Source organism: Choloepus didactylus, chromosome 2 (genome assembly GCF_015220235.1).
Source record: "Choloepus didactylus isolate mChoDid1 chromosome 2, mChoDid1.pri, whole genome shotgun sequence".
In the NCBI taxonomy this organism is placed as follows: domain Eukaryota; kingdom Metazoa; phylum Chordata; class Mammalia; order Pilosa; family Megalonychidae; genus Choloepus; species Choloepus didactylus.
The window spans coordinates 173,977,113-174,121,291 of NC_051308.1; the positions used below are offsets into that span (position 1 = coordinate 173,977,113).

Below are 144,179 nucleotides of genomic sequence, written 5' to 3' on the forward strand. Positions count from 1 at the left end.
TGAGACACAATAACAAATGGTGCTTGGAGAACTGAATATTCATATCCAGAAGAATGAAAGAGGACCCCATCTTACACCTTACATAAAAATTAAATTCAAAATGGATCAAAGACCTAAACATTAGAAGTAAGACCATAAAATATTTAGAAGAAAATGTAAGGAAATATCTTAAAGATCTTGTAGTAGGAGGTGGTTTCCAAGACCTCACATCAAAGGGAAAGCAATGAAAGAAGAAATAGATAAAGGAATCTCCTCAAAATTGAACACTTTTGTGAATCAAAGGATATTGTCAGGAAAATCAAAAGGCAGCCTACTCAATGGGAGACAATATTTGGAAACCACATATTGGATAAGGGTTTAATATCCAGAATTTATAAAGAGATTCAACAACTTATCAACAAAAAAACAAACAACCCAATTAAAAAATGGGCAAAAGACAAGGACAGACACTTTTCCAAAGAGGAAATACAAATGGCTAAAAAATATATGAAAAGATGCTCAACTTCACTAGCTATTAGGGAAATGCAAAACAAAACCACACTGAGATATCATCTCACACCTACAAGAATGACCATTATCAAAAAACCCCAGAAAACTACAAGTGTTGAAGAGGATGCGGAGAAAGAGGTTCACTTATTCATTGTTGGTGGGAAGGTAGAATGGTGCAGCCACTCTGGAAGGCTGTTTTACAGTTCCTCAGGAAACTAAGTATAGAATTGCCATAGCCAGTCATCCCATTACTAGGTATATATTTGGAAGAACTGAAAGCAGGGTCACAAACAGACATTTGCACACTGATGTTTATAGCGGCATTATTCACAAATGCCAACAGATGGAAACAGCCCAAATATCCATCAACTGACAAGTGGATAAACAAATTGTATATACATACAATGGACCATTATTCAGCTGTAAGATGAAATAAAGTCATGGCACATGCAACAATGTGGATAAACCTTGAGGAAATTATGTTGAGCAAAATAAGCCAGAAACAAAAGGACAAGTACTGTGTTGTCTCACCAATGTGAACTAACTGTAATGAGCAGACTCTGAGAATTAAATTTGAGAATACAGGTTATCAGGTGTTAAAAAGAGGTATAGATTAGGCATTTGATGTTGAAGGAGTACAGAATGTTCAACAGGATTGATTGTAAAGAACCAGAAATGAATAGCACAACACTATCTGATGGAAGCACAATATTGTAAGTATAATGAGCAAAGCTGAGCGTGTGTTTGAAAAAGGAAGGCAAGGGGCATGTATGACACCAGAAGGAATGATAGAGGATAAAAACTGGAACTGTATAACTTAGCAAACACTATATTTAACAATGATGGTGACTAATTGTACAAATATAAGAAAGTTTTTACATACGTGAGAAAAATGTATGTCACTATTGCAAGATGTTAAAATGGGATGGTATATGGAAAAAATACAATAAATACTAACTAGGGTCTGTAATTAACAGTAACATTGTAATATTCTTTCATTAATTGTAACAAAGGCAATATACCAAAGCTAAATGTCACCAGAGGGGGATATAAGGGAGGGATATGGGGTACTTCTTTTTTCTTTTCTTTCATTTTCTTTTTTCTTTTTGCTCTTTTCTTCTTTTTTTTTTGCAGAAGAAATGGAAATGTTCTCAAATAGATTGTGGTAGTGAATGCATAACTATGTAATTATTCTGGGAGCTATTGATTATTCACTTAGGATGGATTGTATGGTGTGTGAATAAAACTGTTTAAAAAACAGAAAGTTACAAGTGCAGGAGAAAACGTGGAGAAATAGATATGCCTATTCCCTGTTGGCTGGGAAGTATAACCATGTAGGTCCTCTGGAGAGGACTGTGATTGTTCCACAGGAGGCTAAGTATAGGCTTGCTGTATGATCCTGCATTCTGTTACTAGGTATATACTAGAAGAACTGAAAGCAGGGACACAAATAGATATTTGTACACTGATGTTTATGGTGACATTATTCACGATTCCCAATGGATGGAGGTGACCCAAGGGCCCACTGACTATAGAGCGGAAGGGCGAACTGTGGTGTATAAATACAATGGAATATTGTGTGGATGCAGAAAGGAATGGAATCGTGAGGTGTGCAACAAGGTGTATGAACCTTGAGGACATTATGTTGAGTGAAATAAGCCAGAAACAAAAGGACAAATATTGTATGGGTCTCACTAATACAAACTAATATAATGAACAAACTCTGAGAATTAAATACAAGAGCATAGGTTATCAGGAGATAGAAAGAGGGCAGAGTTCGGTCAATTGGTGATTGAGGAGTGCAGAATGTTTAATAAGACTCATTGTAAAGATTCAGAAATGAATAGCACAACACTGTAAGTGTAATTAACAAAGAGGAGTGTGAATATGGTTGAAAGAGGAAGGCTAGAGTCATGCATATCACCAGAAGAAAAATTAGAGGATAAAAACTGGGACTGTATAACTTAGAGAAACCCAGAGTGGACAATGGTAGTGGTTGATTGTATAAATATAGGAGAGTTCTTACATGAACTATAACAAATGTACATCACTTTCACTGGGTTTTAGTAACAGGTTGTTATATGGAAATAATACAATTAATGTAAACTAAGATCTATAGTTAACAGTAATACCGTAATACTCTTTCATTAATGGTAACAAAGGCACTATACCAAAGCTAAATATCAAAAATAGGGGGATAAAAAAGGTATGGGATTTTTTTTCTTTGGAAGAAATGAGAATGTTCTCATATTGACTGTAGTGGTGAATGCAAAACTATATGGTTATACCAAGAGCCATTGATTGTATACTTAGGATAGATTGTATGGCATGAGAATAAAACTATGCATACTAACCAAAAGAGAAACTTACATATTGTTAAATGCAAAAAGATAAATTGAAAGAGCCCTATATATATATATATATATATATTTTTTTTTTTCCCATGATCTATATGCCTATCTTTATGCTAATACAGTCTGCCCTCTCTCCTTCAGATAAGAATTAAAAAGTCAGGTTAAAAAATGTAAACCACAACTATTTAAGTTCATTGGAAAGCATCCAAAAGCATACAAAAATCAGAAAAGGAATTAATCTCAAATAAGTGCAACTGAAAGGGATAAGAATTAAGTGTAGCCTTTTGAACTGAGGGTGCTGACCAACCCTTATAACTATGGCTTCAGGAAACACTGATGGAAAAAACAGACTTACAGGCTAAAAGTGCCGGAGACTGGAGCTTGAGGCTGGAAAAGCCAATGCAAATTTAAGGAGGAAATCCTGGCAGTGAGAGAATCACAGAAGGCATGAGACAGAATTTCTGCCCAAGTCCAGGTCTGACAGCTAAACTATGCATGATTGTGTGAGGGAGACCCCGTGAAGTCTGGCGAAAAAGCAGGCAGAGTCCAGAGAGGAATCTTGTCTAAAAAGGTAGAATTATGCAAGACTAGATTTATTTGATGAGTTTCTTAACCCAGTGCATTCTCCAACTATGTGCACCTTGGATGGGAGAAAGGTGAAACTTTATAATCTTGAAATATCTCAGCACAGCTCAAAACTGGCAGAGTAGCTAGAAATTAGAGGGGAAACTTTAGAAGCAAGGAAACCACAGAATGAGCCCTATCACTTACTGGTCACTCCATTATGCAGGCATAGGGGAAACTGATCCATAGAGAACTAGGCTAAAAAAAAAAAAATATGTGAGTAGAAACCATGAGAATAGGACAGAGATTAAGAGATATCAGCAGCTCCATAACACAGGAGAGGTAATGCTGGCAATGTGAACCCAGGCAAGTTAACAGCCTAAAAGAACAACAATAAAAAAAATCAATAGTCCTCAGAAGAATGCAATGGAACCGAGAGTCACTGCAATATATTAACTATAATGTCCAGTTTTTAGCCAAAAAGTTATTATGTATGTAAATAACAGGGAGAAAAGGCAGGAAAAAAGGCAGTCAACAGAAAGACTCTGAGTGTACCCAAAGACTTCAAAGCAGCTCCTTTATTTTGTTTATATGGTGATTATATCGATGGATGTTTGAATGTTAAATCTCTCTTGCATTCATGAGATAAATACTGCTTAACCATAAAACTGTACATAATTTTTTCCAGTTTTCACAAAAAATAAACATGATTTTCTTGCTGGGAGTCTATATAAGTTTCCACCTACATGGCACATCATTCTGAGAAGAAAAGAATGGGTACAGATAGTTCTTTGTTGTAGAAGCCACTAAGATCAGTGTTATTTCTTCTGTTGTTTGGGATTAAAAATCAGGAGTTCTGAATAAAGTATAAACTTCATAAATGTAGAGACATTTATGTTTTGGTTTTGTATACCTAATGACTAGAACACCATTTGACATAGCATAGGTGTTCAATAATTATTGAATGAATGAATGAAAAATGTACTGAAAGTAGCACTTGATTCCATAGAGAAATAATTGCAGATGTCTTCCATTCAGAATGAGGTAATCAGGGGCCTGATTATGTGCAGCTAGTTATTAATCTTGTTTTTATATCTATGCTTACTTTAAGACCTCTTAATAGAAGCTCAGTAGAAGGAAATAGCAAAATCCATTTATCACCACTAGCTTAACATTGATTTATGTTATGAATCAAAAAATATAAAATACAGAGGGGTACAATTAAATCAGTTGTTGAATAAAATCATTTCTAGGGCAGAATTTCAGTTTAAAAATGCAAATGAGTGAATATGTGCTTTTAAATTTTAAAAAGCATATGTGAACATGGTCATGTGTGGTCTTTTCAGTTATCTGACTTTATAATTTTAATCTTCCAGTGGTTTATTGATTAAGCAGAGATGTAGTTTATACACTTGAAGGAAAACAAAATGACAATTATGCAGACATTTAGAAAATAAAGATTCCCTAATCAACGCATAGATTGGTCATTAAAAATTCTCTTTAATAGAGCACACAGCATGTTATTAGACTGTAGGTCACTGGAGGGTGCTGTTGTTTCAGACCAACACAATTCAGGCTATTTCTGTATTAACTCTCTTACCAAAAAGTAGCAGTCAGAATTCAAACACTAGCTCAATATTGTTTGACTCCTCAGATCCCGAAAATCACTTGTTTATAAGGTGAACAGTAACGAAGCAGACAATTTAGAATAGAACAATGCAACAGGCTGAAAGGAGGGATGCTTCACGAAGTGTCTGAAATGAACATATTTAGTGCACATATTTAGGTGAGTAAAAGAGCTTCCCTAATACGTATCCTTATGCTTTTCACTCTTATGAAGTCAAATTGGCTACACTGCACTGCAATGGGGGAAGAAAAAGTTTTAAGAATGTCAAATATTGTAAATAAAAATGAGGATAATTTTTTGCTGTAACTAGAGATCAGTTCTGCTTTCTTTGCTCCGTGAATGATGAAATTGTCTTAAATTTTTCAAAAAAAAGATGTAATTGCACTCTAATTCCATCAATTGCTGAAAATTACATTTAATATGTAACTTCAGTCCAAATGCTTTGGATAAAACTTATATTTGAGAATAACGTCAAATATACTTTTCAACTCACAGTATCCTAGAAAAAACACTCCCCCAAATATGGATTTGAGATAAATTCAAGCAAATAAGACATAAGCTTGGAAAAGAGTAAACAAAACAAAACAAAACACTTCACTATTTCTTCCTAGTTGTCGTTCTCATTTTAAACATCACATTTTAATAAAGAAATTAAATTTAAAAATACAAAGATTTTTTTAACATGACAGCAAAACAAACTAAAATGAAATTAGTGTTGCAATTAATGTATGTTGTTAAATGGAGTTTAAATTACATTTTGAAGTCATTTCCACCTTCAAAACGGATATATAACCCTATAATATAATATTTTCCAAGCTCTGATATAAAATCAAAACACACAGAAAATGAATGCAGGGGGACATATTCCATTCTCATTTCCTACCACTCATTTACATCCATATAGGATACCATCTAAAGTAGGAAAGGCAAAGAAACTGACAGGACTCGCTCTGAAAGTCAATCTGAGGTCTGAATAATGGTCAGAACACTACTATTTGATTAAGTTTAATTTCTTAAAAATGAGGAAAAATGAAGCTTGTAAATAATTTTTAAAACCATTCATTTCCTGAATAAAGTGAAGAGACTGAAAAAGCAAGCCCTCCCAAGAGCTGATAACAACAGGCATCAGCATTAATTTTCACATGCCAAGAGTAGTTAATAGGATTCATTCCTGTGCTTCAAATAAGATGGCAAACACTAGAAAGTTGCTGAGAGACCCTGAGGACATCCCTTAATTTCATGGAGCCTCAGTTACCTCAGCTTGAAAGAGTGATAATAATAGCAGTAATACTACCTTGCAAGGAGTCTGTAATAATTTGAAAAAAAAAAAAAAAATGCTTGTGAAATCACGTATAAAATATTGACTTGCTAAAAAAAGTCACTAGGTAATTACGTCCTTTTTCACTAGATGTGTATTATTTCAAAGGCAGTTTCCATATGTCTAAGTCCTTCAGACTACCTAAAAGCAGTTTCTAGTCCTAATTGTACAAGGATGAACAAGTGTGAAAGACGGTTGGAGGATTTGTGAGAGAATGTCAGATTTGCAAGTGACGCCCTGCGACTTGCCTCCAGCCACTTTTGCCCTAGATCGCTGTTTAATGGGGGAGGGAGGGGAACTGGGGCAATGGTAGTTGAGAATTCTTTGTCTTCGAATTTTGTTTTGTTTTCCTGTGTCTGTTTCCTCAAACTGCGAGGGATCATGTCATGTTTTACAGATTCGGTGTATCGCCAGGGCGGGGCTGTTTAGCCTGCTCACAATCATTTCATTTTCTACCGAAGTAGAAAAGAAGTCGAGTGCACACTCCGCTGTGCAAAGGGGTATGGCTTGCATAGACTGTTCAAGGACAGGTGATTACACTTTGCAGAGTTTCAAGGGCTTCAGGAAGAGGATGGTTCCTGCATAAATGTCTGGGATGAAGTAAGAGGTAGGCGGACGGTCCTCCTCGGCAGTTCGACCGGAGTGGGAAAGCCCAGTGAAACTTTTCAGGCGCTCGCGGTCCACTGATGCTCCTCTGGCTGAGATCAGGAGCGAAACCCGGGACTGGAGGAGGCGCCGAGCTGCGCGGAGCTGCAAGAGGGCGTTGCGATCCGCCAGAAGCGGGGATTCACTAGGCGTCCTCCCGGGGGCTTTCCCAACATAGGCGGCTGGTGGAGCCAGCGCGCAGCAGCCAAGCGGGCGATCACTTGCTTCTCCACCCTCCTCCCGCCGCACTCCTTCCCACACCCACAGGCGTCCCGCCCCCCTCGCCCTTATAGACCTGGCAGTGCACCTCGGCGCCGCTCGGCGGTAGAGGCTGCCTGGAGCAGACGGCACGGCCGAGGCCCGGGTAACTGAGCGCGGCGGCGGCTGCGCCCAGCACCATGGAGGGCAGGCCAGCTCCAGCCCCTGCCCGGGTCGCCGCCGACCTCCGCCTCCAACCGCGCCGCGTCTGCCGGCTTCCGCTGCTACTCTCCGGGCATCTTCCTCTCCTCACCTCGAAACCAACTTGAAGGAGACGCTGGGCGACGGCGGAGGCGCCCCTTTCTGTACCTGCCGCAACTACTCCTACCCCGGCATGTGGGCGCGGGAGACGTCCGCCGACGCGCGCGGCAACCTCACCAGCGCCCCAGGGTCGGGCCAGTATCGCGGCTCGGTGTCCGTGGCCTTCCCGATTACCATGTTCATCACTGGCTTCGTGGGCAACTCGCTGGCCATGCTGCTGGTGTCGCGGAGCTACCGGTGTCGGGAGAGCAGGCGCAAGAAGTCTTTCCTACTGTGCATCGGCTGTCTGGCGCTCAGCGACCTGGTCGGACAGGTGCTCACCTCCCCGGTGGTCATCGTTGTGTATCTCTCCAAGCAGCACTGGGAGTACATCGACCCGTCGGGGCGGCTGTGCAAGTTCTTCGGTCTGACCATGACTGTTTCTGGGCTGTCCTCGCTCTTCATCGCCAGCGTCATGGCCGTAGAGAGGGCTCTGGCCATCCGGGCGCCGCACTGGTACGCGAGCCACATGAAGACACGCGCCACCCGGGCAGTGCTGTTCGGAGTATGGCTGGCTGCACTCGGCTTCAGCCTGCTGCCTTTGGTGGGCGTGGGCCAATATACCACCCAGTGGCCCGGGACATGGTGCTTCCTTAGCACCGGGGGAGGGGGCAACAGGACTAGCTCTCGGCACAACTGGGGCAACCTTTTCTTTGCCTCCACTTTCGCCTTCCTGGGGCTGTTGGCGCTGGCCGTCATCTTCACCTGTAACTTGGCCACCATTAAAGCTCTGGTGTCCCGATGCCGGGCCAAGGCCTCTGCGTCGCAGTCCAGTGCCCAGTGGGGCCGGATCACGACAGAGACAGCCATCCAACTCTTGGGGATCATGTGCGTGCTGTCAGTCTGCTGGTCGCCGCTACTGGTAGGTAGTTACTTGGTCCCCGGGTAATGCCCCGGGAAGGGGACAACAGGATGGGCGTGCGCGACGGAGGGAAATGAAAACTTTTGAAAGTGCTTGCACCCGCAGGGTTGTGTTTGCTGAGGCTTGGAAAGGCCTCTCCGCCCTAGCTAGCTGTCCTGACTGTGACTTCAGAGTTGATCTCTACACTTACTTCCTGAGGGTCTTTTATGTGCTAGGAATATCATTAGGCGCCAGCTATTCACACTTGGAAACAACAGGCTGCTGCCTGGGAGGTGCTCGCGTTCTCATCCCGGAGGGCAGGAGATTCCCAGGTATCATTTTAGTACAAGTGCAGAGAGGGACATTTACCCTGGGTGCTCTGGGAGCAGAATAGCGATGGCAACTGTAGCTTGGCGCTAGAGATTGTCTCTTTGTTTTGAATGGCTTTTGCTCACTGAGGCGATTGAAGTAGAATTACCCTATCTGCGACGGGCACAGCCCTCGTGCAGCTTCTGAGCCTCTGCGTGCTCAGGGCTCACTCTGGGCCTCTGCGTGCTCAGGCTCTGGACTGCAAGGCAGCGGAGAACGCTTCCCGATGTTGCCACCAGTTCCAGCCCTCTTGAATGGTACTTTACTAACTAGAAAGTGCTTGAACCCATAGTCAGTGCATGGGACCCCTGCGGCCCGGTAAGTGCTTGCTTGCCCTCGTTGTAATCAAGGAGCATGGCTGGGTCACGGCCAATCCTGGGATAGGTTGTACAGGTTTCTTCACTTCCCAGTTCCCCAAGCCAGTGGCATCGCCTAGGAGCAAGTGCTGTTTTCAGTGCTCCATGTCCACTCTTACCTGGCATTTTCAAGGTTCTCCTCTGTGGTGTTTTAGCTAGAAATTTCTGTGGGTAAGTGTTGTTTACTAATTCCTGAAGAATGGATGCTTATTGAGGCCCCGGGCAGCCTGCCTTAATAAGTGTTGCTGAAAGAAGAGGAAGTAGCTGTCACAGAATTATAACTGCTCATTTATCAGGCTTTTTAATGTGTTAGACTGTTGTGGAAAACCTCTGAAACCCATGGGCACAGTTCTCAGGACAGACCCCATGAAGAGTTTAATTTCCTTGTATTTTAATATAGAAATGTAGTCCCTACTCCCACCCCTTCCTTTCATTTGATAAAGCAGGTTAAGTCAGGATCCCTGTATGTAACAGGTGTTGTACACTTAGAGCACAAGTCTTGGCTCCTAGTCAGTGATGTGTGGTGACACAGAGAGCTATGTTGGGACCCAGTGGCCCAGTGAGTGGCTGTATCATCACAGTTTTATGTTCCAGGAGCTGGACTGTGCTTGAGGAATGTGATGTGTAGGGGCCAAACAGAAGGGAAAAAGAGTTCTAAATAATAAACACTTTACTTAAATGTGGTAATTAACATAACTTTTAAAGGGAAACAGAATATCTGAATTTTTCACAACTGTCATTTTGAGTTTGCTATACCTTGTGATTTGTGTCCTAGAAGAAAAAAGACAATTAAATTATGTCATTAAAATGCTTATCCATGCAGTTAGTTAGATTTAGAGTTAAAAAAAATTTTAGAAAAGAAACTGTCATGTGTTTTTTATTTGGAAATTTTGATTCTAATACCATGAGCATGATGGCCTTAGGAACAATTTAGATTCTGAAAATTGTACCTCAGTTTGGCCAAACTGACTTAGTCTATGTTTGGAACTAGTTATTTAATTTCAAGTAATATATGTATCCAAATAATACTTATTGGTTTATAGCATTTATCAGCCACTTTATTAATTCAGTTCTTATAAAAATATTCAACTTAAAGTAAGTTCAATATGTGGTCATATTTCAGAGAAGAAATTCGTGGTTTCTACACAAATACTTTCAAACTAAAAAAAAATGGTTTTATCTTCTGGTTTGTGTACCACTGAAATCAGATCTCCAAATATCTTCAGAAGGATCTACAGTGCAAAGTTGCAATTATTTCAGAGGAAAGAAACTGGCAATACTACTTTCTTAATAGTTTAGGGAATTATAGGAATGAAAATGCTAGTTAGTACTTAGTGAATTTAATTTTCAGTATATTGGTATTAAAGTGAGAGATTATTTTTACACTTTTTTCTTAACTATGGGTAAAATATATGTTTCCTTTTAGCTTTGTTGAGTTGGGTATAGTATACTAACCTAATTATCCAAACTCCTTACTTTAAAAACCCTGATGTCTTCTCTTACAAGGCAATCACAGCTATAATTTTCAATTGTTACTGCTGGGAAACTTAAAGCAGAAATACTATATAAAGAAAATGCACCTAACTGCTACAAGTTCCCACCATATAAATACTTTGAACAGAGGTTTATCTATGGTGAAAACAAAAGCTTTTTTTTCCCATCTTTTCCCCAGAAACTTTGTAAAATACAAGATGAGATGTCAAATTAAGGGAGAATACAGTGGGAAATGATGTCACCATGATAGATCATCTACACTTCTCAGATACTATTTATTTGAAGCATCAAATTGCAATTTTATTGGAACTGGCCGGTTGACTCAACAAGACAATGTATTTGACTTTTTATTAAGATTATTATTTTACTTCTTATGAACCAAGCTCACCAAAAAGTCCAATTATTTTGCAATGATATACATGTTTCCAGAAGCAGAAATAGCCTTAGCTTATTGTTCAGAAAAAGCCATGAGTATATTTTGTACTTATGTAAATCTGGCATTTCCAAAACAGGTAGACCGTGGCTAATATTGTAGCTATCTTAAAAATAGTAAATGCAAAGCTATCAACATTGTGAAAAGTGAGGAATGAGGAACAAACGGTGTTTGTCATCTATAACCTTGGAACAGAATGAAAGCAGCCTTAAAAGTTCTTACCTATTATCTTGAGACAGCAAATTCCTGACTCAGTATCCACAAATGCAAACAGGAATGCTTCAATTAAAGAAAATTCTTCAAAATTTAGTTGTGATTTTTTTCCTTAATTTAAGGAAACATTAAAATATTTTGAACAATGAAATTTCCCTTGAATATGCCACAGGTGATAGATTATTTTACCAGAGCAGTGCTATTTTACAGTATTAAAAAAAAAGTGTTAATTCAATTTCTGGTCTTCTCCGCTAATAAATTCCTGCTATATTCAGAATTTTGCTTCAGTGAAAATGATTAGATATGTGAATCCACATTATAGGAAAATCTTCTATGATTTTTTTTTTTATCAAACTTGAGATTTTCAGAATTCTTAACAATTTTGAGTTTACTATAATACAGTTTAGGCACTGTGGGAGGGGCATTAAATAGGCTTATTAAAAACTGGTCAAGGGTTATAATCTATTTAGGGAAACAGGCTTTCCTCATTTATGAGTGAAACAATTAGAGAACACCACAAAATAGCACATAATTAATGCCTTTATTATTGGCTCTAAGAAATAAAGGATCTATCTGAATTTGCCATAGTTGGCCTCCAGGAAGAGAGGGGATGACAGAGATAGCTTTCATGGATGAGAAAGAGGGTTTCAGAAACCAGCCTGTGTAGAGCAGAGGGTGCACAGTGGAATCATGGGAAGAATGGTTTGAAAAGGTTAATGGGGCCCGAGGGAGGTAGTTAGTACAGGATGAGGACTGCAAACTTTTGCTAACAGGCAAAATTTTGGGTTTTTGAGTAGGGAGGGAATTTTAAAAAGATTGGCATGACTGTAGTATATGGATGGATTTGGGCTGGAAAATGAGAAAGTGAGAACAGTTAAGACTTGCTTTTTCAGGACAATTAGGGCCTTAGGGCAGACACAGTGGGAAGAGATGAGTGTGAGGAGGAAAGATAAGAGAGAACTGATGGTATTAGAAATGGGCAGTTTAAGAAGTGATTGAAAAAACAAACTTTCATTAGTCATCTGCTATGTCCTACACAGTGGTAAATATTTTTTACTACATTAGCCCATTTAACTGAATCCTATAACATTGCCACTATTACCTACATCATTTAGATGAAGAACTTGAGTATAAAGGATATTGGAATGAGAATTCTAACTTAGGATAGCTGAGTCTGAGTTTATTTTAAGAGTTTTATGTTTGTTTGTTTCTTTAACTTAGATACAGGCCAGGAATTCTAGTTCTAACTTTGCAGCCTGGGCAAGTTGTACATCCTGTTTGTAAAGCACAGAGGTAGGACTAATAGCTGTCTAAGATCTTTTTCCATTTGTATTCTTTTCAGGTTCTCTTATGTGGAAATATCCTGGTTTGATGAAACAAAACGGGCAATTTGGAAACGGGACTTTCTGGTTGGTGTTGTGTAAGGATGGGGGCTCCCTGAGTGACTGGTTTTTGGACACGGTAGATTATCTAAATGAGATATCCAGAAACCAATGTAACTTGAAGATAAATGAAATAAATCAGAGCAAAAAACGCAGATTTGGGAATTTTTCTATTTTGAGTTTATCACAGAGAGCCAAGAATTAAACACTTCTTAAGCCATCATATTTGAAGAAATTCAGATGGTCTAGAGTTGTAATGTAATTGCAACTCATTGGCCTTTCTCTTTTGAAAAATCTGTAAAGGTCAACTGCTCAAGTATAAAAAGTTTCCATAGGTTCAGTTTTCTGGGAAAAACTTAGAAATATGTGCTACAAGCATTTGCAACAGACTGTGATTCAACAGGGGGTTCTGAGGGTGATGGATGAGGGATGTTGGGTGCCATGTTTCAGTTTTCAGTTCTGGCCTTGCACTGCTGGGGTGGAACTTCTCCCTCCAACTCCTTGCATTTCTGTAGCATTTTTGTAATCCACCAGCATGCCTCATTTATCTCATTTATGCCTCACAACTCTGATTAAGATCTACAACTGTAACATGTCAAGTTTGAATGGCCCCATTTCCCTCAATTCCTTATCACAGAAGCAAGCAAGAAGTTTTTATTTCAATTCCTGTCACACTTCTTCAGGGTTATTAGAAGGTCTTTCAAATTCCCCTTTCTCTAGAAGATTCCAACATTCATAGATTAAAGAGGGTAACCAAAAAAGGAACCTAATTTTTTGGGGGAAGGGGCACTCCTTTTATATCTTGTGCCCTAAGTGTATATCAACATTTTACAGAAAGCATAGTAATTCATTCTGTTATATAAATATGCAGAATATATATGTGTGTGCATATATGTCTGTATACATATATATGCATATATACATGTATGTGTGTGTGTGTGTATTCCTGTAGTTAAAGAAGTCATGAGCTGTCCATTATAGCCACACACACAACATGTAGAGGGAAGTAGCACTGTGGAATGGAAGTTCTCTGGGACTTCTCACAGACTGTTCTCTTTACTTATAATAATTATCCCTCCCTTTTTCTACTCACTACTCTACTCCTGAGTCAACCAACAATATCTGCCAAACAATCACTCCTTTTGGATTGGCTAAGTTAGATGTCACTTCTTAGAAAAGTCTTCTTTAATCCTCCCCGAGTTAGTTGCATGGTCCTACAATTTGCTCCCACAGCACCCTGCATTTCCCTGGCACAGTCTGAGTCACACTTCATTGGACATATTGGCTCATTATCTTTCTAGTCTCTTAGACCTCTTTAGGCAGGTACAGTGTCTGTCTTATGCATTATTCTCTGTTTAGGAACTGTTAAAGTTGCTCATGCATCATGTGCTCAATGCGTACATGTTTACTGAATACCTGAGCACATGAATCAGAAGGCGGGTTCTGGTCCCAGTTACTTAAGCAATTAGTTATGTGACCTTGGGCAATTGACTTCATATCTTTGTGAATTATTTCTTTTTCTGTATAATAGGAATAAAACACTTACCTAATCCATTTCACAGAATTGTCATAAAAATCAACAAGATAAATAGATGTAAGAACAATTGGGAGGTGTAAAGTGCTGTGAAAATGGATTGTTACCAAGTCCTTTACAAAGTTGGAAATATTTCTTCTATATTAGGAATACTGTTATGATGTCTTACTGGATAATAATGTTGACTTCTTGTTAGTGAGATAGATCTTTCCACCCAGGAAACTTGAGAAAAAAGGCAAGTGAAATTTCACAGCTTGATTAATTATGGGTCACTGGAAAAAATGTGACGGAGAATGTAACTTCTCAAAAAGTAAAATAAAAGGAAAGGTAAACCACATATGTATAAATTTTTACGTGGTAATTCATCCCACCCATTCCTCTTCTACATTCTCTCAGCACTTGGATCCTCACAGATGCCAGTTAGCTCTCTAAACCCAAATTATATTGGATCCCATATCTGCTTTCCACTAAACCCGGAGGTATAGCTTATTGTCTCCAGAACAAACTCTCGGCCTTCTAGCAAGGAGTGTAAGGTCCTTTATGATCAATTCCCAAACTCCTTTTTGACTTCCTTCTTTCTCCCATCTTGTATCCATACTGCTTCAGTTGTAAGACTGTGTACTATGCACTGGTCTTATAACCAGTGCTCTTTGAATGAGGCACATGCTTTGAAGACTTATGTCACACACTTTGAAGATTTCTGTCACTGTTCTACAATGCCCTTCTCCTCCATGGCTGTTGGAGTGGGAAGACTTACCTTCTGCAGTGAGCTGTGCCCCTTCCCACCTGAACAGCCAGTTGTCTCTTTTATAGTTGTACTTGTGCCCAGACTGCCTTCACATCCGCTCTTCTAACTCTCTCCAGGCAGGGTCTTCGTCCTGATGTTCTTTGGTGCGTACACCTGTCGTCAAGTGAATGCTTCAGTTGAATTAATTGTGCCTCTAGTTATTGGCCTAGGGAGGTCATTCTGCAAGCTCCATAAGGGCAAAGCCTGTGTATCAGTTGTCTTTATCCTTTACAGGTGATGAGAAATGTTGGCACTGAACTAAATCTCTGCCACTGACTCACAGGCCAGAATTGAGTTTACACAAGTTATAAATCAGGCCCAAACTTGATAATCATAGAATTGTAAACTGCCTCACACATTTTGACAAGGCATTAATATTATTTGCAGCCCACAAGAGCAAAAAGTATTATTTTCCCCATCTCGTGGTGTTGCCAGACATTTGCTAGAGCAACACTCATAAGGAGGATATTTTAGTGGCTGGTGCTTGTTAAAAATCTACACGTTATTTTACCAGTACTGATTTTATGGTAGGTATTTGAAGGGCCATAGATCTAAAAAGAAAAATGGTGGTGGAGGTAGAAGAAGAGGCTTGATTATTCACAACTGAATTTGAGACAAATTTTGGTGGAAGTCATGTAATATAAATACAAGGTAAATCCTGTACAGGTAGCACTACTATTTGAAGAGAGCTTAGTAATACAAAAACAGAAGATTGAGTTGGAGTCGGGAGTCTATTTGTTTTAAGAAATTACTGATCCAAAAGAAAATCAAGTTTAATTTTAAAAATATACTTTCCTCTGATCCTTTGATGTTTCTTGAAAGTAGATTTGATCTGCATATCTTTTGTCCCTCTTCCAGAATATTTAATAATTGTCATTTGCTATGGTTGAGAACATGGTTCCTGTTGGCAGGATTCATGAAAATGTGAACAAAAAAAGTATAGTGTTAATGTTGAAAGCAGTGGGAGAGAAATTGTGAAAGATAAGATGCAGTTTTGGGAATTCACAAAGGTGGAGGTTTAACTTTTGTCCCCATGTATGAATTCCCCCTAATAATTTCCTACTATGAACCACCTTTTTGGGTTGGGGCTCCTGGCAGATCATTCTCATGTGCCTTGACATCCACCAAGGGGCAGTTAATGGTTAAGCGACCCTTGAATTGTGAGCACTGCTTTCTATTTCATGAGAATAACAAAAGAAAGTTAATGAAGAAGGCAGGTGAGGGCCACGGAGAGAATAAGGCACTGGATGGAATGAGACCTCAGTTCTGGTCTTGGCTTTGCCATCACGTGATGAAAGTCTTTATCTTACTGTTCTTCCCTTTCCTCATCAGTAAGATAATCGAATATCAACTCTAACCTTCCTTTCAGTTCTGACTTCCTGTCATTCTAAAGAGATAAAATGGTCTCTGTTGGATACTCTGGAATAAATGTCTGGGGGTAAATACCCAAAGACTTCTTAGGAAGAAGCATAGAAATGTATATATACAAAGTGTGCTTGTTTGAATCTGCTATATACCCCACAAAAGCCATGTTCTTTTTTTTTGTTTTAATTAAATTCATTTTTATTGAGATATATTTACATACCATACAATCATCCATGGTGTACAATCAACTGTTCACCATACCATCATTTAGTTATACATTCATCACCCCAATCTATTTTTTCCTTACACCAGAAAGAATCAGAATAAGAATAAAAAATAAAAGTAAAAAAGAACACCCAAATCATCCCCCCCATCCCACCCTATTTTTAATCTAACTTTTGTCCCATTTTTCTGCTCATCCATCCATACACTGGATAAAGGGAGTGCGATCCACAAGGTTTTCACAATCACACTGTCACCCCTTGTAACCTACATTGTTATACAATCGTCTTCAAGAGTCAAGGCTATTGGGTTGGAGTTTGATAGTTTCAGGTATTTGCTTCTAGCTATTCCAATACATTAAAACCTAAAGAGGGTTATCTATATAGTGTGTAAGAATGTCCACCAGAGTGACCTCTTGACTCCATTTGAAATCTCTCAGTCACTGAAGCTTCACTTTGTTTCATTTTGCATCCCCCTTTTGGTCAAGAAGGTGTTCTCAATCCCATGATGCCGAGTTCAGATTCATCCCCGGGAGTCATATCCTGTGTTGCCAGGGAGATTTACACCCCTGGGAGTCAGGTCCCACGTAGGGGGGAGGGCAGTGAGTTCATCTGCCGAGTTAAGCCATGTTCTTTTAATCCAATCTTGTGGGTACAGACCTATTGTGGGTGAGAACTTTTTGATTAGGCTGTTTCCATGGATCTGTGACCCACCTTTGATTATATTATTTCCATGGAGATGGGACGCTGCCCATTCAAAGTGGGACTTAATTAGTTCACTGGAGTCCTTAAGCTGAGAGAGAGCTCAGAGCCAACACAGACCCAGATGCTTGGAGATGCAGACAGAAAGAAGTTTGGAGATGCTAGGCTAAGAGATGAAGCCCAGAGTTTGCTCCAGAGAAGCTAAATGAGAACCTACAGATGCTTGAGGAGAAAGTCACTGGAATCAGAAGCGGAAAGCAAAGCAACCCAAAGCAAAGGACCAGCAGACACCAGTCACGTGCCTTCCCAGCTGACAGAGGTGTCCCAGACGTCATTGGCCTTTTCCTCAGAGATGGTATCTACTTCTTGATGCCTTAATTTGGACATCTTCATGGCCTTACAACTGTAAATTTGTAACCTAATAAAACCCCATTGTAAAAGGGAATCAGTTCAGGGTATATTGCATTTCTGGCATCTTTAACAAACCAGAACACAAATTAAATCACCCCTTCTTTTATCCAATCATTTTATAAATATTTGTTGAGTGTGTTCTATGTACCTACTGCTCTGCTCACCCTGGTAGTATGGTGGTGATCACAGCTGACTCATGTTGTTGTGTGATTGACTGTGGTTGTATGGTTGAGCACAGTTCTACAGTTATATAACTGTAGGGACACTATTCACATTATAGTCTACATGAATGACACTTCTTGGGGTTGAGCAATGTGCATCCTGTGAAGCTATACTTGGTAGCTTTGATGGTAAGCAGAACAGACATGTCACTTTCCTTCATGAATATTTCATTCTACTAAGGTAGATGGACAGTAAATAATCATTCCAGTAAATAAATGTAGCCAGTCTGTAGGGCTATTACTGTGTTGTTCTTTCTCACTGCTGTGATGCCCTGTTTGAACATGTGCCTGCCCAGGCTGTAGTGGGTTGGTGCTTGGGCTCTATCCTCATTGGAGAGTATATTAGTTCACATGGATAATTCATGCCATAATTTTCAGTCATAATTCCAAAGAGCACAACCCCTATGCTGGAGTGTATGGAGCCAGAGGGCTACTGGCCTCAGGCCACATACTGTTTCAGAACCAGCTGCCTGTCTTGGGCCCTTAGAATCTGGGATGTACTTAGATCATCCACTGTCAAGTTTGCCTTTCCCTTCCAATGAATTTTCTTTTAAGACGTTCCATGGCATTTCCCTCTAGTGAATGGGGCCAAAGTCACTCTGCTCCAAATTTCTTGGCTTCAAATCTTGGGGAAAAGAGACTAGATTCTTGGCTTCTTCTTTCCCAGAAGACTCTGGGCCCTGTAAGCACAATGGTCTACCTCTTCCCTAGTGACCAACAGTAGGTACTAGGAGTGTTCTATGGGTCATCCTTTGTCATATCACACAAATTTCCACTATGTAAATACCTACTCACTCTAAATTTACCAGGGCAAGTGATTTTTACTTCTATAACATCTGCTATACCGTGACTTAATCTGTCCCACCTGAACAGAGAAGCAGGGGCTACTTCTGGCATCCTCTTACAAACATCACTAAAACAATGGGCATGTTATGAAGGCAAGAGAAAGGTGCTTTGGGAGAACATCAGAGAGGACTACTCTTGATGCATTGGTGGGGGTTGGGGTTGTAGGGAGAGCTTCTCAGAGAAAACTTCCTCTATGATGAGTCTTGAAAGATGAGGCTTCAAGGAAGAAAGAACAGTGTGTGAATGTATCAAGGTAGGAAAGAGGTGGAGGTACTGGATGGATTGAAAGAAGGGCAGATGCATGGATTAGAAGAAGTAAAAGGGAAAGTGACTTCAAGGTGAGGCTAGGGAGGTAGACAGAGGCCAGAACTTTATCATTTTTGTTTGGGGGTTTAGATTTCTAACAATGTAAAACAACTAAAAGCTTTGAAAGAGGGAGTGATTTGATCCATTTTATATTTTAAGAGGATCACTCAGATTACTTAATGGATTAGAGGGGCAGGGCATCAGAGCCCTTGAGTGTTGAGGACAGATAATGCAGAGAAGTCAATGAGGAAAACCTTCATGGAGTCATGATTTAAATGTTGCCATAAAGTAGGGGAGGGTCTTAGCTTGGCATAGAATTGGGAGAGTGAGTTCCATTTGAGGTACAGAGTTAAAAATGGAGCCAGGTGTTTTGGGAATGATAATGTATATTTGAGAGTGTTGAAAAATATTATGACTCTTCATGGAGATTGGAGAGTTAGGGAGAGAGGAGCACTTTGGTCTATTGCCTTGAAGATTAGGAATAGAAATTTGTGTTTCATATTGAGTAAGTTGTATTGTTTTTCTATATTTCTGTTCCATACCTGTAAAATAAGAGAGTTCACATTGTAAAATCTCTGGGAATTTAGTAAAACAACTCATCTAATGTTTGATCTCTTTCTGGAATATCCTTGGCCAAGCTGTCAAGCTTTGCTTGAACACCTTTACTTACAGGTTGTTTTTTTTTTTTCTTTTCAAGGGGCGCAAAGAATTTTCTTAGAGCCAAGCACTGTTCTGGGCTCTTTATAACACATAATTTTATTTAATTCTTACAACAACCCTATGAAGGAGGTATTATTATGCCCAATTTACAGATAATGAAGAAACCAAAAAGGCTGACTGATATGTTGGAGGTAGTAGAACTTGTAAATGGTAGAGTAGGATTCTAAGGCCAAGCTCTTTCATCAGAGTAGCTGAAGAATTCATCTTGGATTTTTCTTTCTATTAAAAAATTCCTTATATTGATTGACTTGGGGTCTGTCTTTCCTTTTGCTTCCACTCATTGGTGTTAATTCTAGTCCTTGGGTTTTATGGAAATACTAAATTTAATTAGAGACATCTTCTATTTTTAAAATTATAGGATTCTATGCTTCTATATTAACTATGAAGGAGTTCAAGTAAATTTATGAGCAGTTAAACAACATGAAATTATCTTGACTGTGTCAGGGGCAGGAGCTGTGATTTATTATTTCATTTAATTGAAGTCTTTTGAATGTCAATTGTATGCCAGGTACATGGCCCTTGTTCTCAAGGAATGTATTGTCTACCCAATGATTTCCTGGAGAAACTTAGTACTGTCACTCAAAAAAAACAATGTTATTTTCCATTGTCAATTCCACTGGGAACTGTTTAGTATTCATTTATCCATTTGTGCATTCAATGAATGCATTGAGCAAATACTATTTATCAGGTTCCATTCTAAGTGCTGGAGGTAGGGCAGTGAATCAGACAGACTAATTTTATGTGCTCAGGGAACTTGCATTCTAGTGGAAGGATAAAGTCAATACACAAACAAATAAACTGGAGTCAGGTTGTGATAAATGCTGTTAAGAAACAGCAGAGTGATGTGATAGAGGGAGGCTGGGGAGTTTTTGTATATTGGGTTGTCAGAGAAGATGCCTCTGAGAAGTACATTTAAGCTGGGAACTAAATGAAAGGAAAGGACCATACATGAATGATCCAGGGCAGAACATTCCAGCCCAAGGGAACAGCAAAAACCCTCACTTGGTGTGTTCAAGGGTTGGAAAAAGGCCAGGATGGCTAAAGTGAAATGAGAATGGGGATGGCGGGGGCGGGGGGGAATAGGGTTGTAAAATGAGGTGAAAGAGGATGGTGGGGCTGAATCATGCAGGGCCATACCAAGGACTTTTGATATTATTTTGATAGAACCCCTGGAAGGTTTGAAGCAGGGAAGTGAGATTATTGGATTTATGTTTTTAAAAGATCCTCTGGCACCTGTATGGAGACTGGATTGCAGGAAGGCAAGAGTGGGGGCAAAGAGAACAGTTAGAAGGCTAGTGCAGTCATCTAGGTGAGAGATGATTACAGCTGAGATTGGAGTGGAGAATTCACAAAAGGGTTTTGGAGAAAGAATTTACAAAACATTCTGAAATATTTCTCATCACTATTCTGTGATTCTGATGAGATCTCTTCTGGGGGCTCTGGCAGGGAGGCTAACAGCTGCTTTTATTTTTCCTGAGACATGAATCAAAGCAGTCAGGCAAAAGCACAGAAGTTGGCAAAGTTTGCTTATGAAATAACAGGATGTCATAAGAATCATGATCCCTAGAAGATCTGTACCAAGCTAATTTCCAGGCCATGTCTTAGAAGGAATTTAGTTCATTGTGGTTGTTCCTGTTAAACCAGCTCCTGGTATTGTTTGTCTCCTCTTCTCCTAAACTGGGGAAGCAATTCTGAAATTATATTGCCTACATTTAAAATCAAGACTGTTTGGTTGCAAACAACAGAAACCTAATACAAACTAGCTTAAAAGAAGGTGGTGAGGCAGGGAGGGGGAACTGATTGCTTTACATAAGTTGCATGAATTGCCGAAGTGTTCTGGAGGTGGTCTTATGGAAGACTGAAGCCAGGATTCTCTGTCTTTCCCTTTGACTTCTTGCCATGTGTCAGAATCCCCAATTCAGGCTCTGCTTCTATGGCTCTGTATTCTTTTTTCAAAGCTACAAATAAATAAGTTTATATTTACAGTCTGCATGAAGCATTTTAATTTTGCTTCCATAGCAATCAAATATTTCAGTGAATGTATCATTTTTAAACACTGTTTCAACATCATAGCCCTTCCTCCCTCCCTTTCTCCCTCCCTCCCTCCCTCCCTTTTTTTATTCATTTCTTTAAATTTTTTCTGTTTTGTTTTTGTTTTGTTTTGAGAATACAAGAAAAAGTTTTAAATAATGTAGAATGTAAAGACACTACTTTATCTTCAAAGGCTAAGGTGAGTTTTGCTAAACCATGAAAAAGATTTGGACTCAGGGGTTGTCCAGAAGTGAGTAAAGCAATTCAATGTGAGGTTTACAGCATAACAGAGGTGGCTGTATGAGGCTCTGAAAGTCCATAAATACTACATTAGAACTTAGTAGGGAGGAGAGAGAAGGAAAAATTTCTTTCTTGATTTTTCCATAAATGGTGAATTGCAGCCTAGGTTTGATGTTAATATGGCAACTGACTTACTCTTTGTAAATCAATACCTATGATAATGATCAATATGCTGGGTGGCAAATTTTTTAATTTATTTAATGGTAGTTATGTCCTCTATGAATAGATTTAGGATTTGCCTGGATTATGAAAGTAAATTTCTTAATATTAGCATTTTTGTTTTATAAAAGACATTAGGGAACATTTTGAAAATTTATTCTTTAGCATCTATTTCTAATTAAATTATGCTGTGTATCAATTCCAGGGAGCATGGAACCCTTTCAAAATACCTCTGACTTCAGAGCTCTAGTCTTCTATCTAAACATTGTTCTTGGTCATAAATAATAGAATCTAATTCCAAGCACAAAGGATATATATTGGAAGGATACTGGGGGTTTTCAGAGTCCATAGAAACCTGACACACCACAACTGGGAGACAAGCAGGACCCAGACTGTTCTGAATGCTAATCTTCTGTCCACTGCCAAGGTCCTGCTGCAAAAGTTGCTACATGCTGCTGTGGTGAATCCAGTGTCTAAAAGCTCACTCTCTCAGGTTTCAAAGTTCTGGGAGCAGGTATCTGACTGCTCTAGCTTGGGATATTGACCCCTGTCGATAACAAGGGGTCAATAAAGAAGGACCAGGTACCTCTGGAATCTGATTTTGAAGTGGGGAGTGATAGTGGGAAGTAAGTGCAGGGGTTTCTCTCCCACCCAGAGTACAGAGAAAAAGCTTTTCCAAACTGGGGTATTAATAATAAAAGTTGGGGATTAATTCTTACCATTTAACTCATTCTTGGAAACATCATGGCAGTAATATAGTATCTTTCAAGGGTGTGTGTGCCTGTGTGCATGAGCTTACACATATATAGCTGTTAGGGAGATGGAGTGGCAGTGAGACTGGTGGAGAGGAAGCTGAAGAGACCCACAAAGCAAAGAAGGAAGAGAAATGCCCACTATGTCCAGGTGCTTGAGAATTACCGCCGGTAGTAAGTCCTTTACATATATTATCTAATTTAATCTTCACAATAATGTATGAGCCCAGTATTTTTCACCCTCATTTTTCTATTGCATATTCTGAGGTTCAAAAGATTATACAACTTTCCCCAGTCATACGCCTACCAATTGGTAGAGCCTGGGATTTTTACACTGTAATGCTCTGTTCATATAGGCTGTATCTTCTTTATTAGCTTTTTACAATATTTTCAAATTATTCCATTGAAAATATTTTGCAGAAAAGAGCCATTTGAGAATAATCAAGAATTACAGAAACTGGCCAGCTCAGATAATCACTGTGATTAAGATTACCTACAGAATCTCCATTGACTTATTAACTGATTGCCATTCTTAAGGAATTTTGGTTTCTGTGGAACATATTCTGGCATTCCCTGGGGAAGGTGGCAAGAATTTTCACTTCCCTATAATAATGTGTTAGAGTATTCCAGTCATCACAGGGCTGACAGTTTAGGAAGTGTTTTGCAAAGGTGCAATACTAATTTCATGCAGTTCTGTGTGTTCAGGCTCAGGACACTCACATGCAGTGATCAAGTTTTACTAGTCAAACATATTTTAGCTATTGTGACTCACCAATATTATTTTTTTCACTAAAGTGTTTATAAAACAAATAAAACTGTTTATTGAATACTCTTTTCTTAGGGGGAAAGTGTTTGACTACAGTCAAATTTTTGAAAATTTGTTTTGACAGTTTTAAAACTTCCGGCATGATACAGTGCAATTGGGATTCTTGCAAACCTGCTTTCATCTTTCTTGCTTATAATTACGGAGAAAAGAAAAGAGCCTTTGAGAACCCCAGTGTGACCACAGTGACTTTCTAATCTGAAATTCAGGAATGTGATTATCAAGCCTCTTCTCCCCCCAATTGAAAAGCCTTCAGGTTCTTTAGTTTAACACTCAAGATCTTCTTGGATGTGGCCACACACAAAATCCTTCCCCCAGCACTCTTTTCTTCACTCATAAATATCAATTTGCAGTTCCGAGAATGATTCACACAATTTCATACTTAGTGTGAACTCTGTGTCTTTCAGAACTCTTCATGAGCTTCAGTTGATTTGGGAGCTCTTCTATGATCCTGGAGACTGAATAAGATGCCCCTTGCTTTAGCTTGCCAGGATTGCTGTGATAAATACCACAAACTGTTAAACAACAGGAATTTATTGGCTCAAAGTTTGGAAACTACAAGTTCAACATCAGGGTATCACCAGGCCATTCTTTCTCCCAGAGTTTGTAGTGCTCTTGTGCTGGCTTGCTGCAATCCATGGGGTTCCTTGGCTTTTTGGCCCATCTCTGCCTCCAATACATGGTGATCTTTGCATCTCTGGTCTCTACTGACTGATGGCATCCAAATTTCCTTTGCTCATAACAACTCCAGTCATATAGATTAAGGTGCATGCTGATTCAATTTGGCCTCATCTAAATAGGATCTTTGAAGATCCTATTCATAAATGAGTCCACACCCACAGGACTGGGGGGCTGGGACTTGAACATGCCTTCTCTCTACTCCATAGCACCTCTGCATACCTTTATCTTAACACTTAATTATGCACAGTTCAATTTATAATAATAGCAGTGGGGATGATTGCCCAGAGTAGGCAAATGCTTACTTTACAAAGGCTCTGTGCTAAGCATTTTACATAATCTTATTTTGTCCTTTCAGCACTCTTAGGGGATACTATATCTCCATTTTCAGATGAGGAAACTGGTTTTGAGATGTTAAGTAAATTTCCCGTGGTCACAAAACTAACAAGAAGTAGAACCAGCATTCAAATCCAGATTTGTCTAATTCTAGATCCTATGCTACTAACCACAGCTATAATATGGCCTCTCTTTTGTTAATGCCCATTTATTTATCTAAGCCACCGGTAAACTGTGAACTGCTTAAGAGCAGAAACTTTGCCTTATTTGCCTACAAATCTTCCTGGCCCATAGCAGCCAGGAAGATTGTAAATAAATGATTGTAGAATGAATTAAGAAAGAATGTTGAGATAAAGTGACAAGGACAGAGGATTTGGAATCAGAAGATAGAAGTATAAATTCTGACCTTCAGAGTTTTACATATATTAGATAGCTTTTAATCTTCACACAAATCCTGCAAAGTAGGTGATTATTTGTCCCCCATGTTTTCTATTTTAAAAAATGAAGCTTAGCTGGATAAGCAACTTGCTTTGTGGCCCTCAAATGGCAAATGTTTTTAATTTGAAAGCCACTACTCTAAATTGTATCTAATGAATAATGGGAACTAATTATACAGTAAAACTTGTGAGTATTTTTTAACAATTATGCCTTTCTCTTTATTTTTACTCAGTTTCAACATTGTTGTTAGTAATAAAAATTCTGGAAAAATAAAATACCTTTAGGATAGACAAGGTTGAGAGACACTATGAACTTACATATTTATTTAGTAGTGGAAGAGAGAGGTTAATTAGAGGCAGTGAGCGGAAGCATTATAAAACAACTGTCTGGTGTCAAAAGAAGAAGAAAACAAAGAGGATGTTTGGGAAGGTACCCAGGAAATATCAATTAAACAAGTAGGAGTTTTCGCAACAATGAGGAAACAGATGAAAACAACAAAGGAAGAGAAAAGCATAATGTTTCAGAAGATGCTCTTAAGTTTCACTGTACTTAAATTGTTCTTTGTGTTTATTAGAGATAGTGTAATGTAGTGCCTTTGGAATAAAAACATAACCTCAGTCCAAAAAGAGGGCAGTCTTCACAGTTGGCTAATCTAGAGGCTCAGCATTGTCTTCAAGGCTTGTCTCATCTCTCTTTTGCAGTCTACTGTGTTGGCCTCATCCTATTGCTTGTTCCCCTCAGGTGGTAGGATGGTTGGAAGAGAAAAGCTATATTCTCTATGACTTACTCTGAGAAACGAGGAAACTTTCCCCAGATGTCCTCAGCAGATGTCCTCTTGGATCTCACTGGCTAGAATTGGGTTACGTGACCATCCCTGACTCAGGTCCTTCCTAGAACTAGGAATGGGGTCTGCCCTGATGCACTTAGGCCCCAAAGAACTTAGATGTGCCATTGAGAAGGGGTGATAGGAGAATGGATGCTGGGTAGACAACCAATAGTGGATGCTACGAGATGACTAATATGCAGTTTAAGTGGGAGAATATATGTGGGAGACTCTTGGAAAGCATAAAGCACTAGACCTATGCTATCCACTATATTAGTCATGAAGTTACACAACGTTTTTGGGCACTTGAAATGTGATAAGTCCAAACTGATATGTGCTGTAAGTGTAAAATACATACTAGATTTTGAAGATTGAATAAAAAAACAGAATTTAAAATATATCATTAATAATGTTCATATTGATTGCCTGTTAGTATTTTGTATGTAGGGATTTGGTAAAACCTAGCTCCTCACTCCCCTTTAACCAGAACAGCTGGTATTAGTATTTAATACTAATACTATTAATAATAGTATTTTGGATGTATTGGGTAAATTAAAATATATTATTAAAATCAATTTCATGTGTTTCTTTTTACTATTTAAAAAAATATGGCCACTGGAAAATTTAAAAGCATAAATGTGGCTCATATTTGTAGCTCACATTATATTTCTATTGTGGACAGCACTGCATTAGACCAATGATTTTCTAATATGTTTTAGCTGGAGAAACTTTCAAGAAATGTTCTTAGAGAAACAAATAAAAGCAGCTGTTCTGTTTAAAGGGGAGTGGGGAGCTGGATTTTAACAAGTCCCTATAGAATCTATTCACCAATTCCTGCAGAACCATCCTTGAAAATACCTACATCAAGTATAGGCTTTAAAATCAAATCTCCAAAAGCATTTATTCTAAGATAATAGGAATAATTTTATAATTACTTGTCTCAGATCTGCCCTAATAGCACAAGTAGTGCAGTATAAACTGGCTTCATCAAGCTTCCACATTAAGGGGAAGGGAGCTAATGGCTTTAGGAGTTAGGGTCTATTTATCTTTTCACTGGAGCCTATAATCTTCAGAGGAGTTAGGCGTTTAAGTCATGGGAAAAATAGGCTTCTTCCTCACTTTCCTTCTTTCTGGTTCTGTTCAGTTTGCTAATGCTGTCATTTGCAGAATACCAGAAAATGGGTTGGCTTTTATAAAGGGGGTTTATTTGGTTACAAATTTATAGTCTTAAGACCATAAAATGGCCAAGGTAAGGCATTAACAACAGAGTACCTTCACTGAAGGATGACCTTTGTTATCCAGAAAACCTCTGTTAGCTGGGAAGGCACATGGCTAGTGTCTGCTTGCTCCCAGATTGTGTTTCAAAATGGCATTCTCCAAAATGTCTGCATCAGCTTCCAACAGCCGTCTTCAAAATGTCTGTCTCAGCTGCAGCTTCTCTGCAGAGTGTCACTCACAGTTGCTCCAAGTTCCTTCTGTTTGTCAGCTTTTTATATGGCTCCAGTGATTTAATTTAGACACACCCCGAATGGGTGGGGTAACATCTCCATGGAAATTATCCAATCAGAGGTCTTGCCCTCAGCTGATTGAGTCACATCCCCATGGAAACACTGATCCAATAGGTTCCAGCCTAATCAACACTAATACATCTGCCTCCACAAAATTGTATCAAAGATAATGGCATTTTGGGGGACATAATACATCCAAACTGGCACAGATTCCTATTATTTATTTTGCTGTCAGATCAAATGATAGTAATCCAGATAAATCAGCAGTTGAGACAAATACAGCCTAAGGAGGGAAAACACAGAAAATGAACAGGTTACAATTTCCAGTTTTCCTGCGTTACATATAATGTTAGCTACATCTTTTTCAGACTTCCTTCAAACCTTGTATAAAATTGTAAGGCTAACCATAATCTAAATGATGTTTTAAAATCTGATTTCCTGAGAAAGAAAAGCAGGATCTATTCTTCAGAAGAGCATCTGGAAAATAAAGTTTATGATTTGTAATGTAAATATCACATACATTTGATGGTTTCTGTCTGCCACTCACATATTGAGTGGAAAAAAAAAAAGTGAATGTGACAGTGTGTTGCAATGCTGCTGCATAAACCTTAATGGATAAAATGGATAAAAGGGACCTGTGCCACTCTTGGACCCAGCAAGTTCTTATTCTGTGGCAGGCCATAACCACACTCTTCCTAATTGATCTCATATATCTAGGAGAAAGTGGGGGATCTCTGATGCTTTTAAAATTTTACTAAACATATCAATAACAATAATAACAAAACAACAACCAATACTTACATAGTACTTACTATGAGTCAGGAACTATGAGTATTCTACAGTTTTGATGTATCCTTATATCTGTTATTACAGTGAACTGGTAAGGTGAGTGGGTTGTCTCTAATGCTGCTACTTTGTGTACCCAAAAGGAAAGAGTCATCAGCAATGTGTGAGCACAGAATTTCCTCTTCACAAAGCAAAACAGCAAAGATACAGGCTAAACCCCATTAACACAGCTCTTTTTAGAAAGGTTGAGGCTTCAGAAGCTGAGCTTCCTGACATGATCAGGAAATCACAAAATGTTCTTCTTGATGTAAAAGAAAAAGTGATGCCATTGTATGACACTTTAAGTCCCTTCCAACTGTGGATATGACAATAATTCAGTACCTATTTACAGGCAATAGAACAAGAGTTAACTATAAAGAAAGCTGGTAAATTTCACAAAGGGGGTGTGTTTGTTATTGGGAAAGAGAAAAGGAACTCATATGTTGTTAGAAAGTTCCTGAGGCCAGTACTGACTAGAAGCCTAACATTGGCACAGAATTTTGCAAGTGAAGTAAACTCTTATAGATGCATTATCTGTTAGACTCTGAGAGGCATTTTAAATATTTATTATTATATATGTTCTCAGATTTGCAAGCAAGAATTCAACTAGCAAGGAGTCCTAGAATCATATGTAAGACTGTTGTAGCAATAAAAGGACTCTTGACTTTCTATGTATAATAAGTCTGATAGCATGCATCCTTATTAAAGATGCTGTTGATATGCATAATATCTTCTTTTGCTTTTTCCCTGACCTCTATTTTTTCAGAAATATTATTAAATAAACAGTCAGTAGGAATTATCCCTGTCTTATAGATTCAAGATGATTTATAGGATTACTGCTGTTAACTAGATCCGAACACCAGAACATTTTACTTAAAATCAAGGATACTAAGGAGAAGTGCTTAAAGTCCATTAACAACAAGATTGAAGCTGTCGTCCAGACTAATTATAATAAGAGGGGTGGGGGGATTGAGGGAGAGGGAGGCCAAAGTCAGGAACAGGGATGAATATTGGTAGATTTGTCCATTAGATAAAAACTCCAGAATCTATTACTGCTTAATCAGTAGAATACACCATACCCTTTTTTCATTTGTTAATTCAAGAATATTTATTAGCCTACTATCTATCATATTCTAGGCTGTGCCCTAGCAATATACCTAAAAATATAGAAATATTCCCTGCCCTTGTAACAGTTTCTGTCTACTGGAAGAGACTAACAATTAAAAACAAGCTGTAACACAAAATATTATGGGTGGGATAAAGGAAGTAGAAATTTATGGGAGTCCATAGTAAGATTGAGTTTAAAGACTTTAGCCAGGGGAAACACCAGAAAAATTGATGTTTCAATTCCACACAAAAAAACAGATAGGAATTAGTCAAGTACAAAAGAGGGGAAAGAGAGTTACAAGACCTAGGGTCTACATTTCTGAAAGTCCAGAAGCAAGAAAGAATTGTCACTTTCAAAGAACTGAAAGAAGTTCAATATGGTTGAAGTAAGGGTGATAAATGGTGAGATATTAGGCTGAACATCTCAACAGGGGCCAAGTAATGTTGAATCTTGAAGGTCCATTTAGAGAGTTTGGGCTTTATACTCAGGGCAATGAGAAGCTACTGAAGAACTTTTCGAAGTGAAATAATCCACTCAGATTTGCATTTTAGGAGAATCCTTTCTAAGCAGCATGGACTGGCCCGAAACGGAGGCTGGTAGTTATGTAATAGACTATTGTGGTAGTTCAGACAAGAGATTGATGGTTGCATGGTTTTAGGGTCAATAGGAGTGGACAGGAGGGAAGTGATAGATTAAAAATATGTTAGGAGGTTAATTGGAGGCTTCATTGTTGATCAGATATGAGGAATATGGCAGATGGGGTGGAAGGGGGTGATATAGAAAGAAACAGAGAAATGAATAAAAAATGAATCAAGAATGACTCTTAGGTTTCTGTTTTTGGGAACTGCATGAACATTTACTCAGATAGGAAAGATTAGTGGAGAAGCAGCTTTGAGGAAGAAACAGTTTGGAACTTGTTGAATCTAATGTGAGACATCTAAGTGCAGCAGTTTTATAGGCAGCTAAACTGACCAGTCTGGAGCTCAGAGAAGAGGCCTAGCTTATAGCACATGGAGGATTTTTGAAGCCATTGGGGTGGAAGAGGTCATCCTTTGAAGTTCCAAACTGTTTCTTCCTCAAAGCTGCTTCTCCACTAATCTTTCCTATCTGAGTAAATGTTCATGCAGTTCCCAAAAACAGAAACCTAAGAGTCATTCTTGATTCATTTTTTATTCATTTCTCTGTTTCTTTCTATATCACCCCCTTCCACCCCATCTGCCATATTCCTCATATCTGATCAACAATGAAGCCTCCAATTAACCTCCTAATATATTTTTATATTACATATATATATATTATATATATTATTATATATATATTTGCATAGTGTTATAAGTTGAACTGTGCCCCCCTAAAAGATATATCCAAGTGCTACTCCCCACCACAATTCTGTTATTGTGACCATATTGGAAGTAGAGTCCCTGAAGATGAGATGAAAGATGAGGCCAAACTGGATTAAGGTGGCCCCTAATCCAATATGATTGGTGTCCTTATAAAAAGAGGGAAATTTGGACACAGAGACAGACAGACACAGGACGGAAAGCCAGGTGACAATGGAGGCAGATGCAAGCCAAGGAATACCAAGGAGTCCTGGCAAACCACCAAAATCTAGGAAGAGACCAAGAGAATTCTTCCCTACAGGGCTCAAAGATAGAACTTTGAGCAATACTAGCATTTTGGGGGATGGATAGAGAAACAGGAGCCCATACAGGAGGCTGCAAAGCAGCATCCAGAGAGGTAGCCAGAAAGCTAGTAAGAACATCAGATCCAAGTATTAGGGAAGCGTGTTTGAGGAAAGAGCTACAGTCAACTAGGTCTGATGTTACAGAGAAGTCAAGTGAAGTAAGGACTGATAAATGTCCAGTGGATTTAGCGACCTTGTTGGTGGCCTGGGGAACAGCCCTTTCTGAGGATTTGTTGGTGCTGAGGCCATGCTGTTGTGGGTTGAGGAATAAATGACAACTCTTTTGAAAAAGAGTAGGGGAAATGCATAGGGCAGTATCTGGGGTGGGGTGAGAATTCCATGGATGGTTTTAGTTTTTTAAAATGGGAGAAATTTAAACACACTAAAATAATAATGGGAAAGAGCCAAAAGAGAGAGAAGTTAAAGATGAAAGAAGGAGAGAATAATTGAGAAAATCAGGTATTCCAGTTTGCTAATGCTACCATTATGCAAAATACAGGAAATGGATTGGCTTTTATAAAATGGGATTATTTGGTTACAAAGTTACAGTCTTATGGCCATGCAAATGTCCAAACAAAGGCATCCACAGTAGGCTACCTTCACTGAAGAACACTGATGACATCTGGAAAACCTCTGTTAGCTGAGAGGGCACGTGGCTGTGTCTTCGTGTTCTGAGGTTGCGTTTCAAAATGGCATTCTCCAAAATGTTTCTAAGCTTCAGCTGCTCTGAGGTCCTTCTGTTTGTGAGCTTTTATAGGGCTCCAGTAAACTAATCAAGACCCATGCTGAATAGGCAGGGCCACACCTCCATGGAAATAATCTAATCAAAGGTGTTACCCACAGTTGGGTGGGTCACATCTCCATGGAAACAGCCTAATCAAAGATTCATATTTAATCATCACTAATACATTGGCCCCTACAAGAATGCATTAAAGAACATGGCTTTTTCTGGGGGACATAATGTTTCTAAACTGGCACATCAGGTTCCTAAATTTCACGATGAATAGGATCCAGGGCACAGAGAGAGTGTAGGCCATACACAGGAAATGGGTTACCACTTCCATTCAAACAAAAGGAAAGGAGGAATGGGTGACTGCAGAGGCTGAAGTTTGTGCTAAGAAGGTGAGTGGTTCTCCTTAAACAGCCTCTTCTTCCTTCCTGAGGTGGATTAGGAGAGTGGAGACTATGTGAAATCCCTTCTGTGGAGAATGGGAGAGAGAGCTGACTAGAGAACAAGATAAGGTTGGAGACCATGAATTCAAAGAGACCCCAATATGTCCAGATTCACTCAGTATTCATCCCAAGTCTAAGATATCTATTTGGTAAAGTCCTAGGAGGTAAATCCTCCCACAGCACAGATCCAAAAGAGCATGTCATTTTGACATTCTACAAAGTTAAATAAGAATTTATTATAGCAGGTTAGAACTGTAATCATTAGCCTACATTCTGTACTGACTGTGGCACAGGTAGGGATTTTTTTTTTTTTTTTTTTTTTTTTTTTTTTGGTCTGTCAATCACAGGGGCCAGGAATTTACCAACAAACATCACATTCCCTTTATTTGGCCATTATGTTTTTGTTAATTAAATTTGTTTTTAAATTGATTTAAGAGTGTCAGACTGTTTACCTATTTGTTGTTAACTTACACATAAACATTAACTACCCAAGAACTCAAGTTCAAATGACCCATTTATGGCTCTAGGGTGAATTGTGACACTAACATTTTATCCAATAAATTATTTAACAGGTTATAGTTTATAGCTAATATTCCAATTACTCTAAATTTGAAATGTTTTTCTGAGTGAAAATTAACATGTTTATTGTAGAGAATTTGGAAAATAAAGAGAACGTAAAGGGAACTCAAAAATCACTCTAAATCCTACCCAGAGATAATTGCTTGTAATATTTTTTCTGTATATGTATATATAGAGAGAGACTTGGTTTTTAAAATTAGATTATACTATGTAATAAACATGTTTTCACTTTTATCATCCTGAGCATTTCTTCAGGTAATTAAATATTCTTTAAAAACATGATTTTAAATTGTAGCATTGGAATTGCATATCTATTATGCATATCAGTGGATCCTCCCTAATTTAAGCAGTGTCCTATTGTTGGCTATTTAGGTTTTCTAATTCTCTACTTTTATATTGAGGTGAATGTCCCTGCACACAAAGCTTACTCCATATCTGATTCTTTTCTTGCTAATTTAGCTGCTTTTAACTGTCGCTGGTGCTATGGCTCCCTGGGTGAATGATAAGTGGGATTGCGAATTTAGGTTTTAAATGAAACTGTTTTGGGGGAGGGAAAAAAAACCGTTTTATATCTAAATATTTTCAGGAATAAGTGATCCTTAAATCTTGACAGTCATGTATTCTATACATGTCTATTTGTATTGACACCGAGAAAAAGGGTTTGAAATATAATGAAGATACTTCTCCTAAAGTGTATTTCAAGGCTAATCTATCATCTATAATCCAAGGGATGGATACTTTCATAGAGTAGACTTTGTCCTCTCCCTTTCAGTAAGAATTTGAACATTTACTTAGTTACTGATGTTCTGTGGCTGGTCTAACAAAAAGAAACGTTTATATACTAAGCTATACAGAGCCAAATCACAGAGAATTTACAATTCATACTAATCGAGTGGGAGCTTCTCAAGGAGCAAATAATGTGCTGGAAGGCTGTGGGCTTCCTTGCAATTTTAAGCTTCACTTTGTAGTGACTAGATAATGATTCTGCATTTACAGTAACCAAACATTTTTATAGTGCAAATTTGAGGGTTTTTTTTTTTTTAAATTACTTTTACTATTAGGTAACAATTTAAGAAAAGTAGAAATACAGACAATAAATTTATTTCTTTGTTATATTTCCCAAAACTCTGGTTGTTCTCCTGTTTCTCATGCCAAAGCATTATGTTTTGGAATAGTGCAATAGTGCCTGGGGTTTGGGAGGAGGCCTGCTATGTACATGGAAGGTGGTAATTATTCCTATATTGTTTTAAGTTTTGTGTTTTTTTTTTTTTTTTTTTTTTTGCAACTGCACTCTTAGATGAGAAGATACATATTAAGCAGTTATTAATCATATTTAAGAGAATGGAGAAATTAAGATCCAAGTTAGGTAACTGGTCTTGAAACTAGAAATAGAGCTGAAGCAGATTTTTGGAAAGTCTTTAACTCTTGGTTAGTGTGTTGGTCTAAAGACTGTTGTTTCTATTCCCTCCCCATTTCTCCCCCCACCCTCCCGCAAAAACCCACCCTCCAAAGCCTCATGAATCTAGTCCCTTGTCCTCTTATACTGTTCACTAACTTTGTAATTTCCCTCTCCACTCCATTCATCCCTAACCAAAAGACACATTTATGGCTTTCCTTAAAAGGAATTTTGCCTTTAATTCCATTCTTTTTACCATTAGATTTCTTTTCTGTTCCAAATTCAATCCTTATTCATTTTCCAGCTTTGTCCCAGAAATGAGAAAAATTTCACTGTAGAATTAGATTTACAGGCCATCCAGCCCAACCCCATTGTTTACTAGTGAATTTAATAAAGCCCAGAAGGTAAATGACTTGCCTAAGGTCATAAATGGTGGCAGAGCCAGCAGTAGAATTTAGTTCTTCTGATTCCTAGTCCATTGTCATTCTATATAAATATAATATATGTATAAATATGTATTATATAAATATACATAAATGCATATTATATAAATATATATAAATATACTATATATATAAAATAATATATATAATTAAATAATAGTAAAGGTAAAATTCTTTTTTTAAAAAAAATGTTTATGAGCTGTTTATTTGCAAATTTTCCAGATTAGATAAGGTAGGCAAAGCTGCTGAAATGGTGGAGTGTGAGATGCTGAGAATTTGGCAACCTGGGAATAGAGTTGTAACCAGACTGGAAAGACTACTTATGTGTTACAAATCTACAGTGACGCTTCTTCCCAGGAAATCCTTCAAATTATGTAATTAAGTAGTTTAAAGGGCCCAGACTGGTTTTAGTGTATTATAATGTAATACATTTATTAAACTATTGGGGGAGTTTCCAGTAGAACAGGTTATTCTACCCTAGCCTAACCACAGAGAATAATGGAAAACAAAACAACATAGATAAAAATTGACTTGTGAAGAAAGTTCTCTTAAATGCTTATATTATGAATAACCTGGAAATGCCTTCAAACCACAAAATGGAGCCAAAGAACAGCTAACCAATTTCATTCCCTCTCCCTACAAATTAATTTTCCTGGGTTTACTCATTTGTCATCTTCCACTGACATTTGTGGCATATAACCCAAGGCACTTTGAGCCTAGAAGTGAAGTACCGAAGATTTTTAAATGTGTTAGTATAAATCCTGCTGCAATAAAATCCAAATACAGAATATTAACAGTCTCCCTGGTTAGCTCTTTTCACATTTAGTAGAACGTTATCACATTCAAGAGACAAATCACCTGCTTCCTAAAAGAATGGCGCGGGATAACTGAGCTCAATACTAGCCAGGGATGGAGTTTTTAGGAGTCACTGGTGTAGTTGTGTTCCTGGTTATCAGTGGGTACAGAAAGAGCTCTCTATTCTTGCTGATAACCAGGAGAGAGGCAGGAGGGACTGGGAGAGTCATGGAGCCTGGGGAAGATGCTGGCAGAAGAGCTGCTGCTCTGTTCAGCCAGATTTGGTTTCACCACTCCCTTGCCCGGATCATTATATGACATTGTTCAGGAGGAACAATCCTGCAAGGAATATGTATGTTTGCTAAAAAAATAGCCTCTTTTCCTGGTAAACCTTTGCTGGCTATGAGTTGTGCTTTTTATTTGTCCCTTCTCTGCTGTAAAAGGAGTAGAATTGGACAACTAGGATTAATTAATTCTACAGTAAATCTACATGAGCATGCCATAGTTTTCTTCCAAATCTGTAGAGTCTAAAAGAATATTTGCAAACACATAGAAAAATTGTAAGCACTGTTTAATTCCTTAAATATAGGGGAGTCAACAAATGCAGGCTGCTTTGCATTTATGTTCAAAATTAGACTAGGAATTTGGTTCTCTACCTCCAGCCTTACCCCCATTAGGAAATGGGAATATCATACTCACTGCTTCTAATTTCAGTTATCTCCATTCTTGCATATCTCATGATTTCTGGGAAAAACTAGAGTGTGTCTCCTCTACTGCCAGCTACTGCTTAGAGGGCTTGGTTTCTTAATTTCATAGTTACCGCATTGCTAATCATAAATTATGGAAAATTACACTGTACTTACCAATGTAAGGCATGTGAAACCTATATTAGCCTCTCAATATAATTAATTTAAAAATAATTAAGGAGGTCTTTGTAACGTGACTGAAATCCCATTTTAATAAGTAATTTAAAAAAAAATTCCTAATTATAAAAATTTGGGAAATGCAACACTTATTTTATGAAAAAGTGAAAATGTAATTTAAGTGAGTTTTTAGATCATTCTAGACCAGGCCCCGAACACTTCCTAGAATATAGTTAGTGGTCAAATGTATTTATTCGATGAAGAGAGAGACAAAACTTTTTCAATATTTATAGAAAGAGGAAAAAATGAGTTAATTGGCAGATGTGTTTCTTTCAAGGCAATTTAATTGAAAATATGAATTTTGCACCTTTTGGTCAAGCACATTGAAATCTAACTGATGCCACTAGAGTAAAAGACATTCATTTTTATATGTTGCACATTTAGAAATTGAGAAAATTTAGACAGGAGTGAGGATGATGTTTACTTGTATTTTATTTATATTCCAAGAAAGGTTTTCTAAGCAAATGAACAATGTAAACAAGTCTGCTAGGATGTTTTATCTGTGAGAGAGAAGAAATTGTTTTCAGGCACATTCGTTCCCATTCCTCTTTCACATTTGTTAGGCACTCACTATGTGAGTGTGTTATTTTTCTACTGCTCCTCTAACAAATTACTCCAAATTTGGATGCTTAAAACAATGCCAATCTATTCTCTTACAATTGTGTAAATTAAAAGTCATCATGGGTCTCACTGGATTAAATGAAGGCTGCATTTCTTTCTGGAGGCTCTAGGGGAGGATCTGTTTCTTTCTCTTTTCCATCTTCCAGAGGTTGCACACATTACTTGGTTTGTGACTTTCTTTTTCTCTCTTCTATGCCAGCAACTTTGCATCTCTCTGACTCTTCATCTGTAGTAATATCTCCCTCTGCACACAGCTGAGAAAATTTCTCAGATTTTAAGAACTTATGTGATTATATTGAACCCATCTAGATAATCCAGTATTATCTCCCCATATCAAAATTCCTAATCACATCTGCAAAGTCCTTTTTGCCATGCAAGGTAACAAGTTGACAGGTTCCAGGAATTACGACACAGACATCTTTGACAGGCCATTGTTTTGCCTACCCCAATGGGAGGCAGTGTTCATTTTTCAGGATTATGAGACAGAATCAGAAGATAATACTTTTTTTTACAAGTTGGAGGTTTGTGGCAACCCTGCATTGAGAAGTCTATTGGCACCATTTTTTCCAATAGCACATGCTCACTTCATGTCTCCGTGTCACATTTTGGTAATTCTGGCAATATTTCAATTTTTTTTCATTATTATTATATCTGTATGGTAGTATGTGATCAACGGTCTTTGCTGTTACTTTTGTAATATATAAGATGGTGAGCTTAATCCACAAATGTTGTGTGTGTCCTGACTGCTCTACCGACTGGCTATTCCCTATCTCTCTCCCTCTCCTTGAGCTCTCTATTCTCTGAGACCCAACAATATTGAAATTAGACCAATTAATAACCTTTCAGTGACCTCTAAGTGTTCAAGTGAAAGGAAGAGTCATATGTCTCTCACTTTAAATTGAAAGCTAGAAATGATTAAGCGTAGTGAGGAAGGGATGTCAAAAGCTGGGAGAGGCCAAAAGCTAGGCCTCTTGCACCAGTTAGTCAAGTTGTGAATGCAAAGGAAACATTCTTGAAGGAAATTAAAAGTGCTACTCCAATGAACACATAAAATAAGGAAGCAAAACAGCCTTATTGCTGAGAGGAAGAACAGAAGATCCAACCAGCCCAAATAGTTCCTTAAGCCAAAGCCAAATCCAGAGCAAGGCCCTAACTCTCTTCAATTCTAAGAAGGCTGAGAGATGTGAGGAAGCTGCAGAAGAAAGTCTTAATCTATCAGAAGTTGGTTCATGAGGTTTAAGGAAAGAAGCCATCTCTATAACATGAAAGTGCAAGCTGAAGCAGTAAGTGCTGACATAGAAGCTACAGCCAGTTATATAGAAGATCTAGCTAAGATGATTGATCTACACTAAAGAATAGATTGTCAGTCTAGACAGAACAGCCTTCTATTGGAAGAAGACGCCATCTAGGACTTTCATGTCTAGAGAGAAGAAGTCAATGGCTGGCTTCAAAGCTTCAAAAGAACAGGCTGATCTCTTATTAAGGGCTAATGCAGTTGGTGACTTCAAGTTGAAGCCAATGCTTATTTACTAATCCAAAAATCTTAGGACCCTTAAGAATGATGCTAAATCTACTCTGCCTGTGCTCTGTAAATGGAAAAACAATGCCTGGATGACAGTACATCTGTTTACAACATGGTTTCCTGAATATTTTAAGCCCAATATTGAGACCTACTGCTCAGAAAAAAAAGACTCCTTTCAAAATACGACTGCTCATTGACAATGTACCTGGTCACTCCAGAGCTCTGATGGAGATTTACAATGAGATTAATGTTTCCTTGCCTTCTAACACAACATTCATTCTGCATCCCAATGATCAAGGAGTCATTTTGACTTTCAAGTCTTATTGAAGATATGTATTTTGTAAGGCTATAGCTGTCATAGATTTTAATTCCTTTGATGGTTCTGGGAAAAGTCAATTGAAACCTTCTGAAAAGGATTCACTATTGTAGATGCCATTAAGAACATTCATGATTCATGCGAGGAGATCAAAATATCAACATTCACAGGAGTTTGGAAGAAGTTGATTCCAACCCTCATGGATAACTTTGAGGTATTCAAGACTTCAGTGGAGGAAGTGACTGCAGATGTGATGGAAAGGGCTAGAGAACTAGAATTGGAAGTAGAACCTGAAGATGTGACTGAATTGCTGCAAATCTCATGATAAAACTTGAATGAGGAGTTGCTTATGGATGAGCATAAAAAGCGTTTCTTGAGATGGAATCTATTCCTGTTGAAGATGCTGTGAACATTGTTGAAATGACAACAAATGATTTAGAACATTATATAAACTTAGTTGATAAAGCAGAAGCAGGGTTTGATAGGATAGACTTCAATTTTGGAAGAAATGCTACTGTGGGTAAAAGGCTATCAAACATCATTGCATTCTACAGAGAATCTTTCATGAAAGGAAGAGTCAGTGAATGTGGCAAACATCACTCTTTCTTATTTTAAGAAATTGCCATAGCCACCCCAACCTTCAGCAACCAGTACCCTGATTCATCAGCAGCCAATCAACATTGGGTCAAGACCCTTGATCAGCAAAAAGATTAAACTCACTGAAGGCTCAGATGATGGTTAGCATTTTTTAGTAATAAAGTATTTTTTTAATTAAGGTAGGTACATTGATTTTTAAGACAATGTTATTACATACCGAACAGACTACAGTAAGGTGTAAACAGAACTTTTATATGCATTGGAAAACCAAAATATTCATATGTCTTGCTGTATTATAATACTCTCTTTCTTGAGGTGGTCTAGAACCAAACCTGCAGTATCTCCAAGGTATGCCTGTAATTCGGATGAGAGAGGGATCTCAACAAGACCAAAAGACAGTTCAGAGGATGAGACAACAGAAGCATTCAAGGATGACTCTGAAATTTTGAAGAAGAGTGACTTTGTAAGAATGAAGGTGCCATTGTTGGAATTGTGGGTATCTAGTTAGATATATTTGAGATGCTCAGGGATGTTGAATTCTATTTGGGATATGTGACCTGCAGACAGAGCATCAAAATAATTGTGGCCCTCAAGAGAGATTGGATCCAATAGAAATGTACTTTGAACCACAAATTCAAAGCCCATATGTAATTTAAAATTTTCTAGTAGCCACATAAATAAAACATAAAAAGAAAGAACACATTAATTTAATAATGTATTTTTTTATTTAGCTCAATATATCTATCATCATTTTATTGTATAATCAACATTACATGTTCTAACATCTCAATTTGGACCAGCCACATTTCAAGTGCTCAATAGCCACATGTGGCTAGTGGTACTGTATTTGTGCAGGTCTAGAAAGATAAATTTAGGAGTCAGGTTCAAAGTCAGCACTCTTCTTTGCTTGCTAATAATGTGAACCCATTTTGGGTTGGTTGGTTGTTTTTTTGCTATTATGAACAACAGTTTTGGTGTAAGAATTTGGGGACAATGTATTCCTAAGAATAGTGTTGTTGACAATATATTCCTAGGAATAGTGTTCCAGATGAAATAGTGCCAAATTGCTTTCCAAAGTGGTTGCTCCAGTTTATACTAGTAGTAGTGTGTAAAAGAGTTCTCATTGCTCTACATCCTTATTAACACTTGGTATAGTTATATCTATTTATATTTATCGATCCAACGGGCATAAAATGGTGTGTGTGTGTGTGAGTGTGGAAGGGGAGATAGGCTGGGAGGATGACACACACAAAAAGTAAAATACAGTGGGTCATAAGCTATTAAGTGAACCTGGTTTAAGCCTAGCTCTGCCATTTCATATCTTCAAACCCGTTTCTGCAGCTGTAAAAAACAGGTGGTAATAGCACCTATCTCATATTGCTTATTAAATGTATATGATGAACTTGGCACAGTGTCTTGCAAAGAGAAAGGATTCAATAAATGCTAGTGGCATTAATAGCAACATTATTGTTATATGTTATCATTACTGTTATTGCTATTATTTTCCCCTCTCTTGCTTCTACTTTTTCTTCCATAATTCTTATTAGTTAGAACTACTAAGATTTAAGGTTAAATATATTTTGATTTTGTTGAAGTGCTGTCTTTCACTTGGGTCTGTCAACCTATGGGTGTTTTACTGAAACAAGACAAATGACTTTTGCTAATTTTCACGTGTTGTCTTAAAGCTTCTCAAATTCCAAGTACCAAGAGCCCAAGGACATGCACTTTTTAGCTGCCTTATGCTGAATAGCCAAAAATCCACAGGAATGTCTTGTGTAATTCAGGGATATGTTCTATGGGTATAAATGTTGCTTAAATTAATCATTTCAATCCAATACCAATTTATTGAAAACTATGTGTAAAGTACTACAGAGATGAGATGCATATGCCTTTAATAATCTTTGGAACTATTGTTTGTCTCTCTTTTTTAGATAATGTTGTTGAAAATGATCTTCAACGAGACATCAGTTGAGCACTGCAAGACTCATACAGAAAGGCAGGAAGAATGCAACTTTTTCTTAATAGCTGTTCGCCTGGCTTCACTGAACCAGATTTTGAATCCCTGGGTTTATCTGCTGCTAAGAAAGATCCTTCTTCAAAAGTTTTGCCAGGTAGCAAATGCTGTCTTCAGCTGCTCTAGTGACGGACAAAAAGGGCAGCCTATTTCATTATCCAATGAAGTAATACATACAGGAACATAAAAGAGAATATTTAATCAACTAGCATGTTCACAGTTTGGTAAAAGAAAACCCTAAACCTTACTGTGAATTTAGGCATCTTGGGCATGCCATTGTTTATAAACTGAAGTGGAATTTTTGATATAAGGCTAAATGGTCTCAGAAGCATAGATAATCCCCTATGTGCCAAAAACATTGAGACACAAACAAAGGATAAAATATTAATAACAGTCTAGTATTTTTGGGTTTCTGCCATTTGTAGCTGAAATGTGTGATTATTTATGTGATGAACACATTTAAAAAAAATGATCTTGGTTTGTTTGGGGGAAGATATTTAATATTCCAGTATGCCGAGTACATGGGATTTAACTGCACATATCATTGAAGACAAGGGGATGATGGTTTGTTTTTGTTTGGGGACATTGGTCTTCTCTGTTCTCTTTCGCTGTCTTTCTCACTTTCCCTTTGTGACACCCTCTTTTTTTCCTTATGTATTTAAAAGGTTGAATTAGGATGAAAACAAATTTATAATGTATTAGAATGTTCATTGTACTGATGTTACTTAAATATTGTTCAATATGTCAAATTAGCTCCTAACATTATGAAGTTTAAGTTTTGTTAGGTTGGTAATTAAGTTTACCTTTATCTGAGTAAGAGCAAATTTCATTTGTTTCAAATATGGTGGGGTTTGACTACCCAAGTTGCTAAATGTTCTTCCTTTTGAGTACATTTTGCATTCCTACAAATCTGGAGAAGATTCATGAAACTAATCCATGAAAGTCAATGAAGTGATTTTTCAGTGTTTTATGTTTGGACTGAGTTGGCCACTAAATATATGTATTCTGGTTAATTACTTATCCTGACTTTTCCACCAAAAAGAATTCTCCAGGTTTTTGGATCGCTAAAGACCAACTCTGATTCTAAGACCAACAAACATTTTGAAGTGTTAGTTAGGACTTTATGCTATTAAACTTTATCTGCTATTATTATTGATAAGAAAATCAGTAATATTGATCCCCTTACAGTCATTCCTCTTCCCTCCTCAAAGTGGCGCTATCCAAATATTTATTGTTAAATGTTTTTCCTACAGTCCACATTTATACAAACCTTGATAGCTAAGCTTGACATCTTTGTGGCACAAGTAGATCACTACATTAAGTTTTGAGAATTGCACTTTTTAAAACAGTCTCCCCAGCAAACACAAAGTTCACTCAAGTTAGTCCTACACAAAATACTCTTCATAGTCTTTGGTGCATTCATTTTGTAAACCCATAACCCATTCACATTTTTTGTGAATATCTTAACTTGTGTTTATTTCATTGTTTCCCTTGTTATTTTTTTTTTCCCTTGTGTTCAGGGTGCATTTGGGAAAATTAATTTTAGCAGCTGCAGCATATCTGTTAGATTAATGTATATACCAGTGTAGGCAAATCAGAAATAATCAACTTAATTTAATGTACCAAATTGAGTGAAAGGACAAGGTCTACTAAGTGTTCTTATGTAATTTAAGATGGTTCCACCAGTGTAAATTTTGGAAAAGATGATAAATAACCTACACTAAAACCCTGAACTCTATGCCACAGAATTGGGTTATCCCAAGGTCACCTCATGGGGTATAACACAAAACTACCCTAGAATCTCACCTTGTCACAATTTAGCAAATAACAGAATTTGGTCAATAAATTATGTCCATTTTAGAAAAAGGTGCATGCAAATGACTTATAATAAGGAAGTTTTACCTCTTAGGTGGTCCTCTGAATCTTGGTTACAGTCAGATGGACACATAAGTGTGAGTTTAGGTGGTTTGAGTGTGATCGGGTTATTCCTTCTAGCATCTTGTTGGCAACTGGAATATAGAAAGTGTTCAATAAATAGATGTTCGGTGAATGAATGAATTAAAGTCTGCCAAACGGAGTTTGCATCGGGGATGCATACACCATATGGTTAAAGGGTGCATGCCATTATAGTTCATAAAGCTGAAAAAGTGAATAATCTCTACTTATTTAATTACAGAAATACGAATTTATCTTCAAATGTTTAGTGTCAACTGCTGTACAGCAAAGTGCTTTATTTGTAATAATAATTTAAGAGACAAATACTTCCAAACGGTAATGGAGATTACTGTCAAAGGAATGTCACTTTTCATCAAACCACAGAAGTACAAAAAGACAAAAGAGCCTGAAACTTATCCTTAACTAAAAACAGATTCCTGCCCAGGGAATTCTTGGTGGGAGTGGACTAATAGCAGTTTTTGAAAAAGCATGAAAAGGAGGTGGAAAAGGAAGAAATTATGTAAATGGCCTGTGAGATTTATCTATGCAAAGATTTGTGAGTCCAGGGAAAACATAATAAGAAATGAAAATCACTAATGATTTCAGCCTTTGGATGATCATTGAGGCTAGTTTTCAAAGATGTTGTGCAAATGCTGTATATGTGGTTAAAAAGAGGACATCTACAGTCGTTGCAGAAGGATATGTCTAAGTTTCAATTTATTGGCCTTTAAGTTCACTTTTCTATATTTAGTTTATCCATGAATATATCTGAACAGGAAAAAAATGTGTACCTAAATTATGACACATCCTAAAATGTACAATATTGGTTCAAAAGAAAACAAAACAAAGCTAGAAGTTTAGGAAAGATATGAGTGAATGATGAAATAAATATAAATATAAAATCATGAGTGCCTATTGTACAAAGCAGTCCTGATTTTCCAAACATTGAAATTTACACAGCTGGGCTGTGTCACAGAAAGGAATGTTGATGTAATATCCCACAAGAACAGTTTACTTTTCAAATAAAACAGCTATAGTGGAAGTCTTAAAAGTATTTTTAAGTTGAAGAAACAAAACATATTATCTCAAGATTTACCAAGTTTACCTAATGCTGTATACCAAGATATTCTAAGCAAATTTAAGTGTTTAACCATGCCAAATTTAAATTACTATGAAGTAAAAAGGTGTGCATATATTTCTACATAACATTTCTTTATTATATTTAAAGATATATAATTATGTATATTATAAAGATATGTAATATATATATACAAAGATCTCTTGACCATGTTACAGAAAGAAATTGTAAAAGTTCATGTAAAAATTAACTAAAAAGACCTTGTAACCATGCTGCTGACATTGAGTAATAGTCAGACTAAAAGTTCTGACAAGACAGTATTTTAACGTGGTCAATCTGTAGACGTATCCTATTATTCAGGCCTTTTTCTTATTCAATACTTTTTAGCTTGTTGCTGTGTTGTGAATTATTTTTTTTGACCCCAAATTAGCCATCAGCTTTCAGTCTTCCCCACATCATCAGTCATTTAATAGGTCTTTTGCATTGGGATTAATAGAGACAGAAAATTTTAAAATTTTGCTTTTTGAAAATTTTAGGCACCTATATTATCTACTTATTTTCGTACTATAATCCCAACAGCTTCTGAAAAACACAAGATATTAGGAGATGAGTGACACAGAGAGACTGCAGAGTATTTATACTACTGACATGTTAAAGGCTTAATTTTGAATAATTAAAAATTGTTTTATTTGTATAAAAGTTTTGACTATCAACCATGCCAGATCATCATAGATGCTCTTCTGTTACTTGTTTTGTGATTGTCTCAAAATCTGCTAAAATTGAGGTCAGACAAATGTACATAATTGTACAATGAATGTAATTACATAATTTTAAAATTGAAGAACATTTAATACTGCAGCCAAGTCCATAGGACTGTTTTCTGAGGTGTAATAAAATGTTGATAAGAAGTAGCATACCTCTGTGTTGCAACAGAGAATTAGGAAAAATATTTGAATTAAAGCTTCATTATTTTGGTATTACTTATATAGATATATCACTTCATGAAAAAGTTCATCTTCACCTGATTACATCCGCCAAAATAGCATTAATTTTATTATGAATTCTTATCATTAGTTATAAAGTAAAATCTTTCACATTTCTTCCCTGAATGCCTTTTTAAAAAATTGTGTTTACCTTGACTAAAACTGAAGAAAGTAAAAAGAGTAGTTCAGGGTGAAAGGAAGACTGAGACTACACACATCTATGGCAGACTTTGATAAGTTTAGAATTCAGGCATTTCTTCAAAAAAAAAAAAAAATCAATGATCTATTTTCAGGGAAAAGTTACCAGGCTTCACGCTTGCATTGAAGTAAGATTGGAAGATACCTTCAAAACAAGTGATTTAATATTTCCTTTCTTACTTGACCCTGTTCTCTACTCTCTGAGGAATGAAAGAACCCAGAACTTTTATTTTACATGTTCTCTGTTTTCTATTTCCTAAAATAGAGATTTTATTTAAAAGCATGTAATTTATACAAGTTTAGTTTATCTCTTAATTATAAGATAAGCAGAATGTATTACCAAAGATTCTCTAGAAATAATCCAATCAGATATATATCTCATTCACTTATATGTCACACATTTTCTTTACTGAGGATGAACATCTTTCTTCATTGAGAATAAAATTATTTTTTAAAAATTTTGCGTCAATCAGTTTCATATAATGAGCAACTCAAATATTTACTGGATTACATATTTCTTCATTAAGAATGAAACTCTTCCCTCAAATCCCTCATCTCCAACCTGTTTATCCATTCTCTCATAGGGAGAAAGTAACAGAAATTCAAACTATTGGTGAATTTGGGATTGTTTATAGGAGGCGAGAGAACTGATTAATATTTCTAATATTCAGTGTCCTAAAATATATGATACAGCTTTGAATCTGTTTTTTAACAAGTCAGCTTTTGGTGAAGCAACTTTATTACAGGAGTAAAGATAGGAAGAACAGAGATCACCATCAGGAGCAAATCAGCCTTTTCATGCTTTTTGAGCACTTTGGAGATGATCCCATCTCTAAAATTATTTTCAAATGTGCAGCTCCTAAATCCCATTGTCAATTGCTTTAAAATTAGAATACTTTGGTTCTTTAATTAAAATGAATATATAGCCAAAGCTAGTCAATCACCAAAACTTAATAGTAACTTGAAAATAGTTCCTTTATATAGCTTTCAATTTCTTTGGAAATCAAAAGTGTAATATTTGTAGGAAAAAAAGTGCACATGACTTACTGGTGCACTTTAATTTTCTTTCTTCTTTTGAAAGTATACTCTTCTGGGGTAGGCATGAGGGTAAGAGAAATATGTGAAGGAAAACCTGTAGATGCCCAACCTGTTAAAATTCTTCCTCCTTTTAGGCCATACCACGGGTACAAAGAAAGGAAGGTACCACATTTATCTTTGCACACTTGGGCATCAGTAGGGTGAAGTGAGGAGGGGCAGGGTTCTTTTCTGTAAGAGTAGGTGTTAAGTTCATTCAGTTCATCACTGACTACTTAACTCTCTTCCTTCCCAATCATCTCCACCCAAGAATCATATATGTTCATAATATCTACATAATAGAGAAAAAGAAATAGTTTACCTTCTCCCTCTCCTTTTACCAAATGTTTTAATACAAATAACATAAAGTTGAACATTCCTTTAAGCCATCAAATTAAAATTAGGTAGTGATTATCTTAATCTGTTTAAAACAATGAATGTATGTATTATTTATGTGATTTGTCAAGAACTGCAATTATTGGCACTTTAATCAATAATGTAAAGCTCAGTATAGAAAGTATGTTTCTCCACCTTTTCTTTTCAGCAGCCTTAACTGCTGGTTAAGTGGGAAGGTATGCTTTTGTCACCTCTATGTAAAGTCTTTTGCAGAGTTTTCTTAAGTCTATTTAAACATATCTTCCAGTGCATTTTAAAGACTTGTCTTGAATATTACGGTGACTAAGTATAAAAGAGTTATAAAGAGTACATTAGAATTTTGATGGCATTCAAATCATAGCTAGTCTGTATATTTAATAAATGTATGTTATTTATGTTGTGTTTGTCAATGGAAAATAAAGCTGGATATTCTGAAAAGTCCCTGTCATTTTTTCCGGATGCCAACTCATGTCAGGAAAATATTTTACTTATATTAAGTATTTTGCTAAAATTCTATTTGACATACCTTGTCAAATAACAGCACAATGTTACGTAAAAGCATTATGCTAGTTAAAACAATTAAATCATTTTGATTTATGTTCTCTAATTACATATGGCACTAACTATTGTTGATTTGCCATAAATGAGATGCTCTTTTTCCATTTTTGACATACTTATTAATGTTATAATTCCAGATTTTTTTATTAACGGAAAAACACACTTATAAATTACTTTAAGCATTACTTTCTTGTGGATGCTAATATAATCCCTGGGCAGCCAAAATAAGAATTGCCCCTGTCTGTAGTCAGACTGTTTAACAGACTTGTACTTGGGTACCTGTGTGAGTTGAATGCTGGGCTGCCCTACTACCCTGCCCATGTGTTTATTTGCTCACTTTACTTTTTCCTTCTCCAATGAAAGGAGAAGTTCTGTAGAATGTAGACTACAAAGACAACCTCATTAAAAGTAGCTCATTGAGCTTGCCCTCCTTCCCCCCAAGACAAGGCATGTATGGAGAGCTCTTTCCATGGCTTCTCCTCCACCCCTTTCCAACTGAGTGAGTCCTAGGCCCCTGGACCAGATCTTAAGGTCTCTACAAGTATTGTAATGCAGTGTTTCAGGAAAAAGTCATTATGGCTACCTTCTGGTAGGCCAGAAATTTCCACCACAGCACTGGTGAGCCTATGGCCATGGAGTAAGACATTCCCGTTTCATGTCCTTAGAGGGCATAAGGCTGGATATCCTTGGAGGCCCTGTGTTTATCTATAATAGTTTTGAGTCAATCCAGTCTGGAGGAATGCACTGAGAATCCAAGCCACTCCCCCAAGCTTATTCCTTTTTTCAAAAATATTTATTATATACCTATCATGTGCCAAATATTCTGCTAGGTACTAAGACACAAGGATGAATTAAAAAAAAAGAAAAACAGATTTCAAAGAACTTATAATCTAGGGGGAATAAGCACTAGTTTGATCTGAACTACAGTTAGAATAAACACGTGGTACTAGGAGAGTACATGGGAAGGGGTGTGAAGCTAAGATGGGGAATAGTTTCTTGAAGAAGGTGATATTTAATCTGTGTTTTGGAGAAACAAGTAGGGTGAATTCAGAAGGGAAGGACATTTTAGGATATCTTTTTCACTTCCCTCTGCCTATAGCATTATAATTTGCAAGGTCGCTCTCAAATTAACCAACTTCTAGTGACTCAGTGAGGAATGTGAGTCTGAATGGAGAATAGCTCTATAACTCCCAGGGTGGGGGCAAAGGGGCATGGCCTTAGGTTAGAGCTTCTCAACCTTGACACTATTGACATATCAGGCCAGATAATTCATTGTTGTGCAGGTCTAGCCACTAGATGATGCCAGGTACTACCTCCCAGATGCTAACAACCAAAAATGTCCCAGACATTGCCAAATGTGGCATGGCGAGCACAGTTGCCCCCAGTTGAGAGCCACTGTCATAGGTCAAGGGCCACGGCCACCAAGAGGGTTCTATGTGCCAAGGAGTCTGCAGGACAAGGCCATCCGTGGGACCTTAGACCTGACAGACACCATTCTGGCATTTCCCAAAACGCCAGTTTGTGTCTGACTGCACAAAAATGTGGTGCTACCACTACAACAATACCTGGATTGCCATGAGCCCCTATCTGCTTCCATAATCACATAAACCTATTCACAGATGAGGAGGTACAGTTTCTTAGAAAGTATCATCTTTCTATTGATGCCTCTGATCTCTATTTTGTCTTTGATAAGAAGCCCTGGGGTTATATGTCTCTCAAAGGGATATGTAAAGGGAGTGAGTCTTTTTCTCCCAGGACCTTTAAGAAATCTGTTATAATTCCCCTTAATTAATTTCACATTTCCAGACAGGCACCTTAGTAGGAGTGAACTAATTTACCGAACTCTTTAATGGAATTTTTGCATAGTTTGTCTCTATAACAGAAGCTGTAGCAGCTTTATTTCATCTGAAAGATGATTTTTATCAAAGGGCAATCAAATATTGGACAAATTTCTCTCTATTAGCATGTGCCTTTCTGAGATCATGCCAGCCTTCACTGTCTCAGATATAGAGTTATTACCATATATTTTGCTAATGGAGTTCAAGTCATGATTTCTGTGACTGACAAACCTCTTGTTTGCATGAAATGGGAAGTTGGATTTGCCTAAAAGACAAAACCCAAATCTGACCAAATCAAGTAAGAAAGATATATAGATAATGAGCATTTATGCCAGATATTCTTACATGGTGTTTTGAAAGAAGGCTTTGGACATAGCATACAGGGCCATTTGAATATGATATTGAAAAGAAGATTTGAAGGAAATAATTTTGAAATCATCAGTTGAGGCTTTTAAATTTAAATTCACCCAGAAAGTACCCTATAGAACTTTGATTCTTAATCATTTTGGGGTCAACCCCTCTGGGAATCTGATGAAAGCCATGGATCCTTTCCCCACAGAGTGCACAGAGAATTTTTAATCAGTGTCAGAGATTGTACAGTCTCCCTAAAGTTTGTCTATAGACTCCTTGCCAATTTGTAGGCACAGGTTAAAAATTCTTGCTCTGAGAGTATGGTTCAAGGAACTTCACAAATTTCCATGTTTGGTTGGAAATCTAAAACCTAAAACTGTAGTTAAGTCAATACGATTACTTCCATATGAATGCCAAAATGCCTTGAATCTAACTACATAATCATAATGGTAAATCAGCACAGTAGGGGTAGGATTATTAAAAGGAAGTGCCAAAAAATATTGCCTGCACATGGGGAAAAGAAACAGCAATCCAATCCAGAAGAGAAGCAATGAAGATTGCCTATTTAAAAACAGGTTGAAAAATAAAAGGATTAATTTTTCTTTAAAAAATTAAAAGTTATCCAACAACCCATTTGCCTTATAAAAAAAAAGTTGACTTGGGTTGGTCCAGTAAGAGAGATTGAATATGTAGCTAACTGAAGGTGAATAAAAAATTACCCTACCTGAAAAATGCAATATTCTGTACCCAAATAAGCTAAATGGTTAGAATGTAACTTAATATTACTGGGATATATACATGTATCCACATATATTTGCATTTCCGCATGCACTACAACTTTGCATCGCTACTTAGAATGCAAGCAGCAGCAATGACCTTATTTAAGGATTGAACCTTTCAGTGAAAATGTAAAGCATACACTTAACAGATCTTCTTACAGATGTGAAATTAATAATGCTTTCAGTCAGCTTTTAAAGCTATTAGTAGAATGCTAGACTGATGGCTTTAGTTTGTATTTCTCTAGAGGGAAAAGTGTGGAGCAATTAATGACATTTATCTTTGCATTTCTCTTGCAAAGAGGAAGATGGAAATGAGATTTTAGAGCCTCAAATTATCTGTCAATTGGAAACACTGCTGTGATACCAAAACTCGTATATGCTGGTGTGAATTGGAAGGCTGCACAAGTGTGTGCCTGAAATTTCAAGTTGATTTTCATGAGTCAGTGGTTTGGCGTCTTTTTCTTTAGAAGATCCAGGAAAGCCATTTTTAGAGGAAAAGTAATTGTACTTTGTTATTTATTTTCAACTTCCTTGGCTATTTAAATTTTTCCTAGCAAAATTATCATAAGAATTACAGTGACAAAATTAATTTTGCCTTGAAAATTTTTGAAGAAATAATCTTGATATTTTGCCAAGCTCTGAAGGGGAACCGCTGCCTTAAATGTTGTGCAGCCCTAGTTAGATATGCATAACTCTCATACTTATCCTAGATTTCCTCCCTGTCATTTTGAGTACTTTTCCTACTATCCATTAAGAATGATTGTAGTTCAAAACTGAAATAATTCATTTATTTTGACCATTACTAAGAAATCATAAATTTAATCTAAAATATTTTAAAGAATTTTGTGAACAAAGTCATTACATAGAAATGTTCTCTCAAGTTATGTGGGTCATAATGAAAGAGAAAAATCTTCCAACATTAACCAAGGAATCAGACCACTTAGGGCCAGTGATCCGGTATACTAGTCACTGGTTATTTGCCCTTGACAATTCAATAAATCTTTCTGAGCATAAATTTTCCCATAAGTACCAGATTATTAGGATTAGATGATGTAATAAAGATGACACATTTGAAAGTCCTATACAAAGGGCTAACACTATTTTACTATCTGCATTCATCAATGGAACAATATTAGAAAATTAATTATCATCTTTCTCATCCAAACAAGTTTAGAACAGATTTCCTACTTTAGTATTGGGCAATAATATACTCACCAGAATGCACAGGTGGTTTTGGAAGACTGGTTCTGGTCCCACGTGGTGTGTGAACTTAGAAAAGATACATAGCATCATTTAGGGTTAGTTACCTCATCTGCAAAATACCTGGTTGGTCTATCTATATAGTATCTCCTAACTAAAAAACCATGATTCTTCTTTCTGTCTGGAAATGCCATGCAGTTTATCATGTCAGCTATATACAAACAAGTTTTTTTTCTTCTAAGTCTTGGAAAATAGCTCATAGGAAATCTCTACAAGACATAAGTAGCAAAGCCCATAAAAAGTTTTTGTTCATGTTTTCTCAAAAAAGTGGTTTTAGGTTCTCAACCTCCCTCTCTTATCAGCTTGTTGTCTTTTCTCAACCAAATTGAAGATCCTTGAATGCAGGGGTCATACTTCCATTTGTTGAGTTTTCTGCTGCCTTTCCCTTTACTCCACATCCAAACTACCAATTCTATGTTTTTAGTTGTCAGATGATGGCTTCTAATTTTTTTAAATTTTTTTTAATTTTTTGTCTTTTCTGGCTTAGGAAATATTTTCACAAAGATGCAGGTAATGTAGATTTTCATTAGCTTGGGCTTATCAATGTGCGTGTGTTTGTGTGTGTGTGTGTGTGTGTGTGATGTCCATTATATTAAAATGTTTATTTATTTACATAAATACATTTTACTTTTCATCAAAACATTATGCACATCTTTTAAAAAGTCAAATAGTGATAAAAGGCTTGTCATGAAACCCACACTCTCATTATACCCTTCCTCCACTACCTTGCTTTCAAAAGGCCACTATTTTCCTACATTTTCCCCCAACATTTCTTCTAGGCTATATTGCTATATTTCTAAACAAGATGCTTATGTTGCTATCTCTTGCTTCATCAACTTCAGACATTATGCACTTGCATTAATCAGGGCTCTCTAGGGAAACAGAACTGACAGAAGATATCTGTATGTATTATAAAATTTTATAAAAGTGTCTCACACAGTTTAATTTGTCTTCCCTGAAATGATGTAAAATGTTAGAATTATGCTTAATAACTATTAGATTATTCTGGTTACCCCATAGGGCTAGTTATTGACTCTTCAGCCTATGAAGAAATTTCATGCCAGTGTCCATTTGAACCACAAATATTCTTTCTGTGTAATGGTTTCTGTGATATTTCCAGGTTGAAAAAGTAGGAGATATATTTTCATCCAAAGGGTAATATTTTAAGGAGATGGTTTTATATTGTAGATGCAAAGCCTAAAGTAATGTGTTATTGTCAATTTTCCCTGGTCCTAAATAAACTGTTTAATGATTGTGAAAAAAAAAAGGGTCTCACACAACTGCGGGGATGCATGAGTCCAAATTTCATAGGAAAGGCTACAACCTGGGAACTCCAATGAAGGTTTTCAGTGAACTCCCCATGAGAAGCTGACAGGTTGAAGTAGAGATGAAAATTCTCTCTTCTGACTGCTTAACCCATTACTTTTCCTTTTAAAGCCTTCATGTGACTGGATGAAACATCTCATATTGCTGAATCATAATCTCCTCAGTTGATTATAGATGTAATCAGTATATGGAAGCAATCAATTCACTGATGATTTAAGTCTACAAAATGTCCTCACAGTAACAGTTAGGCCAGTTCTTGTTTGGCCAAAAAACTGGGCACCCTTACCTGGCCAATTTGACACATGAACCTAACCATCACAGTCCATCCCTTGTCAACTTGGCAGCTATACACTATACTTAATCTCTTAAAAAATCCAATAACAGATATGTTATTTGCCTAACAATATTCAACAGACCTGTGTATGATCAGAAAAACACTAAATCTCTCCAGAATAGGGTACAAGTCCTTGGGCAATATTCGCACATAAACTTGGTATCCTGTAACTTAAATACTATGACATGAACTAATAGAACTTATGTCATACGATAAGGGAAAGAGATAGGGAAGAAAATAAAGATATCCACTTTATGTACCTGTATAAACATACTCATAAGAAAACAAGGAAGAAATATTCATACCATGACAATCTTGTTTCTGTAACTCTTCACGTAGTCGTACTTCCTATTTATCAAGTTTCTTTGGGGAAAGCTGGGAGAAAGATTAACATGTGAATTTTTGGCAGAGTAACAGGGTCCATTCCTCAGGGAGACCCAGTCTTTCCTTTATTCAAGGAGCTCTGGGTTTGTAAACTGTCTCAAGTTTGGTCACTGAATAAGGGGCTGTGACTTTCTCTTTTTGTAATTCAAGTTAGACTTTTGTTCACTTGACCTAAACTCTTCTGCTTATAGAAATCAAGTAAGAATTTAGTAGACTGCACATCTATTTTACTTCTACATACCCATGATCTAATAGGTCTCTGTGAGTCAGTTTATTTTGATTGCTGCTTTGAGTCTCCTTTCCATTATGGTAGCCACACCCATCTTATCTTTGGTGATTAAGTTCTGCCATGTGGCTTCTGCCAACTCAAGGTCAGATCTTCCCCATTGTGAAGGATTCCAGTTCAGTGACAGCAGTTCCCACAGTAATATCTGATCTACAGAGATGGGTGACTACAGAGTTCTTCAGAGATGATAGAATAAGTCTCACAAATTTATTGCTAATAGTCCTGCTGAAAGGTGTGACCTCTGTACATTCCTAGGGTGGGTGAGCAGGTCTTCCAGACAAATCCACTCTCTCTAAGCCTTTGGATCTCCTCATCTACATTATACTATGGCAGTTATGGCATTTTGACCTCAGGTAATGTCAGCCACCTTTTGATCCACGTTTCAGCCAACCATCCAAATAAACTGTTAAAGCCTTTTCTAGTACTCTGAGCTACAACATTGAATCCAGAATCTCTGCTTAGCAAGCCATATCAACAAATTCAGCCTAGTCCAGCTTTACATTCCTTCCACCATCATCCCACACCCTTACTATCCATTCCCACACACATTCCCCTGATTTTTATCTATATAAATTGGAAAACCCATGCAGTTCTTTTGGACTATAGCATACCTCCTTATGGGTCACACTTGTACCTCACCCTTTGTGCCTGTTGGGACTTCAATATATTTATAGGTCTGGAAGAAAAGAAGGGTGGTGGGGGTGGATCACAAGAAGAATTAGAAGTGTCTTGCAAGCCAGTTACCACAGGGCATTCTATTGCAGTTTCATCTTGTAAAACATAATTAATCTCTCCAGACAGATGAGTGAGGGCTGTTTCCTCAGGGAGGTGAGCTTATCAGATACTGTAGGGTTAATCTCTTCAGATGGATGTTGGATGGCAGATTCCTCAGGGCTGAAGATCAGGTGGCTGATTCCTCAGGGTAAAACATTATAGGTTTATTTGGAAAAGACTCAGCAGAATCTAGGGTTTCAATGTCCCCACTACCATCATTATCAACCTATATCCCCAATTTCAATATTCACGATCCCATTGTTTTCCAATCAATGCCCTTATTTTAACAACAGACACTGTGCAAGGTTGGGAATTTATGTTGTAACTCTGCCACTGATACAGTGAGATTCTGCTCTGGGCCTGGTTTTCAGAGATCTCAAGTCTGTGACTACAGGAAATAAGATTTTGTTTCAGGTCAAACTTAGAAACTTTCACATCCTTCATATGGTGCTTAAGTTGCAAATTTGAAGGCTTCAGCTCATTCCTTTCCTCTATAACTATATCCAGCATATTTAGAGCAACCAGTCAACATCATTTATACCTTTTAACTTAACAAAACTCTGTTAACATTTAAAAAACACTCACCCAGGGCCTTGCCTGTTAGAAGCATTTGAGTAGCCATATCCAATGATGATATTTTGCGTATCTCTATTGCCAAGTCATGCCATGCATTGTGAGTGCCATCTTTTTTCCCCCTCAGTTTATTTTTTCCCTGAAATTTTGTAGAGATATATTCACATACCATATAATCATCCATGGTATGCAGTCAGTTGTTCACAGTATCATGTAGTTGTGCATCCATCACCACAAACAGCACTTAACATACTCATTACTCCAAAATATTTTTTTAAAAAAAGAATAATAAAAAGGTAAAAGAAAAAAATACAATACTATACAATACAACAATAATGTCAGACAACACCACCACCACCAATAATCCCATAATCCTCCCTTATATCCCCTTTTATCAACATTTAACTTTTGTATATTGCCTTTGTTACACTTAATGGAAGCATATTACAATGTTAATGGTAACCATAGACTCCAGTTGGCATTGATTATATTTTACCCTGACACTATCCCTTTTTCAGCACCTTACAAGGTTGACATTCATTTGTTCTTCTACATGTAAAAACATTTTTTGTATTTATACATTTAGCCACCATCATTAACCACTTTAGGTTTCACTAAGTTATACAGTCCGAGCCTTTATCATCTATTTTTCCTTCTAGTGTCATACATGTCCCAACACTCCTCTTTCAGCTTTACTTACTTTGTTCAGTGTACTTACAATATTGTGTTACCATCACACAGTACTGTGCCATCCATTTCTGGATCTATAAAATCAATCCTGTTAAACATTCTGTACTCCTTCAGCATCAAATGCCTCATCTCTACCCTCTTTCTATCTCCTGAAAACCTGCGTTCTCAGCTTTAACTGTAGTTTTTTCATTAACATTAGTTCACATTTGTGAGACCACAGAGTATTTGTCCTTTTGTTTCTGACTAACTTTGCTCAACACAACATCAAGGTTTATCCATGTTGTTATGTGTTCCCTGACTTTGGTCTGTCTTACAGCTGCATAATATTCCATCATGTGTATACATCACAGTTTGTTTACTCACTCATCTGTTGGACATTTGGACTGTTACCATCTCTTGGCAATCATGAATAATGTCGCTATAAACATTGGTTTATGAATGTCCATTCCTGGCTTAGCTTTCAGTTCTTCTGAGTATATACCTACTAATGGAATTTCCGGATCATATGGCAATTCTCTACTTAGCTTCCTGAGAAACTGCCACACTGCCTTCCAGAGTGGCTGCACCATTCTACATTCCTTCCAATAGTGAATAAGTGTGCCTCTTTCTCCACATCCTCTCCAGCACTTGTCATTTTTTGTTTTTTGGATAATGGCCATTCTGGTAGGTGTGAGATGATATCCCATTGTGGTTTTTATTTGTACTTCCCTAATAGCCAGGGAAGTTGAGCATCTTTTCATATGTTATTGAGCCATTTGTGTTTCCTCTTCAGAAAAGTTTCCATCCATGTCTTTTGTCCATTTTTTAATTAGGTTGTTTGTCTTTTTGTTGTTGAGCTGTAGGATCTCTTTATATATTCTGGATATTAGGCCCTTATCTGGTATGTGATTTCCAAATATTGTCTCCCATCATGTAGGCTGCCTTTTTACTTTTCTGACAAAGCCCTTTGATGTACAAAAGTGTTTAATTTTGAGGAGATCCCCTGTATCTATTTCTTCTTTCATTGCTCATGCTTTGGGTGTAAGGTCTAGGAAACCACCTCCTATCATAAGGCCTTTAAGATATTCCCTACATTTTCTTCTAAAAGTCTTATGGTCTTAGTACTATTGTTTAGACCAATGATCCATTTTGAGTTAATTTTTGTATAAGGTGTGAGACAGGAATCCTCTTTCATTTTTTTTGGATATGGATATCCAGTTCTCCAATCACCATTTATTGAAGAGGCTACTCTGTGCCAGTTGCATTGGCTTGACTCCCTTATCAAAGATCAATTGTCCATAGATGAGAGGGTCTATTGCTGAACACTCAATTCAATTCCGTTGGTTGGTATATATCTTTTTTGCCACTACCATGCTGTTTGAATACTGTAGCCTTTTAGTATGCTTTAAAGTCTGGTAGTGTGAGACCTCCCACTTCTTTCCTCTTTCTCAAGATATTTTTGGCTATTCAGGGCACCTTGCCCTTCCAAATAAATTTGGTTATTGGTTTTTCTGTTTCTGCAAAGTAAATTGTTGGGATTTTAATTGGTATTGCATAGAATCTATAAATCAGTTAAGATAGAACTGATATCTTAACTATATTTAGTCTTCCAATCCATGAACATGGTATGTTCTTCCATTTTTTTAAGGCTTGTTTGATTTCCTGTAGCAGTTTCTTGTAGTTTTCTTTGTATAGGTCTTTTGTAGCCTTGGTTAAGTTTATTCTTAAGTACTTGATTCTTTTGGTTGCTATTGTAAATGGCATTTTTTCTTGATTTCCTCCTCCTGTTGCTTATTACTTGTATATAGGAACACTACTGATTTTTGCATGTTGATCTTGTACCCTGCCACTTTGCTGTATTCATTTATTAGCTCTAGTACCTTTGCTGTAGATTTTACTGGATTTTTCTACATATAAGATTATGTCATCTGCAAACAGTGAAAGTATTACTTCTTCCAGTCCAATTTGGATGCCTTTCATTTCTTTTTCTTGCCTAATTGCTCTAGCTAGGACTCCCAGCATAATGTTGAATAAAATGGTGACAGTGATCTTAAAGGGAAAGCTTTCAGTCTTTCCCCATTGACTATGACATTAACTGTGGGTTTTTCATATATTGCCTTTATCATATTGAGCAATTTGCCTTCTATTCCTATCATTTTGAGTATTTTCATCAAGAAAGGATGTTAATTTTATCAAATGCCTCTGCTGAATTGACTGAGAGGATCATGTGGTTCTTCCACTTTGATTTAGTGATGTGGTGTATTACATTACTGATTTTCTTGTGTTGAACCAGCCTTGGGAATAAATCCCACTTGCTGTAAAATTCTTTTAATGTGCTGTTGGATTCAATTTGTGAGTATTTTCTTGAGGATTTTTGCATCTATATTCATTAAAAAGATTTGTCTATAATTTTCTTTTTCTGTAGTATCTTTGTTTGACTTTGATATTAGGGTGATGTTGGCTTCCTAGAATGAGTTAGGTAGCTTCCCTCCTCTTCAATTTTTTTGAAGAGTTTGAGCACGATTGTATTAATTCTTTCTTGAATGCTTGGTAGAATTCACACTTGAAGCCATCTGGTTCTGGGCTTTTCTTTTTTGGGAGCTTTTTGCTGACTAACTCAATCTCTTTACTTGTGATTGGTTTGTTGAGGTTGTCTATTTCTTCTTGAGTCAATGTTGATTGTTCATGCTTTTCTAGGAAGTTGTTCATTTTGTCTAACTTTTCTGGTTTATTAGCATACAGTTGGTCATATTATCCTCTCATTATCTCCTTTATTTCTGTGGGGTCAGTAGCTGTGTCCCTTTTCCCATCTCTGATTTTATTTATTTGCATCTGCTTTCTTCTTCTTCTTCTTCTTCTTTTTCTTTTGTTAGTCTAGTTAAGGGTCCATTGATTTTACTGATTTTTCTCAAAGAACCAAATTCTGGTTTTGTTGATTCTCTCTATTGTTTTTCTGTTCTCAATTTCATATATTTCTGCTTTAATCTTTGTTATTTCTTTCTTTCTGTTTGCTTTGGGGTCAATTTGCTGTTCTTTCTTTAGTTCCTCCAGGTGAACAGTTAATTCCTCAATTTTTGCTCTTTCTTCTCTTGTAATACAGGCATTTAAGGCAATAAATTTCCCTCCCAGCACTGCTTTTGCTGTATCCCATAAGTTTTGTTATGTTGTGTTTTCACTTTCATTTGCCTTGAGGTATTAACTAATTTCTCTTGTAATTATTTCCTTTACCCACTGGTTATTTAAGAGTGTGTTGTTTAGTCTCCATATATTTGTGAATTTTCTGACCTTCTGCCTGTTATTGATTTCCAACTTCATTTCATTATTATCAAGAAAGTGTTTTGTTTAGTATCAGTATTTTTAAATTAGTTGAGACTTGCTTTGTGACCCAACGTGTGGTCTACTCTAAAGAATGATCCATGAGCACATGAGAAAAATGTGTATCCTGCTGTTGTGGGGAGCAGTGTTTTATAAATGTCTGTCAAGTCTAGCTCATTTATCATACAATTCAACATCTCTGTTTCCTTATTAATCCTCTGTCTAGATGTTCTATCCATTGATGACTGTGGTGTATTGAAGTCTCCAACTATTACTGTAGAAATATTTACTTCTTCCTTAAGTGTTGGCAGGGTTTGCCTCATGTATTTTTGGGACACTCGGGCTTGGTGCATAAATATTTAAGATTGTTATGTCTTCTTGATGAATTGTCCCTTTTATTAATATAGAGTGTCCTTCTTTGTCTCTTTTAATTGTTTTACATTTGAAGTCTAATTTGTCTGATATTAATATAGCTACTCCCACCTTTTTCTGGTTGTTTGCATGAAATATATTTTCTCCAACCTTTCACTTTCAACCTATTTTTGTCCTTGTCTCTCAGGTGAGTCTCCTATAGTCAGCATATAGTTGGGTCCTGTTTTTAAATCCATTCTGCCAGTCTATGTCTTTTTATTGGGGGGTTAATCCATTAACATTTAGTGTTATAAGTGCAGTACTTTATTTTACCATTTTGTCTTTTGGATTTTATATGTCATATTTTTTTCTCTCTCTCTCCTTTTACCCTTCTTGGTAGTCTTCATTTCTACACTCTTCTCCAATCTTCTCTCCCTATCATTTCCTATCAGTATGTAGCACTCCTTTTAGTATTTCTTGTAGTACAGGTCTCTTATTCACAAACTCTTTGTGTCTGTTTGTTTGAAAATATTTTAATCTCATCCTAATTTTTGAAGGACAGTTTGGTCAGATATAGAATTCTTGTTTGGCAGTTTTTCTCTTTCAGTGTCTTAAATATATCATACCTCTGCCTTTTTTTCTCCATGGTTTTTGCAGAGAAATCCATACATAGTCTTATTGAGCTTCCCTTTTATGTGATGGATCACTTTTCTCCTGCTGATTTTGGAATCTTTATTTGTCTTTGACCTTGGACAATCTGATCAGTAAGTGTCTTGGAGTAGGTCTATTGGGATATATTCTGTTTGGGGTATGCTGCACTTCTTGAATCTATAACTTTATGTCTTTGATAAGAGTTGGGTAATTTTCAGTGATTATTTATTCCATTTTTCCTTCTGCCCCCTCTTTCCCTTCCTTTTTCCTTCTGGGACACCCATAACATGTTTATTCATGCAGTTCATGTTGTCACTCAGTTCCCTAAGACCTTGCTTGTATTTTTCCATTCATTTCCCTATCTGTTCTTTTGCATGTATGATTTCAGATGTCCTGTCTTCCAGTTCACTGATTCTTCCTTCTGCCTCTTCAAATCTACTCTTGTATGTCTCCATCGGATTTTTTAATCTCTTCTATTGTGCCTTTCATTTCCATAAGTTCTGTCATTTGTTTTATCAAGCTTACAGATTCTTCTTTATGGTCATCCAGTGTCTTCTTTGTATCCTTCACATCTTTTTCCACATTTTCCTTCAGCTCATTGATTTGATTTAGAAGATTTGTTTGATCTCTTTAGTTGTTTTGATTCCTGTATCTCAATTAGAGTGTTAGTTTTTTCCTCTGGTGGATCCATATATTTTCATGTTTCCTAGTATAGCTTATTGTTTTTAGGTGTTTAGGCATATGATTTTCTTGATTAGTTTATTCTGGAGCCCATTTTCACTCTTTTACCTAGGTTTTTCTTGTTGGTTGGTTATGTTCTCTATCTGTTCTCCAACATTCAGTTCAACTTATTCTAGATCTCTTATATAGCTTCTATTTAGTTGATCAGAATTTTTCAGCTCTTGTTTTTCTGGTTCTTGCCCTGTCTCTATGTAAGCTTTTTGTGAGAGGGTCTCTCCAGATATGATCAACCCCAGTCAGATTTTCCCAGTCCAGACAGGCCCAGGTCTCAGGAGAAGAGTGTAATCCATATAAAGTTTCCAGTTCTTTGCTGTGATCTCAGCTGTTCCACCTGTTCCAGACTGGTGTATGATGCATTTCCAGTTAGAAAAGTCCCCGAAACTACTGTTCCATACAGTTCCTGGCTATTTACCATCTGTCCTGGAGGAGTAACTAAATTTCACACCTCAATGCTCTGCCATCTTACCCCATCCTCTCTGTCAGTGCCATCTTGATTATTGTAAATAGAGTCATTCATGCCTTTGAATCTAATCAGTGTAGAGCACCAATTACAAAACCCCAGAACTGATTCAGAAATCTATTTTTAAAGTTCTGTTTCCCTAGTACTACCCCAGGTACTAATGCTGTATTAGTGTTCTATAGGTAAACAGAACCATCAGGAGATATCTGTAAATATTATAAGATTTTATAAAAGTGTCTCACACAACTGTGAGGATGCATGAGTTAAAATTCCAGAAGGTAGGCTGCAAGATGAGAACTTCAAAGAAGGTTTATGATGAATACCCAGTGAGAAGTTGGTTGGCTGAAGTAGAGATGAAAATTCTCCCCTCTGATTGCTGAGTCATAACTTCTCCTTTTAAAGCCTTCAACTGATTGGATGGAACATCTCTCATTGCTGAAGACAATCTCCTCTGTTGATTATGGATGTAATTAGCCATAAATGCAATCCATCCAGTTACTGATGATTTAAATCCACAAAATATCCTCACAGTAACAATTAAGCCAGGACTTGCTTGGCCAAACAATTGGGCACCCTTACCTGGCCAAGTTGGCACATGTACATGAGTTTTATCACAAGATTGATTTCCTGTTTTGCTAGACTTAGCTTGTTCCTCACCCCTTCTCCCACTGTAATTATAAAACACATTTTATTCAGTTTTCAGTGCTTGAACTTTTTGACTACGTAATTATTCTTCACTGTTGAATAAGTAGTGTGCTGTGATTATCCTTCTTTTCTTGAACATTTTTTTTCTTTTTTCTAGTGTTAAGAATTAACCAAATTATACACCTGAGACTCAGAGCCAGAGTCCAACAGCTATTAATGTCAGCATTACCCATATAGAAAGTGTTAAGGAGTCTGAAAAAAGAGATCATACTTCAATTAGAGATATAAACAAAATGGACTTGGTTAAGAATAAGGTAAATCAAACTAAAGGGTAAAGGATGATATTGACAGTATTTTTAAAACTTCAACTTCTGTGTGAGACCAAAGGAAGAGATGTTTAGTAAGTGTAAATCTATATTGTTTGTAACACATTATATGATTTAACTTGTATGGTTATTTTATTCAAACAACACAATTACATGGAATGTTGAACAGAGAATGAAATCTGGTTGGTTTGTACAGGATAGTGTGAAGCCCCAATACATCCCAGAGTAATTTGGGCAGAGAATAAAAATGTATCTGCAAGACCCCCTTGAGAGACTGGGGGAAAATGTGGAAATATTAAATTTCCTCACATGGGAAATTGAAAATATTCTCACAAGCATTGGGGACTGTTCTAGTTTGCTAATGCTGCTGGAATGCAAAACACCAGAAATAGCCTGGCTTTTATAAAGGGTGTTTATTTGGTTACAGAGTTTGTATTAAGGTCATAAAGTGTCCATCAACAAAGGGTACCTTCACTGGAGAAAGGCCATTGGCATCCAGAAAACCTCTGTTAGCTGGGAAGGCATGTAGCTGGCATCTGCTTGCTCCTGGGCTGTATTTCAAAATGGCATTCTCCAAAATGTCTGCATCAGCTTCCAATGACTGTCTTCAAAATGTCTGTCTCAGATACAGCAGTGAGCTCCTTATGTCTGAGCTTATATAAGGCTCTAGTAAACTAATCGAGGTCCATGCTGAATGGGTGGGGCCACACCTCCATGGAAATCATCCAATCAGAGTTATCACTTACAGTTGGGTGGGTCACATCACCATGGAAACCCTCAGAATTAAAAATCAACACTAATACACCTGCCCATACAAGAGTGAATCAAAGTTAATGGCATTTTGGGGGACACAATACATTCAAACTGGCACAGGGACTGCCAATTTGGAAGGTTGGGCCCTTGATCTTGGGGCTTGCCCTTATAAAGTTTGTTGCTGCAAAGGAGAGGCTAAACCTACTTAAAATAGTGCCTTGGTGTCACCCCTGGGGAGCCTCTTTTGTTGCTCAGATGTGGACTCTGTCTCTGGGCCAGCTCTTCAGGGAAACTCACCGCTCTCCACCCTATGTGGGACATGACTCCCTGAGGTGTAAATCTCCCTGGCAATGTGGGATATGACCCATGGGGATGAGCTTGTCCCTGGCATTGAGGGATTGAGAAAGCCTCCTTGGACCAAAAGGGAGAAGAAAAATTAAACAAAATAAAGTTTCAGTAGCTGAGAGATCTCAAATAGAGTTGAGAGGTCATTCTGGAGGTTATTCTTAATGCATTATATAGATATCCCTTTTTAGTTTTTAGGGTATTGGAATAGCTACAGGGAAATACTTGAAACTGTTGAACTGCAATCCATTAGCTTTTATTTTTGAAGATGATTGTGTAACTATATAGCTTAAACTGTGTGACTGTGTGATTGTGAAAACTGTGGCTCCCATTCCCTTAATACAGTGTATGGACAGATGAATAGAGAAAGGAGGACAAAAAATAAATGAATAATAGGGAGGGATGTGGGTATGGGATGTTTTGGGTGTTCTTTTTACTTTAACTTTAATTCTTATTCTTTTTTGTGTGTGGTAATGAAAATGTTCAGGAATTGATTGTGGTGATGAATGCATAACTATATAATGGTATTGTGAACAATTGATTGTACACCATAGATGATTGTACAGTAAGTGAATTGAGGTCAATAAAATTGAATTAAAAAAAGAATTAACCAAGGCATAACTTTCTTAGCTGTCTTCATTCCAATGGCTAAATTGTCCTTCATTCTTCAAAACAGTCTGTCATAACAGTTTTCTATATGTACAAAATTATCATAATTTTTCCCCTTTGGAGTCCAATAAGTGCCTGAATTTCTCCTTGCTGATCATCCTTGGAATTCCTTTTGCTATTCGCTTTACTGTTTACCTTTTCTAGATTCCATGCATTTCCTGTTTTTAAATTCATTCTTTCACTTTGAACACACTTGCTTTAAAATTGTCTCAAAAGAAAAGAGTGTAAGTGATCAAATGCCTAGAAAGAGAAAGGGAATGATTTTAAACAAATGTGAACAATAACAATAGTGGTAATTACAATAATGGAAGATATTTTATGAGTGCCTATACTTAATATATATTATCAAGTTCTCACACCAACATGACAAAGTAGGTGTTATCACCACTTTACAGATGGAAATTGCCAAGTCCACAGAGTTAGTGAGAAGTGATGCTGGGGTTCACAACTGATTTCAGGTTAGAATATATGCACTGTATTATCCCTGAGTTACCACTGTGATTGTTTTCTGCAGCTTCAAATTTATCTTTGAGGGTTCCTCCAAAACCCCACAGAAGAGAGGCTTTGCCTCTATTAGTGATTTATGAGCAATTTCCGACAGCCAGAAACAGTCTTAGGCATTAGTGAGGAGTCAGCTTTTCCAATAATATGGATTACATTTAGCAAACAAGATTCTCAGCAAAAATTGAAAGCCCACATATCCAATATGGGCTGTGCAGACACTGCAGATATTCAGATCCTTTCCTGTTAGATGCAGGGTTGCCTCTACAGTGGAGCAAACTATCAACAGTCTGGCAGCAGACGGTTGTTACAGAAAGACTGAACCTCCCCTTCCTGCCCAGGCTAAAAGTTTGTTATAATTTGGGTTACTAAGGATTACATCTTTCAGCCCTGGTGGGGTTTTTTGTTTGTTTGTTTGTTTTTGTTTTGTTTCTCCTTTAATACTTCCTCTCCTGCTTGTAAAGTAACTTAGTAGCATACTTACTGAGGAGCTGAAAAGCAGAAGGTATTTTTGCTTCCTAAATACAGAGGGACTCCTGGGGAGATTTATAAAATTCAAATCTCAGAGAGGGAGCACAGGCTCTTTGTCATCAGTGAAACCATTTTGTTTATGGTCTTCTTTGCTGAAGTTTGAAATTTGCTCCAGCATTTTCTAGCAAAATACAATGTGATTTCAGGGTAGAGCATATATAGTCTTTGAGAAAGAGAAAAAGCTTCTGCTCCCTGTTTTTGAATCTTCCATCATTGCTAGCAGGCAAAATCTATTTGATGTTTTTGACATTTATTCATTCATCTGTTTTCTGTTCAACTGGGCTGCTCTCTGGCTTCCATAAAACTGGTCAAACTGATTAGAACAGTACAGAATGTTTTGCTCAAGGCAGTAAAATTCTGGTGTTCCAGTTTGTTAAAGCTGCTGAAAATGTAAAATACCAGAAATGGATTGGTTTTTAAAAAGGGGATTTATTAGGCTACAGATTTACAGTTCTAAAGCCATAAAAAGTGCTCAAGCTAAGGCATCAACAAGAGAATACCTTCACTGAAGAAAGGCCAGTGTTATCTGGGGTTCCTCTGTCATATGGGAAAGCACATGGCCTGAGTCTGCTGGGCCTCTCCTGGGGTTAGCTTCTGATTTCCTTTGCTTTCTCCAAAGTGTCTCTGTGCTTCTGTCTTAGCTTCTCTCTCTTAGCAATTATGCATCCTTGCTTGTTTCTTTCTAAGCATCTGGGGGTCCTCTCTTAACTTCCTCAGGGCAAATTCTGAATTTCTTCTTGTAGCTTTTCTGCTGGTTTGGGTTTCAATGGTTGTCTCCAAAATGTCTCCGTGCATTTTCTTTCTAAGCATCTCTAAGCTTTCTTCAAAATGTCTCTGCCTTTATCCTCTCATACAGGGTGCTGGTAAACTAATTAGGACCCACCTTGAATGGGTGGGGTTCAGATCTCCATGGAAATAATCTAATCAAAAAGTCCCATGCTCAGTTGCGTGTGTCATATATCTTCACAAAAGGTCCCACTCACAATAGGTCTGCCCACACATGATTAGATTAAAAGAACATGGCTTTTATGGGAGACATTATAGATCCAAACTAGCATACCTGGCAAAAACAAAACTTGAATTCTATATTTATCTCTTAGTGAATTTAAAAGAAAACCCACCCATAGGTGTATTAACTTGAAAATTTAGTGCATCTTGAGTTTTAACTTTGCACATTACCTTTTGACCATTTAAGCATGAATGTAATATATCTTCAAAATAATTCTCAGGTATCTCAAGGGGCACACTACTACATTTATTCATAATAGGTTCAATCCAATTACCTATAAATATTTATTTGTTTGCTGTTTGTGTGTTTTTATTAACCCAGAGTTAATTAAAATAAATTGAATGAGTCACTGCTTAGGGCAAATTTTTGAAGGATAAATTCTGTCTACCAATTTCTATATAATTTGTATTAGAAATGGAGCCTGAATATCTTCATAATGGTGTGTTGTTAATAATAATATTATTTAAAAAGTAATCGTAATTTATGGACCTTCTTAAATGAGAGAAATTTTAATAAAAGGGTGGGTTCAGAACAAGAATTAAAATAGCAATGACAGATTTTCTTGCATGAAGTTTTTTAATGGGAAGTACCATTCTCCGTTTCAATGAATGAAGAATATTTCCACTTAGCCTTAACGATCTTTTAAAGTTTTCAAACACAACCATTTCAAATGAAGAGAGGGATGTTCTTGGAGAGAGGAAAGAAATATCTAGGATTTCAACTAGATTAGTAGGATCTTCTTTTGGGTGAGAAATATTATATGGTCAGGTCACCCACTTCCCCCTTGAGGGTGTGAGAATACGTGTTTCGAGGTCAAACTTGTGGTCAAATATTGGATTAATAGCTGTGAAACAGGAAAGATTTTGCCTTGTTATATGAAGAATTGGGACTTTATACTTATCTTATAGGGTAGATCTGAGGATCACATGAGGTAATAGATGTAAACCTTCTGGAACAGTGGTGGGTACAATAAATATGAAGGGGTACATTGCTGTTGCTGATGTTGCATTAGTGGAGATAATAGCACTAACAGCAATGGGTAGTTGTTTGAGGAATCCATAAGCTGTACTGGTAATGAAGGAGGGATATTCCAACTCTTGAATCCATACCTTATTATTATTTTGAGAGATGCAATTATATAGCATTGCATTTGAGAGCATGGGATCTAACATCAAACTAAATTTGGTGTCAAATCCTAGTTTGTTCATTTATTAGAAGGCTGACTTGAATAAAGTTAATTTAACCCTTCTAAGCATCCATTTCTTTAATTATAAAGATAATAATAGCACCTAAAATTCAGAAATCTTTGTGAGCAGTCAATGAAATAATGCATGCAAAATGTCTACCTAATGCCTGGCACATTGTAGGCCTTCAATAAATGCACTCATTATGATATTATAAATTATTATTATTGTTAGATTCAAACTCATGAACTTCAGGTTTGCTCAGTTTCCAGCTAAGGCTGAATGTCTTCAAAAGTATATAAATTTTATTCAAGATTCTCAAGATTTAGAATCAGATGCTAAGGATGTGAATCCACTTCATAGGAAGTGGAAGAAATAATAGGAAGCAGCAAAAAATCTTTAATTAAGTTTTCTTTCTGGCTTTGAGATAAGGAATTGGTTCCACTAGCACAGAAGAGGTATTTTGAAAAATCCCCATAACAGCCTCTTTAAGTGAAACTCAGGATAAATAATAAGGCATATACATAAAGAAGTAAATCTCAGGATGCTGGATCTTGTCCAAAAAGCAACTAATAGGAATTCATTAAATTGGTTAATGCTTTCTCACCATTCTTTAATTAGTGTAATGTATATCTATGACCTCAATTTCCTATTCTTTAAAGGACTATGGGGGTAATAATTTCTAATTTACAGAGTACTTTTAAATATTAGAAAATATATTATATCAAAGCACTTGGTATGGATGCCATGTTCCTAATGTGGAACTTATTTGTCATTGTGACCATAATAGTCATCATTTCACATGCAAAATTCTCATAGATGTACCTTAGTGTGAAGGCAGGACAAAAATTTATATCTGGGTACCTAAGGTTATTTGTTTTCCTATAGCTTTAAATTCACTAGCAAACAAATGCTGGAGAAATTTGGACTGTGATGCATGTTTTAGTTTCCTTGACTGTTCAAGCAAATACCATGTGTTATGCTTAGGTTTATGTGTCAATTTGGCCAGGTAAGGGTGACCAGTTAGTTGTCTGCTCAAGCAAGCACCAGCCTATTACTGTGAGGATATTTTGTGGATTTAAATCAGTAAATTGATTGCATCTGTGGCTGATTACATCTATAATCAACTGAGGACATTGTCTTCAGGAATGAGAGATGTTTTATCCAACCAGTTGAAGACTTTCAAAGAAGAAGTGATAACTTAAGCAGAAAGAAGAGAGAATTTTCATTTCCACTTTAGCCAGCCAGCTTCTCCTGGAGAATCCATTGAAAATATTCATTGGAGTAGCCATCTTGCAGCCTGATCTATGGAATTTGGACTTGTGAATCTCCACAGCTGTATGAGACACTTTTTATAAAATTGCATATTTACAGATATCTCCTGTTGGTTCTGTTTCCCTAGAGAACCCTGACTAATACAGATTTGGTACCAAGAATTATCTTGAGAAACAGAATTTTTAAAAAGGGATTTCTAAATTGGTTTTAGGGATTTTGCAATTGGTTCTTGTGCCAGTTTATTATTTATGTCCCCCGGAAAAAGCCATATTCTTTAATGCATTCTTGTGGGGGCAGACATATTAGTGTGGATTGGGTTGGAACCTACTGGTTCAGTGTCCATGGAGATGTGACCCACCCAACTGTAGGTGATAACTCTGATTGGATAATTTCCATGGAGGTGTGGCCTTGCCCATTAAGCATAGGCCTTGTTTAGTTTACTGGAGCACTATATAAGCTCAGACAGAAGGAGCTCATAACTAGCTGGAGCTGAGACAGACATTTTGAAGACAGCCATTGGAAGCTGAAGCAGACATTTTGGAGAATGCTATTTTGAAATGCAACCCAGAAGCAAGCAGATGCCAGCCACATGCCTTCCCAGCTAACAAAGGTTTTCCAGATACCAATGGCCTTTCTCCAGTGAAGGTACCTTTTGTTGATGGACACTTCCCTTAAGACTGTAACTGTGTAACCAAATAAACCCCCTTTTATAAAATCCTATCCATTCCTGGTGTTTTGCATTCTGGCAGCATTAGCAAACTAGAACAGTTCTCTACTCTGATTAGATTCAAAGACACTAATGACTCTCTTTACAATAATCAAGGTGGCACTGACAGTGTGACTTGACAATATTGTATGACCTGACAATAGAGATACACAAAATATCACCATTGGGTACTGCTACTCATATGCTTTTTTTTTAATTTTTTTTTTAAATTCAGTTTTATTGAAATGTATTCACAAACCATACAATCATCCATGGTATACAATTAACTGTTCACAGTACGATCATATAGTTATGCATTCATCACCACAATCTATTTCTGAACATTTTCCTTATATTGGAAAGAATCAGAATAAGAATAAAAAATAAAAGTACAAAAAGAACACCCAAACCATCCCCCCATCCCACCCTATTTGTCATTTACTTTTTGTCCCCACTTTTCTACCCATCCATCCACACACTAGACAAAGGGAGTGTGATCCACAAGGCCTTCACAATCTCACTGTCACCCCTTGTAATCTACATCATTATATAGTCATCTTCAGGAGTCCAGACTACTGGGTTAGAGTTTGGTAGTTTCAGGTATTCACTTCTAGCTATTCCAATACATTAAAACCTAAGAGGTGTTATCTATATTACTCATATGCTTTTAAGAGGCAAGGGTCTGGGTGACACATTAACAAAGTTTTGTTGAATTAAAAGGTATAATGATATTGACTGGTTGCTCCTAAATATGCCAGATATAGTTATAGAAGAAAGGGATGAGCTGAAGCCTTCAAATTTGCAACTTAAGCACTGCATGAAGAATGTAAAAGCTTCTATGTTTGAGCTGAATGAAGGTCTTATTTCCTGTAGCCAAAGACTCAAGATCTCTGAAAGCCAGACTCAGAGTCTCATTGTTTGAGAGGTAGAGTTACAGCATAAACTAAATTCCAAACTTTGCACAGTGTCTGTTGTTAAAGTGAGGATATTGATTGGAAAGGAATGGGATCCTGAATACTGGAATGGGCATGTATGGGTTGATAATGATGGCAGTGGGGACATCAAAACCCTAGATTCTGCTGAGTCTTTGCTAGCTAAACCTGTAATGTCTGCTTTGAGGAAACAGCAACCCACCTCCATCCTGCCCTGAGAAAACAACCACCCACCAGCCTGCCCTGAGGAGACAGCCACCCAGATTAAAACCTGCCTTGAGGAAACAGCTTCCCAGCCTCCTGTCTGCCATGAGGGACCTGCCATCCAAATTCCACATGAAGAGATTAACCCTACAGTGCCTGATAAACCTGTAAACACATCCCCTGAGGAAACAGCCCTCACTCCTCTGTCTGGAGAGATTAATTATGTTTCACCCAATGAAACTGCAATGGGATGCCCTAAGGCAATTGGCTTGCAAGGCACTTCTAATTCTTCTCATGATCAAACTGCACAACCCCTCTTTTTTTCCAGACCTACATCTATACTGAAATCCAACAGGCACCAAGGGTGAGGTATCAGGCGTGACCGGTAAGGAGGTATGCGAAACTCCAAACCATATCACCGTGGGAATGCTGCCACTGAATTAGAATCCTTAAACACAATGGGGATGATATGATCTAATCTTAGTTGGCAGTGGCCATGGGGAAGCACTTAATCACCAAAACAAGGTGGGTGTGGCTACCATAATGGACAGCAGACTCAAAGCAGCACTCAAAATAATCTGACTCACAGAGATCTATGGCATTGGCTAGTAGATCATGGGTATGTAGAAGTAAAATAGATGGGCAGTCTACTAAATTCTTCCTTGATTTGTATAAGCAGAAGAGTTCTATGTCAAGTGAACAAAAGTCTAACTTGAATTATAAAAACAGAGTCATAACCTCTTAGACTTTAGACAGTTTACAGACACAGAGTCCCTTGAAGGCTCGGTTCCCCTGGGGAATGGAATCTGTTACTCTGCCCAAAATTTACACAGTTAATCTTCCTCCCAGCTTTCCCCAAGTAGACCTTTTTCCAGGGTAACAGTGCACTGGAGAAAAGGAAATGGTCAGACATTTTAGGGATTAGTAGACACTCAGAAGTGACATTAATTCCAGGAGACCCAAAACATCACCGTGGTCCACAAATCAGAATAGAGACTTATAGAGGTCAGGTGATCGATGGAGTATTAGCTCATGTCCTTCTCACAGTGTTATCTGGTGGGTCCCTGACCCATTATGTGATTACTTCCCCAGTACTAGAGTGCATGAGTAGAATAGACATACTCCTGAACTGTCAGGATCTTCACACTGGTTCCTTGTCTTGAGGAGTGAGGATTATAATGGTAGGAAAGGCTAAGTGGAAGCCACTGGAACTGCTCCTACCTAGCAAAATAGTAAATCAGAAGCAATTCCAGATTGCTGTAGTGGTTTCAAATATTAGCGCCCCTCTTAAGGACATGAAGAATGCAGGGGTGTTGATTTCTACCACATTCCCACTCAGCTATCCTATTTAGTCTGTGAAGAAAACAGATGGGTCTTGGAGAATGACAGTGGATTATCATAAACTTAACTAAGTGGTGACTCCAACTGCAGGTGCTGTTCCAGATGTGGTATCATTCCTTGAGCAAATCAACACATTCCCTGGTAACTGATATGCAACTATTGTTTTTTTCTCAATTGCAGTTAGAAGGACCACCAGAAACAGTTTGCTTTCAGCTGGCAAGGCCAACAATATACCTTCACTGTCTTACCTGAGGGTATATCAACTATGAGCAGTGAAACTGCTTGTTCATTTTGCTTGAAAGGAGAATTTGCCAGAGGTGTGTTTGTATACTGATTCATGGACTATCACTAATGATTTGGCTATATGGTCAGGGACTTGGAAGGAATAAGTTTGAAAAATGGGTGACAAAGAAGTTTTGGGAGGATGTATGTGAATAGACCTTGCTGAGTGGGTGAAAAACCTGAAGACATTTGTGTCCCATGTGAATACTTACCAATGGGTGATTTCAGCATAGGAACATTTTAATAATCAAGTGGATAAGATGACCCATTCTGTGGATAACAGTGGCCTCTTTCCCCAGCCACTACTGTCATTGCCCAACAGGCTCCTGAACCAAGTGGCCATGGTGGTAGGGATGGAGGTTATGCATGGGCTCAGTAACATGGACTTCCACCCACCAAGGCCAGTCTGGCTGCAGCCACTGCAGAGTGCACAATATACCAGCAGCAGAGACCCACACTCTGTTCTCAATATGGCACCATCCCTGAGGTGATTGACCTGCAAGTGGGTGGCAGGTTGATCACATTGGGCCATTTCCTTCATGGAAGACGTAGTTATTTGTTCTAAATGGAATAGACACGTACTCTGGATATGGGTTTTCCTTCTCTGCCCTCAATGCTTCTGCCCAAGCCACCATCCTTGGTATTACAGAATGCCTTTTCCACCATCAGAGTATTCTACATAGCATTGCTTCTGATCAAGGAACCCACTTCATAGCAAACGAAATGCAAGAATAGGCACATGCTCATGAAATTTTCTGGTTTTACCATGTTCCCCATCATCCTGAAGCAGATGGACTGATAGAAGGTGGAATGACCATTTTAAGACTCAATTGTTGTGCCAATTAGGAGGCAATACCTTGCAGGGTTGGGTCAATGTTCCAAGGAGGCTGTGTATGCTATAAATCAGCATCCACTCTGTGGTGGTATTTCACCCATAGCTGGGATTCATGGGTCTAGGAATCAAGGTAGTGGCACCAGTCACTATTACTCATAGTCATCCACTAGAAAAAAATTTTGCTTCCTGTCCCTTCAACCTTAAGCTCTGCTGGTCTACAGGTTTTAGGATGCTTCCACCAGGAGACACAACAATGATTTCACTGAACTGGAAATTAAGATTGACAATTGGCCACTTTGATCTTCTCATTCCTCTGAATCAACAGACTAAAAAGGGGATTGTTCTACTGTCTGGGGTGATTGATCCTGACTAGCAAGGGGAAATAGGACTGCAACTACACATTGGAGGTAAAGAAGTGTTTGCCTGGAATATAGGAGAACCTCTAGTACTAAGAGACATCTAAGTACTACCATGCTCTGTGATTAAAGTTAATAGAAAATGGCAACAACCCAATCCAGACAGGGCTACCAAAGGCTCAGAAACTTCAGTAATGAAGGTTTGGGTATCACCCCACCAGGAAGAGAAACACAACCAGCTAAGGTGCTTGATGAGAGTAAAGGATACTTGGAATGGGTAGTGGAAAAAGGTATTGATAAATAGGACTAGGACCACATGACCAGTTAGAGAAACTTTTTGAGAAGCAACCATATTGTTTTCTACAGTGGCTACACCATTTTACACTCCCACCAGCAATGTACTAGAGTTTCAACTTCTCTTCATCCTCTCCTTCACTTGTTATTTTCATTTTCTAAGTAATAGCTATTTTTATGGGTATAAAATGGTGTCTGATTGTGGTTTTGATTTGCATTTCTCTAATGACTAATGAGATTTGCATTTCTCTAATGACTACATGCTTATTGATATTTTATATATCCTATTTGAAAGAATATGTTCAAATCCTTTTCCTATATTTTAATTGGATTGTTTGTCTTTTCATTGTTACATTGTAAAAGCTTGCTTATCTTATCAGTATACAACTTTTTTTGCAAATTTTACTCATTAAAAATGGTAAAAATGTTATTTAAAAAGACAAAAAGACAGTCAGCAGTTATTTTTCAGCAGTTAAATAAGAATATTTGATGACCAGTGATATTATTTTATTAGCTAGATTATCTGATTGTCTTAATTGAATACAAAGGGCTATGAGTAATATGAATTTGGTCAAACTCAGTTTATTATCTACTCTGATCATTTAAAAAAGATTTGTAAAACATATACTATTGAAGAATAAACCTATCATGAATGAATAATATTTAACAAAAATTTTACAATATTATTGAGCCTACTTAATAATTTTTAAAAACATTCATGACCAATAAAAGGCAAAACATTTTTTAAAATATAGAAACAAATGATTTAGTAGATGTTTGGGGAAGTTTTTTAAGCATGTGTGCCAGTTTGAATATATATTGTGTCCCTGAAATGCCATTATCTTTGATGTAATTTGTGTGGGCAGACGTTATCAGTTTTGATTAGATTTCTTTGAGTGTTTCTTTGGAATGCACCCCACCCAGCTGTGGGTGATGACTCTGATTGGATAATTTCCATGGAGATGTTGCTCCACCCATTTGGGGTGGGTCTAAATTGTTCAGTGGAGCCATATAAATGAGCTGACAAAAGCAGAAGGAACTCAGTGCAGCTGTGAGTGACGTTTTGAAGAGGAGCAAGCTTGCTAGAGAGGAACGTCCTGCGAGAAAGCCATTTTGAAACCAGAACTTTGGAGCAGGCACCAGCCACGTGCCTTCCCAGCTAACAGAGGTTTTCCGGATGCCATTGGCCATCCTCCAGCGAAGGTACCCGATTACTGATGTATTACCTTGGACACTTTATGGTCTTAAGACTGTAACTGTGGAGCCAAATAAACCCCCTTTTTATAAAAGCCAATCCGTCTCTGGTGTTTTGCATTCCACAGCATTAGCAAACTATAACAGTATGAAATAACTATGAGGAACCAATGCCATTACATAAACATGGAGAGTTTCCTTTTTTAAATCAACAATGGAATTATTCTTTAAAAAAAAAAGGCATCCTATCATTTTAGATGTTGGGACAGAATAGATTATGTTTTCCAGTGAAGTCAAGCCTAGAGGAAGCATGCTACTTATTAATTCAACATGATCCATTATAGGGTTAAAATATTTATTTCTTTTTTAAAGCCTAGAATCAGACAATGACATCCTTATTTGAATTTGCTTCTTCTAATAATCTCATAGCAGTGAGATCATAAAATGTTTGTCATTTTGTGTCTGGCTTATTTCATTCAACATGATATCTTCAACATGATTTTCTCACATGTGACAGAACTTTATTCATTTTAACAGTTGAATAATATTCCAAAAATACTTGTATGTATTTACTAAATTTGTTTATCAATTCATCTGTTGATGGACACATGGGCTACCTCCATCTTTTGGTAATTGAGAATAATGCAGCTATGAACATCAGTGTGCATATATCTGTTCAAGTCCCTGTTTTCAATTCTTTGTGGTATATACCTTGAAGTGGGATTGCCAGGTCCTTTCTGAGGAACTGCCAAACTGTCTTGCACAGTGGCTGCACCATTTTACCTTCCCAGCAGCCATGAATGAGTGTTCTGTTTTCTCCACATCCTCTCCAATACTTATTTTACTTTTATTGTTAACTAGAAGCCATTCTAGTGGGTGTGAAAAGTATCTCAATGTGGTTTTGGTTTGCATTTCCCTAATGTCTAATGATGTTGAGCATCTTTTCATAGGATTATTGGTCATTTGTATATGTTCTTCAGAGAAATGTCTACTCTAGCCTTTTGCCCATTTTTAAATTGGGTTGTTTGCCTTTTCTTTGTTGCTGAGTTTTGGATTTCTCTTAATATTTTGGGTATTAAATCCTTATCAAATATGTGATTTCCAAATATTTTCTCCCATTTTATGGGTTGTCTTTTAACTTCCATGATAAAGTCTTTGATGTGTAAAAGTTTATAAATTAATCTATTTTTTCTTTTGTTGCTCATAATTTTGATATAATATCTAAGAAATCATTGTCCCGCTTTCTGAAGATGTTTCCCTATATTTCCTTACAAGAGTTTTGTGGGTTTAGTCCTTGTATTTAGACCTTTGATCCATTTTGAGTTAACTTTTGTATATGGTGTAGGTAGGGGTCCACCTTCATTCTTTCTCATGTGAATATTCAGTTTTCCCATTACCATTTGTTAAAAAAGACTACTAATAATTTCTCCATTGAGTATACTTAGCAAATTTGTCAAAAATCAATTGGCCATAGATGTGAGGGTTTATCTCTGAAGTATCAATTTGATTCCATTGGTGTATATATTGTCCTTGTGCCAGTACCATGCTGTAGCTTTGTAATAAGTTTTAAAATTAGGAAGTGTGAGTCCTCCAACTTTATTCTTCTTTTTCAAGATGGTTTAGGACCCCTTACTCTTTGTATAATTTAGATGATTGACTTTTCCATTTCTGCAAAGAAGGCTGTTGGACTATGGATTAGGATTGTGTTGAATCTGTGAATTGCATTGGGTTGAACTGACATCTTAACAATATTTGGTCTTTCAATCCATGAGCATGGAATGCCCTTCCACTTATTTAGGTCTTCTTTGATTCCTTTTAGCAGTGTTTGTAGTTTTCCATATATAAACCTTTACATTCATTTTGAAAATGTATTCCTAGATACGTGATTCTTTTAGTTGCCATTGTAAATGGATTTTTTTTCTTATATCCTCTTCATATTGCTCTTTACTAATGTATAGAAACACTACTGATTTTTGCATGTTAATTTTGTACCTCACCACAATGCTGAATTGTTTATTAGCTCTAGTAGCTTTGTTATGGAATTTTTAGAATTTTCTATATGTAAGATCATACCATTTGCAAATGGGAAAGTTTTACTTCCTTTCCAATTTTTATGTCTTTATTTCTTCTTCTTGCCTAATTGCTCTGGCTAGAACTTCCAGAACAATGTTGAATCACAGTCACGGCAGTGAACATTCTTCCTTCTTCCTTATCTGTGAAGAAAATCTTTCAGTTTTTCACTATTAAGAATGATGTTAGCTATGAGTTTCTCATATATGCCCTTTATCATTTTGACTGAATTTCCTTCTATTCCTAGTTTTCTAAGTGTTTTTATCTGGATTTTGTCAAATGCCTTTCTGTGTCAATTGAGAGGCTCATGTGTTTTTTTTTCTTTTTCTTTGTATTATTGCTGTGTATTACATTAATTGGTTTCCTTATGTCCAATCACCCTTCCATAACTGGTATAATTCCCACTTGATCATGGTGTATGACTCCTTTAATGTTCTGTTGGATTCAGTTTATGAGTATTTTGTTGAAGTGTTTTGCATCTATATTCAAAAGGGATATTGCCTGTAATTTTCTTTCTTGTGGTATCTTTATCTGACTTTGCTATATGTGTGATGCTGAACACATAGAATGAGTTAGGGAGTGTTCCCTTCTCTTCAATTTTTGGGAAGAATTTGTGTAGGATTGGTGTTAATTCTAGGAATGCTTGGTAAAGTCACAAGTGAAGTCATCTGATGCTGGGATTTTCTTTGTTGGGAGGCTTTTAAGTACTGATAGTTTACTTATTATTGGACTGTTGAGATCTTTTATTTCTTCTTGAGTAAATGTTGGTAGTTTTGTGTTTCTAAGAATTTGTCCATTTCATCTAAGTTATCTAACTGTTGGGGTACAGTTGTTCATAGTATCCTCTTACAGTTCTTTTATTTCTGTGGGGTTGATAATAGTGTCTCTTACTTCATTTTTGATTTTAGTTATTTGTGTCTTATCTTTTTTTTACTTGTCAGTCTACCTAAAAGTTTGTCAATTTTATTGATCTTTTCAAAGAGCCAACTTTTGGTTTCATTTATTCCTCTGTTGTTTTTGTTTTTACTTCTAAATTTCATTTATCTCCACTCTAATAGTTATTTCCTTTCTTCTGCTTGTTTTGGGTTTAGTTTGTTCCTCTTTTCTAGGTTCTCCAGGTGTGAGTTTACAGCTCTGATTTGACATCAATCTTCTTTTTTAATGCAAGCATTTAGATCTACAAATTTCCTTCTCACCACTTCCTCTCCTGCATCTCATAAGTTCTGGTATGTTCCATTGTCTTTTTCATTCACCTCAAGTTATTTACTAATTTCCATTGCGATTTCTTCTTTGAAACATTGCTTGATGAAGGTTATGTTGTTCAATTTCAACATGTTTGTGAATTGTCTAGTTCTCTCTCATTATTGATTTCTAGCTTCATTCCATTTTGAACAGGGAAAATACATGGTACAACTTCAATATTTTTGTATTTATTGAGACTTGTTTTATGACCTAGTATATATTATATCCTGGAGAATGACCCATGTATACCTGAGAAGAATGTGTATGCAGCTGCTGTTGGGTGAAATGTTCTATATATGTCTGTTAGGTATAGTTGGCTTAAAGTATTGCTCAAGACTTCTTTTTCATTATTGGTCTTCTGTCTAGATGCTCTATCCATTATTGAAACTGGTTTATTGAAATATCCTGCTGTTACTGTATAACTGTCATTCTCCCTTGAAATATGCCAATATTTTTTTCATATACTTTTGGGCTCTACTGTTAGGTACATACATATTTATAATTGTTATAACTTAAGGTTAAATTGACCCTTTTAACAGTTTATAGTGTCTTTCTTTGCCCATCATAACAATTTTTGACTTAAGATCTATTTTATCTGATATTAATACAGGTACCCCAGCTCTTTTTTAGTTACTTTTTGCCTGGTATATTTTTTCCCTCCTTTCACTGTCAACTTATATATGTCTTGAATTTAGTCGAGTCATGCATTTTTATCCATTCTGCCATCCTCTGTCTTTTGACTAGAGAGTTTATTCAATTTACATTTAAAGTAACTACTGATAATGCAGGACTTTCTTCTGCCATTGTTCTTTGTGTTATTTGTTCTTTGCAAGTCTTATATCTTTTTTGTACCTTCATTGTTCCATTAATGCCTGCTTTCATATTTATTTGATTTGTTGTTGTGTACCATTTTGAGTCCCTTCTTACTTACCTCTGTATATATTTTTCAGACATTAACTTTGTGGTTACCATGGGGCTTAGATTTAATATCCTAAATCTATAACAATCATGTTTGTTTTGACACCAGTGTAACTTCAGTAACATACACATACACTGCTCCTTTTTGTTTTAGTTATTACAAATCATGTCTTTATACATTGTGTGTCTCAAATCAGATTTATCATTACTTTTTATACATTTTAGAACCTGTAAGAAGTAAAAAGTGGAGTTACATATCAAAAAATACAATACAATATTACTGGCATTTATAATTCCCCATAAGGTTACCTTTATTGAAGTTTTTTATTTCTTTATGCTTCTTTAAGTGTCCTTGTGCTTCAGTCTGAATAGCTCCCTTTAGAATTGCTCATAAGGCAAGTCCAGTAGTGACAAACTCTTTCAGCTTTTGTTTATCTGTGAATGTTTTAATAGCTCTCTCCTTTATGAAAGACAGTCTCTCTGGATATAAAAATTGGGGTTGCCAATTTTTTTTCAGTACGTTAAATATTTTGACATACTGCCTTCTTGTCTCCATGATTTCTGATGAGAAATCAGAACTGAATCTTATTTTGACTTCCTGTATATAACACCTTGCTTTCTCTTGTAGATTTCTGAACTTTATCCTGAACTTTGCTTTCAATACTTTGACTACCATGTGTCTGAGCCTGGTTTTCTTTGAGTTTATTCTATCTGGGCTCATTGGGCTTCTTGATTGTGTATACTCATGTCTTTTGTTAAATTTTGGAAGTTTCCTGCCATTATTTCTTTGAATATTCATTCTGGCCTTTTCTATCTTTCTTCTCCTTCTGTGTCTCCCATAATGCAAATGTTGGTTTGCTTGGTGGTGTTCCACAGGCCCCTTGGGCTCTGTTCACTTTTTTTAATTCTGCTCTTCAACCTGAATCATTTCTTTTCTTTGATTCCACAGATTCTTTCTTCTGACAGCTACAATATGCTGGGGAGAAGTTGGTGAAGAGACAGCAAAGTCACCATGAGCCTCTCCTACCCATTTTTTAAAGCTGTGTTTTCTTGATTTGGCACTAGTCCCATTATTGCAATAGTTTAACTCTTTTACAAAGTTTTGAGGAAGATGGCTCTGCTAGTTTTTGCTCATTGTTCAAAGATTATCTGGGGGAATAATGCCCTGGAACATGTTACACCACTATATTGGTCCACCAAGAGATGTGACTAGGTAATTTTTAAATCTCTCTTTGCCTCTACTTACTGATGTATCAAGTGGAGATAATGATACCTATCTCACAGGATGGAGAAAGCAAATGAGGTAATACAAGGCATAGTCGAATCTCAACAATTTATAGCCAATATTAACAGTAAACAGCACAACTTGCCTTTATAAAATGCATTTATCATACTTAAAGGAGTAACAGTAGCTGTAATTACAATTCCAATAAAATAATACTACTAATAATTAGCATTTATAGAACTTTTTTATAGTTGCTAAGGCACTATAACATCTGTGATTTTATTTGTTCAAACCTTTTAGGCAAGTAGGATAGTATTGTTATTATTCCTATTTTGTAGAATATAAATATTCTCCTTTGGAGTGTGGAAATTATAGCAGTGGCCTCACCAATCTTTATGGTTCCCCAGGGCTTTCTGTATAAAATCTGAATGCTTTAAACTTGTTGAAAGCTCTTAATAAGCTTGTCCCAACTTACAATTTCTACTCTAAGAATTCTTTCACAGTGTCTGATTCAGAATTAATCCCTCTCTCCTTTATGTACCCATGATACCATATTTATGACTCTGTGATGACTTCTCACAGTTTGGCTTGTATTATAGTCAACCCTGAATGAATCTGTTTCCTCTCTCTGAATGGTAAGCTCCTTGAATGCAAGACAATATCTTTATAATCTTAGTATCCTGGCCCCCATTTCTACTTCTCCCCTTACCTCCAGCCATCAAGCCAGTAAAGACATTGAAGTGTAGATGCATAGTGAACAGGGAAATATTTATTAGGTTCATTTTAATGACCACAGAAAATAGTACAAATATGAAATTCAAGGATGTCTAAGAAGCATTTATAGTTGAATATATAAAGGCTTACAGAAGTTTCCACAGTGCAAGATATACAGTGTATGTTCCACAAAGAGTTGTTCATTAGGGAATGAAATTAGAGATGATGGTCTCCAAATTTTTGGCATACATGTCACCCAGGTTTTCTTGTATCTATTCCCAATAAATGTCTTGTGCCAGTTTGGTTATATTATGGCCCTCCAAAAGCCATGTTCTTTCATGCAACTTTGTGGGGGCAGATTTAGTAGTTTTTTCATTAGGGTGGAACCTTTTGATTGAGTGTTCCTATGGAGAAGTGACTCACACAACTGGGTGATACTTTTGATTAGATTATTTCCATGGAGGTGTAGCCCCACACATTCAGGATGGGTCTTGATTAGTTCACTGGAGTATTTAAGAGAGAAGCTAAGAACCAACACAAAGCCAGACACTTGCTGATGCTTAGAGATGCTTGGAGATGTGGACAGAAGGACATTTAGAGATGCTCAGCTAAGAGATGCAGGCCAGAGTTTGCCCCAGAAAATCTAAGAGAGGACTCCCAGACACTTAGAGAGAAAGCCACTGGAACCAGAAGCTGAAAGCGATGCAACCTGGTAGCAAAGGACCAGCAGATGCCAGCCACATGACTTCCCAGCTAACAGAGGTGTTCTGGGTATTATCAGCCATTTTCTTCAGTGAAAGTATCCTTTTGTTGATGCCTTAGTTTGAGCACTTTTATGGCAGTAGAACTGTAAATTTGTAGCCAAATAAACCCCCTTTATAAAAGCCAATCCATTTCTAGTATTTTGCATAATGGCAGCATTAGCAAACTGGGACAGATTTTGGTACCAGAGAAGTGGGGTGCTGCTGAGTTTGCAAATACCAAACATGTTGGAAGGGCTTTTTAAATGGTTTAGGGGAGTATTCTGGAAGAATTATGGGGAGCTCAATAGATAAGGTGTAGATTGCTTTGAAGAGACTGTTGGTAGAAATATGGACTCTAAAGATACTGCTGATGAGGCCTTAAACAGAAATAATGAATGTGTCATTGCAAACTGGAAGAACGCTATCCTTGTTTTAAAGTGGCAGAGAATTTGGAAAACTTGAGTCCTAGTGTCAGGTGGAAGGCAGAATTTGAAAGCGATGAGCTGGGATACTTAACTGAAGAGATCTCCAAACTAAAAGTGGAAAATGCAACCTGGCTTCTCCTTGCAGCTTATAGGAAAATGTGAGAGGAAAGAGATAAGCTGAGAACTTAACTCCTGGGTACAAATAAACCAGAAATTGATGGTCTGGAAAACTCTGGGCTTTCAGAAAGTGAAACCCTGGAGGCTACAGCCCCATATGAGGTTTAATATGAAATGGCACCACCCAGCCATTTCAGTAAAAACCAGGATTGGAAAAGGAGTTTTCCAGAAAGGATTTGTGGAAAGTCCTATTGTCTGATGGTTTTGACCCTTGAATGCTGCATGCCAAGCCAACAAATTTTTTTGTGAGTTCTGTAATAATGGAATCACCACCAGTCTGGACTAAAAGGGAGAGAAAAAGGACAGATGGAAGGAAAAATTTCTTCATAGAAGGCAGAACCATGGAAACCAAGGGCTGAAGCCAAGAAATCTTGGGCAAGTAGAGCAGAGCAACCCATGCACAAGGAACGGGTGTGTTTGCCCTAGAGGCAGAGGGCAGGCCTTCCACCTCGATGCTCAGGAAGAGTGCTGCTGCCCCAGGTCTCAGAGAGGGTGGCCACCACCCCACTGTTCAGAGAGCAGAAAGACTTTGCCCAAGAGATGCAGAGTCCAGGTGGTGACCCAATCTTGAGGAGGGTGAGGCTGAGAAGAAGGTGGTCTCCCCAGTATGTGGATATTTTGAAACACTCACAGCAGCACTTGGAGAGAAAAGAACTGCCATGAAGTCCCTTGGAAAGGGTTGGACTCCTACTCTTTCAAGCTCTGAGGTAAAAAATGTTCTATTAATGACTCTCAGACTTTGAAATCTAATGAAGTATGCCTTGTGGCTTTTAGGAATTGTTTTGGTCTCATGAACCTTGTTTCCTTTACAATTTCTCCTTATGGTAATAGGCTTGTTTATCCTATGACTGCCCCTCCTTTTATATTGGCAGCAGATAACTTGTTCTGAGTTTCACAGGTCCACAGCCAGAGAAGAATGTCAGGACTTTGTGCTTATCTATATTGTGATGGGATGACTGTATTTTTGCATTTGGAAAGAACATGTCTTTTGGGGGTCCAGGGGGTGGAACATGCTGGTTTGGACATACTATGTTCCCTAAAAGCCACTTTATTTCTTGCATTCTTGTGGGTACAGATTTAGTCTTTTGATTAAGGTGGAACCTTTTGATTGAGTGTTTCCATGGAGATGTGACTCATGCAACTGGGTGATACTTTTGATTAGATTATTTCCATGGAGGTTTGTCCCCACCCATTCAGGGTGGGTTTTGATTGGTTTGCTGGAGTATTTAAGAGAGAAACTCAGAGCCAACACAGACCCAAATGCTTGCCGATGCTTAGAGATGCTTAGAGATTTGGATAGAAGGATGTTTGGAGATGCTAAGCTAAGAGATTAAGCCCAGAATTTGCCCCAGAGAAGCTAAGAGAGGACTCCCAGACACTTAGAAAGAAAGCTTCTGGAACCAGAAGCTGAAAGCAATGCAACCTGGTAGCAAAGGACCAGCAGATGCCAGCCACATGCCTTCTCAGCTAACAGAGGTGTTCCGGATGCCACCAGCCATTCTTCAGTGAAGGTATCCTTTTGTCGATACCTTAGTTTGGACACATTTGTGGTCATAGAACTGTAAACTTGTAACCAAATAAACCCCCTTTATAGAAGTCAATTCATTTCTGGTATTTTGCATAATGGCAGCATTAGCAAGCCAGAACAGGTCTCTTGGTGCCAACATTGGATGGAGCATTAAATTGAATGGACTATTAGTCTTAGTGAGTGTAGCACCTCTTCACTCTTATTCTATGTTTCTGAGGTAATGTGAAGGGAAAACTGTATTGATTCAGATAATGGCCTTAGCTCAAGAATCAGTAAGGTGAGAAGTCATTGTGCAGGCTAGCAAGAGAGAACATAAGCTGTGGTTAGCAGGAAGGTGCAGGAAGCAGAGCATCCTTTGACCACAAGGTCTAAATAGTTGGAGCTCTGGATCCCACACCCCTCTTCCCATCCTCATTCAACAACACAGCTGGAGAGTCAGCGACTGATAAAGTATGAAAAAGGAAAAAAAAACACAAACAAACATTTCCCTTCCAAGAGCTGAGATACTTTCTAGAGAAACAAATTCTAACAATCTCCTTTTTACATGCCAGGAAGTTGAACTGAGAAGTATCAGCACTGCTGCGAGTCTTCCATCAATTAACACTGTGAAACCACTTTTCTGCTTCCTGTCAGGTACTGCAGTTTCCCCATCAATTTTAAGTATCACTCACTAATTCCTTCATTATGCACTCAGTCAACTTGCATTAAACTTCTACTGTCTGCCTACTATTATGCTGGGCCACAACATGGATACAAAGTACACCTTGAGGAGCAAAACATGCAGGTGATGCATCTGAAAGACTGAAAACCATATGATGTGCACCTGAGAAGCCCACCTAAGTTGTTCCTGAAGGTATCTCTGACAGACTGAGCCCTTCAGACTGAGATCACAGATCTTACTTACACAAAAGTTCCTAAACTATATCCCATGTTTTCTAATGGTCTGCAGCAAAAGGAGGGCCGTAAGATACGTCACAGTCCTAACAGGGCAAAACATAGATTTCCGCCCAAGACAGGTTCAGTTTTTAGTACTTAATGAATTCTAAGAAAATGAGTATAGAACTAGGAATCCTGTAGCACTTTAGGTATCATCAGTCTCCATTACTGAGAGTATTCACCCAGGTCCTGTGTGCAGGTAGATATTTTAAAAAGCAAACCTAAGACTCAGGGATCTCTGCCTCTCTGGGAACGTTCCCTTTAACAGGGACATTATCTGTGATACTTTCTGCTTTTTGTGAAGTTAGACAAAAATATAAGACAATGATAATGAATTAAAAATGAATGTGTTCCACTATGCAGGAAAGGAAAGGTGAGATTCTTAAGATAATGTCAAGAGGTGTGTATTAGTTAGGGTTCTCTTGGGAAACAGAATCAATGAGAGATGCCTCTGATTATCAAATTGTAAAAGTGACTCACACAACTGTGGGTATGCACGAGTCCAAATTCTGCAGAGCCGTCAACAAACTGTCAACTCCAAGGAAGATGTCCGATGAACTCCTCAGGAAACAAACTGGCAACTTCAACGAACTCCTCAGGAAATGAACCGGCAACTTCGACGAGCTCCCCAGGAAATGCTTCACTGGGCAGCCAAAGAAGAAGTGAAGGTTCTCTAACTGTCTGGCTTATAAGCCTTCAACTGATCACCCGGACCAAATCCAGCCAATTGCATTCTCTCATTGTGGAAGGCACTCCCCTTGATGAGTCATCAGTCAGCTGCAGTCAATTGACTGATGATCCAACAAACCGGCTGATCACCCGGACCAAATCCAGCCAATTGCATTCTCTCATTGTAGAAGCACGCCCCTTGATGAGTCATCAGTCAGCTGCAGTCAATTGACTGATGATCCAACAAACCAGCCTGTTGGTTTATTAACCAGCCTCAGATATTCTCACAGCAATTGTCAGGACAGTGCCCGCTTGACCAAACAGCTGGGTCACCTAGCCAAGTTGACACATGAACCCCACCATCACAAGGTGGGAAGTAAGGAAGTAGACCAAGATCTAATATTTTCATGCAGCATTAGAAGAGGGAGGAATTTAACATTGAGGGACCTCATATGTATTTTCATTGAAGAAAGAGGAAAATAAGGTTAATGTAATTAATTTCAAAGAGTTCTGCCTAGAATAGTATTGTAGTTATGTCTGGGCTTTTGTGTACATTTTTGCTACAGTATTTAATTCAGCACTGACAAACCTTCTCAGATGCCAGTCACTGCACTGGGTTCTAATTGCTTAGAAATTGCATTTCTCCTTCCCTTCTCTGGGGGTGATTCAGAGCATAGAGTGAAGCTGAAAATCAATTTCATTAGGAGCCCTAAAGAAATGCAAGTGTAATAACGAAACAAGTTTCCTTGCTTGCTCAAGTGTTGCCTATTTTCTGACTCTGGTCCTGAGCTATGTTTCCACTTGAGAGCACCCTGGAGAAGATTTTGTTACTGGGTATGTCTACACAGTTGGTCCCACAGAACCCTAGAGTGGAAGAGGCAGTAGAAATCATTGAGTCAAGTGGATTTCAACTGAGCTTCACAAAGTCTACTGCAGGGACAGTTGTGTGTGTGTGTGTGTGTGTGTGTGTGTGTGTGTGTGTGTGTGTGTGTGTATGTGTAAGGTGGAATTAGCAAGGGTGATAAGTCACATGTCCAAGTTATCAGTGGGCTTGGGTTAAGATTGCTCTTTTATCTGTCATATGTTTTCTGGTTAGGATCCAATTTAAAGAAATGATTCTACTTCCCAAAAAAATTCACCAGTGATTTAAATGCAAGTGAGTTAAAATGTGTAAAGCACTTAGAAAAGTGCTCGAGGTTTTACTAAGAAAGTGTGAGCTATAATTATAGTTATTATTCAAGGGGTTCTGAAAAGCACTTCTGACCCCATAGAACCCACTGTATGACCTAAAACCCTAGAGTTGCCATTCTTTTAAGCAAGGACATGGAAGGTATCTCTTAGAAAGTGAATGCATTTTCTGGGTAAAATAACACCATGGAGCCACTGCCACTTTCTAGTATTCCAGAAATGATTATTTTCCATTAGCTCTAGGCCTTAAAGTAATGGAACAAAGTAAGTCAAGCTTTATTGATGATCTGGGGACAGGATTTCTTAGGATTTCCTAGGAAAGGCATGAGAGCTTAGAGGGAAGCAAGTCTGGGGAGAGGGTACCAGCAAGAGAAGACAGATTCCGAAAAGAAATGTGGCCCTGTTTAAAATTCTCTTCTGGGCTCACATCAGAGGTGGAATCTCCATGCAGTTCCCAAGGAGGGCCGATGGCAGGGTCTCTGTATGCTCACTCCCTACATGTATTCTCTTCTTCCTTCTCACTCCATGTAAATTCTCTGCTCCCTAACATTCTGGGCCAGATAATAGATTGAATGTAGGAATGAAAATGGAAAGAAAGAAAGAGAATTTGTAAGGGAAGACTGAGAGAGTTTAGAGGGATGATAGAAGAAAGGATGTCTTATGGGAGGGCAAGGGATTTTGTTCCAGTTTGCTAAAGCTGCCGGAATGCTATATACCAGAAATGGATTGGCTTTTAAGATGGGGGCTTATTAGTTTACAAGTTTACAGTTCTAAGGCCATGAAAATATCCCAATTAAGGCATCAGTAGGACGATACCTTCTCTGAAGAAGGTTCTCTGGGGTTCCTTTGTCACATGGGAAGACACATGGATGGAGTTTGCTGGGCCTCCCCCTGGAGTTAGCTGCTGGTTTTCCATTGCCTTCTCCTTAATGTCTCTGGGCTTCTGTCTTAGTTTCTCTCTCTCAGCTTCTGTGCATCTTTGCTCATTTCTCCCAGGGTGTTTCTCTCTAAGTGTCTGGGGTCCTCTCTTACCTTCTCTGGGGCAAACTCTGGATTTCATCTCTTAGCTTCTCTCCGGGTTCTGGTTTCAATGGCTGTCTCCTCCAAAATGAGGAGAGAAGGTTGTGTTCTCTAAGTGTCTCTGAGCTCTCTCTCCAAAATATCTCGGCCTTGTTTCCTCTGATAGAGGATGCCAGTAAAGATGATTAAGACCCACCTTGAATGGGTGGGATCATATCTCCATGGAAACAATCTAATCAAAAGGTCCCACCCACAATAAGTCTGCCCCCACAAGTTTGGATTTAAAGAACATGGCTTTTGTGGGGTACATAATAGATTCAAACCAGCAAAGATGGTGTGGGTGGGTGGGTTGTAGGGATTCCTAGGATGAATGTATAATATTTATGGGTCTATCTATGGGTCTATTTTAAGAGCGTCATCTCCTCTTCCCTCCTATTTGTCTTTGTACAGTCAGCTTTGAAGTGGGGGGCCAAACCAATGTCCTGAGTTCAGGTTCATGTAAAGCATCTCATTTTTCTAGATCACATTAAAGGCAGTTCTCACTGTGTGTGTGTGTATGTGTGTGTGTGTATCTGTGTGTTTATGAGATGGGGGAGAGATGGAGATGGAGACAGAGAGAAACACAGAAGCACAGAGACACACAAAGGGAGGTAGAGTTGGAGATGAGGTGACTTTCACTGTTAGTGAAATGGCAGTTCTATGTCACCCAGCTCCAAGTCGGAAGGGAGATGATGAAGTGAATCATAATTCAGAAGGCAGTTCTTGAAAATGAAGCTCAAATAACCTGTCTTCTTTTGAGCAAGAAGTTCAATCTCACCTTCATTATCTGCGAGTGAAATGGGATTAAAACATTTTTCATTCTGTACAAGCTAGACAGTTCTCAAATGATCTAGTGTTTTTATTGCTATTAACCTCCTTGTTATAAACAATTGTGGAGTTGTATACTTCAGTTTATTAAATACTTTGGTTCCATTTACTGGTAATATTTCCTTGATGATTCAGAAGTTACTTCAGTATTTGGCAGGTTGATAGTCACTTTCAGGACCTCTGATGATTTTCCAATCCCATGAAAAAAATTCTGCTTATGTGAAATGTCTGGATGTTTGATTCTGGATTAAAGGAAAAAGGACATTTGCTGCACATAGCATTTAGATTTCAATCAGTAAGTGACATATTCTAACTGCATATATATATATATATATATATATATATATATATATATATATATATTTTTTTTTTTTTTTTTTTTTTTTCAGTATCTGTCCAAGTGATGTTTATGGTCAGGCTTCAAAAGAAGTGGTTGTAAGTTAGCTAAATATCCATACCCAAAATAGCCTTTTAAATATTTGCATATATGTAGCTTACAAAAGCACAGACATCATAAAAGCCAAATTCTTCAAGAGAATAATGGACGTGAGAAGGCAGAGAAAGGAAGTTACTGCAGACCAAAAGGTCAGTTTTTAAAGGTATTTATCCCAGAAAGCTGCAACTTCTTAAAAACCATGTAAGCATAAATGAACATCAAAATTACTTTAAGAACAATGATAGTACTTTGACATACATCTATTTCATTAATTTGATTGTCCCAAATTCCCTATGAGGGAAATGGGGCTGATGTTATTATTATCCCCATAGTATGGAAAAGAAAACTGAGAATTAGAAAAAATTTAAGCAACCTTGCCAAGGATTATAGTGAGTTAGGCATCAAGCCTCACTTTTTTTATTTCAAATTGTGAGCAATTTCTGATATCACCATCTGTGATATAAACCCAATGTGGGCAGGTCCAGATTTGTATTACATGGTAGTGTGATGCTATGCCACTTCTCTTCTATAAAAATGCAGAAATATCATTAAAAAAAAACTTTGGGAATATTACATGCAAACAATTTGTATTCCTCATTGAACTTTTGGACATGAGACATTTTAGAACTCAAGAAAGAATCTCCTTATGTCAATTCCAGAAGCCTCAGTGATTGCAATTTTAGGTAATTGACTTCATTTCAATCCAGACATGATGAAAATATTATTAGTTTCCTGTTATTAGCATGACTCCACTTTGAATTACTTTTTGTTTTCTCTTGACAACTGTCCAGAATTTATTCTGGCTGATGCGATGGCTTCATCAGTATATTAGGTTTTGGTCAGCTGCAGAAAAATCCAAGATAACAATGGCTAAAAGGACATAGCATGACTCTGAATGCAGGCAGATAAATTCTAGATATAGACAGTCCAGGGCTGATCTGGCCACTTCCTGATTATCAAGAACTGAAGATACTTGTATCTGTCATACTTATTATACTGCCTCATGGTCCAAGATAGCTGCTAGAGCTCCAGCCATTATTAGTCTGACTTCTGGACTGCAGGAAGGATGAAGGAGTGCGGTCGCAGTTGATTCGTCTGGGGGAGGGTGGCGGCCGGTTGCTAAATCCTAGGCTCCCAGGATTGCTCCGAGGGTACCGGCGGCGGGGGCTCTTTCCCGGAGGCGAGGGCGAGGCGGGGGACTTGGCCAGGTCCCCGGCGGGAGGCGTGCAAGTATGGAGGGCGGCGAGAAAGGAACAGGCGGGACACGTTTCTTTTAGGATGATGAAAACCAAGAGAGAGAGAGAGAGAGCTTTATTAGGGGAGAGTACAAGTTTATATCGGGCGGTTTAGAGGGCGGGGTAGCTGTAGGGGTTAAAGGCTTGGATTGGTTCTGAGAGGGCGCGGAGGTTGATTGAAAAGGGGCGAGAGTTGCTCCCGTAATGGTGTCCGGCAACAATGTATGCGCACCGGTGGTGATGGGAGTTGCGCTGGCAACGGGGAGTGTCCGGGCAAGATAAGGGGGTGGGGAAAAGGCGGTTCCCTCCGGCAAGCCTCTCCTAACATTTGGTATATTTTGGGTGAGGAAATGGGGCCTGCCTCCGGCCTCACTTTCCCAGGCCCGGGGGGCTGTAGAGGGCGCACTCACCCGTACCCACTACCCTCCCCAGGGGTGGATCCGGTCCCCCAGCCCAGGCCCGCCAAATTAAGGCACGTAATCAGTGTCCCGCAAAGGAGGAGAGAAGGGTGTGCGCCATCTCTTTAAGGAGACTTCCCAGAAGTCTCATATATCACTTCTGCTTGCATATCATTGTTCACACATAACTGAAAGAGAGGCTGGAAACGCAGGTTTTAATTGGTTCCCAGATAATAATCAGACTTGTTACAAAGTAGGGGTGAGTACATACTAGGAGTCAGCTGGAAATCTCTGCCATAGTCAGTCAAAGAATATTTCCTTATTTTAGGTACCTGGATTGCATGACTTTTAAAAATGTCTTTCCTGTGCATGAGTTATTTTATATCAGAGAATCAACCAAGATTCTTCTTAAGGATCATAGTAATTTATATTACTGAGGACAAGAAGAAGCTGAATAGTAAACAATTTGCTACCATATTTTGCATTTAAAGTTAGTAAAACAACTTTTTAACTACTTTAATATAAAATCAAGATGTTCCAAATGGCCAAGTTGTGACTAATAGGTCTTTAGTAATTTTTCTTTGGATGCTTTATTCATTTAGAGAAATGGGGATCCTTTGGGAATTTAAACTTATCAAAACCATTAAATACATTCAATTTATACTACATAGTGAACACTATTCAACTATATACAGTTTGTAATATTTTTATTGATGATGAGTGAAAATTTTCTCTTAACACCTAGCACTGAGTCTTACACATAAGATAGGAAATCAATGAGTGCTAAATTCAATCTACCTTCACTACTCAGTTGAATTTATTTGCCTGATATACAAAAGACCCTTGGTAGCTTCTGCTAGTATTCAATCGTTAGTCCCCTGACAGTGTTATACTGGCTCTGATATACTTTGATTATATTGGATGGTGTTCATTATTGCAAGACATAGCAGGGACACCGGGAGCCAGGTTACTTCCTAGCTCTGTGTTTGCCCCAGACAGTGACCACACCTGCAGCTTCAGGGACTAGGAAATCATCCAGAATGCAGAAGCACATAGAAAGCAGTCAAATCAGCATTGACCTGGAGAATAAGGATTGATTTATTGCAAAATTCATTACTCACTCAGAGCAATTACCAAACTTATGAGAGTCCTTAGTCATATGTAATCATTCTCAACTGTCAATTAGGTAATACACTATAAGAAGGCATTTGATTTTCTTTTTTTTAAATCTGAGCTATGGTTTATGTGACTTCCTTTTTAAAAACTGGAGACCAAATTATAATAAGACCCTTGATTGAGTCTCTCCAATTACGTGCTATCCAACAGAACATAACTTACACCTACTATTAGACATCATTTATCTTTACATGTATCCTCCTTAATTGTTTGGAATTAGTATGGCTTTCTTCTATGAGTTATCTTGAACAATATTTCAAGTTCCTTCATTGTTAACTTTTTTTTAATGCAGCAAATTGGAAAACAAAAGTCTCATAGTCACAGATTTATAAAAAAGGGTTGCCATACTTATTTAGCACCATTAGCATCTGTTTGGCTCTTAGAGTTGCGGCTTTAACTAATGGCCAGTCTACAAGTTAGGTATTGAAAAAATGTACCTTCTAAAGTATTCTGTATAGAACAGAGCAAATCCCTATTTGCTGGCCAGGTCAGGAGCTGGGAAGGGACAAAGTTGGAGATGGGTTGTTTTTTGATTTTTAAGTTAATTTTTTTTTTTTTTTTTTTTTTTAAATTTCAGCAAACAAAAGTAGGGGATGGGTTCTTAAACTTGCAGTTAAAGGTATGATGGCCATCTCTTTTTTTCTTAGTTTTGGTTAACTCAGTTTCTTGGGGACAAACATTCCTTGTTTCATGGTTTCTTTGTGTTACCCCTTCCCCTAGCCAAGAAAGCATCTCTGTGAAGGAGAAAGCTTCTATGTTCTCATGATGATGGGGATAAGTGAGGGGACACAGCTTGTCCACATGTAGATTCTAGTTTTACCCTATGGATCTTCTCTGGCTACCCTAGAGTTAACTCTTATCTTTTGCTGGATAGCTGCTGGCATCTGCCATTGATTTCAGGGCTAGAGAAACCTGTGAGCTTTTCCTCAGCATGTGATGAGCCCCCTGGTCCTGCTTTGCTGATGTGGCCCTCTTGTCATCCAGACACTGTCTTGGGCTCTTTACCCCATAGGAACTGCTGCCTCTACCAGGGGGTCATCCATCCCTCCCCACAGCAACCTCCATGGCAGCTCCTCTGGTGTTCAGCTTTCCACTGTCTTCAGCAGCCCCTAGGGAGAGTCCATGGGACTTTCTCCACCAAGTGGAGACTGAGGGGAACTCAGGGAAATGGTTCTTGGCCCTCTGCCATTCCCCTTCTCTGGCAGTGTCCACTCATGAGTGCTGGGACACCCTGTGAGGGTGTGTCCTCAACACCTGTGACCATCCTTCTTTCTCTTTGAGGGTTTCTACTCTTTTGTCCCTTTTCTACTTCTCAGGGTTTGAGGATAAGGCAGTTGTAGTGGAGAGGTAAGGACATACATCATTTTCTGCTTCTCTTTCTGTATTATCCCCTCCTTCTAGCACTTGAAGGTTTTTTGTCTGTAAGGTCTCCCCCATTATTCCCTCCTCCTTCTCAACTTGCCATTTGCTTTCCCACTTTCCTGAGGCTCTCATGATGGAAGGTTTGTCATGGGGTGAGAGGAGAGGACAGGACAGGAGGCAAAACCATTACCAATCCATGAAAATACATTAGGAGGTTAAAAAAAAAAAATAGATTTGTTGCTGCTCCACCAAAATAACTTCCTTATTTTTCTGAACCACACTACTTTATTCTTACCTTTCTTTGAGAGAATTTACCATTTAATTTAAATTTTTAATAATATATTCACATTTTTACAGGAATTTCATGTTTACAAGTACAAAACTCAAAGAACTACAAACAATCTAAGCAACTGCATAAACTACATTCAATAGTTAATACTGTTGTCCCCATTCTCCATTTTCTAAATCCAGAAGAAAACTATAAATGTCATCCCACATGTGGACTTCTCTTTTAGAAGTTGGAAACTGTGTGTAGTTCTGCACATGTCTGACTTCTGCAGAACTGAACTAAGACTCCATCATGTTCCAGGCCAAATTGGCTAGAAAGAAGTCATCCATGGCTGCTTGACTTTCATTGCTGGTAAAAAAAACAAAACAAAACAAAACAAAACAAAAAAACAACTCCCCAGGGGTTTCAAAAGCAGAATTCATGGTCTGTCTTTCTGTACTGTTCAACTGAACTTTGCTTTCTAGAGCAGGTAGGTTTTTAGTGGGAATCCCTTCTGTTTGGGCTTCTGTATCAGATAAATTAGTGCTCATGGAAAAGCTGGAGTGCTTGCTCAGAGGCAGATGAGGGCTACTGTCTATGTCTAAGATGTCAGCATTTCCCCTACGACTGTAGGACTGATAAGAGTCGTTTGCAAGTAAAAAGTCAGTTTGGGTCTCTATGGCCAGGGATTCCAAGACTGGTTCAGTGTTCATTTTTGCTAACTTCACTCTCTTCCATTTGAGTTTAGATATTTGAGACTGAAAAGAACTCTTCAATATCAAAATCTATTTCAGGATTCTGGGTTGGGCCAGATGGAAGCTGAGTGTCAGGTCCAGTATTTATGTCAGACAGAAGACTGATGATTATGCAATGTCTGACCCAGCAGGTTACTTGACAAGATGTTGTATAAATCACTTAATAAATCTATGGCTTGGGTCTGATGATCTGTCTTATTTTGTGTAGGAAGCATACTATTCTGTTCATTGAAGTTTAAAATTTGTTCAGATTTCTCAATATCTTGATTTAAAGTTTTAGGGTTGTTCTGAGGTAACAAAGCGTGAGTTACAGCCTCTGCTACTAAACTGCTGCTTATAATATTGTCTGTAGAAACCCTATATGATGAATGGACATTCTCAAAAATGTCTCCACACATTAGTGGTTGGTCCATGTGAACCCAGTCATCTGTGGAACTTTGCACTCTACCGGTTTGAGTTACTCTGGAGAGCCCACCTGACTGGAAACAAGCATCAAAAAAAGCATCAATCTGAGCAGCTATAGATGAAGTTACTTTAGAACTGGGTTACAATGTGTTTAAATATGAATGCTAATGGAAAGTAAAACTTGAGAACCAAAAGTCAAATCAGTTTGAGAACAAGATGATACGGGGGGATCTGGGGAAGCCCACTGTGCAGAAAGCAGAAAGCACTGTGAGGCATAGCCGTATCTGTCTGCATATTGATGGAAGAAATGATGTTCTTCTGACACGTGCTCCCTAGTTGTTGTAAAGTAATAAGTGGACTTTCACCCAAGTTCACTTGAACACCTGTACTAATTGGCTCAACAGCAATGGAATTCACAATGTTTGAGAGTGGTGGGCTTTCCTTAAGAGAGCAAGCCTCTGTATCTAAGTCGAGGATCCGGGTTCCTATAGACAAGGGAAGTAAGTGAACAGCCCCTGTGGCAGAGCCCTGATGAACCACACCTACTACTAGAGGCTGGGTGGAGCAGTCCACTGTAGCAGGCACAAAGACAGGCATAGGAGAAAACTGCAAAACAGGCAGTTTAACTAAAGTCGCTTCGGGCTTTGATAAAAGCAACTTCTGAGGATATCTTGGAGGTGTTGTGAGAGTCTATTTTCTGGCATTAGAGCTGCAAGAATCTTCAAAGGAAGCTACTAGCTTTATTTCTGAGGTTTCTAGTTTTTGAGTGCTTGAGCGTCTGGTCTAGAGGTTGGTTTACTGAGCAATGTTTCAATGGTCTTTCTTGACAACTTCTGGTTATCCATGGAGTTCTCCACTTTCCTTTCCTTACTAGGTGGATCCCTGTGCTCAGCAGGGACCTCACAGCCAGTTGTTGGTGTGTGACCCCAAGGCAGTTCTGCTGGACTAAGGACAGCCACAGGTGCGCTGGAAGGTTTTGCCACAATCCTCTGCGGGTCTTTTCAAGTCCCACTCAGTACCATATAAATCGCTACACTTAATACATTTATGCTTCTTTTCAGCAAGCATTTTCAAAAAGTGTTCTTTTACAAGAGACAATTGAGAAAATGGTCTCTCAGGACCTGTAGGGCATCCTTCAATTGGACAACAGTAGAATTTCGGTCGTTTTCTAACCGTTCCTTATTGTTGGATTTACTACGCCAATCTGCAGGCGGTGGCTCTTCACTAGGTGCATATCGAGGGCTGCACTGTTGGGCAGGATCTTGCCGCAGCCCGCCACGGTGCACAGGTTGCTGGTGCACCCGGCCGGGACAGCTCGCACCAAGGGCTGGTTCTGCTCCCGAGCAGGCAGAGCCAGAGCTGCGGGTTTCTGCCTCGCCCTGCGGGCCGCGGCGGGCTGCCCCTGAGCCTACCCGGGGACCCCACGGCCCGAGGCGGCGGCAGCAGCGGCGGCTCCCTTCGAGGCCGCCGGCTGGCTGGGGCCCCTGAATCCAAAACCTCGGCCCTGCCGCCGCCGCCCCAAAGACCTTGATGGCTCCCCCACGGCTGCAGGGCCTTAATTTGATTCCCCCTTAAACTGATAACTGGGATGTGAGGTCCGAGGCTTACCCTTATTCTTTGATTAGTAGAGTAATTTTGAATAGTTAAAATAATTGTGTTATATTAACCAATTTAAATGTTGTTATTTAAATCAATTGGCAACATAACAGACTGCTGCAATAGCTAAGCCATATGGTACTGAAACAGCAGTGTTCCGAACTCATCCCAACAATTATGTACTCTAACAGGACTGTGGCCAGCTTATATTTTCCATGAAAATAGATCTCTGAGGCCCAGGATTTGTCAGAAACCATCCGCAGGTGAATTTCTGCTTTGAGGGATATGGATGCATCCTTCTAGTTCTGAGATCCAGGAAATCCCCTCTGGTTGTGGAAAAAAGCAACCAAATTGAATGAATCTGAGAGTGACGAGGATGATGCAGGGAAGGGTTATACCTCTAGAGTACTGTTTTGTTGATACTAAGTCATTGTTCTTCCTTTTGCGTGGTTTATCTTTATTAAGCTCGGGAGCACAAAACGAAGATAATGCCGGATGTGAGTCTGACCAGCTTTGCATGATTATTACCAAGTTTCAAGGAAGAACAAAATCTCCTTCTACATACATCAGCCAACACGTAATAACTAATGCCATGGTGTGTCAGGCATTGTGCTGGGCTCTTTGGAGTTGCAGAATATTTACAACACAGCCTCTGATTTCAAGGAGTTTAGGGTCTTGCTGAGAGGATTATTCAATGAATATTTATGAGGTCATTCAAACTCTGTGCCAGGCACTGTGATATGTGAGCATAGAGCAGAAACAAGATAGATAGCTCCATGGAGCTTATAATCTGGTGTATAGATATTAAGTAGGTGACTCCAGCTGTATCCAGATATCCATATGGAGTTCGTTTCCTTTAACATCAAATAAAAGAATGCAAGCACATTTTGTGTGACTTCAGGATTTGCCACCCCCCTGAATCCTCTGATGATTTCAGGAAGTCCTTCATGCTTTGGCTGTCACTTGGTAGGCTGCACTTTGAGCCCAGGCTCCCGGGTTCCCTTCTCTCTGGCCTTTTCTCTGGATACTTGTCCTCTGCTAACAGTGCTTCATCTCCAGCCTGACTGCAAGCTCCTCCCTTCTTTTTACAAGGCTCTGTCCACAGAAAGCTGCTCTTTATAATAATCTTCACTAAGTACTTTGCCTGAGGCAGGAGTGCATGGGGAGAAGTTAAAAAAAAAGAGTGGAATTTAAAACCAGAGATAGCTGCTCCTAATGTTCATTGACAGTTCCCCTTCATAGAAGTCCACAAATGGACACCACCATTCTCAGCTCTGCTGCCGTATTTTTTGAGTTAGTCATTTAAGATCAGTATACCCTCCCTTTCTGAGTCCCAACACTCAAAATCCTGGGCCTGCTTTAGACCCCAGCCAACCCCTCCCCCAAGGGAAGCTGAAATATCAGTTAACCATTTTCTCTCCAGAAACACTACCCTTTCCACAATTAAAGGAACTTATTATAGTATTCTACAGAGCAGCTCTGTGCCTTTGTCTTAACTATACCTTTCCTTGATCCTGGGCTTCACCTCTATAAAACCCAAATGTCCATTAAAGTATTTTCCAAACAAAATGTACCAAATTCCCCCAAAGATGAATTCCACTGCCACCTCTGTATTGCAGAAATGGCCTCATTAAAACATCCCTGCTGTGTCCTGTTCACACTTAAGGGGAGGCCAGGAATGATGTGGGAGCATGTAAAAGTGGTACCTCATCTTTTGGGGACCAATGCTAGTAGGATGAGTGAAGAAGTAACCGGCAGGTGGGGGTGGGAAGATGGGGAGGAGCATTTCAGGCATAGGGAACAGCATGTGCGGAATCCCTGAGGTTTAAAGAGGCATGGCATTCAAAGAGCAACAACAAGGTAGGTTCTGCTGAAGCTTAGAGAGAGGGAGAGAGAGAAGTGAAGTCAAAGAGGAAGACAGGAACTTTGTGTGCTAGGAAAAGGGTTTTGGAATTTATTCTAAGGATCATAGAAAAATAATGATTATATGAAGCATATATGCCAGCATGTTTGCATATGTACATATGCTTTCTTAAAAACAGCTTTGTGGAGAATGGTTTAGCTAACAACATCAATTGGCAGATGCTAGATGCTAAATGAGCCAGAGCAGTGGTATGTACCAATGTTTCCTATCTAAATGTATATCTGTCAGATATCAGAAGTTTCTGCCCAAGGCCATGGGAGAGAGGAAGATGGCGTCTAGACAAAAACAATGTTCCCAGTGGGAGGCAGCAGGTGTAAGACTGTGAGAATTTATCTAGAAGTTCTATGTGCTTATATACATTGTTGTAAAACATACCTGTAGAATAGCTTCATAGAAGAAGAAGTTCCTCTTAAGCTGGTATCAGGGGCAGATTTACAACAAGCTCAGAGTCTCTCACTTGCATAGGCCTTTTCCTGGTCCTTGTACCTAGTTTTCCATTCAAAGTTGTATATCCATTTTATTAAAAGTAAAGTGTACATGCCTCATATCCTGCAAAACTTGGATCTACCTCAGTGTGATATGGTATCCAGGTATTCATGGAGGAAGTGGGGTTTGACAGAAAATTAAGCTGTATATAGCCAAAAGAAATGGGATGAGGAAACTGCATGAGCAGTTTAGGATACACTGGAGGCAGTGAGTTGATTGATGAATATTGGGGATCACTTAGGTAAGAATCAGATTCCCCAACTCACCATCAAAAGTGCCTGCAGGGCCATTGTTTAGCTATATAGGTTCTTTGATATAGAAGGAATAGAGAACCACTTAGTTTAGCTTAAGCAAAGAGAGGTTTATTTGAATGACACACAAGGAATGCTAAGGGAGATACAATATTATGGCAATTCAAGAGGTCAGGAACCATGGTGGGTCTGGAGTTGTAGGTTGGAGTTGGAGGCTAGTTCAGATCCCGAGTCTCAACAGCTGGATTACAGGGAACTTCAAAATAGTTCTCTGCCATTATTAGATTTACCTATTCTCTACCTGTTTAATTCTGTTTCTGTTACCAACTATTCTTTCCCTTGACAGTCTGCATAATTTATTTTTACTTCATAATTTTGGCTTACTTATGGTATCTCTGGTATCTCTTTCCTCAAGGCTTGGTTTTTGCTGCTAACTTCCTCATGACAGTTTCAAGTACAGATTCGTGAGAGTGGCAATCTCTCCCTTGCCATCTCATTGTTCCTTGCCTGACAAAGTCACCAGTCATAGGCTAGCCTATGGCTTGGGTTTACATATCTATGGCTTGGGTTTACATATCTTGTCCAATTGGCTATGCCTGTACCAAGATGGATAAAATCTTGGTACAAAACATGGTGGCCTATGGCTGCACCTTCCGCAGGTGTTGTAGGTAGAGAAATTTCCTCTAGAAGGGTCTGTAGGTGGGGCTGACACCATGAATAGCATATTCAGTATAGCTGTAATAATAAAGCTAATACTCCTGAAAGCTTGCTGTGTCACTCTGTCAGGTTTGTTTTAGGTATTTTGTGCTATTAACTCTTTTAATGCTGCTATCTTATGAAGTAGGTACACCATTATTCCCAACTTACGGAGCAGGAAACGGAGACACAACAAGTTCGAGTAACTTGCTCAAGGTCACACAGATGATAATTAGTGGAAACAGGATTCTAACCAAGTCATCTGTTCTAGAGTTTGCCATTCTCTGCCATATGGCTGAAGTGGGATTTTATGAAGGATGGGTTACAGCAGAGATTCAACTGAAGAACATGAGAAATGAGCAATTTCTTTTAGGGTTTTCCTGAGATAGGTCTTTCACCTCAGGTTACCTATACTTACAATTATAGCATCTTTATGAGACAATTTTTTTTTTAGCTTATGTCCCAAATGTATATCTGAAGTTTGAATTTAACTAGGCATCTTGTATTTTGTGTGGCAATCCTATACCTGGTTCTACCAAGTGGGAGTTTTAGCACTTATATTTTGAAAATTCTCCTCAGTTGATTCAGATAGCCACTCATTGTGAATCAAAGCATTGAGAGTCTGCTAAAGGAATTGCAGATATCATTAGTAAGGAACCATGAGAAATTGTTGGGGAAATACATAAATATAGACTTGTTTCACTTGAATATTTATTTCACAATCCCTATTGCAACTAATCAACAAATCCAAGTAATTTTTAGTTTTAAATGGGTCTAGGAAATCCTTTCTTATCTCCTCCTCGTTTTTCTTAGTTCATCCCTTTATTATCTATCCACTGTGCCGCAACCTTCTTAGTCCTCTGAGTGATTTCTCTTCCTCTAGTTGTCTCTTCGTGTCTCTAAAATACCATGCTGTGGGTCACCACCTACTCTACCTGTGGGTGCTGCGGTCTGAAGTAGTTTTCCTAAGAGGAAGTGAGTGTTTAATCACATAAAAGCCTTCTCCCAGCCCATACCATTTTTCTGTTGCTATTCAAAGCTTTTCTACATGGGGGTTTTGGTCAGTTAATTGAATTTCACATGTAACAGCATCTTTGGGCATTGACAAGGTGGCATTTTTGCAAAATGAATTGTATTCTGTTTGGCATAGAAAACCCATGACCAAAGTGCATCATGAATTTACCACATTTTATACATTTCTTTGAAATAGCTCAGCATTTCTCCCTCTCCCTCCCTCCTTTCCTTCCACTGGTTGACACCTGTTAATGTGCCAGGTATAGAGGATACAGCCATTAAGGTACAGACCCCATATTCAGGCTGCTCAGGGCCTCATGGGGAACCAGATATGAAAACAGATGTACCAGGAAATGTAATTGGTGCTAGGATAGAGGTGTGGACAATATTCCATGAGAGGCAGAGGCTAAAGAGCAACTATTTCTTCCTGGGGAGTCTGGGAGCCCCCTAAGAGAAGGAGATTTGGGGGAGAAGAGGGAGATTGGGTAAGAACTTGAACATGTGACCCATTTTCTTGCAATGATTTTTAGTTACCAATCATCAGTGTGTAATCCCCCCAAATTGCATCAAGGCAGACATTTGAGTGGGGGTAGCAGTTCTGCTTCACCATTGCTTCCCAGTTCTATCCAATCTTAGTCCAAAAACTAAGCCTCCATTGTAGCCACTGTATTTGCTCACTCTCTTTAACTCTTGCTCACTCAGACCTATCTTTTTTCAAGCTATCTCCCTCCTCCCTTCCTGTTCTTCTTTCCAAGCCCTATACCTCCTAATGAAACATCAAATCTCCCTGAATCACTTTTATTTCCCCTTCCTCTGAATTCTTAAGGCTGCCACAATTTGTAACTATTGTGAGGTAATCATTGCAACTGTATTTAAGGTCTATTCTCTTCAGAATAAATTTCAATGTTTTAGAAGGGGGAAAAGGAAAAATACCTTTAAAAGACCAAGATTTAAATAGAAGCACTATACTGGAGATTACAGTGCGTTGTTACAGTGTAAACTTTTTGCGCAGTGAGGCTGTAAAAATGCTCAACGATAAAGATATATTTATCTATAAAGAAGAAGGCTATAAAACATTAGAGCATTTATTATGGTTCAAGCTGCTCAGTCTCATGGAGACCCATGAGAACGTTCATTAGGAGAGGCACTGGGCCTGGCCTTTTGGTTTCTCCAGGCAGTTTGAAGTCTGAGAAGAGAGCAAAGAAGGAAGGAAAGCTTTGGAGGGTAAGGAAGGGAAAACTCTTTCTTTCTTCTTTTTTTTTTTTTTTTTTGTTAGTGTGAAATAGCAGAATCCAGAGGAGAAATGATACCTCACTCCAAAAAGACCAGCAAGTAAATAATGACTGTAAATAATATGCTGGCTGTGTGCACTTCCTAAGAATTTTTGCTGCATGTTACATATCTATGTTTACTCCTTACACAGAATATTTAACTTATGCATGTAATTTTTTTTAATCAAAAAGCAATGGTCTTCCAGTTACATAATGAATAAGGAGCCAAAAGATCTAGTTTCTAGTCCTGGTTAAGATCTAGATTTGAGCAAGTCATTTAACTTCATTGAGCTTTAATTTTTTCACTTATAAAACACTCTTTTGAACACCAAATAGTAATTAAGCTGCATTGTGGCAGGATCTGTTTGAATTAATTAACCAAAACAGTCAAATATCTCTGGTCTTGGGTTGCTCATTGACCAGTGTAATTGGTCAGGTCACATGTTTTAATTTTTCACCCTGATCAGTTATCACACTGTTCTTTTCTGATGAAACAAGCATTTGCTGAATATCTGTTTTGCTCGAGAGGTGTTCAGAGTGGATCAAATTTATAGATTGATTATCGGTCCTAGTGACGGAACAGAAATAAGGAAGTTGAATTCCAAGCAGGATGTTGCTGCAGACTAGCTTTATGACTATCAAAAAACAAATACCTCATATCCTCAATGTCAATGAGAGAGCTGAATTGCATGATCTCTAAGACTCCTTTGGCTTTAAAATGTGTGGTTCTGTTTCCCGTAAGTGATTGCCACCCTCTTGGCATCAGATGGCATGGTGCCTAAGAAGAGGTCGCCAGCTCTCAGGATATGCCTCGCACATTCCAACAGATTAGATGATGGCAAACATCACTATCCTACATTCTGGAGCATAATTATATGATGCCTTTGATCATTTTCTTGTTCTTTCAATTGTTTCCCTTGCTAGATTACACATTCCTTCAGGGCAGGAACCAAGAGGTTCATACTATTTGTTGTAGAGATCAGCTAAGACTCATTTGCAATTAGAAGCCTGGATTTGCATTTCAACATTCTAATAATATCTTTATACTTTGCTCCTTTGAGTAGGTCAAATTCTGCCCATATAACTGAGTACATTCTACTTATTAATTTGACAAGTTAAGGATCAATTAAGCCCATTCTATATATCAGGAAAGTATAAAAATTAGTTCATCCCTTTTCAGAATGATTTGTTGATTTCAGATTAATGAGGTTTCATCATGCTTGCATAAAAAGAGAAGGGACCATTTGTAAATATTAGAACAATAAAAATGTATTTAGTCCAGTTATTACAATATCAGAGATGATGGTAAGCACCAAAAGTTTCCAAGAGACTAGTTTTACTAGCTTGGGAATGAAATCTCGTTTGCAGGAGGGGTTAGGGAGCAAAGCAGTACAGAGTGGTGGTTAGAATGTGTTTTTTGGAACCAGACTGCCTGTATTTGAACTGGGCTCTGCCACTTAATAATGGGTGATCCTGGGCAAGTTATTTAACCTCTGAGCCTCAGTTTCCTCATCTGCTGAGTGGATATGGTAATAGTACTGACTACAAAAAATAAATGAATTAATATTTGTAAAGTGTTTAGAACAGTGCCTGACAAATGGAAAGTACTTTATAATTTGGACTATTATTTAGGAGAGAGTTGATGAAGAAAGAGGAGCAATAGATACATCACTCAGAGAAGCTGCTGGTAAAGCAAAGCAAGAAATTGGACAACATTTTCAGGAAGTGAAGAGTCAAGCAGTCAAGCACAGGTGCTTTTGTGTATTTTGTTTTCTAAGATAAGGGAAGCCTATGAATGTTTGAAAGTGGATGGAAAGGAGCCAGAGAATAGAAAGATGGAAGAAGGAGGGAATAGCTGTGGGAGCACGATGAGCTCTAATAGGGGCACAGGTAATTAGAGGTGGATGCGAGAGAAGAAATTCTAGGATAGTTTTCTCTCCATTCCTCAGGGATCTGACTATCCTTTATAATGTGTTGTGATTTTAGCATCAAAATTCTGAAGACAACAGCATAGGCTACCATACTCCTCAGCTGCTCAGAATCAGGCAGTTGATGGGAAGAAATTGCGCTGATGTGGGGTGAGTGGAGGAGACTTACTAATGGCATGCAGGAGAGTAGCTATAGCTCTGCAGTCCGGCTGGGTCATTCTTGAAGGAACCTCTCAGACACTGTTTAACAGACAGTGACAAGTGGTTCTGGGAATGCAGGCGTCAAAGCCTCAGGCATCCTCAGCCAAACCACAAACAGCCTGAGGGCCCCACAAGCCATAGCAGTAGACCAAACAACTGGCCTGAGCCCAGGTGCCTCTGGAGTGACTACTCACATGTCAACACGTCAATTTTTCTTTCTTTTTTTTTGTAACACAATTGCCATAGGAAAATAATTCTGTCCAAGTGGAAAATCAATAAAAACAATGCATATACATACATATTCTTCACTACGTTAACTGGATTATTTAAAAGTGTCCTGTGATATGAGCTTTACTAAGAATACAGCTTAGTAAAATATAGCAGGTTTACCAGAAATCTTTGGGCTCTTGATCCAGAGAGAGGAGCAGCTTTTCTAGCCGATTGGATATTGAGTATGTTTGGTAATTTGGGAAAGTCACAGCGGAGCGATGAGCTTAACTGAAACAAGAGGAAGAGGACTTATTTGGGCAGACTGATCTTGGTCAGCATAAAGGAAAATCTTCATGGTGCCAAGATCTAAGATGGCTAAGATAGGCCTGTTCAGTGACCTGCTTAGTGCCTGTCTACCCTACCCTACAGGGAAAGGCCCCAACTTTGGGGTGAATGAAAGTCATTGTTTTAAAGGGGTTATGTGTTGAATGGAATTAAGTGTAAAGTAACCTGGTATCACCTGACACATGGTAGGTTCTAAATAATTGTATCTACCTTTTTTCCTTTCCTACCCAAGATAATTTCCTTTTTAAATAGTGCCTATCAATACGGATTAAAAAAGTTTATCCCGAGCTAAAGGGAATCCAAGTATCAGTAGGGGAAATGGCATTTATTTTCAGCAGGACTCTCTTCCCAGAGTTCCCCAGTTTATGGATACGGACAGCATCCTCATTACCAGCTAAACTTATTTGCTGGATATTTGCTTGGTAGCATATTCCACACTGTTGGAGCACTGCCCAGAACCCATCAGATGCCACATACTAGCTCTCTGTACCCATCCTCAGATTCTGTGTACTTTGCTGCAAGCTGCTCATGCCTGTAACTGTCACCAGCTTGCCCATGAGCAGAGCCAGAAGCATCTAGTAGTTTTCTTCCCTCCCTCCCAAAAATAGCAAAGACTGACAGAAGTGGAAATAGAAAAAGCCCAGACCACTTGTCTAGAGATGGGAAAAACTTTGAGGTACAATTTACCTTCCAGGTGCAAAGGAGCAGGCTGATTTTGGACCTCACACTGCTTGGCTGCTTCTCCTTTTCTGTCTACTTCCCCACTTACCTGCTCCCTTACTGGTTTCCCCTGGGAGCAAATCCTTAATAAATCATTTGCATACAAATCCTTGGCTCAGGGAGTACCAATCTAAGACAGGTCCCTGTTTATTATTCTTTAATTCAGACAACAAAAGCCCATTGAGTATCTAAGTGCTTTTCCCAGTCCAGTGAAGAAGACTGACATATAGTTAGGCAAAATGTAACTATGTATATTCTCAAGGTATTATGTGAGTCATATGGAGACCACACTTTCTGGAGCCAAAGGAAACTTTAAAAATATGAGCATACTGTCATACCTAATAAAGTGACTTATACCTAGTAGGTATTCATGAATACAAGATTTGGTTAGTCCTTGTCATGCTTTCAGCTGTTGAGGAAGAGCCAATCATTTGCCTAGAATTTCGTATTATTCGATAAACATTTATTGGATTCCTACTAGGAACCACTGTGTGAGAAACTGACATGTAGACTAATAAGTATAATATGATGAAATAAGTACATCTTGAATAATATTCAAGTGCTATGGAAATATGATAGAAGGAATAGTACTTGCCCAAGAAAATAAATGGTTGGGTTTTAGAGGATAAGTAGAATTAATTCTGTAGACAACTAGAGAGAGGCATCTTAGAAAGAGGGAATAGCTCACTCCACAGTAATTAGGTGTGAAAGAGCATTGACGTTTCTTGGGAAGAGTGTGTAGTTTAGGGAGTTGAAGCCAGGTTTGCATGAAAGGGAGAGGCAGGAGAGGAACCTGGAAGTGTAGGTTGGAGCCGCTCAATGGTGGGTTTTGGGTGCTTCAGGACTTTATCCTATAGGTAATGGAAACCTTAATTTAGGATTTACCAAGTTTTCTCAGTAACAATATGAAGGATGTATTAGAGAAGAAAGACGAGTCAGAAACACTCGTTAAAGGTTATATTATAAGGTTATATTGCATATCACTTCCCGTATCTAATCACTATGACCCAACAAAAATAACAGTTTCATATGGTTCAAACTGACAAACAAGCCAAGAAGAATGATGGTGAGAATCTGAACTATGGTATGAAGACTGGCTAGGAGAGGTCAAATAAAAGAGACTCATGGGAGAGAAAATTGACAGCATGATATTAATGATCCACAGTTGCAGGGTAGAATAAGCTGCAAAAATTAGATAATAGTGAAGTAAATGTTCCTAATGAGATTGATGGAGGTAATAGTGGAGAACTCCCTTATGGGAAATAGGGCCCCAAGGAAGAGTAAGTTTAGACAGTGAAATAGAGAAGTATTCCATGCTTTAGAACTCTTGGTTTTTCAGAAATTTCCTTGCAATGACCCATTTCTTTAGTTCCTTCTGTTTCTGCTGTTTGACATTGGACAGGGGTGTAATATTCAAATTCCTACAGTTGTATTTGCTACTAAATTTATCTAAATGGACACTAACTCCATTTATTTAACTAAAGCAGCCCTCTAAACAGGAACCTAAGTGAACATAATAACAGGAAAAGAAACCTAGTGGTCAGTTTGAGCAGGAACCTATCCTAACCAGATTATTCTTTAACATATGAAATATCATATGAGAGATTGTAAGAGGCGGCTCTGAAAGTCTCAAGTCACAGAATAAATAGGAAAACCTGTTTATTTTTTTCCTCCAAAAGTCTGACCTCTCTTCCAAAGCATAATATTTCTATTAAAAGTGCCACTAAATTTTTCTGTTTGCTCTAGAAAAGATATTGGCCAAAGTATATTTTTTTGTTGCACAGAAGACATGCCATTTTAGGGTACTTCATATAGCACTGCCTTCCTAAAACTGAAATCATCCATTTATCTAACACAATCAACAACTGAAAAACGATGTGTCTGTCTGGATATGTCATGTAATACCATGCCTCTTGGGATGGGCATAATATTTAAGACAATAATAAATAAAGTTTGTTTTGAGAAAAAAGGACTCTAGGAAACCAGCAAAAACAGACTGACCAAGGTAACACTGAATCACATTTCTGTCTGCTTTATCTTGTGAGACAATTACTGAGAAATGTATTTAAAAAGATATATTTGTTTAGCTGTAGCAAAATATTTTCTTAGTATTTTCAGTTGCAGCCAAAGAATTCAGGTTATGACTTAGAGATTGCTGTTAAGAGAGAGGCCGCAGGACCAATTATGCAGCATCATTCATTCAGCCACCAGGACTTACTGACCATAAACTATGCACTGAGCATTGCGGTAGCTGCTGAAGCAACACCAGGCATGGTTCCTGCTTCCATGAAATAATGATGACTATCATACAAAAATTATTAGTTACAAACCATAATAAGTGCCTGAAAAGAAAAATCATAGGTACCAAATATCAGGTGGCCAGTCCTAGTCAATAGGATGCTCTCTGGGGAAGAGATTTTCCAGGTTGAGGCCTGAAAGACCAGTAGGATCTAGATGAGTGCTGAGCAGAAGGAGGAGTAATCGAGGCAGAGGAAACTGCAAGTGCAAAGTCCCAGAGGCAGGAGGGAGGATGACACTGTTCAGGATGTTCAAAGATGGCCAGAATGAAAGAAAGGGCAAAAAGTCTGAAATGAAGCAGGCATTGCAGCCAGAGGCCAGGTCAACCAGGGTCTTTGGGGTCATGTTGAAAATTCTGGTCTTTATCCTAACAGCAATGGGAAGTCATTGAAAATGATAAGCTGGGGAGTGATGGAATTAGATTTGCCTAGATGGATCATTTAGAGTCAATGAGTTTCTATTTGGTATTTAACATGTGCTGTGATAACTACTCTAGGGATTTAGAGATCATGCAGACATGGTCTCTGCTTTCCAGTAATATTTGGTGTGGAAGTACAGGAGGAAGTAAGAATTTGAGACAAATTAGATAGTCTTTGAGGCAGGAATTAGATAGTCTTGGGAAGATAATATCTAAAACATTTCTCATTTACTTGATCATAGCCAATGTGAGTTGATGTGCGGGTTTTCTTTTTAAATGTTCAATGGCTGTCACTTGAGAAAGGGAAACATAATCAATAATCTATCCATCGAAATCCTCTGTCTATTCACAGATCAGTCACCACTCAAACAGCTATGCTTCCAGCTTCGTCTCGTTGCCCCACCAGTGTTCCTCAACCTTGATGTGGAGTGGCCATTTGGAAAGGTGAGATTCAGAAGCTGTCTGGGATTTACACCATAGCTTCCCCCCTTCCCTGTTCGGATCTGAGGTCAGGTATAAAGGCAAAATATCTCTGAGAATTAAAATGCAAATTAAGCACAAATATCTGATTAAGAAAGACTAGATTCCTTATAGGAGCCATTGATTTTTAAACATCACTTAAATTTCCTAGAACTAAAAGGTTTTGAGACTGACTCCAGGCTGATCTTGTGACTGATCCACTCTCATGCCATGAAAAAGCCAGCATGTCACCCATTTTTCATGGTAAGAGCAGTCTCCAGGAGCATTTTAAGGATAAGATACCTCTGTTGTGATTAGATGTAGAATTCAGAGTGCTCACTAAATGGTTAGCATACTCTTGGTTGCCCTTTTGATGAGATCTCTGTTGTATAAAATATGTATTTAAAGAATGAAAACTCTAGGAAGCAGACTATAATGCCAAAGGTCACTGTAAGGTTAACTGAATGAAAAGTTTGCTGGGATCTATTGTTTTAAGAGATTGTGAACATTTTAGTCATTTTTTTCAAAGATAGTGTACTTGACTTTTCAAATAAAGTGAGCTTTTCATTTTAATGGAAAGTCAGTATGCCCATTTCATTTCATTCCCTGGTTAAGATTGGGTACAATGACTCCTCCGCTCAGTACAAGTTGTTATTATGAATGTGGACATTCAAGCACAATTTTTAATACAATTTTACTGAGATATATTCACATACCATATTATCCATCCAAAGTATACAATCATTGGCTCACAGTATCATCATATAGTTGTGCATTCGTCACCACAATCAATTTTCAAACATTTTCATTACTCCAAAATAAAGGAAAAATAAAAATAAAAACAAACACCCAAAACATCCCATACCTCTTATACCCCCTATTTATTTTTTGTCCTTATTTTATTACTCATCTGCCCATACACTGGATAAAGAGTGTCAGTTACAAGGTTTTCACAGTCACATGGTCCCACCATAAAAGCTATATAGTTATACAATCATCACCAAGAATGAAGTCTCCTGGATTACAGTTCAACAGATTCAGGTATTTCCTTCTAGCTATTCTAATACACTAGAAACTAAAAAGGAATGTCTATATAATGCATACGAATAACCTCCAGAATGACATCACAACTCCATTTGAAATCTCTTAGCCACTAAAACTTTCTTTTGTTTCATTTTTCTTACCCATTTTGGTCAAGAAGCATTCTCAATCCCACGATGATAGGGCCAGGCTCATCGCTGGGAGTCATGTGCCATGTAGGGGGGCAGGTAGTGAGTTTATTTGCAGAGTTGGCTGAGATAAAGAGGCCACATCTGAGCAGCAAAATATGTTCTCTGGGGGTGACTCTTAGGCATAACTATAAGTTCCTCATTATAAACTTCTCATTTGCAGATATAAGTTTCATAAGGGCAAGCCCCAAGGTCAAGGGCTTGATTTATTAAATTGGGAGTCCTTAATGATTGCAAGAATGTCAGGAATTCCCCAGCTGGGAATGTTTAATATTTTCACATTTACCCTAAGAACCACAAGGGAACTTTGAAAATACTTTTTTATTTTATGCCCACAATACTCTGGGATGTATCAGGGTATTACATTAACCTGTATAGAACAACAAGATCTCATTCCCTATTCTAGTTTCCATGAAATTATGTTGTTTAAGTAAACTGATCATACAGGTTAAATTAGATAGTGTGCTATAAAGAATACAAATTTTGTACCCAATAAACATCTCTTAAATAATGGTTAAAATTCAGGAATAGATGTGACTACTGTAAGAGCTTACATCTTAGGAACCTTTACAACAAGCCTATTGAACATTCTGTACTCTTGCATCATCGATTGCCCAATCTCTGCTCACATTCTATCTCCTGATAACCTATGCTCTCAAATTCAATTCTCAGCATTTGCTCATTATAGTTAGTTTATATCAGTGAGGTCTTACAATATTTGTCCTTTTGTTTCTGGCTTATTTCACTCAATATAATGTCCTCAAGGTTCATTTACCTAGTTGCATGCTTCACAACTTCATTCCTTCTTGCAGTTGCTCAATATTCCATTTACATGTACACCACAGTTTACCCTTCTATTCACCCATCAATGTACCCTTAGGCCATCTCCATCCATTGCAAATCATGAATACTGCTGCCATAAACACCAGTGTGCAAATGCCTATTTATGTCCCCGCTTTCAGTTCTTCCAAGTATATACCAAATAATGGGCTGCAGGATCATATGGAGCCCTATACTTAGCCTCCTGTGGAACACTGCCTTCCAGAGGGGCTGCACCATTCTACTTCCCTACCAACAGTGAATAGGTATCTCTCTCTCTCTCTACATCTTCTCCAGCACTTGCATCTTTCTGTATATTTTTAAAACAGCTTTATTCACACACCATACAATCTATCCTAAGTGAACAATCAATAGCTCCTGATGTAATCACACAGTTATGAATTTGCCACCACAATCTATATGAGAACATTTCCATTTCTTTCACAAAGAAAGAAGATGAGGTTAAAAAGAAAAGGGTAAAGAATAAAAAAATACCAAAGAAGAAACACCACCACCACCAAGAATCCCATACCCCTCCCTTATATCCGCCTCTGTTGACATTTAGCTTTGGTATATCAAGCACAATTTCATTCTTCCATGTTGAGGTAACTGGGAGATAATCACTTCTCTTCTTTTGCCTAAAGGGTATTCATAAGCTGGTTCAGCTTTGAAAATAACTGATAAAACTTACCTGGCTAACAAATCTGTACTTAGCTCATCTTTACATATTCTTTCCCTAAATATCTGTATATAATACATATATTCTGGACATTGTTATGCTACAAACACAGATACCCCTGGAAAACAAATGAAGGGAAAAGAAAGGAGATGCCCAGTTCCCATCTCTTTACTGGTAAGCTGATTCTAATTCCTTTATAAAAATTTTTATTGTGTTTAATTTAATTTTACTGTACTTTTTCCCATTGTAAAAATAAGTCATGCTCTGTCTAGAAACTTTGGAGAGTAAAGAAAATGAGAAAGAAAGCTTGCCTTTAGTTCCACTACTCAGGAAAAATCCATCATTTTGTTATATTTTTCTTTTTTTAAATACACATATTATATTTATTTTTAAAACATTAATCTGACTTCAATGTTAAAATGTTTTGTGAGTAGCAAGAAAAAAATGGTTGTGACAATTGCAGAAATCTGAATGAGATGGTTGTGTCTTGGACTACAATGATGGGACATGGATTGGAAGATAGTAGATAAATTCCAGAGGTATTCTGGAGATGAATCTTTAGGACTTGGTGGTATAGGAGGGAGGTTGAGGGAATAATTGAGAATGACTCTCTAGTATGTATTCGCTGATGATGGGCAAGGTGTACACTCAGTCTGAAGGCAGACATTCATAGGGCCTTTCTCCTGAATGGATTCTCTTATGGAAAGTAAGATGGGCAATCTGGCTGAAGGCTTTGCTACATTCTTTATGCTCACAAGTTTTCTTACCTATATGAATTCTCTGATGTAAAGTAAGGGATTTACGATGGCTGAAAATTTTCCTGCAAACTACATTCATAGTTTCTTGTGAGTATGACATCTTCAATGACAAATAAAGGATGTCCTCTCTCTGAATGCCTTCCCACTTTGAAGACATTCATATAGTCTTTTGCCAGTTTGGAAACTCTGATGTTGAACAAGATATGAGCCATCACCAAAGGCCTTCCCACATTCAATTCACTCACAAGTTTTCTTGCCAGTATGAACTCCTTGGTGTTGAACAAGGTGTGCAATACGACTGAAGGCCTTACTACATTTCCCACATTCATAGGATTTTTCTCCAGTATGAACTCTTTGATGTAGAGTAAGTGAGCTAATATGGCTAAAGGCTTCCTCACAAATATTGCATTTGTAAGGTTTCTTCTCTGTATGAACTCTCTGATGTACAGTCAGGGAAGAGTCATGGCTAAAGGCCTTCCAACACATACTACATTTGTAAGACCTCTCTCCTGTATAAATACTCATGCTGAATAAGTCCTATGAATCAGCGAAAGCCTTCCCACAATCAATACAAAGGGTTTCTCTCCACTATGACAATATCTCCAATGACATATAAGAGAAGTATTCTGCCTGAAAGCCTTCCCACATTCAATACATTTAAAAGGTTTTTCTCCAGTGTGAACTCTGATGTTGAACAAGGTAAACATTCTGGCTGAAGGCTTTCCCACATTCAGTACATTCAAAGGGGTTTTCTCCTGTGTGTATTCTCTGATGTTGAGCTAGATGAACATTCTGGCTAAAGGCTTTACCATATTTGATACATTCCTCAATGATCTTCTCTCCAGTAGGAAATCTTTGATGAAGATGAAGGGTGATTTTATACATACATACACACACACACACACATATCTGAATGTTTTTCTTTTAAGCTTTTCTTATCTATGTCAAAGTTTTGTATTCTCTCTTGTTCAGGGAATAACCTGTTTTATATAAGATAATGTATTAAGGTGAAAAACTGTCCCAGATTTGTTAGAGTGGTCTCTTTTCTCAATAAGGGTATTCATATGAGTGGTTGTCTCATCTAAGATGTGTCTTCTGATTTACTAGCTCCCTCACAAACAGGTCATCACATCTCGTTTTCTTCTAAGGGGTGGGACATTGAAGGCTATAGCTTGTAGGTCTTTCCATTAGCAATGACTGGGTGAATTTTTCCTGATAAATGTGCTGCTTTGGTGATAATTCTTTGGTCATCCACATATACTCCAAATCTAGGTAAAGGCCTCTTGCCATCTCTCTTTTCACCATCCAGGACTCTTTCCTTTGCTCCAATAAGGAGATCACATCTGGTTTAGAAATACAAAGACCCAGTGAGAACAGGGTCCTTTAGTTCTCCAGCATCACCTTCCTGTATGAACTCCTCTGAGCAAGGTTCAGCCATTCCCACTCATTTTGAGAGAAATCTATAGCCATATCCATGAAAGTCACTAAACCCTGAGACCTGGCTTTAAAAAGTTCAATTTCCGACACCTCCATTTCTTCCTGGCTCCTCAGTCGGAGAAGGTCTTTTCCCTGAAAGGGCAGTGCTCAGGCAGTTGAGGGGATCACATGAGTGCCAATGCAAAACACAGAGCGGGATTCTGGAGTCAGCCTGTTCTATATCTGGCTCTTCCACCTAGAACTACTTATCCTCTCTGTTCTTCAGTGTCCTCTTCTCTGTACTCAGGCCCCATGGTCTCCACTCTTCATTTTTCCATAGACGTGGGGCTGTCTCCTGAGTTCTGCCCTCTTGAGGCAGGGCAGGCAAGAAATGCTTTAGTGCAGCGACCTTGCCTGGGCTCCTACCCAGGTCTCTAAAGCCTTGGACCACACTAAACTCTTGGTGGTTGAGGGTGCGGGTGGAGGGGTATCCTCCGGGAGAGTTTCCAGCGTCTCAGCCATTTAGGACCCTTCCCTCGTTCCAACAGATGCCGTCTCCTATATGCTGCCAGGACATTCACGCATGCGCAGAGAGGAGCGCCACAGCACCCGATCCCTGCCCACCAGCCCCCACCCCCGCTAGTCACATCTCACACAGGCACTACCCCCTCTCTCCACAAACACAGTCCCACGCACAACCGCTACCAGTCGCGCATTCACAGTCTCTCCCACCGGGCACTGTCAATCAGACAGCCATCGAGTCTCACGTTCACGCTTGCTCCCGACAGGAGCGGACCAGAACGCAGACCCCTGAGAGCCTCCCCAGGCAGGGGCCGGGCCCCTGCTGCCTACTCTCCTGGGCTTGCTCCTGTTATAGTTCTTTTTATTCATTTTTTCCCCTGCACTGTTTTCTTGATTTTGTTTTACATACTTGTGATACTATTATAGATGCATTTTGAATCTTGTTTTTATTTTACTTAACATAAAATAAGCACTTCCCAAAAGATTTACAAAATCTTTGTAAATGTAATTCTAACATTTATATAATAGCCTATCATGCTATAGTTTACTTAATCATAATTTGTATTCAAATTTGGTACCATGATGAATAGTATCATATTATTACTTCAGAGCTGAAATTTACAGGTTTTTTTCATATTTGTAATTTTTTTTACTATAAGTAGATTTTAAGGAATAATGCTGTGAACATTTTAATGTTCTTTAAGCATGCATCTAGTTACACTGCTTTCCAAAAGAATTAAAGCAATTTAAAATTACATGAGCAATGCATGAGAGCATGTTTTACTCTAACTAGCACCATATGTTATCTTAAAAAAAAATAAACACAATTCTTTGTTGATTTTGTTGGAGAAAAGTTATATTTCATAGCTATTTCAATTTGTACTCATTTCTTTTTAGGCTGTAGTTATATACTGATTGAGACTTGTTTTTATGACAAGACTATTTGACCATTCAATGTGCATGCAGCTGATATAACTTCATGATTCAATTATTCTTCTGGATTAAACCTACAACCAGAGCCATACCTAGAAAAAAGCATATACTTAGCATAATAAATGATCCAAAGACTTAACTAAGTGATCTAAAATCCAGAGTAATTTAAATTGCTTTAATTTATAAAACAAAGATAATTACTTCAAATAAGAGTGTTTTGAATAGACAAAATAAAAAAGGAAATACCAAAAACTCCCTATCCATGCTTACAATAGCTTTCTCTCTCTGTTCTAACAGATAATGAAAAAAGTGGAGTTGGACTTTGAATTGCAATTCCTGCCTCCCTGAGATTGTATATTTCTTCCCACCTGAGGAGAATGTTATATTTTGATTTGGATCGCTTCTTCATTTTCATCTTATTTTTAATTAAATTTTTTTTCTTGGCAATAATACCCCCAAGACTAGGTTTATTATTATTACTTCATGCCTCTGAGTATTAAATTGACTTCTTGAACTGGATTTTGAAGTTGGCAGAATTTTACAGATGATGAGTTGTGGGAAAATGAAAAAGAGAAAAAAGCCCATGTTCCAGGAGTTTTCTTCCCACCTTCAAACCTTTGCTTGAATCTTAACCAATACGGATATCTTTATGTTTTATGGTAGTTTTGAATTCAAAATGTGAATTTTAAAAATCATTATAACTTTTTGACAATGAAAAGTCAACATATTGAGAGGAAGAAATTAATTAACAGAACATGAACTAACAAGATAGGAAAGTTGCCAAATAAGGCAGGAGGGTATTTTTGCCAAATCTGTGACTAATGCTTTGGAGATGTGTCCCTCTGGGCTAAGCTTGGACCTGAACTTCTATCACTTCTGGCCATGTGTTATTTAGTAACTCAAGACTCTGCTTAACTATTATTTCTCTGCTTTGGATGCTATGAAGGGCATTCTTGCAATATCATAAAAAACAATAATGAAGCTAGAGGATTAACTGTTCAGTTAGAGCAATGAAGTCTCCAGACCCAGCCTTCTGATTAGCCACTGTCAATTCAGGATTTCTTAAAATCTCTTCTCAGGCAGCTTACAAAAAGGTAGAATTGAGAAGCAACATGGCTATAGAATACCAGGGTTCACTATTTTTTATGAAACATAGGTACCTCTTTTGTCTGAATTGAATTAAAAACTTCTGTGAACTTCTTTAGAGTACTTTGAGTCATCTGATATCTTTTAGCTGGTCTGCCCTTACCTGTTTAAACATTCAACCAGCCTTCCATTCTCTTGTTTTCCTTTGCCTCTTTCTTCCTCTTTCCCTTTCCTCCCCTTCCTCACTCAATTCACACATGCTTATTGAGTGTGTTCTGTTTCAGCACTGCAGTAAGGCCCTTGCTGTCATTTTACATAGACATCTTGGGAAGGGATGAAAATATGGTGTCAGCAGTTTTGCAATAGAAGCCTATCACTGTGACTCCATTGTCATTTCTGTCAGCTAGATTAAACTAATAGTAGAGCCATTCCTCTTAAATGGTTGAGCCAGTTGCGTATTACAATTATTTTCTTTCAAATCTGTATTCAAAATGGCCCTTAAGGTAACTAGCACAAAGCTAATGCCGTACACAATCCCTTTATTCATATTTAAATTCAATAAACTTTTATTGAGCAATAGTATTTACTACCATCCTAGGATGTCCATGCTTCTGATACAACCCCCAAATCAAGTTTTTTTTGATCACAGGTTTATTGCTCTTTCTATAGTAGAGTGAGATGCACAATTTGCTACAATGAGATTCCATTTATAAGACCATATGACATAGTAACAGAAGCATGGGCTTTGGAATCAGTTAAACTTGGATTTAAACACTCTCATTGAGTCTCAATTAATATATAAATAAGAGATAATATTTACCTTGAAGTGTTTTTATGATAATATATGTCAAAATTAGTGTAAAACAGTAGATACTCAGTAAGTATTAACTGTGATCAATTTTTTTGTCCATTCTTATTTCTGACTATTTAATATGAGCCCTGAATTCCAACTATAAACTGACTTTCTGACTGTATGGATTTAAACATATGGACAGAATCAACTCCAAACTTTTGTTTTCTATTCTTCCTGTTTATAATACCTTATGATTATCTTTGTACATGCAAATCCTAACCATCCCCCACATGTTAAATATTATCTTGTCCTCCAATCTTGAAAAATTTAAGTTCTTTCTTCTTTTCTCGCCTCTAACTCCAATTATGAAGTTATAGTGTTCATTTTGAAGATCACTGTACACATTGTTCATTAAATGTTTTTGTTGTATATATCTTTTTCCCTTGACAGGATTTGAATTCATGGTGGACAGGATCCTTTTCTTATATTTTTTTCATAGATTTCTTTGCACTTAGTGCAGTATTCAACACCTTATATGCTAGTTGTTTTGTAATTTCCTAACAAAGTGTGCATTTATATTCAAGATTAACAATTGCAAACATAAATGGATGTGATAGAAAGTTCTTTGTTTCCATGTTGTTATTCAACTCGGGAGCTTGTATGTTAAAGCTTTCCCAATTTGAAAATATCACATGTAGTTTATTATAATAATGTTTATGAAAGCTCTTTATGTGAAAATAATAACATAATTGGAAAAGTTTGAAAAATAATGCTTATTTCACAAAGGTATTGCTTATGCAATTAGGGGTGATATTAGTCCAATTAGTCTGAAATCTGGTACAGGGACAGTATATGGATTTTTTTTTAATCCACAGAAATGTATCCATTGCATACCAAATTCACTAAAACAATATGTAGTCAAATATTCTGGTTTATGATTCTGCAACAGATTCATTGATTTTTTGATGCATTTTTTATTGTGCCTTTAACATATATACGTAACAGTGGTAACTTTCAAAGTACGATTTAACAAGTATTAGAAAGTAAATTCAAAGAATGTTATGGGTCACAGTTCCACAACTCTAGCTATTTCCATTATTGTAAAATATAACACACATACAGAAAGGTGTTAGCTTTCAATGTACAACTCAACAAGCAGTTATATAGGTAATTTCAAAAATTATTATGGGTTACAGTTCTGCATTTTCAGTTCTTAACTTATTATGAAATATAGGGTATATATAGAAAGGTTAAGACTTTCAAAGCACAATTCAATGAGTAGCTATAGAGAAAATTTCAGAGAATGTTATAGGTTACAGTTCCACCATGTCATTTACCTTCTTCCAGCTAAAGTTTCAAGATTCACAGACCTTTGTTAAATCTTATCTTGCTTGTTGCTACGTCTTCCTCTCGCTTAATCTCTTTCTCCGTCTTTAGGGGTGTCTAGGCAGTGAGCACCCAAACTTGTTCCTATTGAAAGGGGGTGTTGACAGTATGGAGAAGGGGGCTGCATTTAATTGTTGTTCTTAAAGAGGCTGTTACCTCTGGGTTTTATGACTTGTCTGGCATAGGAACACTCTGGTGGATTTAAGTTCCTGAGAGATAAAACTTGGTGAGTGAATATTTTATAGAATCTCAGGTAGAGACCTAGGTATTTGGGACTACTTTTGGTAAGGGCATGGCATGCTGTGGCCCTTCAGGATGTCTAGCTGAAGCTTTCATAAGAGAAACCTCCAGGATAGCCTCTCGACTCTGTGGGATCTCTCAGCCACTATAACCTCAGCTTGTTACCTTTCTTTTATCCCCCTTTTGGTCAAGTAGGCATTTTCAGTCCCTCGCTGCCTGGGCCAGGCTCATTCCTGGGCGTCATGTCCCACATCACCAGGAAAATTAATTCCCCTGGAAGTCATGTCCCTCATTGGGGGGAGGTTAATGAATTTATTTGCTGAGTTAGACTTACAGATTTCTAACAAGTGCTTTCATCTTCATTTTCTTTATCTTCAATGTGCAGTTTCTCTTTAAATAATTAGATTATAATATGGCTAGCACTAAACCTCAAAATAAAATAAATTCTTTAGGAAGTCGAACCAAAAATGTTACATGTATGGAGAAATGGTGCTTGACTTACAGTTTTATTGTAATTATAATTACTGTTGTAATGCTTTGTAGTGTACATATGCAAAACAAATATGTGACATTAATGTGCTTTCTAAGTGGGCTGTATAGAACTGGTTTCTGACTATATATAATGTATGATGAGTAAGTTTAGACCTATGACTTTTACATGGGAAGAAATGATCTTCTTCCTACTCCCATCTCCATCCTATATCAGCTCCAGTGCTGTCATTCAGCTCTGCTGCAACCCAGTGTGAAATGAAACAAAACAAACCTAAACTGGAAATAGCTGTGCTCCTCCCAAGAGAAATCGGGCCAAGGTATTGTGAAGGGGCATGCCAAGCCCAGCTGAGATCTTAGAGGCACAATGAGGTAAGGAAACAGGGATATTACATTTAGAAGACTGAGCTTCCATCAGAAGCTATATTTATCCAAATTCTCCTAAGGAAGGAGGAGAAAATTAGTCTTTATCTTTTATGTGAACATATGTATATGTGTCTTATGGTTTGGTCTTTGGTCCACAAAACAGATGAAAATTCTGACAGAATTGAATTGGTTTGCTTTCATATTGTCTGTAAGAACTTTTAAAAAATTTAATTAATATTGAAATCAAGATTATATAAGGTTACCATATAAAGTACTTAAGAGAACAATTTTTTCCACATCTTCAGTAGTTGGAAGCTCATTTAAAAGAAACTTATTAAGATAATTGCAATTATGCAGGTACTTTAATGATCTGTATAACGTAGCTCTTGCTTGGTAGAGTTTTAGTTACTATGAATACTTAAATGCTGAATTGCTCTCTTCAGAAACATTTGTGCTCTGTTTCATGTTCCAAGGTTTTATTTTATTTTCATTCATTCATCTGAAATTCTTTTTTATATAAAAATAATTTATACAATATATGTTTAAGTGCTTTTGTAATATTTTTGTTTTAATACTTGATCACACTGTAAACTCCATGTGGGGCAGAACCCATGTTTTATATATCTCTTGTACCTACAAAAGCTAATGTGGTGCTAGGCACATAGAAATGGCTCCATAAAAGTGTGATGGAGGGTGTAAGTAAGCAGACTTAAATCTGTGTGGGTGATGCTTAAGACCTGGGTGGCACCACACTACGTTATGGGCAGCATTTAGCTGATTTTCTATTTACTTTTCCTCTTTGATATTGTGCTTTTGAATTTGAGCAGTGGAGGCAAATCTTCTTTAGACTTCAAGCAGAAAATTACTGTAAATATTTGTTGAATATTGGATGACTGCTGTTAAGAAAACAAAATAAATGTGATAAATATGATTCTATCTGTAAAATAACTTGTCTTTTAGCCTTCTAGATCATTTCTTACTTTGGCATCGAAGCTGATTTTAATGTTACTCTTAGAAGTAAATTAAGATGTTGCAGATATGTAGCCTGTGGAATAAACTGAATATAATTTGCACATGTAAGGACAGTAGAACATTTGCATTTTTTTTCTTTTAACAAAGTGTAGTGTTTTCAGAAATAAGTACACCAGAGCCTTAATAAATGAATAGCACTCTTGAGTTGATTTCTTAATGAAAATTGATGATTACTGATTATGAATTTTAATCTAACTCTTTATTAATTTAACTTACAACTGAAATGTAAATCCTTTAAATGTCTTGGAATTCTGTGAGAAGTATTCATGCAGAAAATGATCAAGAATAAAAATTTTAGGTATACATAGAAAAAAATGATCAAATAGCAAATCTAAAACAAACAAGTAAAAAGCACTGAAATAATACAGTATGGGAAAACTACACATTAAAAATGTGAAAAAATGTGGAAAAATGTGAAAAAAACTTTTACTCATTAAAAATTAGAAAATACACATTAAAAATGTAAAGTACCATTAAAAATACAGGATAAAGCCCAAAGATCAGTAATAAAAACACAAGAATAAAACAACAGGATATATATATTTTACAGTACTGGATAAAATATTATTTAATAATATGGGCTCCATAAATACTTGTTGGTTGTTACACTGGTGGCGATCAGATGGAGGTAGGGGATACTGCTACTGCTGCTGCTGCTGGTAAAGAATAAGAAATAAATATTCAAGCAAAGTTAAGTAGATATCACACTAAAAGAATATGAAGGGAATGGGGAAAAGATAGAGAATATATTCTCAAAAAGGAAAACAATAAAAAGATTGAATTAATCTCATTTCTGTGTGTCTCACTTTATTTCAGGTTCTATTTATTCTACAAGTATTTCTCAAATCTATTCCTCCATGTTCACTGCCTGGGTCCAAATCTAGGCCTCCAAGATTTCCCATCTCAATTACATCGGTAATGGGTGTCCTGCTTTTCGTCTTGTATCCTCTGATCATCGTCCACACTTGCTGCCAGAGTAATTTTTTTTTAATATATGAAAACCTGTTCATGTTATTTCCCTTCTTAAAAACTTTAATATTTTCCTATGTTTTTCAGGATAAATTTAAAATATCTTAATGTAGTCTGCAGGACTTGCAACAATCCGGTCTCTGCCCAGCCTCTGGTGTCCTCTTCTGCATCCATCTTATTTTCCACCAATGCCAAACTGCTACTGCATGACATCATGTTTTGTACATGCTTTTCCTTCTATGCTGGTTGCTCTCTCCCACTTTTCTGCATGGCTAAACCCAACTCGTTTTTCATGTTTCAACTCAAATACCAGTTCCTCCTGGAAACCTTCTTTCTTGATAAAACATCTCACTGTGTTGTAATTTGTTGATTTATTTGCCCATCTTCTTTGCTAGACGGGGTGCAGACTGTTTTCATCTCTATGTCTGCTGTGTCAGTAATGGTTTATGGCATCGAGTGGGTACTCAATAAATCTTTGCCAGTGACAGAAAGACTGGAAAGAAGATGTACAATCAGCAACGATAGTTTGAGCAAAAGCAATAGCTAAGATAATTCAAGGCCCAAACCATCTTTATGTTACTTAAAACAGATAATTAACCACCTTTCTGAATAACCACCCAATTGTTGGTTTTCTAGTCACAGAACTAGTTTTATATTCACACTTGGACATAGACAGAGATTCTATGGAAGTAATAGACAAAAAACTGAGAAAGATTATCACAACATTATTCCACATGGTAGAAGATTAAACACAATCTTCAAAACTCAAGGAAAAATAATAAATTGAAACGCTTATCTTCTCCTTAATCTAGCATTTCTTTAAAGGAGAAATAGTGTAGTTTAATAAAAGCAGCCCAGACTTTGAAGACAGAGCCCTGGATTTGAGTCTTTACTGATATTATGTAGTTGTGTGACCTTGAGAGTTCTATATTTAGTCTCATTTAACTTCAGTTTTCTTAAGTGTAAAACAAAGTAACTAATACCTACCTTGTAGGGTTGCTGTAAAGATTAGAGAAGATGTGGAAGGTTCTGTTCTTGGCATAAAGTCTTCATTATTAAGACCACAGCAAATCCCTGGAGTTGAAAGAGTCCAAAGAAAGCCATTTATAGGATGTCTCAAATTCAAGTATGTGGCTGCAATTTGGATCTAAGACACAGGAAATATGTGTTCATCAAAGCAACACATGGGTATATTAGGGCACCGAGCAATCTTACTACAAAGCTCTTTGCAAATCTCCAGGCATTGTTTAAAGAGTCTAATTTGAATTGCCGTCAGCCAGCTGCTGAACCAATGGGATTTCCTATGCAAGTGTCAGCAGGAATATTCCTGCCAAAAATGAGAAGGTTGTTTGGAAATAAAACTCGAGGAGCATTACTCACAGGTAAGTTCTTCTGAAATTAAGAGGAGATGGCCTGAGGCTAGAGCCACCATTAATATGTAGAGCAAGATGTGGGTTATAGGGTAAGAAGAAGGGAAAGAGATTTTGAAGAGAAATGGAAGAATTGTAGTTTAAGTTGAAGGCTACATCATCTGTGCCTGTTTTAGGATTGTCTCCAGACTGCATCATGATAGCAGGGACAGTGGTATTAAGAAAGATTGCCTCTCCTAGTCCCTTCAATTTCAAAGTCCAACTGTTGGCACCAATTCATATTGTTTCTTTGGAGGCCTATAAAGGCTATTCATGTCACAGAACATTTTCAGTGTTTGATCCTTACTTTTAGGTTGTGCCAGTAAATTCCTGTGTACTTTTTCACTTTTTATATTTGAAATACTTATTGTATTTATGTACACGCCCTCTCCCTGCTTTTAAATAGTAGTTGAAAAGACATGTACTTATGTTTCTAAGAAGTGATGCAACTATTTTTGGAAAAATAAATTTAACTTTTAGTATATTTCTAAAGTTCTCTTTGTATCAACACTTCTTGCTGTGTTTTCACGGTCACCATAGGAGATTTTGCCCAGTACATGGCTGTTAATAATCTGGTATACAGTTGAACAAATTATTTTCTTGGTATGGAACCCCAACAAAACCCGATTATAAGTGCCTAACATTACCTAGGAAATCTCTGTATACACTAGTGATTCTAGGAAATAGAGGGTATTGCATTGGTATGACCAATGAAACAACACTCATCATGTCCTTTAATGATTCCACATTTCACTTAGACTCTGAGATTATATAGGAAACTAACACTTCCTCACTGCAGAGATAGCAGCCCAAATCTGTCAAGATTCTCTCTCCAGTGAGGGTGGAAATAGCCACAGGAGGTTCTGTTTGGGAAGTAATAACCATTTTCTAATGATACTATCAGATGTGTTGTAACAAGTTACTTTATTTCCTATATCTCTACTGGGGAAAGAGGACAAGGGCAGGATAGGTAGCTCCAAATCTTTCCAATCTCTGCTGATAGAGTAATGCCAAATTAGTTAGAGAAGGAAAAATGCCTCTGCCTGATTTCAGTATGGTTTTCTTTGTAGGGATCTTCCTTCTCTCCTTCCCTCTTCCCTCCCTTCTCCCTCCCTCCCTCGCTCCACCCCTTCCTCCCTCCATCCCTTCCTCCCTCCATCCCTTCCTCCCTTCCTTCCTTCCTTCCTCTCTTTCTCTTTCTTTCCTTCTCTCCCCCACTCCACCCCATTCCCTCCCTCTCTTTCTCCAAATATTTATCAAATGAATGAAAACCATTTGATGGCATATTACTTTAGAGCATGGAATCAGCATATCTCTAAAATGATGTGATAAAAGGGAAGAAAGGAAGAAACAGTTTTAAAAAATTTGTGATATCTAGGTGGTTTATATTCACTATCTCATATAATACCAATCTCTATTTGAGGATGTTACTATAAACTTCCATTTTAGAGATGAGATCATTGAGGGTCTTCTCTAAAATAGGACTTCATTAACTTATTTGTCTAAGGTCTTCGATCTTTAGACGGTGGAATTAGAATTCAAACCCAAGTTTGCCTGCCTACAAACCCTGTGTTTTCACTGTACCTTTCAAGCTGTTGTCAATGTTTAAAACTGATTGAGGATAGGATGTGAGCGATTATATTAGCCATAAGAAAACAATTATAGCTTCTTAAGGAAATGATGAGGTTTTAAAATGTAGCATCCTTCTACACTTTCTTCTTATTTTCCTCATGTAGATAGAGATGAACAGACTCTGAAACTGTGGGTATTATACTTACCCAGAACTTATTTATTTGATAGATATAGAAAACTGAATTTCACATTCCCAGCAATATGGCTAAAAAGAAATATCTGTATTCCATAGTAGCAAAATGCTTTTGAAGCCAAGAGACAATGTAGAATTTGCTTCTCTGGAAGCAGAGAAAATTGTATTATAGTGAAAAGGGAGAAAATATATTGGGTTGAAATCAGAGGACCTGGATTTGGATGTATCCTCTTTTGCTTACCATCTGTGTAAATTTGGGTAAATGATTTAAAAGCTTTAAGCTTCAGTTCCATCATCTGCAACACATATATTTATGCCTTATTGCAGGACTTCTATGTAGCTTAATATGAGGATAGTCTGTGAGGGTGCTCTGCACATTTTCAAGAGAGATGCAAATACACAGCACTAGTACTGCCCATCTGCTCCGGGGCTCACAGAGAACCACCCTATCTATTATGATCCTTTTTCCGGTGGAGCCTGGACAGTCCCATGTTAATTTTCTTCCAAAGACTGCCCCAGGAAATCAACCCTGGGAGAAAAGTGTCCCTTGCCCTCCTCCACCTAAAGCCTAAATGTATTATGTTGGAGCCTTAGTCCTTTAACTCAAGTTTGATTCCTGTTAAAATACAGCTACTTTAATGAATAATCTCTTTATACTTCTCTGGGACCAGTTGGTGACAGAAGAGTGGGAATAGGCAGAGAAAGCAACAGAGCACACAGAGGGAGACGGAAAGATGTGCTCACGACTAGGAAGGGGCTTGCGGGGAGAGAAGGAAGGGGAAGTAAGAAAATGAACTACAGATTTTTCCCGTTTCTGTAGTCTCTTCAGATTCATTACTGCCTACATAGACACATCCTAGATTTTTAGACTATTTACCATTACCCTTCACAAAAACAGCTATTTTTATCAAACATTATCTATGGTTTGGCATGCTGCTGGGCATTTTACATATGGGCTTATTAAATTGTGAAAGCAAACATATGTTATTATCTTTTCCACATTTGAGCAGATGGAGGCTCAGAATGCTAGTAACGTGCAAAGCCAGGATTAGAACCAGGGTCATTTGAATCCCAAACCTCCTCACTTTCTGCAGACTACACTTCCCTCATGTTGAAATCAGTGTTTTCAAGGCAGAAAATCATCAAGAATGTGAAGGAAACTGGTCCAGACAGGGAGACTAGGTTATACAGCAACAACAAAAACCCCCACACTTGAGTGTCTTAAAACCACAAAGGTTGCTTTGCACTCATATTCACGTCAGCTGATGGTAAGATGGGGTCTCTGCAGCACATCGCCTTTATACAGAGACTCAGGCTACAGGATGCTTCTAACATCTCCAGACTCTGCAGCAAGGGGAGGGGGAAAATTGTACACCAGCTCTCAAATACTTCTAGAGCAAGTGACATGCCTGCTTGAGGAGCTTGAGGAAGTACTATCCTACCACGTGTTGAGAAAGAGGAGAAATGGAAGTACCGGTGAGCAGCACTAATATGTACACAAGAATCTAAACAGCAGAGATAGAATAAAACTGAGTTTAAAAAAGAAGTTCCTTTCTGTCTCAGCCTGTGACTCCAAGCCCTGCTTACTGTACACCTTTTACATGTGTTGAACTTCTTGGCAAGGGGGGAGATTATCAGCAACCTGGGGCCATTTTAAATATGGACGGCTACAGGCATATTTTTAGCAAATCTGAAAAAAAAACCCAAAACATATTGTTCTCTGGAATTACCTAATATGTTAGTAAAAAGCCTAATTTAGATGTGTGGTTAAAACAGCATATGGTTCAGAATTCCTGAAGACTGCTGCTTTAGTCAATGGAAAACTTTCCATATGTAACTCAGCAAATCTCAAGAAGAAATGCATCAAGAATGCCTACAGATTTGGTGACCTTTCAGATGAATGAGGTTGTGTATTTATGATCCAAAATTCTGCAAACTGTCCAGATTATTAAAGCATATTCTTATTTAAAATCATCTCTGGCAAAAACTTTCACTTTTAGGACTCTATAAAACTTAACTTGACCTTGAATTAATAAAACTAGGGAGTAGGAGGCAGACAGTGGAAAGAGCTTTAAGGACAACGTAGCTTAAACTATATTCTGAAGTTTCTGTAAGCGTTTGAGTTAATTTCCTAATCTTTTAATCTGTTTCTCATCTGTAATGTGGGACCCTTAGTATGTGAATGTGGCAAGTACTATAGGGTATACCTCAGGAATATAGCTTATTAGTGTCCACTTCTCTTCATTTTCAGTACTCCAACCTAATTCATGTGAACTTGATCTCTCACGTAGACCACTACCAAGAGCCTCCTGATAGTTTAACCACTTCTGCTCTTGCTCCCAACCCATTCATTACCCAGCAGGCACAGGGAATCTTTCCCACCCCAGGACCTTTGCACACACTGTCCCACTCTTTTTCCTATTTTCTGCATGGACAGTGCTATGCCTTCCTTTGGATATCAGCTAAACTACTTTCTGGAAGAACTTTTTCTTGATCTTTCTATCTGTACTATGTCCCTTTATTATTTGTTACCTTGGCTCCTATTTGTTTCCTTCATGGTGTTTATCCTAATTTGTAATTTGGTTTTGTTTACATCTGTGTTTGATTTTTATACTAGAATATGAGTTCTGCAAGAGAAGATATGGGTTGCTTTTGTACATCCTCATATCTACCAAGTAGAGTGCTTGGCACATTGCAAGTGCTAAAGAAATAATTCTGTGATGAATAAAAGGGTTGTTGAGAAGAATAAGTGAGATAATTATGTGCAGCTTTAAGTACAGAGGTAGTGCTCATTAAATATCATTATCCTTTCCTCTATTTTTACTAATGTGACCCAATCAATCTCAACCTCTTTTAACCCATACATTTCCCTGCTTAGGGTATACTAGCATGCTTCCTTCCCCATTACGTACATATTTCATGGATATCTAAACTAAAAGGCAAATGACAATGAAGAACAGAAAACAGAAAATGTTGCTCTTGACTTTGGTACATTTGCCTTTTAATGTTTCTGTTTTTGTGAAATATGCACTGCCATGCTTACATGACCTTTCTCATATCAAATTTAGAGTTTTGTAATCAGCTTACAAACATTTGTTTCTTATCTCTTTCCATTACTTATGCAAGTTTGTCTTGAATAGTGGTGTAATGGAATTATTTTATTGCAGGTTTTCCTTGCTGTTTTAAAAAGGAGTGGAATATGAAAAAATAAAAATGCAGAAACTAGTGATAATAAGTTCAGGTTATCAACAAAGTAATTGAGACAAAGATGAAAATAATTAACCATACACTGGATGGTTAACATTGAGCTTCAATTGGATACTCACTGAAATTAAACTGATTAATGGTGTCTTCAGTGATAAAGGAAAAGAATAAATTTAAAACATAGCCTTAAATGCTGGAATTGTCTAAAAGGTGAGTATAATTATGAATCTTATGTCAGTTTTAGCTCTCTGAGAAACAGAATTGCATCTTAAAATATATTATCTCTGGCATATTTGACTTTCTTATAAGATTTTTAGGCTAATTTTGTATGAAAGTAGTGAGTGGATTGCCAGTAGAGCTTACTCCCTGACCCGCTAGATGCCAACAGATGGGCAAACCAACCCCCCTCAGTTTACAGATGAGGAACTGGTGATCCAGAGAAGTGAAGGAATTAGTGTTTCAAGACTACCCCAATTCTTCCTGATCAGTTATCTGAATTACTTTAGGGTCTAGGTCTCTAGGCACACGGACCAGTATTCAATTTGAAGGAAGTCCTTATAGTTCTGAACTAACATTCATTTATGAATGGTGTCCAGTTTGAGATGGGAAGTATTTACCAGTGACAGCCAACATTTCTAGATGCACAAGAGGACAGACCCTCAACATGCCTTCTGCTTTATTTTCCTCATGGTTATTAATTCCTCCATAAGCAATAGGGTGTTTATTTCAGTAGTTTTTTCCTTTGACACCAGTGAAGATCAGCCCTTAGGGACAACACCCTGAGCCTCCTAAAACAATTCTAAGCCAATGAATCAGGTCCGGAAGATTCTTCTGACCCTCCTACATGCATGTCTAGCCTTGCTCCTTAACTCCTGTAGGTCTGTGTTGGAATTTGCCTCTGGACTTTGACACTTACATTCACAGCATGCCCTGCAGTCTCTGAACTTGTTCTTGGCCATGTTCTTGATGTTGCTTTGCATTTGCAGAATGAGTTTTGGAGTATTGCCCATATTCCCCAGCATCTAATCCCCAACAAGCCTATCCCAGTTTTCCCTTTGCCATCCGCTGCCACAAATGTAATTACCATCTGAAATAAATTCTCCCTGACCTCCCGGACTTATTCTCAAGCTGTACTGTCTAATATGCTAGCCACATGTGGCAATTCAAATTTAAAATAAAATAAAATTTAAATTAATTAAATAAAATAAGTTTCTCATTACACTAGCCACATTTCAAGTTCTCAGTAGACATTTATGGCTAGTGGTTTCCATATTGCACAGCACAGAAAGCTCTATTGATCAGCACTGCTGTAAAGTGTCCAGACATTCAATATCTGTGTCAATGGTGTCCCTACAGATGACAACCTGACCAGACCCTGAGCATCCCAGACTGGAATGCATTAATGTCCACACAACCCTCTGGCAAGTACAAATGTCCCTGACATTTTTCTCTCTTCAGTTAATGGTACATATCATTCCTCTCCAAACTCTTGCATAAAATCTTTCATGACTCTCACTATTGCTCTAACTTCATCATTTCTCTCTCTCTTGAACCCTTCACATTTTTTTGTACTATTTTGAAGTTTTCTTGACTCCAATATTAAGCTTGCTATTCCTTTTGTCTGGAATATTCTTCCTTCCATACTCTATGCCTCAAAGTATTCTTTGGTAATTTGGGGCACTTTAGAAGGAGGTGCTCAATCCCTTTGAACAGGTTAGAGATGTGGGGGTAATTTAATGTAGCTTGACCATTCATGTAACTGAACATCAAAAAGCAATTTAGGACAGAGAGAGAGCATGGAGCTCTATTTTGTTAATAGAAAAATTACGAAAGACCAAGTTTCTTAAGGGAGAAGATCTTAACCCCAAAGACTTAAACTGTTCTGAGTGTTTTTTAAGAAACAAACATTTAATATCTTTTTCTGTAGACATGCTTGTGTGTGTGTGCATATCTGTGTGAATGTGTGTGTGTTTGTGTACAACTCCCCCACCATCCCACTAAGTTTTCTCTCTACACCTCCATCCTACACACAGAGAGACAATAGAGGAGTGCTGTTGAAAAGGTACAAACTACATTTGAAATCTATTCAGATATTTAGCTCTAAGATAAAGTAGTTTAATGCCAGCATGCCTTGGAAAAGCACAGCTCCCATCCAGGCTGTGGTTCCTTCTTTACAGCCACTCCTGACTCCTTTTTGGTCAGGAGCATTTGGAGAGACCAGACAGAGTTGTGGTAAGGAATGCGAAACAGTTGGGCTGCCCCTATCAAAGACACTTTCAAGGGCTGAAATAATATCTTTGACTAACATATTTGAATAGATATCAAACCAGGGCTGGCGCATCATCCACATTACTTTCCTGTCTTTCCCTGATCTCCCTATCTCACTACATTTTGGGGGTTCAAGGACTGAGTATAAAGGTCTTTTCAGGAAATGTGTTTATTTTGTGACCAAAAATGTGAGGAGAACTTTACGACATTTTTTACTCAAGACTTGAGAATTGAACCCGATGCACGTGCTTCAGACTGGTCAGGAGATGGAAAGAAAATTCATGAGATTTTATAATGCACCTGTAGCTACAGAATCATACTGAAAATGCAGTAACTGTGACAAAGATTTTGTGGATTCCATTTAATAGATCCCAACTTGACCAAGATCAGAATATTTACTTAATTTTCAGTAAATTTTACTCAAACCAAGAACTCATAATCTTAATCAAGCCAAGAATGTAAACCCACTTGAGAAGTTATTTACAATTCAGATAGAATGTCTGATCATTTTTTCCTCAGTTCATGCAAGGCCTGCTTCAGTAAAATATGCTTATTGTTTCTGTATAATTAAAAATATCTTGTGCAAGGAATGAAGTATATGAAAGAATTATCAGACACATTTGCTAAACTAATTGTGCGTAGTTAAGCATGTTCCTCTAGTCCCAGTGATTAGATTATATCTCTCTGTTTCCTTTAAACATCACAAAAACAACTGCAAATTGGTATGCAGCCATTTTTAGATTCATGGCAACATGTAAAGCTCAAAGTTTCATGTTCAATTTTGCAAGGTTTGTTTGCTTTGTATGACAATAGTTACTAGATACCCTAGGCAGGGAAGCATGATCAGGCTCTTTGTAAGTTATAATAGGAACACCCTACCATTCCACTGTGTTCACTGTGTTGGCAGCCATAATGAAACACATAACTCATGATTGTTCTGCCTGGCACTTATGTAATGTTTTGATTACTATGGGCAAATTAATTTTTTAACAATTTGTTCCTTAGGATTCAAAAGCACAAACAATCATGTATTTTATCAAAACAAACCTAAACATAGCATGTATAAATATAAACTTTTAGAACATGTAGTCATAGATAAATGAATGAAAGTATATGAAGTATAACAGTTTATAAACCATATCCCTCTGCTTATGGTAGTTTTAAGTAGTCAACAATGATGTGAGCAATTCATGATCCCTCAGCTCTGATGAGTCTCTGTGATATATCCAGAGGCTCAGCCATCAAAGTCTATATCCCTATGAGAAACTGAGTTTATACATTATCCAGTGCCAGTGTTAACTGGAATTTTATTTCAAGACATATGGAGCTCCCTTTTCCTTTCAGAAGGAGAGAGGAAGGAAATTTTTTGAGCATCTACTTTAGGTTAAACATGGTGCTAGATATATCCATATACAATATGTTTAATTCTAACAATGACCCTGGGAATAAGCATTCTTATCCCCATTTTTAACGATGAGGAAACTAAAGAACAAAGCAGATAATTGACTTTTCCAAGAACACAATGCTCAGGCTGAGATTCAAACCCAAGCCTGGAAACCTTGAGTTCATTACTTTCCTAATTTAGTATGCTACTTCAGAGAGAAGCCACAGAAGTCCTTCTTACCTGGTTATACCTTCTCAAGGACATGCAGGGGCAAATCAACCTATCAAAGCAAAGTGTATCAGGACGTGGAACATAAGACCTGTGACCATGCATACCTGATTCCCAGAGCAAACACACGCAGGGGTCAGGACTGGGCCACAGCCTCATTAGGAGCAGGAATGTCAAACAGGGAAACGAAAGCAGAAGTCTAGGTGCACAGACTATGCCAATTGGGTAGACAGTTGGAGAATGCTTTGGCAGGAACACCCATGAATACCCAAGGTCTACCAGACATGCTAACTCTGTTGCAACCAACTAATTCCATACCCCATGGACTGGCTTACTATCTGCCTGTTATTGGACAGATGTTGTGGAGCAAGTTGCTACAATGGTGCATTGCGGCACAACAGAAACTTTCATCAAATGGTCTCTTTATTACTTGCACAGTATAAAGAGTCTAGAGAGGGCAAATAATCTGTCACTTACATGCACAAAGTTTTCAAAAGAGCAGGGGAAGAAGTCCCATCACAGCTGGTCACTGGATGGCTGAAAACAGCTTCAGGTTGAGATTGATAGATGGCAGCTCTGCATGCCCCACTTTGTGCCAAAGAAGAGAGACAAATCTATACTCTTTGGATTTTATCCACCTTAGAGGGGAAGGGGCCCTGCCACTGAGAATTCCTGTTCTGATACGCATCTGGGGCTGCTTCTTTCTGATTTCTGGGTTTAAGGTCTGGGCCTTTTCATTAGACTTAACATCTTCCCCAGTTTGTGGTAGGGCACAGAATAGAAAAGGAGGTGGTACTGGGTAATAGAAGGCAAGAGGATGGCTGCTTGGCATGTGTTTGTGACTTCCCCAGAGAAGGAGGTGGGGGTAGGTGAGGTCTGGGTGATGGTAGCTTAACAGTGTCTGTGACTTCCCTAACAGCTGCTTTATGTGGGTTATGTCCATTAAGCCTTACCACAGTCATGGGGAAGCACTATTATTTGCCACAGTTTAGTGTGTAGCTAGTTAAGTAGTGGTAAAGCGTATGGACTCTGGAACCAAACTACTTGGGTCTGACTTCTGTCTGACTTCTTACTCTCTTACTGGCTCTGTTACCTTTGAGCTTTGGAAATTTACCTACTCTTTCCGTAACCCAGTTTCTTTATTTATAAACTGGGAATGATAATAGTGACTACCTCTTTGAGTCGTTAGAATATAAAGAGCTTCAAACAGTGCCTGCCTTGGAGTAATTGCTAGGAAAGCATTCAAAAAGTAAAGGGGAATTTTTGTTTTATGTTTTTTTTCCTCCTTTTTAAATTGAAAGTTTTTTTTTCTTTTTAATTTGACACGAAGCAAATAATAGAAAAACATTGCAAATAAGCAAATAATAGAAAACATTGCTAGAACCTCTCACTAATATATGAGAGTGTGAATTTATTGTAAAGGCAAACAAACAAGCATTTTAACCTGTGCCATTGTATAAGTTCTGTTGTCCCGTGACTCTGAGTCCTTGGAAAGCATCCCAATTGGCCTGTTAGAATCACTTTCTCCAGATTTCATATGCATAGACACACACCTGGTGGGGAGAGACGCAGCCTGCATTTGAGTCTAGGTGTTTAGCAGTAAAGGCCACATCCCATGGTTCTGACAAAGAGCAAAATCTCTCATGTGCTACCTTCCAGAAAACTGCAAAGCTGTACAGTAAGAGAGGGCAGTTTCAGGAACACGTTTTAGTGTGTGCTCTTTTCTTTTCTTTCTTTTTTTTTTTTAACAATTTAAAGTATTTATTTGGGAAGTAGAAAACAAAATGTATGGTTTTAGCATTCATTTAGAATATGAACAAAACAAGGAAAAATTGAACTGCAGGAAAGAAGGCAGAGTGCTGAAGTTGGCATAATGGCCATTTTATACATACTAGCAAATAAAATCCAAGTTTCTTTCATGCAAATGAACATTAATTTAGAGTACAGGAATGTTTATAAAACTGGCCACAAGTATTTAAAAAATTTACATAAGAAACTACAGACAAATGAAAAAATAAATTAGGCAATTTACAAAAAATGTTTTATAGTTTATATTAGACTATAACTTAGAGTTTATTATGAATCATATTTGTAGCACATCATACATTTTTACATCACAGATTCAGTGTTAAAAAAATTCAGACGTCACAAAGCTCAGACTTAACAGGAAGAATGTGATACAGAAAAAGGCAGCTTAAACTGTTTTTTTCTACCAGCTTTTGTGTCTCAGTGGTGCCACTTTCTCCTAGTTAGAAGTGGCTATGCTTAGTTAGTTTGTTTTCCAGCTCAGAAAATATAAGAAGCATACCGTGGAGAAACACAATAGGTAATAAGGAAATTCAAATCCCTGGATTTGAATATTATCTCAACCACTAGCTAACTCTGTGACTTTAGTCAAGTTAGTTTACCTCTCTGAGCTTTGGGTTCTTCACCTGCAAAAATACCTCAATGAGTTAATGTGAGGACTGAATTAGATAAAGTATGTAAAATACCTAGTGCAAACTAAGGAGTACAAAAAGTACCTGTTATTATGACTGTACTATCTTAATTGTTCTAGAGATTTTAATACTAATTTATATGGCATGCATAGTGTTCATTGCTTTATATACATTATCTGTAATCTATATAAAAACTGTAACCTGAAACCATGATTAGATGGATATCTCTTATTGTATTAAATTGATTGGAGAAGAGAGAGTCTAGAGACATGAAGAACTCTCAGTAGGTGACTGCCCCATTTCAGATAGGGATTATTATTAGGCTGGTAGTAATGAGATGAAGGAAAAGGAAAAACAGATTAGGACATGGCATTTGGGAGACAAGTATTGTAACTGATTGCTATGGTGGCAAATAAATGCACGGCATCAAATGATAAGCCTTTTCTTATAACCCCTCCTTCCCAAAATCCACGGATCATAGAACACTAATTTGACATAATATTCTGATGAAAAGGTAAGGCTGTAAAAAGGCATGTCCAAAAGTGACATGCCAGGCCGCATTTTTTTCCTTCATTTGTTGTAGGTAAATAGTCACGGAGTGACTCCTATATTTCAGATACAGCATTGAATATAGTTTCAGGTGCACAAAATAAAACTTCAGCAGCTCAAAGATACACCAAGAAATTAATATAGATATTTATAAGAAATTTCTTTTTGGTTGCAAATAACAAAAACAACTCAAACTGGTTTAAACAACTAAAAAACATTTGTTGATGAAATAACCCAAGAATTCAAGGACCCAGAAACAGATAGATCTAAGTGCTCAAATGATCTATGAAGAAGTTGGGTTTTTCCATCTTTTGCCCTGCCTTCTTCTGTATTTGTTTCATTCTCAGAAAGGCACTCTTTTCATGGTGACTCAGGCTGTTGTCCTAACAGGTTACACTTCCCAGTGGGAAAAAATGCTTCCATTTCTAAAGAATTCCAGTAAATGTCCCTGATGGAGATATTACTGGTCCAGTATGGGTCATGTGTGCCTTCCTGAAGTAATCACTATGGCTTGGAATTACTCCTACATGAACCTCCTGGACTAGAATGGATTAAGTTGGCTCCGGAAGGGATAGTTGAAGTGCTATTACTAGACTAAAGGGACAAAGGGACAATGAATTGAGACATCAAGAATTACAGATGTCAACTATACTACCCAATTGATTCAAGAAAGAACACTTTCGTTGCAAATAACAGAAACCTGCTTCAAACTAGCTTAAAGCAGAATGGAATTTACTATAAGCATCTCATGGAACCCAAGAGCAGAGAGTGTGATAGGGCCTCATAGGGAAATGAAAGGAGGAAATGAAAATAATTGATATCATAGCCGCCTGTCTCTTTCTTTTTGTGACCCCATATTATTTACTCTTTACTTTTCTCTGCACATTGACTGTATTTTTCTTTCTCTTTAATCAAATGTCTCTGTTTCTCAATGCACATGACTGCTCCATAATTTTGGAGTTTTTTAAATATCTTCTCATTTTCAACAACTCAGACTGAGATTAGCTTCTCTCACTCTCAATGTAAAATTTATGAAGAGAATCTTATTAGTCAGACTTGGATCTAGTAACCATTTCTGGTCCAATCAAGTGTGGCATGGAGGCCAGATGGAACCAATCCTTCTGTATGGGGCTAGTTCTTGGAGAAAAGAGGTTATTGTAAAGCGGAGAGAATAGCAAAAGAAATCCACTACAACAACTGACTTTACCTAAATGAGATCTTGTTATTGCTATAAAATCCACTTTGATTTTCTGGACCTTAGTCAGTATGCAAAACTGTAGATAGGAATTATGTCTGTAAGTGATGCCCCCACAACAATAGAAGAAATGGCAACACTGCCTGTTCTAGTTTGCTAATGCTGCCGAAATGCAAAACACCAGAGATGTATTGGCTTTTATAAAAGGGGTTTATTTGGTTACACAGTTACAGTCTTAAGGCCATAAAGTGTCCAGGGTAACAGATCAACAATCGGGTACCTTCACTGGAGGATGGCCATTGGTGTCTGGAAAACCTCTGTTAGCTGGGAAGGCACGTGGCTGGCATCTGCTCCAAGTTCTGATTTCAAAATGGCTTTCTCCCAGGATGTTCCTCTCTAGGCTGCAGTTCCTCAAAAATGTCACTCTTAGTTGCACCTGGGGATTTGTCCTCTCTCAGCTTCTCCAGAGCAAGAGTGCTTTCAACAGCCATCTTCAAACTTTCTTTCATCTGCAGCTCCTGTGCTTTCTTCAAAGTGTCCCTCTTGGCTGTAGCTCTTCTTCAAAACATCACTCACAGCTGCACTGAGTTCCCTCTGCCCGTCAGCTCATTTATATGGCTCCACTGATCAAGGCCCACCCTAAATGGGTGGGGCCACGCCTCCATGGAAATATCCAATCAAAGTCATCACCCACAGCTGGGTGGGGCGCATCTCCAAAGAAACACTCAAGGAAATCTAATCAAAACTGATAACGTCTGCCCACAAAAGATTACATCAAAGATAATGGCATTTGGGGGACACAATACATTCAAACTGGCACACTGCCTTTAATAATGAATTTTCATAACAAAATCAATGCACTCTGGCCATATATGTAAGCAGGCTAGACAACAAGAAGAAAGTCAAACCACTTATTTACTTACCAGTAAGCTGCAGGTTGAGGAGAAAAAATTAATCCATTCAAAAGACCATTTATCCATTTATTATGAATTTCCAAACATAGTTTCAGCAGTTGAAGAAACAATTGAATAGGACAGAATCACTTCCCTCAAGGATTCATTGACTAGTTGGGGAGTTAGACAAGTAACCTAGTGATTGCAAAATAGTTATGATAATTCATAAGTTGGGTCTGCTAAGGATGGCACCTCGTGTTTCAGAGGAATAAATATCCTTCCTCAGAGGTAAGAGAAATTTGCTGGAGGGGTGACGCCTGACCCTAGTCTTGAAGGATGAGCAAGAGAAGGTATAACTCTTCAGATAGGACAGCAAGGACAAAGGTATAAAAGCAAGAGTAAGCATGACTTATCTATGGAATTATACATGGTTTGGAATGGCTGGAACTTAGAATACATACAAGAGATTGGAGATTAATAAGAGATGATGTTGAAGGGATAAGGATCAAATTATAAAAGATTTTGCATCAGGGTGGGCTAAACTGTGGTAACAAATCTACCTCAAACTGTAGTAGCTTATTGTGTGGCATGACGATGTGATTGTGAAGACCTTGTGGCTTGCACTCCCTTTGTCCAGTGTATGGACAGATGAGTACAGGAAGGGGGGACTAGCAGTGGATGAATAATGGGGGGTGGGTAGGAGTGTGGGATATTTGGGTGTTCTTTTTTTACTTTTGCTTTTATTTTTATTTTTGCTTTTTTGGAGTTGTGAGGGTGTTCAAGTAGTTGATTGTGGTGATGAATGCACAACTGTATGGTGATGCTGTGAGCTATTGATTGTGCGCTTTGGATGATTGCGTGGCATGTGAATATATCTCAATAAAATTGCATTAAAAATGTGATAGCTTAAACCCAAAAAAGTTTATGTCTCTCTCAAGTAACAGTCCAGGGTGGATGTTACAGGTCTACCAGCAGCTCTGTTCCATGCAGTAATTCAGAGATCCAGACTCCCTTCATTTTAGGGCTCTAAAACCTGTGGTTATGTATATGGTTGTGCCAGTTTGGATGTATTATGTCTCCCAGAAAAAGCCATATTCTTTGATGCAATCTTATGGGGCAGACAAGATTAGTGCTGATTAGATTGGAATCCTTGAGTGTTTCCATGGAGATGTGACCCACCCAACTGTAGGTGATAAACTCTGATGACATAATTTCCATGGAGGCATGGCCTCACCCATTCAGTGTGAGCGTTGATTACTGGAGTACTATATAAGCTCAGCGAGAAGGATTGAGCTTGCTACAGCCAAGAGGGACACTTTGAAGAAAGCACAGGAACTGCAGATGAGAGACAGTTTGAAGACAGCCGTTGAAAGCAGACTCTTTCTCTGGAGAAGCTAAAAGAGGACAAACACCCCAAGAGCAACTGAGAGTGACATTTTTGAGGAGCTGTGGCCTAGAGAGGAACATCCTGGGAGAAGGCCATTTTGAAACCAGAACTTCAGAGCAGACACCAGCCATATGCCTTCCCAGCTAACAGAGGTTTTCCAGATGCCATTGGTCATCCTCTAGTGAAGGTACCTGATTGCTGATGTGTTACCTTGGACACTTTATGGCCTTAAGACTGTAACTGTGTGACCAAATAAATCCCCTTTATAAAAGCCAATCCATCTCCTCCATCTCTGGTGTTTTACAATCCAGCAGCATGAGCAAACTAGAACAATGGTCAAGGCTGGGTTGCCACGTCCAGCACATTCACCTTAAGGTAACGCACCTCACCCCAGCTGTGAGAATCAGTGATATGGCCTTTCCTGGGTACAAGAGGGGTTGGCTGAGTAAGCCCTTTATTGGCTTTAATACCATTATTTGAAAGACAAAATGCAATTTTTGTATATAGGTGATAACATCACATTCTTGTAAATCATACTAAAGAATTTGGGGATCCTGTGGGTGATAGTGTGACTTAGAGTATTTTTAAGCTGGGAATGGCATGATTAAATTTAAATTTAAAATTTAGAATGTAATGATGGTAGCACTATAAGGAAAGGATTGGGGGTACAATATTAGAAACAAGGATGTATTAAAGAGGCTTTTACGGTAATTTGGACAAGTGGAATAGATTCCAGTAGTACTTCAGAAACAGACTCATGACTTTGAGACTGATTTCTGATAAAGAGAGGCAGTTGGAAAATTCTAAGATAATCACCAATTTCTGGCTTGGTGAATGATGAGATTTGGGTTACATTAAATAAGGAGGAAGAGGTTGGGGGAAAGGGTTAGTTCAGTTTGAACCATATGAGTTTAAGACATCTGTGTGACATACAAATGGGCAGTATCCAGTGAGCTGAGTTACACAGAAAACAGAATGTACAGGCTCTGAAAACCAAAGTACAGAAGAAGTTTATTGAGCAAAAGTAGCATGCATGTGGAACATCACCAAAATGGAGGTTACTGCTCAAAAGGGCTGGGTTCAGTGAGGCAGCTTATATGGCTGTCTGGGACAAAGGGAGGATGTGGGGGATGAAGAGGGGTGAGGAAGATGTGAGTAGCAAGAGAAGCACGGGCCACATGAGCTGCAAGGGGGATATGAGTTGTCTGGAGCAGGGTACCTTTTGGTCATAGTTTATTAATCAGCACCTTGCACAAGCAGGAGCTATCTGGTGAAGATTAGCAGACTTGCTGGCCTGAGGTTGACTTGTTTTATTTCAGTCCCTCTTTTCTAGCAGGGGCAAAGGTTTTTATCATTTCTGCAATGGGTCTTTGGTATGTCAGCCTGCCTCAGTGGCCCTCTGTTCCTTCTTTGTAGTTTCTTGGGTAAAACGGGAGTTTAAGCAAATCTAGATGATTATATAAAGCTATTTACCATTTCAACTTCATGTTGTGTATATGAATCACATTTTTAGGAGAGCATATGGGACTGAAAAAAATAGATTTTATGGTTATTGCAATAGTGATAGGTGGTAGGTGAAATCACAGGTGGATGAGGTCATCCATACTAATCACAGATTTATGTAATGACACAAGGGTGTTGACCTCCAATTTCCATTTTAAGCCAAAACAAAACAAAAAGTTTTAAGGTAAAAGAGTATTTAAATAATGTCAAATTATGAAAGCAGTGGTTTAGCTATTTCATAAGTATTTAATGGAAAAATATAAAACAAAATAATTCCCTGAAAGATCAATGATTCACATACTGTAAGAAGATAATTATCGTAAAACAGAAAGCCATTATAAATAAGAGGAGTTTTTTGAACTTGACAAGTTTTTATGCATGAGCACTGCCATTATATGTAGAGTCATTGAAGTGGACTTTAATTAATAACCCATGCTCTTACGAGTATCCTTCAAGTATGTTGACAAAACAAGAAGTGGTCAATTTTATTCTTTCATCAGTCTTCCTGGCAAATAGCCAACTCCTTTCTGAAAGCCCAGATCTACTTACATTTGCAATTTCATTAACCTGTTCACTTGAGAGCAGGCCCAAGGTAATTACTACTAGATTAAAGATGTCTGTGTGACCGCTGTGTTAGAAACATTAAAGACAACAATTAAAGGTCTTACTTGATGACTTTTTAAAAATATCACACAAACAACTAAATGAATATTGGTGTTAGAAAATGCTAGAAATGTCTTGAATCTGTCCCCTTCTCTCTTTTCCCATTGCTGCTAAATTAGTTTAAGTTGCTGTTACCTCATGACTCAGTCTAACACTCTCTTGTGGTCCCCAATCTTATTTCTCCCAAACCCCACAATTAGCTCCTGTCACTAAAGTCTATTCACTGTGCAGCCAATGTGACCTCTTCTCTACCTCAGTTCTCTATGCTGTAGCCAGGGAAGTATTCCTAAAGCATAAAATGTAACCTTGGCACTTTGCTGATCAGAAATTTTAAGATTTCTTTATTTCTCCTATAATAAATTCCAAACTTATTAGCACCACTTATATGATCTTACTAATTGGGACCTTGCATACTTCTACTTTCTAGTACTTTTAGTTCCTTAAATGTGCCAGACCCTCTGTAGCTTCTTGGACTTTGTTGAGCATTTTCCCCACCTCAAACTCTGCCTGCCCACTCCCATCCCCATTGCTTTATCTCATACTCTCTTTCAGGACTAAGCTTTGATTTCACTTCCCCTGTGAATCTTTCCCTGACCCACCAAGAAGGGATTTTGTATTCTTCTTCCTGTGTGCTCCTTCAGCATCCTATTGTTATTCCAACATTCCAGTCATCATCACATCACATTTCATAGCCAGTTTATTCATCTCTCTCCCTTCATAGATTGCAAGTTCCAAGAAGGCAAAGACTGTTCCTATTTTACCCCATTTCCCTCCTCCATTTTTCTCCTCTGTATCCAGCACAGGCTGGGAAATGAAGTAGGCACTCAGTTAATATTGGTTGATTGACTGTCTGGATACAAAGTAGACCAGATTAAATTTGATCACTGGTCACAAAAATATTATAGCAGAAAGGATTATCTTATCAGGCTGTAACTGATACCTAAAATTTTACTATTGTGGAAACATTCATTTTGGTAAAAAATAAATAAATAAATAAATAAATAAATAAATAAGTAAATAGACATCAGTGAGGGCTAAGGAAACTGGTTTAATACTTTAAAACAATTTGTTTAACATTGATATGAAAAATGAATATCTGCCCCCTAAAAACCCTAATTTCTCTCAATCCTTAAGTAAACAGACCACCTTTAAATGACTTAGGAAGAGATAGACTTCAAATAGACTTCAAAGGCATTAGAAAAGAATCCTGCATCCCTGCTCACATTACCATCTCCATCTTCAAATGAACAGTGGCTTAGCCCACTCAGTCCTTCTCACACTTTAAATCTTTCTCTTTTGCCACTAGACAGAATTTTCTCATGTTGAGGGATCATTTTAACATATCAGACCCACCTGGATAATTTCCCTATTTTGTGATCAACCGTGTCATATAATATAATATCATGTGAGTAATGTCATATTGACGCTTCTGGGGATTGGGGCTATATATCTTTGGGGGGTTACTTTAAACATTCTGCCTAGTGGGAAGGAGCTGAGATGGTGGCAAAGAGAGGTGTGGCATTTAGTTAGCCCCCTGGAGCAACTAATAAACAACCAGGAACAACTAGTAAATAATCTGTAACAACTGCTGGGGGACAACCGTGACTGTCCACACATCATACACCAACCTGGATTAGATGGAAAAGCTGAGATTGCAGCATAAAATCTGTAAGTAAAAACTGCAGACTTGTGCTTGGAGGCCACTTCCCCCATGGCAGGCTGAGCTGCAAGACGTCCCTATAGAGAAAGCACCATTCTCAGAGTGAGTGAATATAGCTCAACCCAGCTCTAACTGGGGTTTTAATTAACAAATATGGACTGCTGAATGCAAGCTACAAACATAGACAAGCAGGAAAGTACCCTGAGGTTGCTCCCAGTGAAGGGGAGGTGGGGCTGACAGAGAGGAAAAAAAAATAATTACAAAAATACAGAGACTTTTAGAGACTGACTTTAGAGAGCCAGAAAATACCTGTGCCCTGGGAGGGGGAGCCCAGAGACCAGGTCCTCTATCTGACTGATGGGCAAAACTGGAGGGCCATGGACTGGCTCTGAAAGGGGGCTTTCTTTCCCTTTTTCTCTCTCTCAACCTGAGTGGTTCGGTGGAGAGAGCCTCAACAATTTTCAGTTTGCAGCATGCTGACCCAGATGGGGGTGGAGTGGATAGAGCCAGGGAGACAAAGGAGGTATTCAAATCCAGAAGATGGCTCCCTAGGGGTTGTATCTTCCCTAAGAGAAAGGAGGTGGGGTCCAGCTCCAGGGCCTGCCCTCCCCTCAGAACTCAGACCCCAGGGCCTGGAGGAAAACAGTCAAAACAGAAACAACCTAAGTTAAGAATTAAAGGGGGCACACCACTTTACACCAGTCAGGAGCGACAGGCTGACAGATGCCACCTGCTGGGCATGTTAGGAAAAGTACAGTGGCTAGAGGCCTCACAGGAAAGTCTGTCAATCTTCTAAGACACAACCTCAGGGAAAGTTGACTCTGAATATAGCTCCACTCTGAGACCTGAACCCAGTCTGGTTTGGGAAAATCTGATTGGGATAATGAAGGAAACCAGATGCCTAGACAACAGAAAACTACATACAAATTACATTAGGAAAAATGAAGATATGGCTCAGTCAAAGGAACAAACTTACACCTCAATTAAGATACAGTTGAGATATTGTTTCATTTTAATGAAGCAGTCAATTAAAGATTTTCAAAGAAATATGCTAAATCAAATCAAAACCCAAATCAGTGAGTTCAGGGAAGACATGACAAAAGAGATAAAGTATATAAAGAAAACAATGGGTGAACATAAGGTAGAAATCAAAAATTTGAAAAAAAACTACTGGCAGAATCTATGGAAATGAAAGGCACAATATAAGAGATGAAAAACACAATGGAGACGTACAACAACAGAATTTGAGGCAGAAGGATACCCTCAGGAACTTGAGAACAAGACGCCTGAAATCCTACACACAAAAGAACAGATAAGAGAAAGAATGGGAAAATATGAGCAATTGTAATGGTTAGGTTCACATGTCAACTTGGCCATGTAATGGTACCCAGGTGTCTGGTCAAGCAAGCACTGGCCTAACCATTACTGCAAGGACATTTGTGGCTGGTTAGTAAACCAGAAGGCTGGTTTCTTAAATCATCAGTCAATTGTCTGCAGCTGTGACTGATTATGTCAATGAAGGGCATTTCTTCCACAATGAGAGAATGCAATTAGCTGGATTTAATCCAATCAGTTGAAGATTTTTGGGTGAGACAGATAAAGGACCTTCACTTCTTCTTTGGCTGACCAGCAAAGCATTTCCTGAGGAGTTTGTCAAAGTTGCCAGTTTGTTTCCTGAGGAGTTCATTGAACACATTTGTTGAAGTTACTGGTTCACTGCCTGAGGAGTTCATTGAACATCTTCATTGGAGTTGCCAGTTTGGCTGCCTGCTCTAAGGAATTTGGACTCATACATACCCACAGTTGCATGAGACACTTCTATAAATCTTATATTTATAGATATCTCTTGCTGATTCTGTTTCCCTAGAGAACCCTAACTAATCCAACTTGGTACCAGGAGTGGTTCTTGAGAAACAAAATCTTAAAATGGGCTCTTACCATTGGTTTTCTACTCTGATTAGATTCAAAGGCACTGGTGACTCTATTTCCAAAAATCAAGATGCCACTGACAGTCCATGGTGTGAGTTGGCAATGGAGATATACAAAATATCACCATTTGATTCCTAA

General features: G+C 37.9%; 1 protein-coding gene and 1 pseudogene across 2 annotated transcripts; one reads left to right on the forward strand and one right to left on the reverse strand.

The window, feature by feature from the left end:
• Window positions 1–6,813: 6,813 nt before the first annotated feature.
• Window positions 6,814–118,009, forward strand: PTGER3 (prostaglandin E receptor 3). Of its 2 annotated transcripts, XM_037826920.1 has the most exons (5): window positions 6,814–8,417; window positions 41,518–41,697; window positions 108,743–108,834; window positions 111,689–111,750; window positions 115,503–118,009. In XM_037826920.1, exons 1-5 carry the CDS (start codon window positions 7,590–7,592, stop codon window positions 115,529–115,531), a joined length of 1,191 nt encoding a protein of 396 aa, XP_037682848.1. In that variant the 5' UTR covers window positions 6,814–7,589; the 3' UTR covers window positions 115,532–118,009. The 2 variants fall into 2 exon arrangements, with proteins under 2 accessions (XP_037682848.1, XP_037682849.1); XM_037826921.1 differs by lacking the exon at window positions 111,689–111,750.
• On the reverse strand, window positions 94,116–105,529 carry LOC119528170 (annotated as a pseudogene).
• Window positions 118,010–144,179: the final 26,170 nt, after the last annotated feature.

Coding starts and splice junctions, on each gene's coding strand:
- PTGER3 (XM_037826920.1), top strand. CDS start 7,590: ATGTGGGCGCGGGAGACGTCCGCCGACGCGCGCGGCAACCTCACCAGC. Junction 41,698..108,742: donor TTCTTCAAAAGTTTTGCCAG/GTAGCAAATGCT, acceptor GTCTATTCACAG/ATCAGTCACCACTCAAACAG. Junction 111,751..115,502: donor CAGTTCCCATCTCTTTACTG/GTAAGCTGATTC, acceptor CTGTTCTAACAG/ATAATGAAAAAAGTGGAGTT.